The sequence below is a fragment of the Castor canadensis genome, chromosome 2 (genome assembly GCF_047511655.1).
Source record: "Castor canadensis chromosome 2, mCasCan1.hap1v2, whole genome shotgun sequence".
Taxonomy (NCBI): domain Eukaryota; kingdom Metazoa; phylum Chordata; class Mammalia; order Rodentia; family Castoridae; genus Castor; species Castor canadensis.
Window position 1 is genome coordinate 7,428,833 of NC_133387.1, and position 143,603 is coordinate 7,572,435.

Consider the following 143,603-nt stretch of genomic DNA (forward strand, 5'->3'; position numbering starts at 1 on the left):
TATGGAGAGAACATTTTCATTTTTTTTCCAACTGTGCAATTTCTGAGCTGTCTATATTGCCTCTTATTAGATCTCAAACATTTCTTGTGCAGAAAATTGGGAAGGGCTAGCCACAGGGAAGTTTCTGAGATCCACTCTGTGCATTATGCTAAGGAGATGAGGGATTTCAGGACAAGGTGGCCTGTGGACCCTTGTGTGTCTATAGTGGGATTAAGAAGGAGGTAAGTGGCACAAACAAACAGAACGTAAATGTGGCCTCATGACATGCAAAATTGAGCTGGAGGCTCTCCTGTGGAGACTTCCTAACTTCACTGAGGACCTGCTTAAATGAATGTGAGCTTCTTAGCTACCAAAATTTCATGTACAGTAGGGGACCAACTGGATTTTAACCAGGCACCTCGAATCTTCAGTCAAATGCTGAGCCCCTGAGCTATGTGCCCTATGGTACCAGATGGACCTAGTTAATCCCTTTCATCTGTGTGGTAACACTCATATCTGCAAAGTTAAATAACAGCTCAAGAACAATATCTGGAATTTACTGCCAGCCAGACAAGCAAAACACACTTTCCCACATCTCTAAGTGTTTTCAGTCCTCTCCTGAGTGAGAGAAGCTGACTGCAGATCCCCCAGCCCATTTCCAATTGCTGTTCTGGTTTAGTGCACAATGGTCTCCCCTCTAGACACTCAAGAGTATACACCTCCTTCTTCAGGGAACGCAGATGGCTGTCATTCAGAGGCTGTATGAGCTCCCATAGTTGGCATTTACAGTAACAACACTGGAGAAACCCTCTTCCCTTGGTAAAGCCTCAGAGCCAGGCTTTACAAGGTTCAAGCCATGTGCAGTGGACTCTGTCGCAGGAGAGACAGAGGAAAGGTCCAGCCTACACAAACAACCCAGGTACTAAGATTGGAATCTTATGTCTGACCACCACTCCAGTGCCCCAAACTGCACAGAGTGCTGGGAAGAAGGGGGAGGGAGGTAACTTAGTGTTACCTGTTATGTCTGCTCCAGGGAAGTTAGTTGTTCTATAGTTGTTTTGTCTATCCTGGAAAAGCCCAGAAGAACTCTGAAACACAGCCTCTGCCATCTCTTGGAGAATCCAATAGAATTGGGGGACTTAGATACATGCAGGAAGAGGGGAGTGAGATACCAAGAAAACAAAATACAACTGGAGTGTAGGGAAGAGAGGGGAGGTATTTATTCATGCATGTGGCAGGTGTTCAAGGCTGACCTGTAGCTCTAGGGATCATACTTTGAATGAATGAAAGAAAAGTAGACTCTAATATGAGCACTAGTTCCTGTGAATAGGGGAAACACAAGAGAGGGCACACCCTGGACTTGAACCCAGATCCTCTTGACTTACACTTAAGCATTTTACTCCTAAGCTATACCCTACTCCCTGAATGATTGTGAAATTAGCACTTTTCACCTTCATATGCGTACCCTGGATGCCCACCACATACTGGTAGTTTCTGCTTATCTTTAGAGAGTAGTGAGACCTGTTCAATCATAGCCACTCCAGAAAGACCTTTTCTTAGCCCCTAGGTTCTCCAACTTCTCTCTGCTTGCATGTGTGCATTCCCCTTCCTTTCCTCAGACTGTGGGAGCAGCATATTGGAAGACTGTTAGCATGTACTACTGGATGGGCTTTTAGCATTTGCGTGTATGATTTCCTCAGGTTACTCACAACAAAACCTCAACTTGAAGAGATCCAGAGTAGCTTCTTTTGAGACACATGAAGTACCTGCCTCTGAAGACATCTCTCCAGGCTATGGATCTGGGCATTCGACCCTAAACATGGTGGCTTGGGAAGGTGGTAAGTTTCCTAGGCCCTGACTCACTCATGGAGAAGTTCTGAAAAGAGTTATTCATAAGTCAACAAGGAACGAGGACCACACAGGGAATCTGGTTTTGAGCCAGGGAAGAACACTACAGGTACACTAGAAAGCACTACCTTGACCCTCTCTTCTATCCTTTATTAACTTTTTTTCTATAATTATTTTAAGTGCTAATTATTACTTTTAAAGCTTGGAATTGAAGTAAAAGAATTCTTTGCATATCCCATCTGTCAGCCAGAGGAAGACACCCTCCACAGTTTTGCCTATTTCTTCCAGTTTGTTAGCCTCTATACGTTTAAATAAAATTAACATAATAGTCAATATCTCTTTTAATCATATTGATAAATTTTTGACTTACTTTCATAGATGAGAATTTTTGTTCATGTGCCTGCTTCCATTCTTAATTTTCCAATATATTTATATCTCAACCATACATATATGTATATATCTTTTATGTTTTTGTCACTAGGATTTGCTATTAGGATATGGCTGATCTACACAGTGCTAAGTAAAACTAAGAATTCTGGTAGAACTTTTGTTTTTCCTGAAGTTAGTGATAGCTTCATGTTTTCAATGCCTCATTTGCTTTAAATATCTAAGATTTCCCACCATATTTAATTTCTATTTAAATATCTTCCATTACAATTTTTCACACTGTGAAAGCATCAGATAACTAGCATTTGCACTTCTTGTTTTCCACTAGCCATCCACGTTTCTTATCCTTTTCTTCTGTTTGTCTTGGAAAGCCTGTTACACTCCCAATGCACCAGGACATCCTTCACCCTCATCAGGACTTTCTTTCCACTTTTCTTTTTTTTCTTCTGTGTTTGATGTCCTGTTTCCTGTATTCCAAGGCTTGAATGTCTTTTAATGTATTTCCTCCTTTTGGCAAATGACCTCCTCCAACTGCTTTCTGTGAATGGTGAGTGGAGGTAAAATTTTTAAGACTTCTTATGCCTGATAATGTCTTTAATTCTACCAACACCTTTGATTGGTAGTTAGGAAGAGCACAGATACAAACCGTATCTGTCCTTCATTTAATGAAAGATGTTTCCTATCGCCTTCTAATGTCTCGTATTGCTGTTGAAAACTGAAATGCTACTGTGATGCCCTATCCTCTGTGCATCACCTTTTTCTTTCACTCTTTAAGTTTTTAAGATCTTCCTTTGGTCCTGGCACTCTTTATTATTATTGTGCAGTGAGGATCACTTTTCACTCATTGTGCTGAATACTTACAGGGTCTTTTCTACTGGAAATCTAAAGTCTTTCATTATACAATTTTCTTGCATAATATCCCTTCATCATTTTCTCTTTCTTGATTTTTATCAGTAATTTTTTACACTGCCTGATTCCATAATTTTATTTTTAACTTTTCTCTGGTCTTTTGGTTTCATTTGCTTTCAAAAAAGATGCCTTGGCTTTCTTTGAAATTATGTTTTAGGTTTTTATTTCTTCTACTTTTCTTTATATCTAAGAGTTCATTCTTGTTCAGTCTTTTCTTCTTCTTTTTTTTTCCCAGTACTGAGGTTTGAACTCAGGGCCTTCACCTTGAGCAACTCCACCAGCCCTGTTCTTGTGATGGATTTTTTCAAGATAGGGTCTCACAAACTATTTGCCTGGGCTGGCTTTGAACTGCAGTTCTCCTGATCTCTGCCCCCTGAGTAGCTAGGATTACAGGCATGAGCCACTGGTGCTTGGCCAGTCCTTTCTGATAGCATCATCTTCCTGTTTTGCATTTGGAATGTTTTCCCATCTCTCAGGATATTAGTTAGCTTCCTTTACTTCTGGCTAAAGGGCCTCTTTGCACCTGTCTCCTTGTCATTTACAAGGGGTTTTGTATTTGAACCAGTGACTTCTTTTTTTTTTTTATTCATATGTGCATACAATGCTTGGGTCATTTCTCCCCCCTGCCCCCACCCCCTCCCTTACCACCCACTTTGCCCCCTCCCTCTCCCCCCCACCCCCTTGATACCAGGCAGAAACTATTTTGCCCTTATCTCTAATTTTGTTGAAGAGGGAGTATAAGCAATAATAGGAAGGAACAAGGGTTTTTGCTGGTTGAGATAAGGATAGCTATACAGGGAGTTGACTCACATTGATTTCCTGTGCATGTGTGTTACCTTCTAGGTTAATTCTTTTTGATCTCACCTTTTCTCTAGTTCCTGGTCCCCTTCTCCTATTGGCCTCAGTTGCTTTTAAGGTATCTGCTTTAGTTTCTCTGCGTTGAGGGCAACAAATGCTAGCTAATTTTTTAGGTGTCTTACCTATCCTCATATCTCCCTTGTGTGCACTCGCTTTTATCTTGTGATCAAAGTCCAATCCTCTTGTTGTGTTTGCCCTTGATCTAATGTCCACATATGAGGGAGAACATATGATTTTTGGTCTTTTGGGCCAGGCTAACCTCACTCAGAATGATGTTCTCCAATTCCATCCATTTACCAGCGAATGATAACATTTTGTTCTGCTTCATGGCTGCATAAAATTCCATTGTGTATAGATACCACATTTTCTTGATCCATTCGTCAGTAGTGGGGCATCTTGGCTGTTTCCATAACTTGGCTATTGTGAATAGTGCTGCAATAAACATGGGTGTGCAGGTGCCTCTGGGGTAACCTGTGTCACAGTCTTTTGGGTATATCCCCAAGAGTGGTATTGCTGGATCAAATGGTAGATCAATGTTTAGCTTTTTAAGTAGCCTTCAAATTTTTTCCCAGAGTGGTTGTACTAGTTTACATTCCCACCAGCAGTGTAAAAGGGTTCCTTTTCCCCCGCATCCTCGCCAACACCTGTTGTTGGTGGTGTTGCTAATGATGGCTATTCTAACAGGGGTGAGGTGGAATCTTAGCATGGTTTTAATTTGCATTTCCTTTATTGCTAGAGATGGTGAGCATTTTTTCATGTGTTTTCTGGCCATTTGAATTTCTTCTTTTGAGAAAGTTCTGTTTAGTTCACTTGCCCATTTCTTTATTGGTTCATTAGTTTTGGGAGAATTTAGTTTTTTAAATTCCCTATATATTCTGGTTATCAGACCTTTGTCTGATGTGTAGCTGGCAAATATTTTCTCCCACTCTGTGGGTGTTCTCTTCAGTTTAGAGGCCATTTCTTTTGATGAACAGAAGCTTTTTAGTTTTATGAGGTCCCATTTATCTCTGCTATCTCTTAGTTGCTGTGCTGCTGGGGTTTCGTTGAGAAAGTTCTTACCTATACCTACTAACTCCAGAGTATTTCCTACTCTTTCCTGTATCAACTTTAGAGTTTGGGGTCTGATATTAAGATCCTTGATCCATTTTGAGTTAATATTGGCATAGGTTGCTATACATGGATCTAGTTTCAGTTTTTTGCAGACTGCTAACCAGTTTTCCCAGCAGTTTTTGTTAAGAGGCTGCTATTTCTCCATCTTATATTTTTAGCTCCTTTGTCAAAGACAAGTTGGTTATAGTTGTGTGGCTTCATATCTGGGTCCTCTATTCTGTTCCACGAACCAGTGACTTCTTGATTGACTTCTGTCAATTGTTCTACCTCTGAGCTATGCCCCCACCTGCTTATGCCTGTCTGATAAGCACTCTAAACCTACATGGCCAAAGGCTTCCTAGTGCTCTGCCAGCATATGCTTCCTCCCAGTAGGTCCAGCCCTGAACCACTCTGCACACCTGTCACCTCCACTGGGACCAGCACCTTTCTTCTTGGTTTCTGATGAGGCAGGGCATTCAGTCATGGAGCTCTGCAGCTAAACATCCTTCAGACTCATCAAGTAGGGTAGGAGTCAAAGAGTTGGCTGCTCAACAGAGACTTTGAAGGTGAAGGTGGAGGCAGGGCCAGGCAAAAGCAGAGGTTGTTTGTTCTTGGATGAGAACCCCCTAAACCTGTGTCTCTGGGGAGGGAACCTTGAGATTACATGTGTCTCTTATAAGGTCTGTGGATAATTCTGACTCATAAACATTTTGAAGCTATTGATTTACTATGTTCCTTTCACATACAAATGTGAAAAAGAAAAAGAATGGCTAAATTATGCCCCAAATACATGCATTTAATGACCAAATCAAACCTTCTGTTCACATTTGTGATAAAGGATCTTATCACACAAAACTCTCTGGGTCAGGGGGACGACCATCCTCCTTCATCTCCTCTTCTTCCTCTCTTATTCCCCATTTGCACAATGACTCTTCTTGTTTCACACATGGAATACTTTCCCATCTCTCTCTCAGGATATTAGTTTCCTTTACTTCTGACTAAAAGGCCTCTTTGTTGCAGACACTCTGGGTCAGGGGATGACCTGTCTCCTTGGTGTCCTCTCATGCTCTCTCTATATTCTTCAAATTCAGATTCTCTCAATAGAAATAACCTAAAGAATGGATTTAATCCATATTGGCGTGAAGTGGGACTCAGATAAATCTGTGGTCCCTGGGGCATGATGGGATAGCAAGTGCTAACATGAGGTCAGTATGGATGCATTGGGCAGCAGGTGACAGAGACTTGACCCATGGACTACTTGATATGCAGACAATTGATTCTGCCTGTGAATTATACCTTTATACCCGATTAATACTCTAACCTGCGTTGCTTTACTCAAGGAGGTAGTAGGAGTCTTATTTCTCTCCATTTCTATTGTTCTGGTGGGAACTGAATGACCTCCTTCACGTAGACCTTGATTTGCCTTTATACTTACCTTATCGTTCCTCATAGGTCACTGTCCTCCCACAATGGAGACAGGATTTTATGAGCTTCTCCAGGATATTGGTCCTGGCGTCATGTGTCTGCTGGAAACAATAACTCAACATCCAACAAAACAAAACCAAAGGGTCAGGCATTGTGGTATGAACCTGTAATCCCAGCTATTTGAAAGATAAAAGTAAGAGGGTCAAGATCCAAGGCCAGTCTGGACAAGGTCATGAGACCCTACCTGGAAAAAAAAAAACAACCTAAAATCAAAACGTCATGGCTCAAGTTGTAGAAGGTTGCATGTGAGTCCCTCTGTTCACACTCCAGTCCTGGGGATGGGGAGGGACCAAAAGCTTTAGTTTTAATAGAGCTCTCCAAAATAAATACTTCAATGGTAAGATCCACAACATGCTGACTTACCTGAGAGTAGACTTTTGCAGCTGACAGTAACAACAGACATTGAAGACTCAGCATTCCTCTAAGTTGTTTAAAATCACACCAGGAAACCTACAAGATGGTGGTATTGTTGTCTCCTACTTTACAGCTGCAGATACTGACACACAACACAAGGTGACAACTTATCAAAGGAGACGCTCAAGTCATGAGTCCACCATGCATCCAGGAGGTTCTACACTTGAATCAAAATCACACACCCCATGGGAACTGTCCAGGTCTTCCTGTTGCTGCCGGATGTACGCAAGGAGCAAGTCTTCTTCCTAACTCAGAGCAGGGCATGCTGCTGGCACAAACTCCAAGGATGGCATTTAGTGATTTGTTGACTGTAGCTCAAAACTGCACCTCCCCTCACATCCCCAGCCTCCCTCACATCTTCTTCACCAAGTTGTGCTCATTCTTACTAGCACAGTCTCAACCTCCCTCCCCAAAACATAGCCTCCCACTTGGGACCTGGTTTCAGATCATCAGTCAGTAGCCAGCTACACACCACACCAAGAACCATTTCTCCTTAACTGGCAACATCAGATGATGATGGAGTGTGCAGGGGTGAAAGCAAGAAGGGGTACAAGGAGGTGGGAAGGACTCACCACAGGACAGCTTCTGAGGCCTACTGTGTACACTGTACTAATGAGTCTTGGGATTTCAGGTCAAGGTGGTCTTTGGGCCCTTGGGTGATTATAATGGGGTGGAGGAAATAAGATCTACAAATAAAAGGGACATCAATGTGTATCCATCTTAAACAGCCCTGAGTGAGAAATTCTAGGGTTGTTTCAAGAAAACCCAACTAATGGAGATGTCCAAATCTCACTGAGGTAAGATATATGTGGTTAAGTTAGTTACCAAAACCTCAGGCCAGTTATGGGGCATCTGGATTTGAACCAGGGGCCTCTTGATCTACACTCAAATGCTCTACCCCTGAGCTATACCCCCTTGCCTTGTTAGAGTTCCTTCTTAGCTTATTTCACTTGGTACCACATTCAGTAACTAGTTACTGAATCAATCCTAGAAATTTAGGAAGAGTCTGGGAACTCTTATTGTTGGAGTATATGATATCCTGCAAAAGTCCAACAATTGTAAACAACATTCTAGTGGTAAACACACTGTAAATTTTATTCATTCTTAGCCTAGGAAAATGGACAGAACCACCACCAACTGACTAGAGATATCTATTCTGGCACGGGTTTCCTGTGCCATCCTCCAGAGGCACTTTTTGATAGACTTTTCTAAGTTGCAGCCACACTCTGAACTCCAATACACCAAATTCTCTTCTCCCTCATTCAATATCTTATGGGTGTTGGACTAACTTAGTCAGCCACTTCCACGATCACGCTTCCCAACTAATCGTCAGTTGCATCAACAACACTCATTTATTCTCATGCTCATAGCTCTGCAGCGTGGGTGCCAACCAGCTGATCTAGGCTGGGCTTAGGTGGCTCTGCTTCAAGCTGTGGGTCCATCTGTGCTTGGTTTGTCTCTGTGAGGTGGGCTCTGGGATGCTCCAGGTATGTTGATTCTGGGGTCCCCGCTGGCTGAGTAAGGTGGCACAGGGACACTTCTGCAATGGCAGAAATGCAAAAAAGAGCAAATGCACCCAGGCAAGCAGGATTCAAGCCTCTGCTGTGTCACATGCTACCATCAAATTGTGTAGAGCAAGTCACAGAACCGAGCCCTGATCAAGAGAATGGAAGTGTGTTCCACCTCTAATGGGCAGATGTGAAAAGGAATAGGCAAAGGACTGGGCCAGTGGTTTCGTCTCCTGCGGTCTGTCCTCTTGGTCACAGCCACATGCAAAATATATTCACCTCTTTCCTAAGGCCCTCAAATCTCATCCAGAGTCCAGGATCTTGCGATTTATATTAAATTCTGGAAAGGTTTCTTTCAATCCAGAGATCTATGAACTGACAAGACAAGGTTTCTGTCCCTCTCATTCCCCAAATACGGAGAAAGTTGAGAAACAAACTTACCGCAATAAACACTTACCTCCAAAGACTGGGCAAAATGGCAAGTGCTCGTGGTCATAGAAACTCAAATGCTGGTGGAAAAGTGGTCATGACCCTCTGTTACCTTTCGTTACAACTGAGTCCCCTTCAGATACCAGTACCAGTGGCCCCCATTCTTTTCACAATCATGACAAAGTAACCCACTCCCAAAAGTCAGCCCCACAGTACAAAAGCTTTCCAGGGTTATGGAATGTTCCTGATGAAACCCTGTCTCTGCTCCCTGGGAGCAGCTCCCAGGCCATTGTTCTGTGTAAGTCTGGCCTCCACGTCTGAGAACCTTCCTTTTCCATCTCTTCCTTTGTAATTTCTGAAGAGGTCTTTGGAAAATGTGTGTTTTTTAGTCACCAAGCAGTCTCTGTGGCTTGCTTCCCACCGGTTATCAGTCCCTTTAGGTCCAGGTTGTTAATGCTTTTGTCCATACAGTTCTCGCAAGAAACTTGTAGGTTTCCTGTGTATTGAAGTCCACTTTCCAAACACCAATATCACAATACTTTTTTGACTTTGCTTTCCACCTATCTCAATTATAAATCAGGTACTATGGGGCTACACCCTTCATCTTCCTAGGAACAGTTTTTCCATCTGACATGAATACTTGTCGCCACTTTGATTATTTTAATAAAGAGCATTCAAGCCACACATTTGACTTAGTCTGTTGCCTGAGGCCATATCTTACTGAAAAGCTCTAGGTTTTCTCTTTCTGAAAGTGATGTAGTAATGGCCTCTCCTTTGTTGTGGATTTCATTTTTCCAACTGTGCAATATCTGGGCTATCTAGATCACCTCTGAATTCTGTTCACAAACTAGTCCATTATTATTGGAATTCAAAGCATTGTGCTGTTACCTTGTCAAAGGCAAATTGTTACAACTCATGCATTCAACATTTCGACCTCAAATATCCTCCCCTGATTTTGCAAGTTCAAGTATATGTTCTGCCTTCTGAGTAATCAGAAGCAGCACTTTTCTTGCTCTCAACTGCAGTTTCCTCACCATTTTTCCAGCAGCAAGCATCCTAGAGGTTCTCTCACTTGGAATAAAAACTCAGACACCCAGCAGGAAGTATCCAGGCCTTCCTATAGCTTCCAGATATTGCAAAGAAACTGGTCATCTTCCTAACTAGAGTAGGGTGCTCTGCTGGCACCTTCTCCAAAGATGACATTAGGTGAGTCAATGACTGTAACTCGACTGTACCTCTCTTGATAGCGTCAGCCTCTTCACACCTTCACCTCCAGGTTGTCCCCATCTTTAGCACAGCCTCAGCCCCTGTCCCCCAAACATAGCCTCCCCCTTGAGAACCTAGATTCAGAAATGCAGCTCATCAGTCAATGGCCAGCTTTGCACCACACCAAGTGCCATTTTTCCTTGACTGGGATCATGGCATGAAGATGAAGTCTACAGGGACAAAAGCAAAAGGAGTGCGGGAGGTGGCAAGGGCTCGCCACCGGGGAGCTTCTAAGACCTACTGTATGCACTGTCCTAATGAGGTAGAGGATTCTAGGACAAGCAGGCCTGTGGGCCTATCTGTGATTGTAGTGGATATACAAATAAAAGGGACATCACTGTGACTCCCACATCATGCAGTCCTGGGAGAGAAGCTCTAGGGTTCTTTGAAGAAACCACACCCTAAGTTTACCCACTAAACCTAACTTTACCCAGGGCCTGCCTAACATGAATGTAGTTAAGTTAGCTACTAAAATTTCACATAATTAAGGGGGCACCTGGATTTGAACCAGGGACCTCTTGATCTGCAGTCAAATGCTCTACCCCTGAGCTATACCCCCTGTGGTACTAAGGTTACCTAGTTAATCCCTTTCATCTGTGTGGTTCTAAAGTTAAATTACAACTTAGAAACAGTTTTATAGATGCTGCCAGACCTGACTAGCAAGATGTCTTTCCTCAGCTCTACATCATTTCAGGCTTCTCAGTGAGTTGAATCATTGCTCAAAGAAAACGAGAGACGCTGACTGCAGATCCACAGTGAACTCCCATTGCTTTCTGGTTTAGCCCACAAATTTGCCAACTGCCTCCTCCCTGGGCTCCCAGCCTGCACCTCTCATTTAATGAACACAAAATGGGTGTCATTCAAAAGCTGTCACAGAGCTCCCATAGTTGACGCTCACTGCAACAACTCTGTAGAATCCTTCTTTCCATTGGTAGAGCATCTGAGCTAGGCTATGGCCTTGAAGGTTGAAACCAGTGAGCTGAGGAGAAAGTTTTTCACAGAGGGAACCATCCACCCTCCGCAGTCAGCGGAGGTTTGCAAGAGGAATTTGGAAACATTTGGAGATGCAGGCTAAAGGTATCCAAGAATGCTATAGTCTGAGCTTAATAAGGGATCCCGATGGGATCTAGAAGACCAGAATGCCAACAGGAATGTGGACAGTAAAAGTCCTTCATGAGGTTTCAGAGGGGAATAAGGACTCTGTCAGGAATTAGACTAGAGGCCATGCACATTATATTCCGGCAAAGAAATTGTCTACATTTCGTTCATGTCCTAGGGAAATTTTAAGGCAGTTCAGCACTCAAGTTATGGCAGGAGCATTGTTGGCTTCCTTTTTTTTTTTTTTTGGCAGTAGTGGGGTTTGAACTCAGGGCTTTGCAGTTGCTAGGCAGGCACTCTACCACTTGAGCCACGCCCCCACCAACCATGGACTGAACCTTCTGAAATCAAGAGCCAAAATAAACTCTTCCTCTCCTTAAGTCATGTCAGATATTTTGTCACAGTGATAAGAAAAATAACTAATACAATGTACAATTAATATGCAGTAATAATTATCATTGTTAAATGAAAGAAACAAGAAAGCTTCTGGCAGAGCCCTAAACTATCTATCCTCTACTCTCTTTTTGCAGAAGACCCCACTATCATGGAATCCAGAGGTGAAAAGGCACTTGTTCAAGAAGGGAGTAGGAAGCACATAGATTTGAATCACAGACCACCGACCTTCAGGGAAATGCTGTCCCATCAGTTACTACTCTTCACAAGTTATTACTGTTTATAATAAGCACAGCATAGGTTCATCAACACCTCTGTTCTTTTTGGTCAGTCCATGGGAACACCTCTGCTGCAAACTGAACCCATGCCCAATCCTTCTCCTTCCCCCAAGCCCCAACCTTCTGCCACACAGAAGCCCAAAGCACTGCAGCTCTCATCTACTCAACAGCAAAGACATTGATTTGGAAAACCACTGTTATCCCAGAATGGCTTTTAGAATGATCCAGCACAGTGGTGCAGACAAGTCCCCAGCTGACCCAGTTCTTGCCCTCTTTCTTGCTTGTAGTTCTCAGAATAACTGTAGAATGTGCTGGGGATACACCACTCTGAGATAACAAAGAACTATCTAGAACAAACCAGGCTGCTTCCATCCACCCTAGAATAGGTCATCCCACAGTGCTTCAGCTCAGAGATTCCAGTACCTGAAGGGAGAAAACCTGAAATGGGAGACTCTTGGGCCACTTCCACTGTGGGGAGAAGTGAGATCTTAACTGTACCTCAAACTCCTGTGTGGAAGCCTGGGGCTCCAAGGCAGCAACGTTCACAGGTGGGAGTTGGTTAGTTAGGTCATGAGGTCTGTGACCTCAACTCATCAGTTCATAACTTATTGGGTATTAGGAAGTAGTAGAAGTCATTGGAGTGCACCCTTGAATTATATATTTTGTCCTTGGCCATTCCCTCTACTTCTTTTGACTTCCCAGCCATCCTGAGATGAGCAACTTAGCTCCTCCACAAGTTCCCCATCGTGATTTTCTGCCTCACCCCAGGTCCAGAGACAAATGACCATGGAATGAAACCTCTGAAACTGTGAGCCAAGATAAATCTTTCCTCATTTAGTTGTTTATCTCAGGTATCTGGTTATAGTGATGGAAATCTGACTAACACACAGGACATGGACAGATGAGAACCCATCTGCTCGGGAAGATTTCCTGAGTGTTGGGGGACCTGCTGCTCCAGTGAGTCCTAGGCTTCTGTTGTGCCTTGCTGCCTAGCTGTGAGGAATAAAATTGCTTTGCTTAATTTTCTTTGTAACTGTTCTGTCTCACCAAACTCATGTAAATGACAGAAATTGCAGACTGATAATGACTCCATGGTAGACTTGCCTCATAGGTGCTTGCCAAATTATCAGCCTGGGTGATCATCTGGTGTCTCAGTGATGTGGGAGAATGAGAAGAACGAAGGGCACTATTAAAAAATAAAATTTCTCAGGCCCCAACTCATACCTAACAATCAGAATCTCTGAAGATGGGATCAAGGAATCTGCACATTTAATCTCATTCTTGAGTCATTCTGCTGTCAGACACAATTGACAACTTCTGATTTTGGTCAGCACTAGCATTTTATATGGCTGAAAGAAGAGAAAAAGATGACTACACTAAAAAGCCCACCTGAGTCTACACAATACTTAGTAACACAGTCATGTCTAGAACCCCATATCTGGTTCTGGACACTGCCTCAGCCCAGAAGAAATTTGATCAAACTCCTTTCCACCCACTCTGCCTCTGCTTCCTTCCACCATGTTTTATCACAACCCCTAAACCTGGCAGGTGACATGAGGCAACCTGAAGGTGCCACCAGATGTAGGTAAGATATAAAAGCAAAGTCCATCAGGGGGCACCTGGATTTGAACCAGGGACCTCTTGATCTGCAGTCAAATGCTCTACCCCTGAGCTATACCCCCACCTGCTTATATCTGTTTAATAAGCACCCTAAGCCTGCGTGGCCACGCCCTGGCTGTCACCATCCTGAGTTGCGTGTTTGTCATCATATGTTTCCTCTTACTAATCCCAGCCCTGAACCACTCTGTACACCTGACTGCCACCTCCTCTGTGACCAGCGTCTTGCTCCCCAGTTCCTGGTGAGACAGGGCAGTCATGCAGCTCTGCAGCCAGAAATCCTTAAGTCTCATCTAGAAGAGTAGGAATCAAGGAGTTGGCTTCTTAACAACTATTTGGAGGTGAGGGTGGGGACAGGTCTTGGCATAAGCAGAGGTTGTTTGTTCTGGATGAGAACTCCTAAACCCGTGTCTCTGGGAAGGGTGCCTTGGGATGATGTGTGCCTCTAACAAGCTCTGCGGACAATTCTGACTCATAAACATTTTGGAGCTGTTGATTTACATGTCTTTCCATCATGTGGATATGAAAACAAAAAGACTGGTTAAAGCATACCCAAACAAAACACATGCATTTAATGACAAAATCAAATCTGCTGTTCACATTTGTGATAAAGGATCTTATCACACCAAATGTCTGGGAGGACCCGCCTCTTTGGTCTCCTCTTCCTCCTTTCTTAGTCTCCATTTTCATGATGGCTCAATGTGTCAGACATACCAGATGTCTGAAGAAGTATCAAATCTATAGAAGTGTTGAAGTGAGAGCCAGAGATTTCCAAAGTCCCTGGAAAATGACACCGAATGTGGTCAGTATGGAAAGAAAAACCAGCCAGTGACAGTCTTGAACCAGGGGTTGTTTGATATGTAGGCAATTCAGGCCCCTAATTCATCATAACTGATTATCACTGTATCACCTCTTTGCTGCACCCAAGGACAAAGTATGCACTGTGCTTTTTCCTCCCTTCTAGTGCCCTAGTAGGAACTGACTGACCTCCTTTACCCATACCCATATGGCTTTGAATCAGACAAACAGGCAGCCTTGAATCCAGGTGATCAATGGCTTAGTTACTTTATCCCCTGCAGCCTGTGCTCCTAGATACTCAGCCCTGAAGGATTGGTTTGGAAATCAATCCTACATTCACCCCATTTTCTTTCAGGACTTTGCCTGCAGTTCACCCCAACCTCCAGCACTGCTTTGGGAGCACCTACTGATCCTTTCTACTGTCAAGGTTTCAGGGAGCTCTGAGCACTTAAAAAAATATGGACGGTGGCATAGTACACACATGTAATTCTAGCACCTGAGTGACGAGGTAGGAGATTCAAGAATTTGAGGCCAGCCTGAGCTATGTAGGCAGACCCTGTCTCTAAAACCAGTTGGACACTTGGACTTCTGAAGCATTTGGCGTCCAAGGAGCCCACAGAGCCATGCTCTCCGGCTGGTCACAGCAGTGAGGGTGCTGCTGCACAATGGCCAAGCTCTGCCAGCCCTGGAATGCATTCCGAACTGCCTCTACATCTTTTCTCACTCAGACTGCTGTGTAATGTGAGCCAGGGGCACCTTACTGGCCTATGGTCCAGACAAAGGGAGAAAGCTGCATTTTATGTTGGTCTCTGAGGCTATAAGCAGAGCCATTTTTTCACAGGGTCACACCACTGGCCATCCTCAAAACATGGACACATGGTTCACTGGCTGGAGAACAAAGTTAGGGGAAAAGGTAAGAAAAGAAAACAAGAGAATTTTCCATCCAAAAGTGAGACTGGAGGAGCAGGACTAGTGTCTAGTATTGCTTTTGAAAAGTCAAATACCACTTTGATTCCCTACCCAGTGTACATCACCTGTTTCCTTCGTTGTTTAAGTTTTAGGGTCACCCTTTTGTCCTTGTACTCCATAATTACTCTATGGTGAGACTCACTCTTCACTTATTGTGCTGAGTACTTGAAGGAACTTTTCTAGTGGAAATCTATGTCTTTCATTCTGGATAATTCTCTTACATAATATTCCTCCATCATTTTCTCTTTCTTGAACTTTCATCAGTTAGTGTTTGGACATCCTAGTTTCAACCTCCTACTTCATTATTTTTACCTCATTTATTACCTTTTCTTTTACCTTTTGGTTTCATTTTACCTTCTAGAAACTGCGCCAACTTTATGTTTATAATTTTAAGTATATTTTTTATTTATTGTCCTTTCTTATTTTTAAGAGTTCTTCCTTATCTATAGTGAGGGTTTTTTTATATAGCGTTTTCTTATTTCACATATGGAATACTATCCAATCTCACTCTCTCAGGATATTAGTTTCTCTGATGTTTCCTTGACTTTGTTAATAAACAGGTAGACCAGTGAGCTGCAGTTTCACTCACGTGGGTATAATAACCAATCTCATTCTCCGTTTTCAAATGCTTAAATTATCATTGATTGTTATTATACCGTTGTTTAGGGTGTTAAGGGAATCTGCCAGAGATATGCAGATTGGGTTCATATTTTGACTTTTAGCCGTAGTTGTCTTTAAGTCCATGGAGAGTTTGTGTGACTGAGCCAAGTGGGGCATTATGGGTAAGAGGGGTCTCCTGCATACCAAATAACAATTTTAAATGTCATAAAATAGGGCAGTAAAATCAGATGTTGAAGTCTGACACAGCATGCAGATGCGAACTGACCAGAAGCTCTCCTCCATGGTACCAATGTGGTTTTATTACATGAAATAAAAGTGGCTCTCCACGAGGGACAACTGATCTACCAATTGGATGCTGCTACAAGGAATAACTAATTAAGACAAAAGCAAAACCACCACCTGTGCCTGTTTCTTCCCAAGTGTCATTGAAAGCAGTTCACTTCATTCATCTTCCTGAGAAAACATGCCACAGCCTCACTTACCCCAGTGGGCACTGGGGGTCCCAGTTGCTCAGATGCATACCTGGTGTTTCCACACAAAGCAAATGATGGAGTCCATGCATGAACACAAATAGGTCAAGAAAGTAGCCTAGAGCATAGGGTCTGGCCTCCTGACTGAAAGTGGCTCATGGGCCCTCAAATTCCCAGAAGTTGTAGTGCCAATTTAGAGCCCCCTCACTGTCTACCTATGGTCCCTTCACTCTGCCACACCTTGCTAGCACAGCTCAGTGCTAGGTCCACGTTGGGGGTGGAGAACCAAGAGAAACCAAAGTCTGCCCCTCTTCCCAAGGAGGTGGCCATGTGTGATGATATGAGACTGCCCACAGAGAAGGCAAAGCCACAAGGCAGTAAGGACAAGTACTAATGAGAGGATACAGTCAGCCTGAGGGAAGTTCACCTGCAGCCACAAGATATTAGGAAGCTTTCTCGCAAAGCTCTAAAATGTCTATCCTCTTCTCTCTCCGTTCAGGAAGTCTGAAAGGAGATGGACCCCAGGTGTGCAAAGGCGTGTGTCCAATAAGTAAACAACCGAAGGAAGTAGAAGGCACACATCTGAATCCCTGATCACTTGACCTGCAGGCAAATACTCCACTTCAGTTGCACACTTCACCTCATAACTGTTTCCAATAAGCACCTGCATAGCTTCCTTAATATCGCTGTTTCTTTGGGTCAGTCTGTAGAAACAGTTCCACAGCAAAATGAACTTTATATCTTTCCATTTTCTATCTCCTCCCCCGCCAATTCCAGCTGGTAGTCCACAGAGATGCCTGCAGCCTCTCCTCTCCTCCACAGTGAAGACATCAACTTGGAAAGCCATTAATGTTATCCCAGAAGTGTTTTTAGCATGATCCATCTCAGTAGTTCAGGACAAGTCCCTAGATGGCTTTGAGTGTCCTGTCTCTTCCCTCTTTTTGCTTGTAGTTCTCAAGTAACTGTAGAAAGTGCTGGGTGTGCATCACCCTGAGATGTAGAGGAGTTATCCAGAAGCCCTGGGTGCTGTTTCTACCCCTCCTGGAACAGGATGATCTGTAATGCTGTAGCCCTGCAATGCCAGTTCCCCGAGGGATAAAACCTGGAATAGAGGGCTCTCCAGCAGTATATAAAGTGGGGCATACACAAACAAGACTTCGTCTGGGAAGCTCTCCTGAGTCTATGGGACCATGAATCCTAGGCCTCTGTTGTCCCTTGCTGTTTGTTTGTGAGGAATGACATAGTTTTGCTTAACTCATGTGTGCTCTATGTCACTAAACTGCAAGAGGCAGAAATTGCAGATGGAAAACTGTTGCATGGTGGATCTACTGAACAAGAAGTTGCTAAGTTTGGCATCTCGGCAGATCATCTGGTGTTTCTGAAATGTGGGAGAATGAGAAGAAAGAAGGGTGCTATTGAAAATAAAACTTCTTAGGCCCCAACTTGAACCTAACAAATCAGGAAATCTGCATACGCAATCACACTCCCAGGTTGTTCTAGTGCTCAGACACATTTAGCCACTTTTGATTTTAGTCTGAACTTGATTTTATATGCCTTAAAGAAAAGAAAAAGAAGACAGTTATTCTGAAAAGCCTGCCTGAGTCCACACAACATTTTATAACATAATCATGTCTAGAATCACATTTTTGGTCCTGGAACTTTCCACTGCCCAAACTCAGAAGATGATTACATCAGACATGATTGCCACCTCTGCTTGCCTCCCACCACCTTCTATCAGCACTCTCAACCTAGCAGGTGACAATAAACAACCCGAAGGTAACATTGAGTGTGTGTAAGGTACTAGAAGTACAGCCCCAAGGGGTGGTATACCTGGATTTGAACCAGGGATCTCTTGATCTGGGGACAAATGCTCTACCTCTAAACCAGACCTTTTCTGCTGGGAGTGTCTTATAAGTGCTTTCACCTGCATTACAACCACCACATCGCCTGTGAACTGAAATGTCTATTAATCTCTGGAAAGTTCTAATGGTGTGGAAAATTTGCCTCTCAGCAAATTAGTATCTTTTGGTCTCTTCTTCCATGTGGACCCCTCACCACTTTAGCCTCCTTCACTGCACAATCTTTTATCTCATCTTATTAGTACCACTTTGAAGGCCTCTACTTGAGAAGTCTTGACGAAGGTCTAAGTCATTCCTTCCTTCCTTCCTTATTTGCCCTCCCTTTTTCCCTCCCAGTGGTCCTCAGTAAGCTCTACCCCCTTTAACCTTGCCCAGTACTCTCTCTCCCCCAGTCCTCATCCCTGACACACTGCATGGTTTGGGGCTGTGCTGCCCATCTCCTCCTCTCCGCTCTTCCTTGTTCTCCCCTCAGCTGTTTCTTGGGTTTTGGCAGGACCCTAACTGAACTCAGGGAAGCCCAAATAAATGTATTTATTTGCTCCTAGAGGTATGACACCCATCCTATAGCCCAGAAAGTCACCTCAGTTGTCCCAAAGGGATTCAGACCAGAGGGTCAGCTCAGCTGGAGCAGCAAGGACCAAAGGTGCCTCTTATGCTGACCGGTTCCTGCCTGAGCCACAGCGGCAGGCCCTAGGCCATGAACTTGCCACTGGCCACAGCCTACATCATAGTCTTAAACTGTGCATATACTTTAAATTTAGAATTTTTTTTTCCCTAAGAACACAGCCAGATGAGTGTTCAGTGATACATGTATGGAGGCTCACTGCAGAATCATTGAGAAATCAGAAGCTGTGTCACAGCCAACAGCACATACACAGACATATGACACAGCAGGTGTCTCATGGCAGATGCAATCCCAGCCTCCTTCCCGGCCCTCCCCCCATCCCGGACACTCATAGAAGATACTGATGTACGAACCTAAGTAGCGTACATTGCCCAAGTTGAGATATTTAGTGTCTTATATCTTACTGATGTAAGATACTAAGCAGTGATATTGCCCATGGTGCCTGAGGCAAGTAGAAGAGGGCATTAGAGGTTCAGTGACCAGCCAGAAGGCACAAGGTACCCAAACCCCCAAATGGCCACCCAAGCTCCAAGAAACCAAGATATCATCACACCCACAAGCTCATCATGGATTTGATTAAGCCATTATCGTTCCATCACCTCGTCACTGTCCCTCTCCACTCACATTTCCCACTTCCTCTTTCTCCAGCCTGGCTGCTGTTGTCCGCCATCACACCCACTTACTCACGTGGCCTCTCAGTGTCCTTGTCCTCATCCTTCTTTATTGTGTGTGCCTGCCAATAAGTTGATTTGGTTAGTCAGTCTCTCTACCTGCTCTGCACCTACACCTGTCAGCTGAATATGGCTGGAGCAAAACCCAGTCTTATCCACTCTTCTCATTTGAGACTCTCGGCCAGCAGGCTCCAGGGGGCTCTTAGTGCTCCCTGCGGATCAGTCTCTAGCTCAATGGCATCCATACTCCCAGATGAATGTTTCATGCTTTCTCCTCTCTCCCCAAACCTCCAACAGCTTCTCCCCCAGCTTCAACTCACTTCTGACTTCACTGAGAAAACAAGCAACACAGAAAATGTCCCCCAACTCCACCAGGACATCTACCCACTTCCCAGTGTCTGAGCCCATAAACTCTGCCTTCTGTCCAGCACCAGGGATTACTGTGTTCACAGCCAAGACTGAGCCCTGCACATGAGAGCGGTCTCCCAACTTTTCCCACATGGTCGAAATCATCTCTTCAGTAGCCCTCCGTCTGTTTTGGTTTGGTTTGGGGGTTTTGTTTTGTTTTCTGACAGGGTGTCACTTTGTTACTCAGGCTGGCCTACAACTCATGATCTTCCTGCCTCAGCCTCCCGAGTGCTGGGATTACAGGCATGTGTCACTATATCCAGCTGTTTTTGAACTGAGGTGAAATTCACATAACATACAGTTAGCCATGTCAAAGTGTTCGATTCAGGGGCATTTAGTATTGCCACAATATCACCTCCTGTCTCTACTTTCAATACTGTCATCATCCCAGAAGAGCACCTGTGCCGTTAGGTGATCATCTCTCCTTCTCCTTTCCCCCAGAGCCCTGGAAACCACTAATCTGGTTTTCATCTTCACGGATTTACCTATTCCAGGTTTTTCATATAAAAGGAACCACACAGCATGTGATCTTTTGTGTGTAGTTTCTTTTCCTTAGTGTGCCATTTTCAAGTTTCACCCACTTTATAGTATGTAGGCATATTTCAGATCTTATGGCTAAGTTATTTTCCATTGTGCACTCACAGCACAGTTTGTTTATTCATTCATCATTGATGGGCATTCCAGTTGTTTCTACCTTCTGGCTACTGTAAGCAGTGCTGCTTGACCATTCCTGAACACGTTTGAGTGGCCGCCTTCAACTCTCAAACATGTACTTAGGTGTAGAGGTGCTGGTTACCTGCTAATTCTAATTCCTTCGGAGGAAGCTTCGGTCTTCCACAGTGACTGAACCATTTTCCACTCACACCAGCAATGCACAGGGCTCCTTATTTGTTCTCATTCCCCCCACCCTGCTTGTTACTTTCCACTTTTTAAATTTATACCCATCTAGTGGGCATGAGGTTCTGTCTCACTGTGGCTTTAGCTTACATTTCCCTAATCACTCACAACATGGAACATTTTTTCATGTGCTATGACCATGTGGATAGATAGATACCTTGGAGAAATGTCTGTTCAAGGCCTTCACCATTTTTACATCTCTTTGTCTTTTTGCTGTTAACCCTCTTCCTCTTGCATTATTAATTTTCTCCTCCCCATGTCATATCAGCATCTTCTGCTTATTTCTTCCAGCAGTGAACCTCTCCATCCCCCCAACGACACCCCGGATTGGTGCCCCATTTCTCTGCAAAACCTCCCTGAGAGAATCGCCTCCCCTCCTACCTGTCTGTCTTAATCCCTCTCCCATGGGGTATTGCACTCACTGCTCCACTGTGGAGGTGCTTGTCCAACTCACCAGCAGCTCCGTGGTGCTACAGGGGTGGGAGGGAGGTCTAGTGAGAGAGGAAGAGACCATGGGGACGGAGTGGATGAATTAATGCCAGTAGAGCCCAAGGTCATTTTCATCCCACTTGGCCTTTGAGCAGCATTTGACAAGCACTGTCTTCTTGGAACACCATCAGAACTCTTTCTTCACATGAAGGACACCCCTCTAGATTTCCTCCTCAGCACTGGCCATTCCTGCTCAGTCTCCTTGGCTGGATCCTTGTCATCTCCCTTGTGTGTTGACCTTGGGTGGCCCTTTCTCTGACTACTTTCATTCCTCCTGTGAGTCCATCAGTCTTGGGACTTTACACACCATGCTGTGCTGACAACTGCCACGTGTGTATTCCCAGCTGGTAGTGTTTGAATGTGTCCCTCTGAAAGTTTGTGTTGGAAATTTCATCCCCGGTGCCACAGTGTTGGGAGCTGGGGTCTAAGGAGAGAGGATTAGGCCACGAGGGCAGAGGGAAGGAATTAACGCCATTGTCATGGGAGTGGGTCATCATAAAGGGTGAGTTTGGCTCCCCTTTTTCTCTTTAGCTCTGTGCTCTTCCTCCATGTGATGCCTTTTACACTGTTGCCATGCAGCAAGAGGACGTCACCTGAGAAAGGCCCTAACTTTAGGCTTCCTGGCCTGCAGAACAGCAAGAAATAAATTTGTGTTCATTATAAATTACCCAGTCTGTAGTATTCTATTAACGAGCACAAGACACACTAAGACGCCAGCCCCAACCTCATTCCTGAGTTCGAGTGTCAAGAATTTCACAATTTGGTCAATATTTCTTCTTGAATGTTGAGCAGGCATCTCAAATTCAACGAATCCCAAACCAAAGTGATCTTCTCTTCTTCAAGTCTGTCTCTTCTCATTTAATGGTAACCGTGGCCTTCTGGATATTCAGACTAAAGCTTAGAATTATCACATCTCATATATTCTTCCTATATCTCACACCCAAACCATTTCAAATGCTACACACACACACACATGACAGTGGAAGAAACTGGCAACTTGCCCCACACACTTCCAAAGGGGGATTGGATTAAAGGTTCCTTTGTATCTGACACAAGTGGTGTACAACAGAGGGTACAGCTCTCCCCTCCCGCCTTCTGGGGAGGCTCAACATCAAGTAGCACAAGTGCTGGGGTAAGAGGATGCCCCCTTAGAGTCAGACCAAGGGCCTCTTGATCTGTAATCAAATGCTCTTCCCCTCAGCTATATCCCCATACCTCCTAGGTTTTTTAATAAACACCTTTTATCTTTGTAGCCATCCACATACAAGCCCTCCCTCCAATAAATCCATCTTATTCCTGTCACTGAGAGCTGACTGTAGTGACAGTGCAAGCTTGAGCTTGTCTGGCCATCCCTTTCTTCTCCTGTGAATTCTTTTGCTATTCCCAGCCACACATCTAGAGGCAGAAAGGAAGGTATGGACCTCAGTTGAAAAAGGCCAGACTCCCTCCACAACGAACAATGTTGCTATAAGTTTTCTTTCATCCTTAAAAGGCTGGCACAAGCAGCCTTTTACTGATGGCTACAAGAACTACAAGAGGGTAGTTCAGTCCAAGAGTCTTTTAGAAAGGAAAGAGCCTGACTGTCATCAGGGCACATGGATTGGAAGCAGAGCCAGTCCTGTTGGACAGGTGCTGTGAGAGTATAGGCCAGTGAATCAGGGGTGTGGACCTCAGTCAGCTGCTTGGAGAATGGAGGCAGGAAGATCAGCTGTCAAATAAGATTCCTCTCACTGCAAAGTTTCTCACCTCTCCAAATGCCAGAGCAAAAAAGGACTCAAGCTAGAAAGTTTGACAGACAGTTGAATTTAGGGAACATGGCCTAAGCTCTAGCAGCAATGGTGTGGAGGGGAGCCTGTCACCATTCCAGGGTCTGTGACTCAGGTGACCAAGATTAACAGTCAAGTAGTCCATGACACAAGCAGCCTGGCTTTTGTCTGGGATCCTGGTCTGTGAAATCCTGTTTGCTCTCTGCTCTTCGTACATTACTAGTATACATCTGTCTTCCTCCAGCCACCTGTGCAAAAGGAGACTCCATATGCAGAATTCTGGGCTGGTGGAGTGTGGCTCAAGTGATAGAGTGCCTGCCTAGCAAGTATGAGGCCTTGAGTTCAAACCCCAGTACCGCCAAAAAAGAAAAAAAGTCAACATGTGCAGAATTCTATGGGGTCATTGAGGACACGCCCCCCACCCCCCAGCTCATTCCAGCTCATTCCTGCGTCCTGCAGATTCACTGCTTGGCTCTAGGCCCCAGCATGTCCACTCTTACTCTATGCCCCACGCATTGTGCTGCTGATGGGAGGATGTCAGTTTCTCCCTCAAGTCCTGTGGTCCTCTGGTATGGACAGGCGCTGCATTCCTCAGGTCCCCACCAACTCAGCACTAACTGGTCATTTCTTACTTACAAAGCAGTTTCGCATTTTCTTATTTATCCCCGCAACCTATAATAGAAACCCTGTTCCAATTCCCATTTCTTATATAAAGATACTGAGGGTAAAGGTTAAATATGTCACCCAGAGTAAGAGCCAGGATTCACCCAACTGCACTGCACGCTTCTGACCACCAGTCTTCTGCTGTCTATGGTCTTGTGCCCTCTGGAAGAAGACAGAGCTGCCTGTGGTTTAGATGTGGATTGTCCCCACCCAAAACCCATAATGAAACTTGGTCTCCAGTGTCACAGTAGTGAAAGGTGGTGGCACCACCTAAGGCCTCAGCCCCCATACCACTGTCTGAGTAAATACGACTCTGGAATTCCTATCCAAAGGCCCCCCAGGGCCTATGCAGACATCTGTGCTGGAACCACACACTCAAAGTCCCTGGTGAACTCGCTTCTAGGACTTGGTTTGGCCATGGACCTTGGGCTTCTCATTGGAGTGAACCCATATGTGTTCATGGAAGATTCCTCTAAGTCCAAGATGGAGCCAGCGAGTAGAGAGAAGAGGAAGAAGCCAAGACTCAGGGCTGTCTCCTTCTATTCAGAACTCAAGATTCCTATTTGTAACTGTCATTATAAAGGTATGACTGTCATGATAGAATGGTGAAAAATACTTACATTAATTTTTGTTAAAATATAATTTAGAGAAATCACAGCCTCTTGTATGTACTTTGACAAGTTATGAAAAATGTGTTCCCTTGTGTAATCTGCAGCCCTACAAAGACAGAGAACTTTCTCAGTCCCCAGGAAACTCCCTAGCACCTTCCGAATCAGTATGTGACTCGCAGCATCCCTAGGAAGCAAACATTGTTCCGATTTCAAACATGGACTAGACTTGCCTGGTCTGCAGTCACACAGTCTGCACCCTTTCACTTAGCTGATGTTTGCAGGATTTAGCTCGACAGTTTTATGTTTACAGGTCATTACTCCATTTCTTTTGCTGAGTAGTATTTCACTTAGTATTCTTGTACAAGACTTTTTGTGGACTCATGCTTTGTTTCTCTGGATAGACACCTAGGAGTGAAATTGCTGGGTCCTAGGAAGTTTAACTCTGTAGCAAACAGTCCTTCAAAATGCTAGTACCAACTCACATGTGAGCTGGCGGTGTGTGCGCTGCAGCTCGTCACATCCTCACCTCACCACAGCCTCACCTCACTCGCAGCTGCTGGTCCTTAGCCACTCCGGTGGGTGTGGAAAGCTGTTCCATCGTGTGTTCGCATTTCCCTCATAAATGATAATGGTGAGCACTTTTACATGTGCTTTTTAGCCAGTCACCTATCTTTCTTTGTGAAGGGTCTTCTCAAAATGTTGCCTAACTTTAAATTGTGCCAGTCATATACAGTTGTATCTTATGTGTCACTTTTAGATTTGTGAATTAAGACATTTTTCTCCCAATCTATGGTTCACGTTTTCATTTTTAACTGTTTTCTCTTGGAGAGCAAAAGCATTTAATCCCAGTGAAGTGCCATTTGTCATCAACCTTAACTATCTAGTCATCCTATGTGTGGTCTCTAAAACTATCTGCCCATGATTCAGAAGGTATTAGTCTATGTTTTCCTCTAGAAACTTCACTTTGCCTCCACCGTTGAGTTTCTCCGGTGCTTATCGAAAACCTGGACCCTCTTCTCTTCCACTGGTCTATGTGAGTTCCTAACACACATTCCGCTGGCTACTGTCACTCTACAGTCTTGAAATCAGGTAGTAAGAGTCCACGACTTTATTGTTCTTTTCAAAACTCTCGATTGTTGTAAGATCTTTACATTTCCCTCTACATTTTTAGAATTTAAAATTCTAGGGCTGGCAAGTGGCTCAAGCAGGAAGAGGGGCTGCCTAGCAGGCGTGGGGACCTGAGTTCAATCCCCAGTGACCCCCAAAAAAAAGAGAAAAAAGGGGACTGAATATTACACTCTAGAATTTAAAATTCTGCCTAAAAATTATTGATACTGTTTTGAATGTGTATACATTTTGGATAGATCAGCTGACATCGTAACAAAGTTGTATTGTTCAATAAAACATAGTATATATCTCCATGTATTTTTTTCTCAGCAATGTTTGGCATCTTTAATTGCGTCTTGAGGCTTCATGCTATTGTAAATGACATTTTCAAATTTTGTATTTCCTTTTTCTTTTTGGTGGTGGTATTTGGACTTGAACTCAGGGCCTGTGCTTGCTAGAAGAGTGTGCTACCACTTGAGCCACACCTCCAGCCCTTTTGGGGTATTTTTGAGGTAGGATCTGGAGAACAATTTGCCTGGGCTGCCTTTAAACCATGATCTTCCTGATCTCTGCCTCCCAATTAACTAGGATTACAGGTGTGTGAGCCACCAGCCAGGCTTAAATTTTTCTTCTTTTCTGTCATAAGCATTTAAGGCAATAAAATTTCCTCTCAGTACTACTTTAACTTTATCACAAATTTTGAATCTGTGAGTTTTTGTCTTTTTGAGGTACTGGGGTTTGAACTCAGGGCCTCATGCTTGCTAGGCAGGAGCTCGAATCACTCCACCAGCCCCGAACCTGTATTTTCATTATCATTCAATTCAAAATTTCCTTTATAATTTCTTATTTTGACTCCTGAATAAATTGCAAGTATTCTGAATATATACAAATGTAAAGATCTCTACATACCATATTATTATTGATATATAATTTATTTATGTCAGTAACATATCTGTATGATTTAAATCCTTTTAAATATACTCAGAGTTGTTTTATGGTCCACAATATGGTCTGTGTTGGTGAACATTCCATATACACTCGACAAAATGTGTACTGTGCAGTGGTTGGGTGCTGTGTTTTAGATATGTATTAGTCATGCTGTTCAAATCTTCTATATTCTTCCTGATTTTTGTGTGTATTTGTGTCATTAATGACTGAGAAGAGAGTACTAAAACTTCTAAATATAATTGTGAATTTGTCAATTTTTCCTATGGTTCCCTTAGTTTTTGCTTCATATGTTTTGAAATTGTAACAAGGTACATTCACATTTAAGATGCTTAGGACATCTTAATGAACTAACCCCTTTATAATTATAAAATACCTCTTTTATCACCAAAAATATTTATTATAAAGTCTATTTTGCATGATAACATAGTCTAACTTTCATATAACATAGTCTTTATTTTCCATCATTTCACTTTTGACTTTTCTGTATTTTTATACTTAAAATGCATCTCTTAAGAATAGTCTATGGCTTAAATTTGCTTTTAAAAACCTATTCTAAGGGTCCGTGGGACAAATGACCCAAACAATGTATGCACATGTGAATAAATTAGTAAAAAAATAAAATAATAAAAATCTATTCTGGAATGATGGAAGGGGTGAATTCAACTATGACACACTGTAAGAACTGTGTAAATGTCACAATGTGCCCCCAGTACAATAATAAAATTTTAAAAAATCTGTTCTTATAGTGTCCATTTTTAATTGGACAGTTTATTCCATTTATATTTATTGTAATTATTAATTTGTCTTGATTGCATCTCCCATCTTGGTATATATGTTTGATTAATCCCATTTTGTTGATGCTGTTTTCTTTTTTCTCTTTTCTTTTAGATAAAACAAGAATTTTCAAAATTCCATTTTATCTTCTCTGTTGAATTTTTAGCTATACATCTTTGTTTCATTCTGCTGTGGTTGATTTGGAGATTGTAATTGGCATTCTTGCCTATAACCATTTGACCTTAAATTACCTTTGTATCACATGTAGAATGGAAGGATCTTTTAACTGTATGCTTTTGTTTACTCCCCTGTCCTTTATGCTATTGCAATCATTCATCTTATTTCTAATGTATTATAAACTTTTCTATTTTTTTTTTTACTTCTCTTTTGGCAATCATGTTAATTAACCCTTCTCATTTGCTCTTTCTCAAAGCTGGGTTATTCTAGGTCCTTGACTTACGCATAATTTTTAGAGGGTATTTTTTTAATGTCAAAAAAGAAAATACTGCTTAGAGTTGGGTTGGATTGGCGCTGAACCTGAAGAGAACCAACATCTTAACAGTCTTGAGAGCTCGCAGCAGGGTGGTGACGGAAGGATGTCACCCAGCCTTCTTCCAGGCGACACATCATAATTAAACACCTTTATTACATCTGACTCCCTGCGGAATTGCTGAGAAGGTTGGTGCTGGGGGCAAAATAGCTTGGAAACCATCCACATCCTATGAACACGGATAAATGGCAATAACAAGAATCCGTGTTGCCTGGGCAGAGGCCTGAGCAGGGTGCAGCCCAGGGAAAGAAGCCACAGCGGGCAGTGGACCCTTCTGGGTATAAACTTCCACCAACAAGGACAGACAGAGCCCTTAAGACCACCTGGACCCTGCTGCCAGCCACCACCCATCTTTGCAGGGAGCTGCCTCTGTGCTTCCACCCCGCGCGGACATCCCTCCAAGGCCGCAAACTCCAGAAGCCTTTATCAGAGGAGGGACGCAGATCTCCAAAGTCCCCGTCCCGCGCTGGAAAAGGAGCGCAAGGCTGTGGGCCGCTCTAGACCGCCATCTAGTGGACAGAGAGACTCGGACACCGAGAGGGGGAAATACCTGCTCAGGAGATTAGAAAGTCCTGAGTTTTTTAAGGTGTTTTTTTTTTCATTATTAAGTTTTAGATGTTTCGATTTTTTAAAATTCGTTTGTTTGCTTGTTTGCTGTACTGGTGTTTGAACTCCGGGCCTCACATTTGCTAGGCAGGTGCTCTAACACTTTTGAGTCACACTACCAACTCTCTTTTGTGTTGAGTTTTTTTGAGATGGGGGTCTCATGGACTACTTGGCTGGGCTGGCCTCAAACCAGGCTGCCTCCTAAGTAGCTAGGATTACAGCGGTGAGTCAAAGCACCCGGCTATTCTTTGTTTTGTTTTGTTTTTTCTGTACATCTGAGTTGGGTAATTTTATACACTCTCTTATTTTCTCTTTAGTTCTGCTTTCTATGCAGTCATCATGTGGGAGCCACAAAACCTGCCTTCAGTATTCAATCTTAAACATATCTTCTCCTTCCCTTTCTTGTGACCCTTCCCTATTTATACCTCTTCCAGCTACATTGGACCTGCCCTCCAGCTCATATTTTCTTCTCTCTGTTTACCCATCCATAATTCTCCTTTGTCACCTATACTTTTAGCTGGTAAATAGATTGCTAGATCCTATTTTTTTCTTTTTTCTTTTTGGTTTTGTCTATGCAATTTTCTCCATTTCTCCTCCTCCTCTCTCCCTCAACACAATCTTAACTAGCTCTCTTCTACCTACCTCACTGCACTTTCTCATTAACCCCTTCTATTAAGCTTAGCTGCCTCCCCTTTCTGCCTTATAAAGTCATATGCCTTGTTTACCCTCCTAACTCCTCCCCATTACCACCCTTATTACCTTGGGTCTTTCTAGATCACGAAGATTCACCTTTGCTTCAATATCTCTAAAGATACTGGAGCAGCAGATGAGATTGATTTTCTTTAGGAATTGCTGCAATCTCAAGGCTGTCCTTATAGATTGTGATAGCTTGAGCAGCTAAGCTTCCTCTCGCTGTGTGCAGTAGAGGGCATCACCAGCATCATGAGAACTAGAGCTGAACGTATGACCACTGAGCCACACACGCCCAGTCTAGTGACAAGAAAACACATCACGATCCAGCCATTACCCAGTACTAAATTATCTTGAGAAATCCCCAACTAAAGGGACACAGGAGATGGGAGCCTCCAATCAAAAACAACCCTAGATATGTAAACCCCAATGTAGAAAATGAAGCAACAAGGCAAAAGCTCCCCCTCAAAAACCAACAACTCCAAAATAAAAGACTTACATAATAGTGAAGAGGGGCCAGTTACCCGTGGCTCACGTCTGCAATCTTAGCTACTCAGGAGGCACAGATCATGAGGCTCACAGTTAGAAACCAGCCCCAGGCAAATAGTTTACAAACAAGAGGTAGAGCCTAGCAAAAGTGTAGCTCTGAGTTCAAATCCCAGTACCATCAAAAATTAATAATAATAATGAAGAGGAAGAAATATCAATCAATGAATTTGACAAAACAATAAGAATTATCAATGAATCCAAAAAGGAGCAGTTTAAGCAGCTGAATGAGTTCAAAGAGGGTACAAATAAACAAGTAACTGAACTCAAAGAGAATTCAAAATAAAGAAAACAATACAGGATATGAAATATGAATTCTATAAGGATATAGAAATCCTGAAAAAAATCAAACTGAAATCTTGGAAATGAAAAAACTCAATATCCCAAATGAAAATCTCAACCAAAAGTCTGGCTAACAGAATGGAGCATGTTAAAAACAGAGTGTCAAGGATTGAAGATAAAGTAGAGGAATTAGATCAGTCAGTCAAAAAAAATGAAAAAATATCAAGAAAACATGAATAAACATACAAGACCTCTGGAACACCATCAAAAGACCCAACCTATGAATCATGAGTATAAAAGAAGAGATACAAACCAAGGACACAGATAACTCATTCAATAACATAGCAGCAGAAAACTTCACCAATCTCGATAAAGGAAAGGACAGAACACCAAACAGAACCTTTAGAACACAGCAACGTTTAAAATACAGAAAAGTTTATAGATTTGAGTGCCTATATTCTTTGAATAGATACGATTGGTAAATCCTGGAATCTTTGCTCCCATTTCCTGTGTGGGGAACAGGAAATGTTTCTGTCTTTCTCTCTCTCTCCGCCCCCCCATCTATATTTTATCCTGTTATACTAAACTAAATCCTTGAAAAAAAATTGGTAAATCCTTAGCCAATCTAACTAAAAGGAGAAGGGAAAAGACCCAAATTAATAAAATTAGAGATGAAAAAGGGAATATCACAAGTACCAATGAAATCAGAGGAGAATGACGGAATACTTTGAAAACATATAATCAAATAAACTGAAAATTTTTAGAAGAAATGGATAAATTTCTACTTGCACTTGGCATACCAAAATTGTACCACAAGGATATAAACCACCCAAACAGATCTATACCAAGCAATGGGACTGATGCAGTAATAGTCTCCCAATAAAGAAAAATCCAGAACCCAATAGATTCACTGATTAATTCTACCATATTTTTAAAGAACTAAATACTAACTAATTCTCCTCAAACTTTACCATGAAATAGAAAGAGAAGGAACACTACCAAATTCATTGTATGAAGCCCGTATTATACTCAGTCCAAAACCAGATAAGGAGACACAGACACACACATAAAAAGGAAAAAAAAGAATTATAGGCCAGACTCTTTAATGAACATAGATGCAAAAATTCCCAATAAAATACTTGCAAACTACATTCAACAGCATGTCAAAAAGATCACACACCATGACCAAATTGGTTTTATCCCAGGGATGCAAGGATGGTTCAACAAACCCAAGTCAATAAATGAAATACAGCATATAAACAGAAGCAAGGACAAAATTCATCTAGTAGATGCAAAAAAAAAAAAATAGATGCAGAAAAAGCCTTTGACAAAACTCAACATCTTTTTATGATAAAAGCTGTGAAGAAACAATGACTAGAAGGACTATACCTCAACATAATAAAGACAATCTATGGCAAACGTATAGCCAAATCATACTAAATGGGGAAAAACTGAAACCATTTCCTCTAAAGTTAGAACAAGACAATATGTCCTTTTACCCGCTTTCATTCAATATAGTGCTGGAATTCCTAGCCAGAGCAATAAGACAGGAGAAAGAAATAAAAGGGATTTGAATAGGGAGGAAGGAAGTCAAATATCCCTATTTTCATACAATATGATCTTCTTCCTAAAAGACCCTAAAGAGTCCACCAAAAAGCTTTAAGATCTCATCAACACTGTCACCAGAGTAGCAGGATACAAAATTGGTACACAAAAATCAGTAGCTTTTACCAACAATGAAAAAGAAATCAAGAAAACAATCCCATTCATAATAGCCAGGCTATTATGAATACACGGGCCAGGCTGAGATCAGGAGGATCAGGGTTCAAGGCCAGCCCAAACAAATACTTCATGAGATCTCATCTCCAAAATAACCAGAGCAAAATGAACTGGAGATGGGGTTCAAGAGGTAGAGCATCTCCTTTGCAAGCACTGAGTTCAAACCCCAATCCCACCACATTATCTAGGAATAAATTTAATGAAATACCTCCACAAAGAAAACTATAAATCACTGGAGGGAAAAATCAAAGAAGACATCAGAAGATGGAAAGACCACCTGTGCTCATGGATCAACAGAATCAATTCTGTGAAAATGGCTATACTCTGAAATCTATATGTTCAATGCAATCTCCATCAAAATTCCAATGACATTCTTCACAGAGATAGAAAATCAATCTTAAAGTTCATATGGAAGCACAAAATACCTTGAGGAGCCAAAGCAATCCGGAGCAAAAAGAAAAATGCTGGACATACCACAATACCTGCCTTCCAACTATACTACAGAGCCACAGAAATAAAAACCAGCATGGTACTGGCACAAAAGCAGAGACAAAGACTAACAGAACAGAATAGAGGACCCAGAAATCCACACAGCTGCAGCCATTTGATTTCTGACAAAGGCACCCAAAACATAAGTTAAAAACAAGCCCTTTTACAAAAGTGCTGGGAAAACTGTAAATCTGCATATGGAAGACTGAAACTAGATTCCTGTCTTTCACTCTGAATTAATATCAATTCAAGGTGAATCAAAGACCTTAATGTAAGACCTGAAACTTTGAAACTACTGCAGGAAAGAGTAGGGAACACACTGGAACATACAGGTACAGGCAATAACTTCCTGAATAGAACTCCAGTAGCTCAGCAATTAAGAGAAAGGGTTGACAAATGGGACTACATGAAACTAACCAGCTTCTGCACAGCAAAGGAGACAGTCACCAGACTGAAGAGACAGCTTGCAGAATGGGAGAAAATCAGCTTTGCAAGGGCAAAGCCCTAAGTTCAAACCCCCCAATCCCACCAAAAAAACGAAAACAAAATGGAGAAAAATCTTTGCCAGCCATACATGTGACAAGAAATTAATAACCAGAATGTACAGGGAGTTCAAAAACTAAACTCCAAAGAACCAACAACCCAATTAATAAATGAGCAAAGCAGCTGAATAGACAGCTCTCAAAAGAAATTCAAATAGCCAATCAACACATGAAGAAATGCTCACCACCCCTGGCCATAAAGGATGCCGAGAATCCACCTCACTCCAGTCAGAACGGCCGTCATCAAGAACACAAACAACAAATGCTGGCGAGGATGCAGGAGAAAAAGAACCCTCATACACTGCTGGTAGGGATGCAAACTAGTGCAACCACTGTGGAAAGCAATATGGTGGTTTCTCAAAAAACTAAAAACAGAACTGCCACTGCTATGGGTATATCTGTGCACAGAGACATGTGCACACCCAACCCAGATGCCCTATGACTGATAAATGGATTAAGAAAAGGAGGTGTATATACACAATGGAATATTATTCAGCCATAAAGAAGAAATGAAATAATGTTGTTTGCAGGTAAATGGATGGAACTGGAGATCAAGTTCTCACCATGCTGGAGATACCATCATGTTAGGTGAAGTAAGCCAAGTTCAGAAAGACAAAGCCTGCATACTTTCTCTATATATTTTCTATGTAGAAGCTAGGTTGAAAAGATAAACATATACATAAATATATACATGATTATATACACATATACAGAGAACATGTCTGTAGCAGTGGGACTGAGAGGACTAGGGGGATGTTGAAGAGGAAAAGAAAATGATAGAGTGAATAATATCAAAACACATTGCTTCTGTGTCTGAGGATGGTGTAATGAAATGCACTAAAAACCATTGATAAAGGGGATAGGAAAGAGAGCAATAGCAGGGGCTAATCTGACTAAAATGAAATATATTCATGTGTGAAACGCCACAGCAAAGCCCCTTTGAACAATGTATGTACACTAAAAATAATGAAGAGAACCCCTGTTTGGGGGTGATGGGTGAATGAAGAGGGTAAAGAGGGCAGATATGATCGATGTGCCTCATGTACTTACATGAAAACAGAACGGTGAAGCCTGCTGAACTTGTTTTAAGAAGAGGGAAGGGAACAAGGATGAATGATGGAGGGGGTGGGTCTAACTAAGGTACAGTGTAAGGAAACATCACAGTAAAACCCCCTGTACATTAACATATGCTATTAAAATGTTTTCTAAAAAAAGAAAATGAAAAAATAGTGTAAAAGAAAAATAAATAAATAAATAAAAGCCTCACTGTAAAAAAAAAAGTGAGAGAGAGAATATTGAGTCTTCCAATAAATGTAGTATATCTCTTTTTTGGCATTCTTTCATTTTTCTAGGACAAGTTTTATAGTTTTCAGTGTGCACATCTTTTAAATATTTTGTCCAATGTTTTCCTAAATATTTCATATTTTTCATGCTGATAACTGGCATTTTAAAAGTTTCAGTTCTTTCATCTACTGATTTTTTTGAGATATGGCCTGTGTATCCCTGACTGGCTTTGAACACTCAATCCTCCTGTCTCAGCCTCCCAATGCTGAGATTACAGGCATGCACCACCACACACAGCTCAATTTTTAATTATTTGTGGCTAATACATATATAAACATAACTGGGTTTTGTATACTTATTTTGCATTCTGTCAGTTTGCCAATTCATCACTTCTTGTAGCTTTTGAGATTCCACTGGATTTTCTGTATAGGTGTTCATGTTGCTGTGGATGGAGACAATTTTTATTTTTTCCTTTGTATTCTAGATGATTTTTTATTTCTTTTAATTGCTTAATTGCATTGACTAGAACCATTGTTCTACAATGTGGAATAGAATTGGGAAGAGCAAACATCCTTGTCAAGTTACTTCTCTTAGGTATTCTGTCCTTATTAACTATGAAGCAAACTGCAGGTTTTTAACACACGACTTATCAGGCTGACAGTTTCTTTCTTTTCCTCATTTGCTGACTATTTTCTCAGGAATGGATGCTGACTTTGTCAAATGATTGTTCTTCGTAATTGTTTTTGGTTTGTTGACGTGGTGAATTACTCTGCTTGATTTTTCTAATGCTAAACTAACCTCACCATCCCTGGTATAAACCCCAGTGGGTTACAAAACGTTATCCTTTTTATAGATTGTTGACTTTGGTTTGTTAAAATGTTTAGAACTTTGCCTCTATGTTCATGATACTAGTTTATCATTTTCTCGTGAAGTCTTTGTGTAGTTTTGTTATCACAGTGATGATCACTGCTCTTCCTCATCTTCTACTTACCTTGCTCTTCTTTTTCCAGATTCTTGAAGTGGAAATGGAGATGTTTGATTACAGATCTGTCTCCTATTCTAACATAAGCACTTAATGCTATAAATATCCCCCCAAGTGCTACTTTAGTAGAATTCCACAAATTCTTTTTGGTCATGGAAACCCATCTTTTTGTTGTAACCTCACATTGCAGAAGGAACAAGACACCTCTCTTCTCAAGCCTCTTTTGAATAGGCCCTATCACCTCCAAAGGTCTCATCTCCTAATACCATCACCTTGGGAGTTAGGACTTCAACATATGAGTTTTGGGTGTGTACAAAATAAGTCTTTAGCATTAATTAACTTTTTGAGCATAAAGAATGTAGTTACAATGTCTGTTTCAATGTCCTCTGCTAATCTTCTGGGGTCACTTTCTATCGATTGATTTTTCTCTTTATTGAAGATGGTATTTTTCCTGCTTTTTTTTTTTTTTTAACTCAGGGCCTCACATTTGCTAGGCAAGTACCCTACTACTTGAGGAATGCCCCCTGCCCTTTTTGCTTTTTTAAGTTGGAGCTTTTTTCTCTTCCTCCTCCTCCTCCTCCTCTTCTTTCTTCCTCCTCCTCCTCCTCCTCCTCCTCCTCCTCCTCCTCCTCCTCCTCTTCTTATTCTTCTTCCTTCCTCCTCCTCCTTCTTTCTCTTTTTTTGTTTTTGTTTTGTTTGGGGGGGCAGTACTGGGGTTTGAACTCAGCTTCATGCTTCCAGGCAGGCACTCTACCAGCTGAGCCACTCCCCCAGCTTATTTGCTTTGGTTATTTTTGAGGCAGTGTTTACCATTTTTGTCCAGGTTGGTCTGGACTGCCATCCTCTTACTTAGACTTCCCACATAGCTGGGGCAAGTACCACTATGCATGGCTTTTTCTGTTGATGGAAGTCTCACTAACTTATTGCCTGGCCTGACCTAGAACTGTGATTCTCCTATCTCTGCCTTGCAGATAGCTGTAATTGCAAATGCGTGTGACATTAGGACCAGCCCTATTACTCTTTTTTTCTTAATGGCAGTATTGGAGTTTGAACTCAGGGCCTCATACTTGCCTAGCAAGTCACTTGAACCATGTCTCCAAATATTTATTTGATACCTAATTTAAGCCTGTCAGCATTATCAGTTTTACCTTGTTGGGTGATGGATATTTTGTACTCCTATAAATATTCTTGAAGTTTGTTCTAGAATACAGTTAAGTTACTTGGAAACAGGGCAAGAATGCTTTGATAAACCCTACCTAGTGTCCCGTGAATCATGAGGTTTTCCAGTCTGGCTGCTGGGAACAGGTGTGAGCACCAGGCATTGTTATTGCAGGTCCTTGCTGATGATTCCCTGGCCTTGGAGAGTTTCTCATGTGCACATGCTGATCAATGCCCATCGAGAATTTGACTGTGATCCTATGCTGAACCCCATCTCTGGGCAGCTCTTTCCTCTGCAGTATTCTCTCCTGCACACTCTGCCTGACTTCATTTCCCATGACTCACAGCTCCATTCCAATTCCTGCAGTCCAGAGGGTTCTGAATGGATTCCTCCTTCCTGTACAGCTCAACTTGTTTATTTTCCATTGCTCAGACATGGCTGTCCTTCACCATCTCAAGTCTACTGTCTTGAAAACCATGGTCTCATATACTTTTCCCTTTTGTTTTTTTGTTTTGTTTTGGTTTGGTTTTGGTTATTTTTTTTTATTTAATTTTTATTGTTTTATTATTCATATGTGCATACATTGCTTGGGTCATTTCTCCCCCCTGCCCCCACCCCCTTCCTTACCATCCACTCTGCTCCCTCCTTCTCCCCCCAAACCCCTCAATACCCAGCAGAAACTATTTTGCCCTTATTTCTAATTTTGTTGTAGAGAGAGTATAAGCAATAATAGGAAGGAACAAGGGTTTTTGCTAGCTGAGATAAGGATAGCTATACAGGGAGTTGACTTGCATTGATTTCCTGTGCATGTGTGTTACCTTCTAGGTTAATCCTTTTTGACCTAATCTTTTCTGTAGTTCCTGGTCCCCTTCTCCTATTGGCCTCAGTTGCTGGATCTTCCTTTTTAATCCATTTCGTCAAGCGGTGCCTTTTGATGGGTGAGTTAAGTCCGTTAACATTAAGCATTAGCACTGATAGGTATGTGGTGATTCCTGTCATTTAGTTGTCTTAGTTGTTTGAAGGTTTGGTTGTGTGTACCTAAGTTGAGGTTACTCTCTACTGTCTTGCTTTTTCTTTTCCTGTAGTTTGGTGCTGCCTGTCCTTTCATGGTTAAGTTGGGTTTCACTTTCTGTGTGCAGAATCCCTTGAAGAATCTTTTGTACTGGTGGCTTTGTGGTCACATATTGTTTTAGTTTCTGCTTATCATGGAAGACTTTTATTGCTCCATCTATTTTGAATGATAGTTTTGGTGGGTAGAGTATCCTGGGGTTGAAGTTATTTTCATTCAGTGCCCGGAAGATCTCACCCCATGCTCTTCTTGCTTTTAATGTTTCTGTTGAGAAGTCTGCTGTGATTTTGATGGGTTTATCTTTGTATGTTATTTGTTTTTTCTCTCTGACAGCCTTCAATATTCTTTCCCTAGTTTCTGAACTTGTTGTTTTAATGATGATATGTCATGGGGTAGTTCTATTTTGATCTGGTCTGTTTGGTGTCCTGGAGGCCTCTTGCATCTGTATGGGAATATCTTTCTCTAGATTTGGGAAATTTTCCGTTATTATTTTGTTGAATATATTACGCATTCCCTTCGCTTGCACCTCTTCTCCTTCTTCGATGCCCATGATTCTCAAGTTTGGTCTTTTGATGGAGTCGGTGAGTTCTTGCATTTTCTTTTCACAGGTCTTGAGTTGTTTAATTAATAGTTCTTCAGTTTTTCCTTTAATTACCATTTCATCTTCAAGTTCTGAGATTCTGTCTTCTGTTTGTTCTATTCTGCTGGATTGGCCTTCCGTTTTGTTTTGCAGTTCTGTTTCGTTCTTTTTTCTGAGGTTTTCCATATCCTGGGTCATTTCCTCTGTAATGTTGTCTATTTTTGTCCCACGTTCATTTATCTCTTTATTAATCATGTTCTCTGTTTCACTTTGGTGTTTATACAGTGCTTCTATGGTTTCCTTTATTTCTTCTTTTGCTTTTTCAAATTCTCTATTTTTGTTGTCTTGGAATTTCTTGAGTGTCTCCTGTACATTTTGGTTGACCCTATCCAGTATCATCTCTATAAAATTCTCATTGAGTACCTGTAGTATTTCTTCTTTTAAATTATTCTTGTGGGCTTCATTGGATTCTTTGGCATAGTTTATCTTCATTTTGTTGGAGTCTGGATCTGAGTATCTGTTTTCTTCATTTCCCTCTGGTTCCTGTACTAATTTTTTGCTCTGGTGAAACTGGTTTCTCTGTTTTTTCTGTCTTCCCATCATTGCCCTTAGTGTTGTTATTGTCCCTGTACTGTGTGCAATTAAGTATTTTCTGGCTTATAATAATAGCACTAGTGATATTTAGAATGGAAGGGTGAGAGGGGACGGAAAGCAAAGAAGTTAAAGGAAAAGGGAAAAACAAATAAGTAGAAAAAACAAAACAAAACAAAGAAACAAACAAAAAAAGTTTCAAAGTTATAAACAGGGAGAGACAATGGACTAATCACCATAAGCTGAAAAGGCATTAGAGAGACAGAGAGAGGATTGAAAATAAAAAATAAAAAGAATAAAGATAAGAATAAAAATAAAAAGTAAATGAAAGAAAAAATATATATAAAATAAAATAAAACAAAATAAAAAAATAGAAAAAAAAAACACTCCAAGTTCAAATGCAATGAAGTTTCGGTCTTAATAATTTTGGTGTTTATCCCTCAGCCTCCAATCCTGGAGACGGTGCCTCAGATGTTGTTCTGTAGTTGTCTCATCAAAGGGGAAACATAAAGTAGAACAAAACCACACAAAACAAAAACAAACAAACAAACAAACCCACAAAGTGTCCCAAGTTCAAATGCAATACAGTTTCAGTAAGTTTTTCAGCTTGCAGGTGTAGTTTGGTTGTTTTCTCATCAAAGGTAGAGAGAGAGAAAAAAAGAGTCTGGAGACAGGTCTGTGAATGGTATCTGTGGCTGTGGCTTGCCTGCCCGCTGCTGTCAGCCTGCTGTTGCTGGCGGCGTTATTTATGCAGATCTCAGGGGTGAGCTTAGCACTCACCTGGCCCTGCAGGCTTTGTTTACTCAGAGTCCTGTAAGCGAGCTGCTGCTACAAGCTTTCCCCTTTCCAAGCACACTAGGGAAGGTGACACTGCACCTGCTTTCTCAGGCCTGCGTGTTTATTTACAGCTCACGTGGGAAGTGGGTCTTCCCCCCTCACCTGTGGGGTTTTCCTCCCTCCGCCACTCTCACAAGCTTTCCCACTCCTGGTTGCTGGGCACGCGCCCCCGCTCCCGCCCTCTCCGGCCAGGCCCAGCTTGGTTATTTACATTTCCAGGAGGGATTCCCCTCCCCCCTTTAGGCGCTCAGGTCGCCCTACCCTCTTTGCTACGTGTCTTTATTGTTGTTATTGCTTATTACTCAGTTTCTCTTTTTTCCTCAGGTGGAGGTCGGTCTGTCCAGGGGGCTATGCTGTTCTGGCCCAGGGTTGTCTGTGGAAGTACCGCGTACCGCTTAGCTCACCTTGTCTGCGTCTTCCCAAGCTGTCTGGGCACGGGTGACTGGCGGCCCGGGGGCTCCCCTGGTTTCTGGTTTCTCCATTTAACGTGAGGTGGAGATTCTCTGCACAGGCTGGAGGTTGGAGGAGTCAAAGTTTTGCCTCTTCTCAGTGGTCTTGCCTACAAGGTGTGTCTCCAGTGTCTCTCCAAGATTTCACTTTAGGAGGCACACTTTCTGCTTACTTCCTCTAGCTGCCATCTTGGAATTCCCCGTTTTTGGTTATTTTAGATGGAAGGATAAATTCAGTCATGATGAGAATAAACCTTGGTCATAAACAGAAATCCACTTGGAAGTCCTCCTGGCTGTCAAGCTCAGCATGGACACACTAAATGTGCTGTCCCTTGTCCTCATCATCAGCTCCTTCTATAACCTTTGCCCCAGTAGATGGAACAACAATCACCTTGTCCAAGTCAGTGTCTGAACATCATCTCAGATCTCCCTTTCCCTTGTTCCTCATGGCTAATTAACTAATTCCTCACTTTTAATTACGTAATTAATCTGACCTTTCTAATCCAGATATGTCTCCCTGATCTTTCCCCTTTTCTCCATGTTAAGATACTCACTCTCTCTCATACACAGACTGAACACTGAGCCAACTGGGTATGGGTGGAACTACTTACCCAGACTCATGTCTTAGCATATATTCAAGTTAGAATTGGGCCAAAGACAAATTTGAATGATATCTAAAAGTGAATGATAAGTGGAAGTGAAACAGCAGCCATTATTCTCTGAAGGTTTTTATCATTGGGTATTGTAACATTCAGAACAGATGCGAACGGATTCCAGCTCATGCTGAGTTCCTTGCTCTGTGTCCACTTTTTCTTCCTCACTTCAGCCCTGTCCATCAGCAGTAGCCCCAGTGTTATCACCAGGGCTACAGGACCAGTGAGGACCTACAGAGTAGTAGATAAGCAAAAGTGGTACCTTTCTACAGTTTTTCACCCCTGCATGTAGGAGTAGCTAAATGTATGTGGCTTCCTGGATCCTCACACAATCTCACCCAGTCCATCTTGCAGTGCTTTAGAAAGCCTGGTTAGTGACTGTTTATGGTCCTCCAACTCCCCCTTCTGGACTATTAGTTCTCCTAGCTCATCCCATAACAGTACAAGGTCTTATTTCTATAATAATTTCCTTATTCAATAGTACTTAGGGTGATCCTACTTCTCTGATTAAACACTGACTGTCACATTTCATGGGGTAGATTATTTTTTAACTATTTCATTCAAGTAGGAAACGTACAAAGTACACAAAATCATAAAAATTCAGCTTTATAAATAATTTTTAAAATCACCTGTGTAACCTCATAATCCATATCAAGAAATAGAACATTACTTCAGGATAGATGGAAATGAGATGGAAGAGGCAGAGTGGGGAATGATTCTTCTCTGCATATATATTCTTATACAACTTTGACTTTTGAATTATTTAATGTTTTACATTTCCAAAAATAAAGTAACAAATATGAGATTAACCTAAAAGAAATAAACAAAAACAAAAGCCCAATAGTATGTCACATTCATAACACTACCACAAAAAGCCACTCTGACTGGTAACCTTGTCTAATGAAAAAGGAGATACTGAGCTACAAGGAGATATTTAACTTTATGCAGTTAGTTTCAAAACCAATATATTGTTATTTTGTAGAACTCTGGTTCTTTTTGAGAGAAACAGGAAATATAAATATGGAATACAGGGAGGCAAGAAAGAACAGTGGTGTTGGACTGGAATTGTAAGTAGTGGTGTGAATGCACACACATGCACACACACATGCACACACGCATGCACGCACACACATGGATTTTCTTCTGTCTTCTGAAAGGGTCTACAAACAACTCAGTTGCAATGAGCCCTCCTAGGGCTCCCATCTTGGCTATTAAAGGCTACTGAAAGGACCCAGGAACCCCTGGTAAAATGGCTGATTCCAGGGATGGGCAGGAAAACTACAAGGTGAACAATGGAGTATTTTGCACCAGAAAGTAAGAATGTACTCAAAAGCTGTGGGAAAACATGCCAACAGAACACAGGAGCTGGCTTGAGAAAATTCACCACTAGCTGAATTGGAGGCAACTTGTGCAACAAAACAAGTAAAGACAAAAATGTGTAACAGCTCGTTAATGAATCTCTGAATCCAGATTAAGAAATTCCTTTCTTATTCAAAGTATAAAGTGAAAGAAGAGCTCTTTTTTATGGAAAAAAGTTAATAAATGCAGATGAAATAGTGCAAACATAAAATCACTTTTATAACCATCATTGTAATAATTGATTTTGGTTAGAATCATTAATGGATGCTAAGTTTGCTGGCCAAAAATTGTTGGGGAATAGGATATAGATATGTTCTTTAATTGAACAATCAAACTCAACTTCACCAACAGTAGGACAAAATGACATCTTTGCCTGCTGGTGTGATATACTGAAAAGGACACATATCACCTCTGTAGTAATTTTGCCAAAATACAGAATTTCAAATAATGAGGAAACAATCAGGCAAATCCCTCTCCCCAAAAATAATGGCTTTTCTAACTTTTGACACATTTTGGACCTTTTTTTAAATTTTGCACACACTGTCTCCCAATGTTACGTTTGTGAGATCCAGCTATGTACGTCTGCTGAATGCATTGAGGTTCTGCAAAACTAGCTTCAACTTCAAAATGTCAACTACATGAAAGAAAATAGAAGGCTAGAGAACTAGTCTGGATTAAATGGATCTAAAAACACCTAACAACCATGTAAAACACCTGAGACTTGACTGGATCCTGCACTCAGAATAAAAGATAACTGTCAGTAACATTACTGGGATGATTAAGAAATAAAGGCTGTGTAATGGAAGAGTATATCATTTATCAACTTCCTGTATACATTGTGGGAGAAAACCTTTGTTCTTAGCAAATACATGTTGAAATATTTAGTGGTACCAGGATGTCTTCAACTAACTTTCTAGTGATTCAGAAAGTACATGCACACACGTGTATATATATATATATGTATATGTATGTGTGTATATATATATAGTGTGTATGTGTGTATATATACATACATATATACATATATATGCGAGGAGGAAGAAGGAGAAGGAGGGGAGGAAGGGAGGAACTGATTTTGGTATGCAAGGTGAGAGTGTAAATTTTTTTCCATACAATTATTCAACTAACCCAGTATCGTTGACTGGAAAGGCCCTTCTTCTGTAGCCCCGTGTTTGTTGTAAACCAAGTGCTCATATAGACATCTGATCCTGGACATCTGATTCTGCTCCATTGACCTACATACTTACCAATCCTCCAATACCACACCAATTATTATAGTCTTAGCTACTACATAAGTGTATCTTATGAATTCCTCCAACTTTGTTCTCCTTCATGAGTGTGTTTATGGTGTTAAAATGACCATAAAAATTTTAGAATTGGTATGTCAATATCCACAAAAACATTATGCAATTTTGGTTGAGATCACTCAGCATCCATAGGTGAAGATGAAGGAAAGACTGATAGTATCACTACATTTAGTTCTTCATCCATTAACTTAGTATATTGCACCTTTTTAGCCTTCTATTTTTCTCAATGATGTTTTAATTTTCTGTATAGAAATCTTGCACAATTTTATTTTTACCCCTCAATGATCAATTTTTGTGTTATAAATAATAGAAGTATAGAAACTGTTTGAATGTCTAACTTCCATAATATAGACATGTAATTGATTTTTATGGTTTCATCTTGTGCTCAACGACCTGCCAAATTCACTGATCAGTCCTAATAGTTGATCTGTATATTCTTTGAGGTTTTATGGGCACACAATAATCTGTGAATAATAACAGTATTATTTCTTCTATTCTGATCATTCATGTTTTCCATTCTCATTTCCTTTCTTGCTGCGTGGCCAAGACTTTGAAAACACAGTTGAATAGAAGTGTTAACTCCAACATCATTTCCTATTTCCTGATCACAAAAGAAAATCTCCCAGCATTTTCTCATTAAGTGGATGCTTATTATGGAAGCTTTCTAATATGCTTTCTCAGATTAATAATGGTACATTCTAGTAGGCTGAATAATGGCCTCCAAAGATATCCAAGGCCTAATGCCTACAGCCTACAACTGCTGACCTATGTGGAAAAGGGATCTTTGCTAAGTGAAAGTTCTTGAAATGAAATTATTCTCAATTTCTAAGATAGGCCCTAAATGTTGCTGTCCTTTTACAAGACAAGCAAGAAGAGCTTTGACACAGAGGAGGCAAATACTATCACAGAGGCTAATATGTGAGTGATGTAGCTGCAAGGCAAGAAATGCTGGCAGACACAGGAAGCTGGAAGGGGCAGGAATGGTTTCACCTTGGGCCTCTGGAGGGAGTGCAGCCCTATCCACACCTAGATTGAGGCTCAGTGAACTGATTTTGGACTTCCACCCTGCAGAACTGAGAACTAATGTTTGTTTTAAACCACTAAGTCTGTGGTTATATGTTATAGATTCCCTAGGAAACTACACCTTTTGTCCAAATTATGCTGAGTTTCATTGTGAATACATGTGGAATTTTTCAAATGCTGTTTCTGTGTCTTTTAAGATGATTATATGATTCATCTCCTTTATTCTATTAATGTGACAAAACACATTGATTTCAAATGTTAAACTAACCTTGAATTCTTGGACTAAATATAACTGGCAATTGTATTAGTCAATTTTTCAACAATCTGTGACAAAATACCTGAGAAGAACAACTTAAAGAAAGAAAATTCTTTGGTGGTACTGGGGTTTATACTCGGGGCCGCACACTTGCAAGTGAGGCACTCTACCACTTGAGCCACTCCATCAGTCATTTTTTGTGTTGGGTACTTTTGAGATAGGGTCTCAAGAACTATTTGTCTCCTGCTGTAATCCTAATTTCTGCCTCCTGAGTAGCTATGATGACAGGCATGAGCCACCAGTGCCAGGAAAAATGTTTATTTGAGCTCATAGTTTCAGAGGTTTCAGTCAATGGTCATTTGTCCCCATTGCTGTGGGCTTGTATTAAGACAAAACATCATGACAAGAAGCAGGTGGTACAGCAAAGCTACTTACCTCATGACACCCAGTGAAGAGGGAGAGCAGGAGAGGGAGAGGGAGCATGCCTGAGTAACCTACTTCTTCCAACTAGGTCCCACATCCTAACAATTCATTCAGTTGTGATTCATCAATGCATTAATCCATTCTAGCTTCAGTCAGAGCCCTCATGATCCAATCACCTGTCAATAGCACCAACAGCTGGGGACAAGCCTTCAACGTGTGAGCCTTTGGGGACATTTTATATCCAAACCACAACAGTTACCATGCTTTATCCTTTTAGATATTATTGATTCATTTGTTTATGTTTTATTTAGGATATTTTCATCTCGCTCACAAGTGAGATTGGCCTATACTTCTCTCCTCTAGATTTTAATACCAATATTATATAAAATAAATGTTCATAAAATGTACTGGAAAATATCTCCAGTCATTTTCTAATTCTCTGGAAGATGTGTATATGATTTAGAGCAGTTTTTCCTTATGTATTTGGAAGAATTTACCAGCGAAGCCACCTGAGATTCAAATTCTCTTCCTGGGAAAACTTCCATCATTGCATCTATTAGCAGACATACAAGTATTCTATTTCCTAGGTCAGTCTTAGTAAGTTATCTGTTCTCGGAATTTGAAATTTTCTGTGACAACGATATCTCATTTTTCTGGTGTATTGACATCACTTCGTTCATAATATCCCTCTATCTTCTCTCAAGGTCCCAGGCTGTGAAGCGCCCTCTGGTTTAATTGTGCCTGGTACTTGGTCAATCTTGAGGACAACTTAATAATTTTGTTAGTTTTTCCATTGGTCAACTTTGACTTTGTGGACCCTATCTATGAACATTTGACTTCTGTTCTTATCTCTTTTATCTCATTTCTTTTCTTTTGATTTAACTTAATTCTTTTTCTAATTTCTTCAAGTGGCTACTTATATTACTGATATTTAAACCTTTCTTCTTGTATATGAAATTAATGGCTTTAACTTCCATCTAAGCTTTTTTCTGCAAACTTTGTATATATTCTATTCTCATTATCATTCATTTCAAAGTATTTTCTAATCTCAATGAGTGCATTCAGAAGTGCATTGGTTAACTTCTAAACCTTTAGGGATTTTCTCACTTTATTTTTGTTACCAATGTCTAGCTTGTCCTGCTGAGGCCTCTGAATGTGGTTGCGCTTGCTTGGTGGATCTTTTGTTCACCGTTCTTTAGTCTGCATTTCCATCTGGGTCATTTTCCTTCTGCTTTGCCTTTTTATTTCCTTTAGTAAGAGTGTGCAAATTGGTTTTGTCTGTCTGGAAGTGTCTATTTCACTTTGATATTTGAGGCATACTTTTATTGAGTATTGAGTTCTTCTAGGTTGCCACTTACTGTCTCTCAGGACTTTTAAAGAATCATCATGCTGTCTTTTGGCTCCCAAATTTTTGGTTAAGACGTTAACACAGGTCTTATTTTGAAATGAATATTTTTTATTTGGCTATTTATAATGTTTTCTTTTTCCCTTTGGTTTTCAAATATTTCTCTGATGAATTTAGGCAGTTTCCTTTTGTGCATTTTTAAAATATAAACTATTTCTGTTTTTCTTTTCTTTTTTATTTTTAATAATATAGACTATTTCTAAGAGCAGTGTTAGGTTCACAGCAAAGCTGAGCAGAAGGGACAGTTTCCATTCCTGCCTGCTCCATGTGTGCGCCCTCCCTGACTACTAACCTCCCCATCAGAGTGGCGCAATTGTTACACCTGAGCCTGCACTGACATCACCATCCCCCACAGTCCATAGTTCACATGAAGGCTCACTCTTGCTCTTGTATATTCTGCAGGCTTGGACAAAGGCATAATGGCAAGTGTCCATCATGGTTGTGTCATTCAGAGTAGTTTTGCTGTCCTAAAAATACTCCGTGCTTCACCTATTCATGGCCCCTCCCCATACCCTAATCTTTTTACTATTTCTTTAGGTTTGTCTTTTCTAGAACATAAGTTACCAAAATCACACCGTGTGTAGCCTTTTCAGATTGGCTTCCTTCACTTAGTAATATGCATTTCAGTTTTCTCCGGGTCTCTTCATGGCCTGGTACCTCATTTCTTTTTAGTGCTGAGTAATATTCCAGTGTTTGGATAGGCCACAACTTATCCATTCACAGTTTTCTTTTTATTTATTCTCACTGACATCGTTAATTCTTCTTGCAGTTATAGTTTGTCTCATTTCATTAGTCTTGAGAATCTATCAGTCATCATTCCTTTTTTTTTTCCCCCTTGGTGGGACTGGAGTTCAAACGCAGATATTCATGCATGCAGAGCAGGTTCTCTATCACCTGAGCCACGCCTCCAGTCCACTTTGCTCTGGTTATTTTGGAGATGGGGTCTTGTGAACTATTTGCCAAGGCTGGCCTCAAACCACAATCTTCCCAAATAGCTAGCTAGGATTACAGACAGGAGCCACTGGTGCTTGGCTGGTCTTCATTCTTTAAGTATTGCTCCTGAGTCTTTCTCTTTCTCCTCTCTTTTTGAGATTACACATATGTTGGGCTATTTCATCATATTCCATATTCTCTTTATCTACATTTCCCATTTTTTGACTCTGTGCATCAATCTGGATATTTTCTTCTGACTTTTCTTCCAGTTTACTACTTCTAGCTTCAGCTCTGCCCACTCTGCTGCTAAATTCATTTGGAGAGTTGTTTATATTACAGAATTACTCTTTGATTTTTTTTTTCTCATATTCAATTCTCCATTGAAATTATCCATCTTGTCATTTATAAGTCACATTTAAACTTATAAATCACAGTTAGTTTGAAATCCAGGTCTGATAGCTTCACTGTTTGGCTCTTAGTTAATTTGCACTTATTATCTGTGTTTCATCCAAATTTATCTTTTTGCATGTGTGACTGAGTGACAGTCACTATATATGAAAACTTGTAGACATACTTTGAGGTTCTGCAAGATATTATCTCTTCCAGAGATAATTTATTTTTCCCTCTGGTAGGCAGTTAGGAATAGGAAGAGATTATCAGAGATCGGTCTGGAAAGACATGATTCCAAAGTCAATGTCACTTTCATGACACTGTCCAGCCTCCTGGCAGCATGATTATGAGGCCTCTCTTCCTGGCAGATGTGGATTTGAATTTGTCCTCTCACTGTGCCTCACCTGGACTTTTATGCTTACATCTTGTCTGCTACCCTCTTCTTGAAGCAACTATTCATACAAGCTCAAGGTTATTTTCCAAATGCCTATTTCATTTTGTATTCCCTTCTTAGGATCCATCCCAATTCTTAAACAATGGTTTTAAAAGTGTGTTCTGTGGAAATTCATCTAAGACTTCCAGTGGAGATGTGGAAGAGGTCAAGCCATGGAGGGCCTTGTGAACACCACTGCCCCCGCCCTCATAGAACAGTTTCTTGCTAATCTGATAGCATTTCTCAAGTTTTCATTTGAAGAAAGCAGTTTGCAGCTAAAATGATCTGACAGCCCTTGGCTTAGAAAATAGCACCTAAATTCTGAACCTGGCCTGCAAGACTTCTTACAATCTAACCTCAATCTTACCTTACCACTCACTCCATCCCACAGTCATCCACCACTCTAACCATACTAAATCTTCTTATCATTCTCTGTGCACAGCCCCATCTCCCATGCTTCAAACATCGTTTCCTGTCTGGAATACTCCTTGACCAACTAATTGACCTTGACCACCCAACTAATTCCACTAGTCCATCTCTGTTCAGCTTAAGTCACCTGCTTTGAAAAGCCTTCCCCAACTCCCCAGTAAAACTTGGCTCTCCTTCTTCACTCTACAGAACTTTGTTTTCACTTCCATTCTCTTATTGATGTTGGTTTGCACACTCAGCTCCCACTAGAGAGTGACCTTCCTGAGGCAAGGACTGTGGCTTCCATCATGGCGATGGACCACACAACCCTGAGCACTTTGTGTTGAACAAATGCCATGCACACCTGTTTTCTAGGTCATCTATAATTTCAGATATTCTATTTTGTCTAGATGAATATAAAAATTATCTCAACTTTTTCTTTATTCGAAGACTATGTTACATCTCCCAGGCTCTTAGCACTAATAGTAGCATAAAAATCTTTTGTTATACCAAAAACCCTGGGTCTTTGTTAAGAATTCTATACCTTTCATGCCCGACAATGGGCTGAGGACTCAGTAAGCACTCACCATAGACTTAACCAATTCCTACTGAGTAGTTTTGTCCTTAGCCAAGCTAGAGAGGATGCAGTCTTCCTATAAAATATTCCCAATTTCATCTGATTACCCTTTGAGGTAACAGCTTTCTTCTACTGGGAAAACTATAAAGCAGATCGTATTATGATGTCATCAAAAATTGATGACTCAAAGGGTCAGCCTTATAAAACTTCAAAATATCTTATAAATATGAGTCAGAATCTGAGTAATAAGCTTGTTTCTACTATAAATTACTAATGTCACTGCTGGGGTGGACTATGGTCTCACAGTAAGTATTCCTGAGTTACATGGTACAAAATCTAATTTTTGGAAGCAGAACACCATTTTCCTAACTAAGCTCTCCAAAAGCTGTGGAGAGCTTAGTTATGGAAACTTAAATAACTTTATTAAATTTTTTAAATAAATCTAAGCATAGCCCTGACACTTGTTTAATGTGTCTGTTTTCCATATAGGGAGTTTGCTTAAAGTAAGACCCAGCTCTATATTCTTTCACACTACTCCTCATCTCTGCTGTTGCAAAGTGTGCTCCCTCCTGCCCTGGAGAGGTCAGGCCCATACCCTTTTGCCCTGCTGAAGGAGTGTGGACTGTCCTAGCATTCAGTCCTTCATTCCTGCAGCTCTGGCCCCAGGGAAGACAGAGGCCCCAGGATGAGCCACTCTTCAAGCTGTTGTCAGTCAGTAACACCCTTGAGGTAGGCAGGTTTCAACATAAGCATACCAGAATAACTGAGGCTACAGAGGGATCTAGAAATCACAAAAGGCAGTATAAGGGCTGTCAGGGCACTGAAACTTCCTCCACATACATGCCACATGACTGCCTCATCCCTGGCTCAATGCCACACCAGAATCTTACCTCCGACTTGGCTGAAGATTATGCCATCACTTGGCACGTCCCCAGAGCAGTGTTTCTCAGACAGAGAGCTGGACTTTCCCAAAGGGATTCAGGAGTAAGAGGGGTCTTGAAGCAGCAACTCATCAACTTTTTTTAGTGATCAACAAATCAAAACAATCTTTTAAAATTCAAGTATGGAAGTTGTATAAAGGAGACTACAATGTTTACGTGGATTATTAAAGTGTGAGAATTCAGTACCACTCCTGACTGGCTGAGGGCCACTGCAGAAAGTACACTCACTTTCCTCTCTTTGAGGGCACGGGCATAGTGTTCTGGAAGTACTGGTCCACAAGCCAACCCATCCTAGAGGCATGCCAGTCTCTTAGCTCCCAGCAGAAGACCCGGAGGTGAGGTAGCTCCTCAGAGAGAAGCAACTTTCCCTGAGGGATTCCTGGCAGGCACTTGCACTTGCTCTGTGAGAGAGACTCTCAAGCCAGCAGCAGGTCTCCCACACTTCGCCTCTCCGACAGCTACAGGAGGACATTCTCTGTGGAAGCTCTACAATGCCTTCTTCTCCCTGAGGGTGAGAAACATTTGTAAGTGAAGTCAAGCTTGAACAGAAACCACCTGGAGCCAAAGAACACCTGTCCCAGTGCCTCGCCAACTTTGAGTAAGGCTTTTTATCAGTCAGGATAGGCTAGGTCAAACTGAATTACAAGCAACCCAAGAATCAAAGGACTTGTAATGTGAAGGTTTGCTTCATGGTGATACTATACACTCATCATGGGCTGACTGGGGGCCAAAAAAAGCAGCAGCCACCTTCTCAAACATTGTAGTTCATCCCAGTAGCGGGAAATTATGTGGACAGCCCAACCAAAAGGGGCCAGGAAGTACAGCCCAGCCAGGTTCCTCAAGAGAAGCCAAATGGAAATATTTGGAGAGCCACAATGACTACCACAATCTTCTTAAAAAACCTTAAGCCTGAACCTTTAAACTGTATGCCTAATCACAAAGGAAAAGTTCAGGCACAAGGAAGCAACTGCACCTGCCCAAGAAGAGGAAGTACCCACGGGGGCTCATGGGGCAGTAGCCATCTGAATCACATACTTCCTATCTCTCCAGGCCCCTGAGTTGACATGCAGTCTCAAGTTCACCAGTCTTCCCAGGGTAACTCCTGGGTAAGCTGCAAATCCTTGGTGACCTCACCCTTAAGATTTTTCCAGGAATGCTAAGCAGGAGGGTGGAGGGCTAGGGATAGAAGTAATGCTAGACCAAAGAAAAGTGATGAGATCTTGGGACCACAGTTTATTACACCACATAGAGCAATCTGTTAAGACTCATACTAGGTCATTTATTTGTGTTCTCTAACCTTACCCTGTTATAGGTACTGTAAGAGAGACAGGAGAAGTAAAATAGAGTCCCCACTATAAGGCTACTTGTAATTGATGAGGTGGGTTAGGACACTGTCTCTTTTCTCATGTACCAAATGAGTGGTACCGATATTAAAAGTTATCAGAGTTTTGGATAAGGCAGTTTGCTGCAGGTTTGATTGGAATGGAAGGACTTCGTTGAAGAATCACAGCCTGGGAAAGATGGGAAAACTTTAGATGTGCAAGTGGGGAAAGAAGAGGTATGAAGACAGGCTCAGGAGTAGAAATTCTCATGCCTGCTTGTGACACATGGGGACAGACTTAGCCATTGTTACAAATGGAGGGAAGACCTCACACTCCATCCAGCAGGGGTTGTCATTATTCTTTCTGCAAACAGGCAGGAAGGCTAGCCACCAAAACACTCTGCAGTAGATCCCTGTCTTAGATGGAAGCCAGGTGCATCATGGTTTTCTATATTCAGCATAAACTTCCTTTTATTTAAAAAAAATGTTTCTCCTTTGAACTGGGGCATGGTTTAAGTGGTATAGCACTTGCCTAGCAAGTGTGAGGCACTGAGTTCTATCCTCAGTCAAAAAAAAAAGGTTCCCACCACACTCAGGACTCATTCCTAGAGATTTTGATTCAGTAGAACTGGGGTGGGAACCAGAAATCCACATACTTCAGAAACATTGATGTAGTTGGTCTGAGATCCAGGCTAGGTAATTACTACCTGGAAATGGCCCTGGCCATGCCAACAGGTGCTCTTGTTTCTGATCACGTTGTTTCTGCTGCACATGGTCTCTCCCTCCATTCAGTCCCTGTGCTATTGTAGAATTCTTCTGTGCATGAACAGCACATCCAGTTACCTTACCACCTCTTATGGCATAATCTTACCACTCTCTCAATTCTGTTCCTTCCTCTCCTTTCTCACTGCTACTAGTAGTCAGATCTTCTTTCATCTTGTTTTGAGTCTTGCGGTAGCCTCTGGACTAACCTCTTACCCCTCTCTACTCTTCCTGCATTTTGTCTACTGCCCTCAGATAAATCTCCCTATCCACATCATGACTGGGTTATTTCCTGCTCAACCACAGTTACATCTCCAGAAACTTTAGCCTGAATAAATTGTAAGTGCCTTAGCATTTGAGATTATAATATGGTTCAGCCTGTGCTACAGGTTGGATGTTGAGCGACCCCAGGAGCCCTGTGTTAAAGGCTTGGTCCCCACAGTGGTGCTACTGGGAGGTGGTAGAACCTTTAAGAGGTGGGAACCAGTGGGAGGTTTCAAGGTCATTGGAGGTATGTCCTCAAAGGGAATCGTAGGACCCTACCCCCTGTCTCCATTCTTTTCTTCCTGGCCATGACATGAATAGTTTTGCTCCTCCATGCATTCCCTGCCATTGCCATCTGGCACCCCCACGAGAGGCCTAGAAGCATTGGGTCCACCCAATCATGGACAGGAACATCTAAAATCATAAGCCAAAATACACCTTTTCTCTTTATAAATTACCTCAGAAATTTTGTCATAGTGACACAATGCTAACTAACACAGCCTATGTTCCTTTGTTATTCCAAGTCCTAGCAAAACACCAGACTACTCTACTCCTCAAATTCTCTGTACCTTCCCGCTGCAATGTTTTTCTGGGCTCTCACCCAGCTCACATCTCTACCACTGTTCTCTGTTCTGAAATGCTCTTCACCTATTAAAATTCTACCCACACTGTAAGACATAGTTCAAGTTATGTGTACTTTATAAAGTCTTCTCCATTTGAAAAGAAAAAAAAATATATATATATATACATATGTTTAAATACATTGTATATTTTCTTATCAGTTATGTGCTACACAGTTGGCTAGCCTTGGGGAATAAAAAGATGAGCAAGTTATGGTCCTTGCCCAAGTGGAATATCCATCCCAAAAAGATCAGAGTAAGTGGTGGGAACACGTGCAGAAGAGGCCCAGTGAAATTTAAGTGTTTCTCATGCTCACAGCTCCCTTCGAAAGAAAGTAATCAAAAGCAATTCTCTCCACTTAAAGTTGCTGATAGTTTTCACCAAGAACACAGCTAACCTCACACTGCTATTCTGGCCTCTGATCCCCTGTGGTTTTCGACTGCTTAAAAGGGGTATCCCCCATGAGATGGCAAGAACAGACCCAACCAGACCCCCTCCCTAAGGAAGAATTCTTTGGGGGACTCACAGATTGTCTCATAAGTCCAGACAGCACCCTCTTCCCACTGCTCCTGCCCTCCAAGAGGCAGGGACACAACCATCATGGAACCACTAAGACAAAACAGTTTGTATCACCATGAGTTAACATCACTGTCTTCTTAAACAGGAATTAAGCCTCCTTCTCCAAGGTAATCTTAGAGCAGCTGTGCCAGGCAGCACAGAAGGGACTGGCCAAAACATGGTATCGTGAGAATATGAGCAAATAATACGCAGAGTGACCAGCATCTAGGCAACAGTAAGATGGAGGCAATTGGCCCCAATATCAAAGCAAGTCAGTAGTGAAAGGAGGCCAGACTCAGGGAGGCTTCTAGAATGATCTACTCCAATCTCACCTTACACATGAGACAAGGAGACCCCTGGGAGACCGGCTGACTTGATCAAGAACCACCAGTGGCTGGGGTGTTCCAGATGTTCCTCAGTTCTTGGGGACAACACCTAAGATTAGGACTCTGCCCCAGATGAAACAAAAGAACCATAAAGAATAGGAAGACAGGTAAGAGTGATTTATTAGGAAAGTGAGATTATACCTCAAGGAGTGAGGTGAGTAGTTTGAGTAAGATCCCTGATAGCCCTCCCTCATGGTCCTCCCCAGATAGTTACATTGTAGGCTCATGTAGTCTCTGATCAGATGATTCCCGAATTCTGTGTGTCCAGCATGGAGGCATGGATGTAGTAAGGGAGGTAACAGAGCTTATTAAAGCTAAGGAAAAGGCATTACAAAAAGCAATGGGCCCCATGTGGCTAGATGGGAGGTGGAAGGGAGGGAGAGAGAGAGGAAAGAAGGGAAGGAGATCTGTTTCAAGGTCCTTAAGACAGCAGATAACCTGCAGGTAGGGAAAGATTTGGGCAGTCCCAGAGCACCAATAATCCACTAGTGGGGAGGGGTTTGGTCTCTGGGCTTGGGTGTGGCCAATACTCGTTTTTTATCTGAGGATGATGGGAAGATATACTGCCTGCAATTTGATACTCTTGGCCCTTCCCTGGACAAGGGAGTGGGCTCCATAAGGACAGAGGGTCATTACCTTAATCCTTGGCCCAGGACAGGGCCTTGTGGGGTCTCCTCACACTTGCTAGACAAGTGTTCTACCACTTGAGCCACCAGGCACCTGGGGTTTTAGAATGAAGTCTGGTAGCCTAGGGCATTTCCTGGGTCCTGTGAATGTCTACCTAGCTGTCTAGACTAACAGAACCTCAACCAGTTTTGACAGAACCTGTAGATCCCCTGACTCCAGGATTCCCCATACACCTCCCAGTGCTCATGTCCCAGGTTAGATAAGGTTTAAGTACATCCTAAAGTCTCTGCTTGCTTTTTTTTTCACTCCAGGAGTTTTCCATAAAAATAACAAAGCATAAGCTTCAGAACACCTCCCTTGCACCGGCTTTTACATTTGTAATGTCAGATATTTTCCTTAATAATTTTCCCCAAAATGATACAAACCTTCAGGCACATGGTCCACCCATTGCAGAGGTGATGCATTAATTGAGCAGGAAAAGTATGATGTGAAAGAACTAAAAGGAAATAATATGAAAAGGACTTGGGGCAGAGTCAGAAGCGGTCTCCTGTAGTCCATAGATGAGCAGGTGGAATTTACCCTTTCAAGGATTTACTCAAAGAGGCAAATGACGCCAGGGTGTTGTTCAATCAGGTAGTGTCCACGCTTGAATGCACTCACAACAGGGAACGAAATCCGTGGAAAGCCACAGATTTGAAACGCTCAGCCCAAAGATGACGACCTAGGAGGCCTCAGAACCCCCCTGATGACAAAAGCTGAGGTCAGGTACAGGGATTCCGTCTCCGCAAAGAGTACGAATAAGGGCTTTCCTCAGGACAGCGCCCAGAGCAATTCTAGTCTGTTCACAAAAAAGGATGCGTCCAGCCCGAAGGCAGAGTGAGGACTGTGACGCGATCGCAGCCGCCAGGCCACGCCATGCGCAGGTTCAGCGTGCCGCCGGCCGCCGGCACAGGCGACTCTGCGGGGCAGTGCATCTTCGTCACCGCAAGAGGGCTCCACACCAGGCTTGCCGCCCCAGGAGGTTTAAAATGTTAATTTTTTCCTCTCCCGAAATAAAAATACTATTTTTGCTATTACAAAAAAAGATGTATCAAAAAAGTTAGAAAATGCAAAAAAAAAAAAATTACTTGTGGTCTCATTTTATTACAGAAAACTACTTGGACTATGTCGATGTATATGTTTCCAAGCCTGTCTAAAACAGTTACATAGAAAATGCTTACATAAACTGCATTATATAAACAGTGTCACACGTACGATACCATTTTTGTTCATGTACATAGACATTCTTTATAAACACACGTTTTTAGACAAAAACGGGATGGCTCGCTCTGGAGAGACTTACTAGATCATGGTCACTCCATACCAAGTTCTCCACCAAAATAATTCTAAGTGGTGCCATTGTGTCCCATCATTCACTCCACTGAAACGACTGCGTAAGTAACAGTCACATTGTAGAAAATTCTACGTGGCTCCCTACCACGATGTGCTTCGTTTTCTATTGTTGGGAGTGTTTTACTCCATGTCAGAGACAGACGTGCTGCAGCTGTCCAGGCCACAAAGCCCAATCTCTTGGCCCAGGACCTGAGCCACACGAGTGACGGCGCCCAGCGCGCCGGGGCCTCGTGGGTCGCGCGGGCCATCATCGCCGCGGCCATTCGGGCGGCGCGCTGCCCGGGGAGGCCCTGCGCCCAAGTTTGGGCGGCCGAGCTCACCCGGCCGGACCACGCTGACCCTCGAGCGGGGACAGGACTCTGGGTAACCGAGGCCCCGGGGCCGCGGGTGGGTGAGTCCGTCCGGGGAGGGTGGGCTGGGGGGTCGGGGCTCGCGGGCGGGCGGGCGGGCGGGGCCGGGCGGCGCGCGGCGGGCGGGACGGGGCGGGGCGGGGCGGAGCGGGGCGGGGCCGCGGGCGGCGCCGCGCTGCCGTTCGCCCGTCGGGCTGCAGGTGGGGCTGTGCGGCCGCGCTGCCTCCAGGAAGCCTCACGGGCCTTCGTCGGCCGGGCCGCAGCGCCGGCTCCCAGGATGCAGTGTGGACCGGCCGAGCGCTGACGGGGGCAGCGGCGCGTCTGCGAGCGGAACGGCGGCAGGCCGGCCACCGAGGAACGCGGCGAGGGACGCAGGGCCAGGCCGAGGCGCCTGCGGAGAGACCCGGCGGCCGGGCCTGCGTGGGGCTGCGCGCGGCGGCCAGCGACTTCCTCCGCGCCGGGCCGGACAGCGCAGGGCCATGGCCGAGGCGGCCGCGGCTCCGGTAAGGGCGGCCCGCGCGCTCGGACGCGCGGCCTCGGGCCCCGGGGACGGCCTGGGCCCAGCACACGGCGCCGCAGGCCCTGGGGAGGGGTTCCGGTGGCCAGGCCGGGCCGCCAGGCCTGGGGCTCCGGCGAGCGGGACGCCGGGTCCGCTGGGGCCTACGACGCCCGCCACCCGGGCCCCCCACTCCCGACCGGGCGGAACCGAGCAGGGGAGAACGGCCGTCCCGGCGCCGGAGGCCGCCCCGCGCCAAGTTCCCGCAGCCCTCCGGGGCTTCCCGCCCCCGCCCCGGCTGCTGTCTCCTCGTCCCCGCGCCCCCCGCCCGGGCTCTTTTCTCTGCCGAGCGCTCGGCCCGTGCTTCCCTCCCCCAGCTCCCCCCAGCGGCCTGGTGGCACCTGGGAGGTGTCCGGCGAGGATTCCGCAGGCACTGAGCACCCACTACGTGCCCAGCTCGCCTCGGGCGGCGCGGGAGGGCTGCATGCGTTTGTCGAGCTAGGCACTGCACTCAGCCCTGTTCGGGCATTATTTTGTCCTCCCTGCAAACCTACGGGATGGGTGCTGTTGTTATCTGTGCGGTACAAAAGGAAACCCGCAGGCCCAGAGAAGTTAACTTATCCAGGATCACACAGCTAGAAAGTGCGGGAAGACACCGTCTCCCGATTCGAGGAGCCGCTGTGTGATGGGGAGCAGACAGGTACACAGCTAACAGAACAGGAAGGGAAAGGGGATCGCGGCCATCCAGGTGGAAGCATTAAGGTGGGAATGCAGGGGGAGGAACGAGGAGCCACGCAGACCCCGTTCACCCGGCCTGACTCAGTATTCTGTGCTTCTGTGATTTGAGCTGGACTTTTGCGTAAGGCTAGGGTTTCACCAGGCCAAGCTAGACTCAGACTCGTGGATCTTTCCAGGAAGGGAGGAGGGCTCGGGCAGAGGAACAGAGACAGGACAGTGCCGGAACGGAAAAGAGTCAGTGAGCCTGGAAGAGATGGCTTTGGTATGAGGCTGCAGTTGGAAGGGGCTGGAAGGCCTGGACTTCGTCATGTGGGTGGGGAACAGTTGAGGGATTTGGCGTCCTCTTAGATCAGCAAAGCTCGAGTTTTGGCTTCTCTGCCCCAGCGTAAGGCAGCTGGTTATAAGGCGCTATCCCCACCTCCCACTAGACTTTGAAGGCCTCAGGTAGGGTTCGCAGGCCCCATAGAAATGGTAAGAAAACTGTGCCCCATTGTTCAAAAAAAAAAAAAAAATTTTTTTTTTTTTGGCAGTACTGGGGTTTGAACTCAGGGCCTCACATTTGCTAGATATGCACTGTACCACTTGGGCCACTCCATCAACCTTTTTTGTGTTGCGTATTTTCGAGATAAGGTCTTGTGAACTATTTGCCCAGCCTGGCTTCGAATCATGATCCTCCTGACCTTTGCTTCTTGAGTAGCTAGGATTACAGGCGTGAGCCACTTGCACCCTGCTAAACAGGAATATCTTTAAAAAGTAGAAGTTTGCAGAGACTTCCTTTTCAGAGTGCAGCACAAACATTGCAACAGTGCATTTGGAGCATGACTAGGATTTCAGGGCATAGGGAGCAGGTGATGAAGTTCAAAGGCACTTCAGAAATAGACTCTTGGATTCCAGATAGAATTGGTCCCAAACAGGAGAGAAGGTGGAGGGAAGACAATCAAGCCCAGAGACCAGTCTACCTCCTGAGGAGCTAGACTACCTTGCCTCCATAGCAAGGCTTCCTCCCACATTGATCTTTCCCTTCCAACAGCTCTCTGCCCATTAAAACCCCATCCTCCAGCTGGTGATGTGGCTCAAATGGTAGGTAAGCAAACCTGCCTAGCAAGTGTGAGGCCCTGAATTCAAACCCAGTACCAAAAAAAAAATCCTCTGAGACCCAGCCAAAGTCCTACGTTGGTCAGGCCCAGCATCCAAACAGTCCAACAATCTCTTGAGTACCATCAGGGCATGTTTTTCTACCTCTGGTTGAGCTCTTTTGTTCCTGTTTTCCGAGATCTGATTCTCAGTAACTCTAAATGAATCCACACTGGTTCCTCAAAATCACTATTTTGCAAGTAGTTGTCAATCTTCTGTTCAGGAATGCTTTTCCAGAATGTTATAAGAACTATCCATCTTCAGGCATATCCCAGGAAAGACACCCAAAGTTCCTAGGATCTCCTTTCTGCCCTGTGAGACCCATCCTCAGGTGTGGGTGGAGCAGGTAGTCCAGCTCCTCACTCAGAATGTGCCCTGTCTTCATCATCCCCAGCGGGTGGTCACACAAGCCTCTGGTTGTTTCTAACAATAGCGAAGCTTCGCCTGTTGATTGTTGCCACATGTACAGAAGTGTGACCTTGCGCACATGTCTGTCTGCCTTCCTTGCCAGGCTGTAGGTTGTATCACTGATCTCTGTGCAGCTGATGTGTGAGGCCATTGTTACCTTGGGAGGGGTGGGAACCAGAAGAGAAAAAGTCAGAATCTCAGGGGGTTCAAGTAGTGTCAAATCTAACTTGATTGGCAAAGGTTTGTGGCAATGGTAATTTCACCTTGTGGGGGAGGAGCAGTTAAGGAAGGACAAAATCAGTTGTGGTGGAGGAAGGGGATTTGGCCATTAGGTTCTTCTGTTTGTTAAAAGGGGACATGAGATGCTTTTTGAAAAAGCCATTGAGCAACACTTGTTTGTGCCTCTCAGTGAAGCAGCTGGGGTTTTTGCTGGGTCATCATCAGTAGACTGTTCCTGTGTGATCGTGACAAGCGTGCATGCAGGCCAGGCACTAGTAAATCTGCAGTTTACCATTTCTCCACTGAAACGCCCCGGCAATGCTGAGTCTGTTTCAAAATTGCACTGAGTGCCTGCCATGTGTCAAGCACTGTGCCGTGAAAAGACGCAGTACTGCTGGGGCACTAGTGGTGTAAGGGCATACAGGAAATGACCGTATAGGGTAGCGAGCTCCAAGGTTTGAGTCTGCATAACGTGCTGTGGGGACCTGGAGACAAGGCATCTGCCAGACACAGGCTTGATCTGAGATACCCAAAGGAAGTGATCACCAAGTTGTAATCTGGCACATGACCCTGGATAGCCCCACTTCCCACAGATAAGGGCTCCCTGCTCTCAGCCTTGTGGTCCTGTGCCTAGGGGAGATGGGCTTACAGAGCCCAACAGATGCAATGAGTGATGCTGGTTTCTCTTATTTCTGAAAGATTTCTCCTTGGACAATGGCAGCTACAATTCAGGCCATGGAAAGGAAGATTGAATCACAGGCTGCTCGATTGCTTTCGCTAGAAGGTCGAACTGGGATGGCAGAGAAGAAGCTGGCTGACTGTGAGAAGACGGCCGTAGAGTTCGGCAATCAGCTGGAGGGCAAGTGGGCTGTGCTGGGGACTCTGCTGCAGGAGTATGGGTTGCTGCAGCGGCGGCTGGAGAATGTGGAGAACCTGCTGCGCAACAGAAACTTCTGGATTCTGCGGCTGCCTCCGGGCAGCAAGGGGGAGGTCCCCAAGGTAGACTTTGGGTGCCCTGGGGTGGGGAGCCCATGGACTTGTAAGTGTGTGGGTGAGCGAGTGTGACACTTGTGGTTCCAGGTGCCCGTGACCTTTGATGATGTGGCCGTGTATTTTTCTGAGCAGGAGTGGGGCAAGCTGGAGGACTGGCAGAAGGAGCTGTACAAGCACGTGATGAGGGGCAACTATGAGACGCTGGTCTCCCTGGGTAAGGCCTGACATGCACTCCTCTGTGAAGTGGGATTTTGCAAGTCCCCAGACCTCTCTTTTCTTGATAGTTGTTTTCATCTCAGTGGTAGGTAAATCCTTATAGATACTTTAAGCAAGGAGATTCGTTTTCCTGAAGATGATCCAGGATGACAGAGTCAGACACTCCTTGCTGCCTGGTGGAGTAGCAGACTGAGGAAGGTGGCAGTGCCTCTCCTAACCAGACCCAGAGTATGGACATCTCTGTTGTTGCTGAGACTTGGAGGGCAAGAATTCCTCTCCTCTCAGATCCATGGAAAAGAACTTCTTTTACTTTGTATTATATAGCCTTTACATAATATACTACAGGGTTTGTGGAGAAGAGTGGACCTTTCCTTTTTTTTTTGTCAGTACTGGGGTTTAACTTCAGGGCCTTGTGCTTGCTACCACTTGAGCCATGCCCCCCAGCCCTTTTTGCTTTAGTTAGTTCTTGGATAGGGTATCCTGTTTATGTTTCCCTTGTAACTGGAATGACAGGTGCTCTCCACCACACCCAGGTTTTGTTGGTTGAGATGTGGTCTCATGAACTTTTTGCTGGGGTGGCACTGCATATCCCAGTTTCTTAAGTATAGGCAAGAGCCACCACACCTGGCAGACTTTGCCTCTTACAGCAGGCATTCTCTCTTTGTCCTGAAACCTTCTTCTTGGCTTTATTTCCTCTCTTGATGGCCTCTGTGTGACCCCAGAGCAATGGGCAATCAGGCATGTTTGGTAAGGGTGGGAATGGGTACAGACATGATATGTTTTGGCTTGTAGAAATGTGCTACTGCTTAACATGGAGGCTCTGTATCCTGGCACCACTGACACTTTGGAGAGATAACTCTTTGTTGGGGTGGGTGTTGTCTTGTTTGTGGTTGGATGTTCAGTAGCAGCCCTGGTCTCTGCCACCAAATGCCAGCAGTGCCTCCCCTGTCCCCTAGACTTTACACAAGATTGTCTCCAGACTGTACAGCAAAAATGCCTACCATTGAGAACCACTGCTCTGTACCAAGGAAGACATTTAGTTTCTAGATAATTCTTGGTTTTCCAGCACCTATCCCCAGCTCTGACAAGAGCATGGGCAAGCTAACCTTCTATTTTTCCTCAGATTATGCCATCTCCAAGCCTGAGGTCCTCTCCCAGATTGAACAAGGCAAGGAGCCATGCACCTGGCGTCGTGCTGGCCCCAAGGTTCCAGAGGTTCCTGTGGACCCAAGTCCAGGTAAAGGGTTGGGAGATGCACAGGGAAACACCAAGTGATCAAAAGAAAACAGAAAAGTAAAGGGCCAGGGATGATGCTTCTCTTCTTTCCAGAGAGACACAGAGAAACATCAGTGTTTTAAATTATGTTTAACATTGAATGTCTTAAATCAAACTCTTTCATATTCGAGTTACAATTTCTAACCTACTCAGTTTACACTGTATAAACCAGTACTTTCCATCCTGGAAACAGGCAGCAACACTAGAGTCAGAGCCAGGGGCACAGAATTAGTACAGGATGAGAGAGGAGGACACTGGCATAGAAAATAGGAGTATGTTGGAGACAAACTCATTCAGAGCTTTGCAAAGAGTTACCCGAATTGCCCTTAAACTATTCATAGTTGCCAAACATGAACCCACTGTCAAGCTGGTCAGATGTGATTAGAACCATGCATTTATTTAAGGTGATTATGGATGCTAGAAATCAGTGTCTCAGATTTCCCTAGAGCCAGGCAGCACCTTTGCAAGTTAAAGAAAGGGCAGGGGGACACATGAGAAAAAACAGATTCCTGAAGGAAAGACCTTGGTGGGTAATTTGGCCAGAGCATGGGGATAGGTGCTGTTTCTGCTTGACCTCTGCTTCCTTCCTTGACTGTCCTTTGCCTGTCCCACCTGCTTTGGATTCTCTTCCTCTGAAACTGTTACTCAGAAGCCTTCCTGTGGTTAACTCATGTGTGGTTAAATGTATTTTCATGTTAACTGCTTCATGTCAATTTGATTTTCAGTTTTTCAATGGCAGAGCATGTATAGGACTGACCATGTTGCCAGTTTTCACTAATGCACTTAACCAATGTAGCTCAGCAACTGTATTTTGAGAGTCTTCTAGGTGCCAAGGACAATGTGACAACTGGAAAGTGGAAAGGTGGCTCAGGTGGTAGAGCACCTGCCTAGCAGGCATGAGGCCCTGAGTTCAAACCCCAGTACCACCAAGAAAAAAAAAAATTTTTTTTGTTTTAATTAAAAGAAAGGTGACTATGGACGGAGTGCTGTTTGCCTGGACACAGAGAGGACACAGGTGGCCTTACCTTCTGAACCTGGATAGGAGGTCATGGTGATTGGTTAAATTGTGCTTTTAGCATGTGTAGAACTTTACCTGGCTCTTACACTATCATTAATGAGAGTAAACAGGGGCCCAGAGATACACTGGTTGCCAGCAAGACCCCTTCCAGCACTCAGACTCCACTGTCCACTTGAACTCATTGGCAAGAATCCCACATGATCTTTCTTTCTGGCCTCAATCCAGGCAGCCAGGATCCCAGCTTGCCCTTTGCCCCCATTTGGCTTAGTCCCCAACCTTATAAGACTTCACCACCCCTTTTTCCACCTCCTGTAAACTCTTCCACAGAACTTTGTGAGGCCCACAGTGCCAGCAGGTCCTGCTAGGTCCTAGTGTCCCTGCTCATTCTTGCTCAGACTGATCCCTGGTTCTCCCCAAGGGCACTGCTTCCCTGAAGCTCTCCCTTCTTCCTCAGGTCTCTTGATCACCGGGCTTGCAGGGGGCAGACTGACCCTCTGCCAGCCTCCCTCCCTCCTCTCTGGAAACCCTGCCTTGGGGACTCAGGCCTCCACAGACCTTTCCTCCCTCTGTCACTCCTTCTGCCCTCGTTCTTAGAGATAGCAGCATCCAGACAAGTGGTTCTTGGTCCCTCTCCAGCCCTATGGCCATCCTGTGACTTTGGATGAAGTCACCACACCCCTTCCTCCATCTGCGTTCCCAACGTACCACTTTATAACCACCTCCTGACACCCATCCTTCCAGTTCTCTTTTTAAAGCCCTGAGTCTACCATGTCCTCAGCCTCCAGGACCTCCAAGATCTTCCTCCCTTCTCGTCCCAGCACACCCTCATTTCTCTCTGGCCGTCATTAGCTGCCCTCTTCATACAACCTCAGTCCCACACCCCTCCTTTGTTCACTGTGCCCACCTGGCAGAACCATAATCCTGGACCAACCATCTGCCTGTTGGTACCTGTACCCAGGCCATTGCCTGTAGCTGGAGCAAACCCCACAAGCCCACTGCTGGTCTTGCCTGATATTTCTGACAAATATTCCCAACCAGTGACAACAAGTGGGCACTCTGCAACACCCAGCAGTTACTGGCATCACCTCAGCTGCCTCACTAGCCCAGAAGTTGGCAAAAATCTAGCCCTGCTATTTCTCTTTGGACTGCAAGCTGAGAACAGTTTTTCAGTTTAAGAGATCTGTTTTTCATTTTTTGAAACAGGGTTTTGCTATATAACTCAAAAGATCATTTGTTAATTTTCTAAAACCTCTCTCATGGCTCTTTCACCCTGTCTAGCCATCTGCCTACATCTATGCTTGCCTTTCTGTGTTTGCACATATGTCTCTGCTCACCTGTCTACTCTGCAGTTCATGGTCTGGCCCTATGTCCAGCCCTGTACCACCTTAAGGGCAGAAAACAATCACATCCTTACCCTATGAGACTGGGGGTCTCCCAGATTCTACCCTGTTTCTCTGCCCTCTTTTATGGCTGACCTCAGGAGGGAGCATGGTGCGCTTATCATTTCCCACCTTTCCCTTCCTGCTTTCTTTGGACTCCTTCCATCAAAACCCATTCTGACTTGTTCATCAGGGTACAGAAAGGTCTTTGTATCTTAGCATGTTTGGAAAATTGACCACCCATGGCTCACTGTCTTAGTCCATTTTCTGTTGTTAGAACAGAATGCTGTAGACAGGGTAATTTATAAAGAAACTTCTTACAGTCCTGGAGACTGGGAAGTCATGATCAAGAGGCTACATCTGGTGAAAGCCATTTTGCTGGCTTTTTTTAGGGACTCTGCAGAGTCCTGAGGCGGCACAGGGCATCCCTTGGTGAGAAAGAGCAAGTATCCTCATTCAGGTATCTGTTCCTCTTCTTACAAAGCCACTCATACCATCACGAGGGCTCCACCCTCATGATCTCATCTAATCCTTGATTACCTCCTGAAAACCCCACCTCCAATGCAAGAGATTAAGGGATTAAGTTTCTGGCACAGTAATGCCAAGGACACACCTCACCACAGGAATACCAGGGACATATCCAAGTCACAGCTGCCTCCTGAATCCCTCTCCTGGGGCTCCTTCCCTTCCTTCCTCTTCCCTTCCTTGCTCTTCCCTCCTCTGCTGCTTTCTATGTCTCTTTGGAACTTTTCCACAATAGTGTGCCTTCTGTCCTCATGCCCTTTTTCTCCCTGATGCCTATGTTTTCTCCAGCCCACCAGGTCACAGGGTTGTACCTATGTCTAGGTGTGTGTGCCCCCAGCCTGGACCTCTACCCAAATTCTGTATGCCCCATTGCCTGAGCTGCATTTCTACTTGGATATCCCATTAGACAATCATACCAAACATATCCAAAGCTGACCTGTCATTTCCCTTCCACACCCACTCCCACATTGCCCTTGATCTCTCCATCCTTCCACTGCAGGCCAAAAACCCAGGAGACCTCAGAACCTCCTTCACACCCACATCTACCCATCTCTGTCATTTTGGCCCTCCCACCCAATTTCTCCAGACTCCAGGCCTGTCTCTTGATTGGATTGGATTATCGCCATCTCTGCTCTTGCTCCCATCCCCCAACACCTGCTCTAGACAAAGCAAAGGAATCCCTTAAAACATACCCTGACTTTCCATCCAATCCACACTGCCCAGCTCTCCTCCTGTTTTCCTTCTGTCTGTTCCAGCACCCTTGCTGTTCCCTCAGCACTGTAGGCCTGCCTATCCTCGAGCCTCTGCTGAGCACTCCTGTCCCTGGGCCTCTCGAGCCTTTGCTGGAATAGGACTTTCCTTGGCCACCCTGCTTAATATTGCAGCCCTCCCACCAGGATTCCAGTCTCTGTCTTGCTTTGTTTTGTTCCACATCAGATAACATCATCTGTTATAGATGTTCCATATTTATAGGCTCATTGTCCACCTAGTCCCTATCCCATAAGAATATAAATTTCAAAAGGATAAAAACTGTTTAATTCATGTAGTCAATCCAAGCTGCTAGAATATTGCCTAACAGTAGGAATTCAATAAGTATTTTTGAAAATGTGCTGAATTTAAGCATTTAAAATGTGTATGATGTTGTTTAAAATATACTTCAGATACCATTTAGACCACTTTGTAGGTCTTCCAGTTCTGTTCCTCCCTAGGGTAACCACTTGTCCTAAGTTTGACACATCTATCCTTTCTATCCACATTTAAAAACATCTGCTATGTATGTACATACACACATACATACATACATACATTTGTACCCAGAAAGAATATGTCATTTTTGTGTGTTTTGAGAAGTTAACATAAATGTTACATATTTTTTCACTGAATAGTCTGTATTTTAAATTTACCCATGTTAATACATCTAGATCAGGATTCAATTTAAAAGATGCTTTAATATTGAAAAAGCAGCTTTTATTTATTTGTTTGTTTGTTTATTTATATTTGTTTATACTGGGGTTTGAGCTCAGGGCCTTACACTTGCTAGGCAGGTGCTCTACCACTTGAATCACTCCACTAGCCCTTTTCTGTATTGGATGTTTTCAAGATAGGGTCTTGAAAACTATTTGCCTGGGGCTAGCTTTGAACTGCTGTCCTCCTGATCTCTGCCTCCAGAGTAGCTAGGATTACAGGTGTGAGCCACCAACACCTGGCAAAAAAGCAACTTTTTACATTATGGTTTTTCCATCAATTTGCGCTTAAGTAACTTCTAATTTTTTGTTATCACAAGCAACATGTCATAGACATTTTTGAGTATGTCTGTGGGTGCACGTGCTGATGTTTCCCTGGGGAATAGATGTGGAGGTACCTTCCTACATCTTAGGCATTCCTGGTCCTCACCTCTGCCATTGCCATCCTGCTCTTGCAGTGGTCACAGTAGCTTCTCCTGTTAGCAGTTATAAGGTACCTGTTTTCATTGCTTTTTTTTTTTTTTTTTTTTTTTTTTTTTTACAATAGTGGGTGAGGTGAGAAGTTTGAGTAAAGACCAACTGCCTAGAAGCTGGAACTTGGGGTTTTTTCCAATAAGATGGGGTTACCCGGTGGTACAGGGCCCTCCACCTGTACCCCAAGTGGTTTGGCCACTGCACATTGGCCCAAGATGGGCCTTGTGGGGTTTTAGAATGGTATCTGGTAGCCTGGGCATTTTCTTGGTCCTACTTAGGACTACTTGTCCATGGTCTGTTACTTGAATTGCAAACATCTCTTAATCTGGCAGTTCTTTTAACTTTGTAGCTCTTTTATATTGATTTTTATTGTTGGTAAAGTCAAATTAATCAGTCTTTTTCTTTATGATCTGTGCTTTTTTTCTCTCATAGATATTCGATATTCTCACGATCAGAAAGATACTCTATTTTTCTTTTTTTTTCTTTTTTGGTGGAAATGGGGTTTGAACTCAGGGATTTTTATGCTTGCAAAGCAGATGCTCTACCACTTGCTATGCCTCCACTCTGGTCCATTTTTGTTTTTTTGGTTTTTGAGGAGTTTTGCTGTAGTTATTTTGGAGATGGGAATGTTACAAACTTTTTCTCTGGACTGGCTTTAAACTATAATCCTCCCGATCTCAGCCTCCCAAGTAGCTAGGATTATAGGCGTGAGCCACGGGCCAGCTCAGAACAAAATTTATTATTTATTATGATTTATTATGTAGCATCTAGCATGAGAGTCAATGTCTGTATTCCCAACCAACACTCAGCATAAGAAATGGGTCACAGCCAGAGCCTTCCAGAGTACGTGGCCACAGCCTTTCCCTCCTCTCACAGAATATTCAGAAACCGATCAAATCAGTTCTTTGCCTTTTTAAAATTTTTTTATTCTCTCTATACAGGTTTCTAAGTAATATTGTTTAGTTTTGCCTGTTTAACTTTTTTTTTTAAAACTCCCCCCTCATTCAATGCAGTCTCCATTTGTTAATTCTTTTTATTTTTATATTTTTATTCTTGTTTTATTAGTTACACTACTTTTCTTGTGGTACTGGGGTTTGAACTCAGGTCCTTCTGCTTGCTAGGCAGGTGCTCTACCAATTGAGCCACTCAGTCCCCTGCCTGTTTAACTTCTTATGAATGGTGTCATGCCACTAATATTTTTGAGCTTGCTTTTCTCATTTGACATCAGGTGCTGGAGCTCATCTGTGTTGATATAGTGTATGCAGTTCATTTATTTTCATGATTTTCACCACTTAATGGTTTTCTAGGGCTGGCGGAGTGGCACAAGTGGTAGAGCACCTGCCTAGTAAGCGTGAGGCCCTGAGTTCAAGCCCTAGTGCTGCCAAAAAAAAAAAAAAATTCTGTTTTATGACTATAATACTGTGTATTTATTCGTTTGACCATAGTAGGTGTTCGTGTACTGGGTTATTTTGGTTTGTTTTGCTTTAAGGACAATGCTCTTAGGTGTATATGAAAGTGAGCCCAGGTCTGTGGGCCATGGCAAAGATGCATGTTCAGGTGTTTCCAGAGCAGAGCTGCCAATGGGCGTCCTCCTCAGCAAAGCCTGGGGCTCCTGCTGAACCTCACTCTTTCCAGCCTTGGAAGTGCTGTTTTCGTTTCTGCATAGCTGATGGAAGAAAAATGGTATAAATTTGTGGTTGAAAACACATCTTCCTATCTAGTGATATATTGAACATTATATCCTCTATTCATAGGCCATTTGTCTTTTTTCTTCTGTAAAATGCCCTCTTTCTTTTTTTTTTTTTTTTTTTTGTGGTACTGGGGTTTGAACTCAGGGCCTACACCTTGAGCCACTCCACCAGACCTTTTTTGTGATTTTTTTTTTTTGAGATAGGGTTTCATGAACTATCTGCCCGGGCTGACTTTGAACCACAATCTTCCTGATCCCTGCCTCCTGAGTAGCTAGGATTACAGGCATGAGCCACTGGTGCCCGGCTCTTTTGTCCATTTTTGATGTTAAAGTTGTTTTTCTTATTGATTTGTCAGAGTTCTTTACACACTCAGAATATGAGTCTTTGTGTCAGCCCACAAGATAGCTTACCAGTATCATCTCCGTTTGAGGTTTTTTGTTAGTTTTTTGGGTATTTTGTTTGTTTGTTTTGTTTTGTTTTGTGGTGCTGGGGATTGAACCCAGGGCCATCTGGATGCTGGGCACTCTACCACTGAGGTGCACTCTAGCCTATGCTATATTTTAAAGCACAGATGCTTTTCATTTCAGTGTACTGAGATTTGCTAGTCTTCCAGTTATGGTTTGTCTTTTGTGTGTGTGTTTTTCAACTTCACAGTTATAATACACCATCTCCTATTTCCTACTCAACATTTTTAAGTTTAGCCTTTCATGTTCAAGTCCTTAATCCATCAGGAATGGATCTTGTGGTGAACTGAGGGAGAGACCCTCGTTCTTTTTCATGAGCTTTGTACTTTTTTCTTTGCTATTTCAGCAACTTTGAAATTGCCTTGTCAAGTGCCATGAAAAATCCAGTTGGTGTTTTGGCTGGAAATGCATTCAGTCTACAAAGTATTTCAGAGAGAATTGACACTTTCACTGCATTGAGTCGCATTATCCATGGCTATCCTTAGTCTCTCCATTTAGCCTGTCTATAATGTCTCAGTGAAGCTTTATAATTTTCTCCCAAAAAGTTCTTACTTTTTTTTTTTTTTAATATCACTGTGCATGGTGTGTTGTTTTAACTTGTTGTTGATTTATGTTGGGGCTGAAGGATAGGGAACACTTCTCCCCTGCAGCAGGAGCTCAGTTGTATAATTTCAATACCTCTGCAGTCCGCTTCTGGTGGCATGAAAGCACATACCCTGCTAGAGAGTGGGAAGCAAAAGTGGGACGAGTGCAGTGCCTGGGCAGCTGGCTACCTCCAGGATAGGTGCCCTCTGCTGCTCTGTTAGGGCTCCACCCTATCCAGTTAAGTTCTGATTTTCAGGTCCGTATAATTACAGAATTGTTCTTGCCCACAGATAAAAGCTATATCCAGACTTACTAGTAATAAAAATAGCTTAGCCTCATTGGCCTTCCTCATTTGTTTTCTCAGATTAAGATCCATGACAAGGAAGGAAAATGGTAGTTGATTGGCTCCATCAAAACCATAATAGTAGCCAGGTGCCAGTGACTCATACCTGTAATCCTACCTACTTGGGAGGCTAAGATTAGGAGGATCAAGGCCAGCCCAGGCAAATAGTTTGAGAGGCCCCTTCTCCAATAACCAGAGCAAAATGGGACCTGAAATGGTAGCTCATGCATTTGAGTACCTGCTTTGCAACACGAAGCCCTGAGTTCAAACTCCAGTCCCACCAAAAAATAAAACCTAATAGTATATAAAAAGACAGTTGCCTATCATTTATTTCTAAAAACTTTGCTAAAATTCTCGTTAACACTAATAATTTTTCTAACAGTTGTCTAATTCTCAGATTTCTTGAAAAGTCAATCATATCTACAAGCAAAAAATATTTTTTCTTTTCAAATCTTTATGGCTTATTTTTCCCTTATTTTGTGCTGAGAAATCCCTGACAATCCTTGAATAGGAGTGGTAACAGGTATCCTATTGGCTCATGATTTTAAAAAGGCACTTTTTAACCTTTCACATCAAGAATGATATTTGCTAACAGTTTATTTACAAATCAAGGTTTTGATAACAGACCCCTTTATCAGGTTCAAGAAGTTCCCCATATTTCTGGCTGGCTAGGTGTTACAAACAGGAGTGACTACAAATTTTATAGGACACTTTTTGGCTTTATTTTGTTGGTATCTGTTGAGATGATACGGTTTTTCTCCCTTTAAATTGCTAACTTGGTAATTTATGTTATTCTTTAAAGTTGAGCCAAGTTTGCAATCCTGGAATAAACCTAATTTATTCATGGTCATTTATGTGTATTACCAGATTATGCTGGTTATTTTGTTCATGACTTTTGAATCTTTGTTCATTGGTGGGATGGGCCTTATGGTTTTCCTTTCTCAGACTGTCTTCTGATTTTAGTGTTAAGGACATAGCTGTGATCTACTCTCTGTTTTTATTTGCTCAGTGAGTTTGAGTAAGGTTAGAATTATCTGTTCTTTGAATGCTTGTTTGAAAACACCAGTGAGGCCACCTGGGGTCTCAGGTTTTCTTAGTTGGGACGTTTTAACTACTGATTTAATTTATTTTAGTTTTAAGACTGATTGGGCTGTCTATTCCTTTTTTGGTCCATTTTGGGAAGTTGTAATTTTTCTAGGAATTTGTCCATTTCCCCAGAATTTTCAAATTATTTAGAATAACAGTCATAGTATCCTCTTCGTCTTTTTAATCTCTGGTGCATCTGTATGACTCCTCTTTTTCATTCCTCAGACTGGTTATTGGAGCTCTCCCCTTTTCTTGATACTCTTGCTAGAGATGAATTGGTTTAACATTCTCTTCAATGAACCAACCTATGTTGTAGGTATATCTTTGTTGTACCTTTTATTAATTTCCATTCTTATGTTTACTCCTACTTTTTTAAAGGTTTTTTGTTTTTGTGGGGGGGGATTTCTAGTACTGGGGTTTGAGCTCAGGGCCTTATACTTGCTAGGCAAGTGCTCTACCACTTGAGCCATATACCCAGTTTTTTTAAGTGTTTTGTTGTTGATGTAATTTCTTTTCTTACACCTTGTATTGACTGCTTAGCCCATTTTATTTATTTATTTATTTATTTAATTTATTTAATGGCACTGGGGTTTGAACTCAGGCTTGTGCTTGCTAGGCTGGCACTCTTCAGGCACTCCACTAGCCCCGCCCATTAACCTTCAACCTGTCTTTTTCATTATAAAGAATCAAGGCTTTTACATTTCCTCTATGTACCACTGTAGTTGCAGCCCACACATTTTGATAGATAACACTTTCATCAACACCGGGGTCCAGGTAGCTTCTGATTCTCATTCTGATTTTCCTTACACCCTTGGATTATTTAGAAAGTAAAGTATGCCCTGCCTCCTGTAAGCTATTTGGCTCCTCTTCTGGTTTGTAAGTTGCAGCTTTCCTCTGGTTCTAGTTTAGTTTTGGCTTGTAAGGCTGTGACCTGCTTTGTGGGGATAGCCCTGTGAGCAGTCTAGTGCTTACCTGTGCTGAGGTCTCCTGAGTTGCTGTGGCTCTCAGCCAGTTTTTCAGTGAATTTCTCATTGGGTGTCTGTACTGTGTGGGTAGTACGAATTCCATGTGGACAGGGGTTCCTGTTTCCTTTTCTTTTTTTTTTTTTTTGGCCATATTATGATTTGAATTCAGGGCCTTTCACTTGTTAGGTAGGTGCTCTGCCACTAGAGCCACACCCCCGGCCTTTTCTCTTTTTAGTTATTTTTCAAATAGAGTCTCACATTAATGCCTGGGCAGCTCTGGACCATGGTTATCCTATTTTACACTTCCCTGAGAGTTGGGACGAGAGGCCCACACTGCCATGCCCAGCTTTTTGTTGGTTGAGATGGAGGTCTCGGGAACTTTTTGCCCAGGTTGGTCTCAAACTGCGACCCTCCTTATTTCTTCCTCCTGAGTAGGTAGAATTACAGGTGTGAGCCACCTTGCTGATGATTTGCTTTCCCTTGCACAGACCTGAACAAGTGGGTAGCTTGCTGGTAGCTCCCTCAGCTACATGGAGTTTTCCTAGTCCCATCTCACAGTCAGTACAAAACCTCAGGGTAACTGCTTTACACAAGCAGGTCAGCCCTACACGGGCATGAAAGCCCAGCCCCTAAGGCCTGCATCCTTTGCCAACAACTCTCTGGGACATTTGCCTTCTACCCTCCCTCTTGATTAAATTGTGTGTTTTCTCTGACTCTTACATATAAAATCTTTCTTTTGAGCTCACATAACTAGGTGTGTTTGGGGGGTAATTTGAGGGGGAGAGAGGGTTCAATTTTATTTGGCATTCCTGTGTTAAAAGTGAAAACAGCACTCCCCAGGGCAGTTCAGACTTCCCCATGGACCAGGCCTCGTCCTAAGAACATGTTCATATGCTCTCCCTCTCCCTACCTCACCCGCCCCCCACCCTACCCTGGTACTCAGTGACTGCATACTCTGCCAAGTGGCCCTGTTTTTGTTTCATTCCCTTCCCACCAGGCTCTTTTGCTGCTGGACCCTTGTAAGGCCAGTGTGTCCATTTCCTTGGCTGAGAGGCTCACATGCTTTCCCCTTCCTAGGCTCAGGGCCCCCAGTTCCTGCCCCTGACCTCCTGATGCAGATCAAGCAGGAAGGAGAGCTCCAGTTGCAGGAACAGCAGGCACTGGGTGTAGAGGCCTGGGCAGCTGGACAGCCAGATATCGGGGAGGAACCCTGGGGCCTCAGCCAGCTGGACTCTGGGGCAGGAGACATCTCCACGGATGCTACCTCTGGTGAGTGGCTGAGATGGGGGAGCAGACACTAGAATGAGTTGTAGGAACTAAAGACAGGGACCAGGAAAGGCTCCCAGGAGCATGTAGGGAGCTATGGGTTCTCAGAACATTGGCCTGACCAGCTTAGAAGTTTTCCCACCTTAAGGTAGGGGCTCATTAAAGGACACCACCTAGCCCTCTGAGGTCAGTGATCTTGGCTATTACTTTTCTCAGCAGATCAGTAGCCCCTTCATCAACCATACACCTTTTCTTACTGCCCTCAGCTTCAGGCTAGGATATAACCAGCTGCCTTTTGTTGGTAAAGGACTGTGTGAGTCATTTAGATATCTGAGCTTCCCAGTGCTTCAAAGAGGCCAAGAGATGCTAGATTCAGTCATCATGATCATTCGGAACACACTTAGGGTTTAGTTGCCCTGTCCTGCAGTTTTCTTTTGCTGCCCCAACCTTCCCTTAACCCATGGCTCCGATCTCTCTTCCTTGCAGGCGTCCATTCCAACTTTTCAACCACTATCCCGCCTACTTCCTGGCAGGCAGAGCTCCCTCCCCACCACCCATCTTCAGCGTGCTCTGATGGGACACTGAAGCTCAGCACAGCAGCCTCCACAGAAGGTACCCAGGTGGCAAGATGGGGGGTGGGGGCGGTGGATGCTTGGCCTGGGAGCAAGTTCACCTGCTTATTGGTGAACTGCCCTGACCTTTCAGTCAGCAGGTATTTGGGTATCTGTGATCATAACTCTTTGTACCTTCCGTTCTCTCCTTCCAAATTATTAGACTTGAGCAGCCTTTCTTATGTCCATGTTTGTTTAAGACTGCTCCTTTGCACATGGGATTAGCCACTCTATTCTGATGAGCTGATTCCTTGAAGGATAGGTAGGCCTCCTCCCCAACTCTGGTAACCTATGGCTCCTCTGGCATGGATGCAAACAAAATTAAGCCAAAACCACTTCTTAGATACTGACTTTACCAAAGACAGGTGTCTGAAGGCCAGAGATGGGAGGAACAACTACCAAATTTATGTATTTGTTTTTTATTTTGAAGATCAGTTATCTGTTACCTTAAGTAATTATTTCTGTCATATTTTAGAACCCCCACCAAAAAAGTGTGTTAAAAGTCACGATCCCTGATACAAAACCTTGGGATAAGAAATTAAAGTACATTTATATAAAATCAAACATACTTACTCATTCACTAATATTTTCATCATTAGGTAGGTGGCTACATTTATTGAATGCTTGCTACATGCCACATGATATGCTGAAGTGTGGTTAGATATGTTATCTGGATAATCCCCATGCAGTCCTGTGAAGGAGGACATTCAATAGAACCTGTTGGTTAAGAGGGGCCTCTGGGCTGCGGCCAGTTATTCACCCATGTAATCCTCCTGCTACTCAGGAGGCAGAGAGCAGAAACACTGTAGTTAGAAGCCAGCCCAGGCAAATAGTTCCTGAGACGCTATCTGGTAAAACCCTTCACAAAAATAGGGCTGGTGGAGTGGCTCAAGGTGAAGGCCCAGTACCACAAAAAAAAAAAAAAAAAAAAAGGTGGGCCTCCCATCCACAGCTAGTAAATACTGTGACTTACTCCCAGATTTGTCTGAACCCAGGCCTGTGTTTTTGCTGTGGGTTACATGGCCCCACAGTCAGAATTTGCTTTCTTTGGATAAATTCAGGATTAGTCTTAACAGCCAAAGTGAAAACAGAACCTGGGGGCAGATCTGAGGGTGGCTCTTCTGGTGTGAAGGCACCAGGATGCTATGCCTTCTGGGTTTGAGGCAGCCTTACAGCCATGTGGTTCTGAAGCTTAGTGGCAGGGGCCATGGTGATGTCCCTGCTGCTCATCCAGAGATGAGGGCCAGAATGATACCTGCCTTTGTATTTCTCAGCAGATGTAAAAATTGTGATCAAAACAGAAGTCCAAGAAGAGGAGGTGGTGGCCACACCCGTGCACCCTACAGACCTGGAAGCTCATGGGACTCTGTTTGCACCGGGCCAGGCTGCAAGGTTTTTCCCTAGTCCTGTACAGGAGGGAGCCTGGGAAAGCCAGGGGAGTTCCTTCCCCAGCCAGGACGCTGTCCTGGGACTGCGAGAGCCTGCCCGGCCAGAGAGGGACATGGGCGAGCTCAGCCCTGCCGTGGCCCAGGAGGACACCCCTGCCGGAGACTGGCTCTTCGGTGGGGTCCGGTGGGGCTGGAATTTCCGGTGCAAACCTCCAGTGGGCCTGAACCCAAGGAGCGGGCCTGAGGGGTTACCTTTCTCCTCCCCGGACAATGGAGAGGCTGTGTTGGATCCCAGCCAGGCCCCAAGACCCTTCAACGAACCCTGTAAATATCCTGGCCGGACAAAAGGCTTTGGTCACAAGCCAGGGCTGAAGAAGCACCCGGCAGCGCCCCCCGGAGGCCGGCCCTTCACCTGTGCCACCTGCGGGAAGAGCTTCCAGCTGCAGGTGAGCCTCAGCGCGCACCAGCGAAGCTGCGGACTGCCAGATGGGGCGGGCGCGGGGGCGGCCACCGCGACCACCGCGAGCGGCGGCGGGCGGGACAGCAACGCCCTGCGCTGCGGGGAGTGTGGCCGCTGCTTCACGCGCCCCGCGCATCTCATCCGCCACCGCATGCTGCACACTGGCGAGCGGCCCTTCCCCTGCACTGAGTGTGAAAAGCGCTTCACCGAGCGCTCCAAGCTCATCGACCACTACCGAACGCACACGGGCGTGCGGCCCTTCACCTGCACCGTGTGCGGCAAGAGCTTCATCCGCAAGGACCACCTCCGCAAGCACCAGCGCAACCATCCCGCCGTCGCCAAGGCCCCGGCCCACGCGCAGCCGCTTCCGCCGCTGCCCACAGCGCCGCCCGACCCCTTCAAGAGCCCCGCTGCCAAAGGACCCTTGGCCTCCACAGACCTGGTGACCGACTGGACTTGTGGCCTAAGTGTCCTGGGACCCACTGATGGTGGGGATCTGTGAGGCCCCCACCGCCCGCGCATGGCCCCTGCAGGCCACAAATGTACAAAGCCCCGTGTGCAGACCGCAGGATGGTATCAAAAGCTTAGAGGCAAAAAGGGAAACTCGGCAGAGAACCAAATTTCCACGATGCTGAACTGATCACTGGAAAAAGAGAAACCCAAACAATGTAGCTTCCACCTCTAAACAAAGTCAGATTCTCTGATTGTGAAACTGAACACCATAGTAGAATTTTAAGTAATTTAATTGAAAATCTGTTTTTTTGTTTTTTCTTTTTAATTGAGGAGAAAGCTGGAAAACTGTAGTAGCACCGTTGAAGTTTTACAGTGTACTTTTGGTTTTCAGGGGTATGTCCACGTACTCTAGGAGCGTTGGAAGGCTGGCCGTGGAGGACGGGGTGAGGAGGGCCCTGGGCACCTCTGGCCTACTGATTCCTAAGCATGGATCCCCGAACCACATAATCCAGTGCCAGTTCAGTCCTGTTTTGCTCAGGCCACTGGTCTAGGCCTAGGGCCCTGAGCAGTGAGGGGCTAAGGCCTGGAACCCCTTGCTCCACTCAGCAGGAAGGACCCCACTAGGAGCAGCCACTGTTTTTGCCAGCTTGCCTCTCCTGAAAAGACCCGCAGAGCTCTGGCCTAACTTTTCCCTGTTCCAGGCCATTTGTGTCATCTGTCCAGGGGAAGGTGGCCACACCCCGTTGTCATGTGGAGCTGTAGTGTTAGGTCTGGAGGGTAAAAAAAGTCAAGGCTGGGCATTGAACCCTTGCACATCTGGTCACAGAAAGCCAGGAAGGAAGCCAGCCAGCCAACCCCTGAGGCTGCTTTGTGCCGTGTTTTCATTTTCAGAGTGCTTCCACATCACATCTCATTTGACAGCTGCCATGGCTTTGGGAAGCAACAGGACAGGCATTTGTTTTTTAGAGATGAGGAAATAAAGGGCTCGGAAGGGCACATCTCAACTTCTCACTGTGAGTACGCTGCATGTGCCAGGAGCTGGGAAGAGCCATAGCTCTTTTGGGGGGCTTTGGCCTATTAAAGATTTGTCCCACACCCATGAGTCAGATCCTCAGACCTCAGGGGGACTGCCTCAGCAGCTCCCCAAGTCCCAGCCTCCCTGAGGTATGTGCTTGCTACCTACTTAGGGGCACTTAGTTTGGGGGGCTGGGTAAGGGCCCACCTCCAATATCTTCAACGTGGAATTAGAAATAGGCCCAGATCTCTTGTCCACCACAGTGCTGTCCCCACCACACACACATCCATTCCCATTTTGTTGAAGTGGCCATTGGTCCTCTTGCCCAAATGGGTAACTTGTCTCCCTGCAGAGGAGAAGACCATGGTGTCCATCCATTCAGCTCCCTCCTGTCTACATTTATTAGGAATAGACTAGTTAACAAAATTGTTTCTATGTACTGTATATTTTGTACCTGTTTACACTTCTAATATTGATATAACTGATATTTTGAAAAAACAAATGAACAGAAAACATCCTGTTAAAATAAAACCTAACCAGCACCAAGGCAGTTGGGTGGATTCCATTCTTACACCTGTGTCATTGCTGCCAGGGGGCTGAGCAGGGGAGAGGTGTAAGTCCTCAACCGTCTCCTGCCCTTAGTCATCTTGAACCCAGAGAGATGACTGTCCTTGAGAACTAGATATAAAAGATCCTGTAGAAGTGTGATTCAGAGGAGATAAACTAACATTTGGAGGGAGGCTCAAAACATCAAATCACATTGCATCAGAATATAAACATAGTTTATGTAATTTAGTTTAATTTGAGATATGCATGAAGATGGAAGGTCTGGGAAAGAAACTACAGAATATCAAAGAAAAATAGATGTTAGCTGTTTTATCCTCACATCTTTTCTTAGCTTGGCAGGTGATTCCTGAAATAATCCTCGTTTTATAACAAAGCCCTACCCATGATGTTTAAGCCAGGGTAGCACCCATATTCCCATCCAACAGAGTTCATCATTGTTAACAGTTTATCTCATTTTCTCATATTTTTGCTTTTTGATTTTTTTTTTTTTTTTGGTGATATTGGGGTTTGAACTCAGGGCCTTGCATTTGCTAGGCAGGCATTCTACCACTTGAGCCATAGTCTTTTTGATTTTGATCATAGATTTCTTTTTAAGAAAACGAAAATGCAAAATCCATCTTAAATTTTTTCTATAGAGGGCATGAGAGTGAGATGCAGAGAAGGGACAATGGGGGTGGTCCTGGCCCATGGTGGAGTATGTACAGTTCCTGTTGTGAACTTGACCCCTTGTCTGCACTTCTGGCCCATCTTCCCCATTGGATGTTTCCCATAATTGGAAGGCAGAAGGTACCCCTTATCCATCCCACTGACTCCCTCCTCCTTGCATCCTCATTACCCTCATTCTGCTTGCAGAAATCTGAATGCCAATCCAGAACCTCTGCCCATGGTTGCCTAATGGAGGACTCCTCTGTCTTGGGCTTGGGAGCAGGTGCCACTCACCACACAGAATATGGGAGGAGTAGGTTGGGGCTTGGGGGCTGAGGTCAGCTCCAGACCAGAAGGAGGTGGGAGACCAAACCCAGCCACCACCACATAAACTTCTAGGAGCCCTTACTCTACTACTCAGGCCAACACATGGATGTCGCTTCCTGGGACTGTCCCTTGATGCTACCATTAACAAATTACCACACTTGGTGGCTTAAATGGATACAAATTTCTCTTACAGTTCTGGAGCTAAAATCAAAGTGTCAAAAGGCTGCATTCTGCTGGAGGCTCCAGGGGAGACACAATCTCCAACAAGGAAGCCACATGTACTCTTGGCTGTGACCCCTTCTTCCTAAGGGAATAACTGTAAACTACACTTCTGTTGTCATACCTGATTTTTCTGACTTCGCTTTTTTTCCTCTCATAAAGAACCTTTGATTACACTGATCCCACTAGGATGGTCTCCCTCTTAGAATCCTAATTTTCCTAGTGTTTTGTTTTGTGGTACTGGCAATCAAACCAAGGCAAATGCTGCACTACTGAGCTACATCCCCAGCCCTTTAAAACCCTAATTTAACCAAATCTGTAAAGTCCCCTTTGCTAGCTGTGTAAGGTAAGATATTCACAGGTTCTGGGGATTTGATGTGAACACCTAGGAGGTGAGGGGAGGGAGCTGCTGTTCAGCTTATTACACTTCCCAATCTCAGGGCAGCTCTTGTCTCTTCTCTAAGGCCAAACACTTCCTGGGACTCTCATGAATGCTGTAGCACTGAAATGACTTGCTCGAAAATGAGGGTATTTTAGTCATCACTCCCAGCCATTCCTGTGTCACTGGCACCCTCTATTGCCTATCAGAAGGTACTTGTCTGCCTGCCTGCCTCCTCCTGATGGCCCCTGTCCCTTCTTACTCTTCCCATCGTTATGTGGCAGCATTCCATCACTGTCACATTCCCAGGTTGAAAACGAGGGGTCGGACTGCATCAACAACTTGGACTTTAAATACTGTCCTGGCCACTCGTAACTATGACTCTTTTCCTCTGTCCATCAGTCACTCTTCCACATCACTGAAGTTTTGCCAGAAGTCTTCTGGGCTTTAGGTCTGCGGCTCCCACCACTACACTGCCCCAGGGTGCTTTCTAACTGAGAAATCTGGTCACTATTGCTCCCTGTTTAAAGGCCTCCTAGGACTGCCCCCATCTCTTGGTTAAAATCCAATTCTCACAGGCGGGTTTCTTGTTCTCCTTTCTCCACTCTATTTGCATCTCATCCTCTAGACAAACTGTACCCCTGGCCCTTCCCTGTGGATCATGCTGTTCCATGTCTTTGAACATGCTATTCCATTGCAGACAATGTCCATCCTCCCCTTGCCTATGACAGCTGGCACACACCTACTTCCCCCTCAGGTCTTGGCTCAGAGCACCATCCAGCCTCCCTGATCTCTGCAGGTGGAACTGACGCCTCCCTTGCTTCTCCTGCAGACTCCATCTGTCATCTCATCCGACCCTTCCTTACTTTGTACATGTCTATAAAAGTTATTTTAAAAATGAGGCTTACAAATCATAAGGAAGCCTTTATTCCTTGACAGCTAGCTATAAAATGGAGTTCTTGGTTTTGGTGTAATTTTTTTTTTTAAATCCTGGAATGTTATACAATTTATACATGTCTATTTAAAAACATTGAAAGTACCATTTAGACATTAAATTAAAGACACACAAATAATTTGTCTTATAAAAAATTTTGATGAAAAAATATTAACTGCATATATTGCAAATTGTATGACCCAAACACATTGCTGACATAAACATCTGGAAATTTTGAATAGGATTTAATAAGTGTAAGGCTAAGATAGAAATAAAGGGGAAACATAAATGCCCAAAATTAAGACAAAATTACACCCAAGCTGTAAGCACAGGAGTCATTGCTGCGCCTACTTGGAATGGGGGAGGGGGAGGGCCTGACTGTGAGCCCCAAAAGGTAACAACAGGCACTCTACAGGAAGCCTTTGAAGGCGTCATCTTCGGTTCAGAAACGCATCCCAGCACCAAAACATGATGTAAAGTTGGATGCTCTGGGAAGCAAATACTGAAACCACAAAATAAAAGTGCAATTAAGTGTAAGAAGTTGGTTGGGGAATAATGCCTGTGGAAGACCAAAGAAGGAGGAAGCAGGATTTTGGAGGCTGTGTTAGGCCATAGACAGATTCAAAACTTGTGAAGGAAAATAGGATTGGATGGAGGACCACAGCAGGATATACACCTACAAAGCTTCAGCCAGCCTGGCAAGGTGCTCCGGAGAAAATACTGCCAAATGAAGGAGTCCTGTGTTGGGTAGAAATGACCAGGCCCTGAACCCACTACTACTCAGTCCTTAGCTGTCAGTGCCCAAGAAGAAGATGAAAGGCAAGGCATCTCCCAAAGGTGTTCACAGCCAAAGCTGTGGTCACCTGCACTCCTGCAGCAGAATGGCAAGTTCCTGACTTGAAATCCAAGTGGTACAACCCCACAGCTGCTGTACAGGACAAGCACTTAGGCTAGGCACTGAGTGATAGCCATGGCAAGGGTGGTATCTTCTTGAGAATTCAAAACTGCAGCTAGTTCCTCATGCATGTTTGGAATTCAAATTTATATCATCCAAGGGTCTGATAAATTGACAGAAAAATCAGATGAAGGCTAATGATAGCATTTGAGGTTTCTGGCTCAAGCAAACTCAAAAGTAAAGGAACCATTCCACAATCCAGGCCACAAACCCTGTTCAATATAAACTCATAATCACACATCAAAAACCACAAGGAAAGAATCCACCATTAATGAGAGCACAAAACGAGTAAGAGTCCAAGGACTGAAATTCATGTAAGGATATTCCCAAAGAGAATGGAGTGTAAGTTTACAGTGCGAAAACTAACACAGGAGAGAAAGTGGAAGAATCAGCATCGAAAAGGTATAGTCATCAGAAATCACCAAACCTTAACCCTAGCTACTCAGGAAGGCAGAGATCAGGAAGATCACGGTTCAAAGCCCACCCAGGGAAACTTTTCAAGACCCTATGTCAAACATACTCAATACAGAAAAGGGCTGGCAGAATAGAGCAAGTGGTAAAGCACCTGCCTAAAAGTGTAAGGCCCTGAGTTCCAAGTCCCAGTACCACAAAAAAGGAAAAAAAAAAAAATCACCAACTTTAAGAAAATTCAAGATAGTATGAAAAATAAATCAACAGAATTTTTAGAAATAAAAGTACAGTCATTGAATTAAAAAAAAAAAACTTACACAGGCTCAGTGTGTGCTTGGCGTATTTTAAGGGAGGGAGAGGAAGGCCCTCCTAATGCACAGCAGACCTGCCCTAAAGTGGCCTCTCTGTTCCTAGGAGTACAACAGCTTCTGGCCTGGGGGTGGGTACCTTATCTTAAGTCTGACCACCATCCCTTCCAATTATTCTTTAGCTAAGGCCACCTTTGATGCCATCTCCAGGACCTACAGCTACTTGACCCCCGACCTCTGGAAAGAGACCATGTTCACCAAGTCTCCCTATCAGGAATTCACTGACCATCTTGTGAAAACCCACACCAGAATCTCTGTGCAGAGGACCCAGGCTCTAGCTGTGGCTACAACATAGGATTTTTTTAATATAAAAATAAAGTAAATTAACCCCGTTTTAAAAAAAACTTAATGACTAGACACCAGTGGCTCACACCTATAATCCTGGCAACTTGGAAGACTAAGAGCAAGAAGTTCTGGGTTCGAGGCTAGCCCAGGATACCCATCTCCAAAATAACAAGAACAAAATGGACTGGAGGTGTGTGTCAAATGGTAGAGCACCTGCTTTGCAAATGCAAAGCCCTGAGTTCAGACCCCAGTACCACCAAAAAAAAAAAAAACTTAATGGACTGGTTAAAAACCAGAACCAGACACCCTGAAAAACAAAGGATTCTTTCAAGAGCCCAATCCCCCCCAGCAGATACCTCAGATGCTGAGGATGACACAGTATTTGCATAAAACATATGTACATTTCCTATATAGTTTAAATCATCTCTCTAGATAACTTGTGATATCTAATACAATACAATGCCATTCAAATAGTTGTTATATTGTATTAGGGAATAATGACAAGAAAAAAGTCTATACATGTTCAGTAAAACTGCAATTTTATAGAATATTTTATATCCAAACCCGCAAATATGGAGGGCTGACTGTCCTTAAATCAAAGATAGCTGAGGAAAGCATTCAGAATAAAGGATACAGAAAGAAAATCATGAAGGATATAAAAAGAAAATCATGAATGGAAGCAGTGCATGTTAAAAGCATGCACTAGGAAAACTTACCATATCTAATCAGATGTTCTCATCTAGGAAGTTCTTAGGAATTAGGAAAAAAAATTTTTTTGACTAAACAACTTTCAATTGGTGAATTTATATTTAAGAGGCACAGTCCTGAGTAAGGTAAAGGTAAATCCACCTGTAAAAATACATGGCAAAATTACAGAAAACCAAAAACAAAGAAAAAATCCTAAAAGTGGCCAGAGGAAAAGGCAAATTGACATCAAAGGAGAAACTACTGGATTGAAAATAGATTGCTATGATTAAAACAGGTCAGTTGACAATGGACTAGCATCTACAAAGTGGTAAGAGACAGTAACTGTCAACCTAGATTTTATACCCTGATCAACTCTCATGCAACAGCAAAACCAAATAAAGAAATTTTCAGAAAATGAAAACTAAGAACATACCATTCATAGGTCTTCGCTGGGAAACTTGAACTGAGTAAAAAGGAGTAGGATGTAAGACACAAAAGTAAGAAAAGTGAGTAAAGCTTACCATGCACTGGCTTTATAAAACAATGACAAACACAAATTTGTAGGATATGAAACAAATCAAACCAAAAGACTAGACAACAATAACATGTAAAAACAATGGAGTATGGTTTAAATGAAAGTATTGCATGATTCTTGAAGCTTCAAAGAAAGGACCGATTATCAACTTCATTTAGACTTTTAAAGTCAACCATACATGTTTAAAATGTTGATTCATGTCATTAAAAAAATAGAATGACTCCTGGTGGAGGGAGAAAATGTGCTTAATTTAATAGAAAGGAAACAGGAGAAAAGGCAAAGAAACCACAAAATAAAATTATAGAAAAAAATACATATCTATATTCACTATACATACAAAGCAAATAAGCTCTCTGGTGGAAGAACAAATTGTCAGATTATAAAACAAAACAAAAATCCATGTCTGTGCTTCTAAGTTTTAGGAGGAGAATTAATTCACAGGGGCATAAACACGAAATCATTTTCTTTTTTCCAGGGACTGCCCTGATACTGTGCTGTGTCAACCCTTCCTTTTCAGCAGACTATTCTGCACCATAATGACATCGTGCTGAAATTCCAATATATTTTGTCACTTTCTATTATCAGAAAAGTCTCATTCCACTCTTAGTCCAAACTATATTTGAACTTCACTGTGAAACAACTATGTGCTCCCCCTCCCAACTGCAATTCAGGCTGAATCTGTCTGAGCATGAAGAACCCACGGAGCTAAGCAGGGGTCTCTTCCAGCCCTCCTCCTGTCCCTCTTCCCTGGCCTTCTTTGCCCTGACTCTGGCCAGGGCCTTTGCAAGCCTCCATTCTGACTTTGAGAGTTTACAAAGGAAGGAGAGTCTGAAGCCATAGGACCTTCTTTCAACTTAGCTCTACCTGTGCCCACCGGCTTGCATGGCAGTATTCAGGGGTCTTCCTGACTCCTTATGACCTGAGAATCACTCGCAGAGAAGTGTCTGCACCTCTTTCTGGGGTAGGCATCCCATCCTGTGGCAAGTCGCCATGTGAGCAGCCTCAGAAACCCATCCCTCCCTCCATGCTGCTTTGTAGGAAGGTAAGAAGGTGCTGGGTCTCTACTGCAGCCCAGGCTGGAGAGGAGCTGTAGGGTGTGGAGTAACCCACCTCTTCCCTATATTAGGGCCCTCCTTCAGAAATCTCACCCCGAAACCCTCTGTGTCTCATTGGGCCCATGTCCTTCAGGAGACACACACCAAGGACCCTTTGTTTCTCCCCTTAATGGAAGAGGGAGACTGAAAAGGGCCCTGTGTGGATTCCTGGGCTCCAGAAAAGGAGACCAAGTCTGCTCTGTACGTGTTCAGAGTTAATCACTGGAGAAAAAAGACATACCACAAACACTAACCAAAAAAAAAGCTGGGACACCAATACTATCCAATACAATAGGCTTTAATGAAAGAGGCGTTACTAGGATAAAAACTGTCAAAATATTAGAGAAAAAAATAAAGTTCAATGTACCTAACGACGTGCCCTCAAAAATACATAAAGCTGCTGGGTGCTGGTGGCTCCAGCCTATAATCCTAGCTACTCAGGAGGCAGAGATCATGAGGATTGCAGTTCCAAGCCAGCTTCAGCAAATAGTTCACAGGACCCTATCTCAAAAAAACCCTTTACAAAAAAGGGCTGGTGGAGTGGCTCAAGGTGTAGACCCTGAGTTCAAGCCCCAGTACTGAGAAAAAAAAAAAAAAAAACCCTAAAGCAGCACATACAGAATTATCACAATGAGCTGGGAGCCAATGGCCCATGCCTGTAATCCTAGCTAATCAGGGGGATCATGGTTCAAAGCCAACCCAGGCAAATAGTTCTCAACACCCTATCTTGAAAAAACCCATCACAAAAAAAAACCAAAAAGTCTGGCAGAGTGGCTCAAGTGGTGAGAGCACCTGCCTACCAAGCATGAGGCCCTGAGTTCAAACTCCAGTGTCAAAAAAAAAAACCACACACACGTCACAGTGAAATTCCCCCAACCTTTTTTTTTTTGGTGACACTGGGCTTGAACTCAGGTCCTCATACTTGCTAGGCAGGCACTCTACAACCTGAGCCACTCCACCAACCCTGGTTTATTTTGTGCACGTTGGGTATTTTTGAGATAGGGTCTCATGAACTATTTGCCCAGGCTGACTTTGAAATATGATTCTACTGATCTCTCCCTCCCAAGTAACAAGGATTATAGCTATGAGCCACCAGCACCTCCCATTATGGGGAAATGGGATATTTCCATATACCTCTTTCAGTAATTAATAAATAAAAATTAGTAAAGATATAGGAAAATCTGAAAAGCATTTTAACTAGCTTTATCTAAACAATTAGAGACTTTATGCTCTTTTCAAGAATTTACAAAAACTGGCTGCAAAGCAAATCACAACAAATTCCAAATAACTTATTTCATTTAGACTGCCTTTTTTTCCCCAGTGCTGGGGACTTATACATGCTAGGCAAGTGCTCTTCTACATCCCTGGTCCTTCAGACTGCTCTTTAAAACACAATGTGATAAAGTTAGAAATAAATAAAATGGTAAATAGAATGTTTTTTAAAGAGAATAAAAATTTATTGAAGAAAATACAAAACAATGTTGTTTTTTAGAACAACACTTACTAAAATAAGGTCATAACAAAATTTCAGCTGATTACAGAATATTTAATATTGACATTTAAATATATGCTTGGTAATACTGAGGGAGAAAATATATCAAGAGTATACAAAATTATAGAAGTAACTTCATATTAAACATGTCACCGTATGAAACAAAATACTGAGAAACAGAGAAGAAGGAACTGCTGCAAGATGCAACAGGGGAGATGCAAAGGCCCCCCATGGATGCCTAAAACCTCAGATAGTACAGGTCCTCCCTGCCAAAATTCCAGAATGCTCAAGTCCCTTATACAAAATGGTAAAATATTTATGTAATCCTCCCACATACTTTAGATCATTTTTAGATTACATATAGTACCTAATATATATAATCTATTGCTATGTACATACTTGTTACACAGTATTGTTTAAAGAATATTGACAAGGAAAAAATTTTGTACATGTTCAGTACAGATGCGATTTTAAAAATATTCTGGATCCAAGATTGGTTGAATTTGGGGATCCAGAATCCATGGGGCCAACCGTATATGCTATGTTTTTTCCTACCCATGCATACCTATGATGAAGTTTAATTTATAAATTAGGCTGATGATAAAGAGGGCTACTGAGTGCCTAAAGGTAGCATAGACAGTGTGGATACACTGGAACACGGGATGATTCATGTCCAGACTGAAACAGATTTCATCACACTCAGAATGGTGTGCAATTCAACTTACAAATTTTTTGTTTATTTATTTATTTATTTATTTTGGGCAGTAGTAGTGTTTAAACTCAGGACCTTGCACTTGCTAGGCAAGTGCTCTACCACTTGAGCCACACCACCAGCCCCCAAATTGTTTATTTCTGAAATTTTCCATTTAATATTTTCAGGCTACAGTTAACCATGGATAACTAAAGCCATGGATAAATGGGGAGACTGCAGTTCTGCTCTGCAGATTCAACAAACCTCAGATCAAATATATTTGGGGAAAAAATTATGCTGCACTGAACGTGTATAGAATTTTTTATTCTTGATATTATTCCCTAAACCACACCATATAATAACAATTTACTTAGTGTTCACATTGTTTTAAGGATTATAAGTAATCTAGTTGTGCTTTAAAGTATATGGGACATTTGTGTAGGTTATATTCAAATACTATGCTATTTCCAGGATCCTGGAACCAATCCCCCGTGGATACCAAGTATCATAAATGTATGCAAACAATAACAATAACAAAAAGATGGTAACCTTAATAGGTTACTGCAACAGATGGGAAGTGGTACTGTTGATGTGAAGTAGGCTGTTAAAAGATTAAAGATAGGAGCCCTGGCTCACGCCTGTAATCCTAGCTACACAGGAGGCAGAGATCAGGAGGATCCCTGTTTGAAGCCAGCTCAGGCAAATAGTTCATGAGACCCTATCTCAAAAAAAAAAAAAAAATCCATCTCCCAAAAAAGGGCTGGCTAAGTGGCTCAAGTTGTAAGAGTGCCTGCCTAGCAAGTGTGAGGCCCTGAGTTCAAATCCTAGTGCTACCCAAAAAAAATTTAAAGGTAGGAGATGAACCAATTTGGGATATAAAATGACCACCTGTATAGCTATCTTAAACAAACAAAAAATGTCATTTTTTCAAAATGACCAGAAGGCAAAACAGGTCTTGTCTGGGGGTTGGTACCAGTGGGGGGCAGATAAAAGGATAGGAAAAGACAAACGAGGGTGAATATGTATGAATATGCAAAAATGAGAACTGTTGAAACTGTTCTAAGAGGAGAATGATGAGGGAGTGAATTTAACAAGGTATATTATAAGCACTTTTGTAAATGTCACAATGTACCCTCAGTACAACAATAATATGATAAAAATAAAATTAAAAAAGATTAAAGATATATCCAGGTGTGATGGTAAATGCCTGTAATCCCAGCACTTGGGAAGTAGAGGCAGGAGGATCAGAAGTTCTTTAAAAGTTTTGTGGCACTGGGATTTGAACTCGGAGAGGCAGGCACTCTACCTTTGGGTCAGGGCTCCACCCCGATCAGTTCAAGGCTAGTGAACTTTTTTTCCTAGTGGAAAAAAAAAATTGAAGATATATAGATAGATAGATAGATATAGATATAGATATAGATATAAATATATCATTAAACTTGGGGAAACCTTATAAAATAAGATTTAACTACTATGTGAATGGTGAAAAACAAAAAGTACTTTAGAAAGTAGACTATTAATATAAAAGCAGAATTTCTTAAAAATACTCAGTCCATAAACTGGCAAAGAGGGGGTAGAGGGATTTCACCTTAAATCACACAGAAAAGAACCATAAGATGGTAGATTTAAGTGCAATCATATCATAGGAGGAATAACTTCTAATGTTCTATAGCACAGTAGGATAACTAAGGTTGACAACAGTTAATCGAATATCTCAAAATAGCTAGCAGAGGGCTGGGAGTGTAGCTCAGTGGTAGAGCACTTGCCTCCCGCGGGTGAGGCCCTGAGTTGAATCATAAGCCTCAAAAAAAAAAAAAGAAGAAGAAGAAGAAGCTAAAAATAACAACAACAACAAAAAGAAGCTAGTAAACTAGTAGAAGGATTTTGAATATTCCCAACACAAAGAAATGATAAAAGTCAGAGGTAACTAGTATGCCAGTTGCCCGTGTATGCTTGTATGGAATGTTGAGATGTCACACTGTACCCCATAAATACATACAATTACTATGTGTCAATTAAAAATAAAGATATCATAGCAGTAATTACAGTAAATGTTTGGTAACAGGGCTAATATCCAGTATATATATATATATATATATATATATATATATATATATATATATATATAGCTTTGTGTGGGTACTGGAGTTTGAACTCAAAGCTTTAGGCAGGCACTTTACTACTTGAGCCATGCCCCCAGCCCTTTTTTGGCTTTACTTATTTTTCAGGTAGGGTCTCAGGTTTTTGCAGGGGTAGCCTCAGTCTGTGATCCTCCTACCTATCCAGCTACCTCCACATAGCTGGGATCAGAGGCATGCACCACCAAGCATGGCCCCCAGAATATATTTTTTCCAAAACGCCTGTAAACCGATAAGAAAAAGACCTTACAACAAAAACACTGATGAAGAATACGAAGAGGAAGTTCGTAGGGGAAGAAACCTGGTGTCAGTACTGTAAATGTGAAAAGACACTCAACTTCCTTAAGGAGGAAAACACAAACACAAATGTAAATGAAGTAACTACCACTTCCCAGTCGTTCTTGGCAAATGCTGGAAGTCCCATATCACTAAATGATGGCGAAGACTTGAAAACACCGAGTCATGCGTTGTTGGGGAAGAGTAGGCACCACACCTCGCCATCGCTCCTGTGAAAAGCCTAGGAAAGCTGAGGTGCTCCTGTCACCCAGTTCTGTCCGGTGTCTCTCCTGGAGACCTTGTCCAACAGTGCACCATGAGAGGTGTAGGCAGACTGTTGCTGGCAGCAAGTTTGTTTTCATTCCCCTCAGGGGATGGAAAGTAAATCCGAGTTTAAGTATTGAGTGAAATACTATATAGTGGTTAAAATGAATACACCAGATAGGCTTGTTTACACATGCTTACATCTCAAAAGCACAACGATCCATGAAAAAAAAGCATCAGGATAGGAGTTGAATAATGTCATTTGCAAAAAAATTTAAAATACCAAGCCAGTAGTTTGTATTTTGTGCATGTAGTTTGCATTGTTTGTGGGTGGTAGGAAATGCATAAAGACATTTAATGACACAGGATGCAGTGACCTTGGCCTTCTCTTCATCCATAACTTTCCATTTTTAAAGACAGATCTGAATGTATGGCTCTTTCTCCTGTTGCCTTCCAAGGCCAACGGCACTCCTGACCTCCCTGGAGTTCCAAGAGGTGAACAAATACATCCTGCTTTTTCCTCCCTTACTTCCAGTAGAGTTTCATCACCCGTAACCAGGACGCCTGCTTATACTCTCGCCCCTCCCCCCGCCCCCCCCCGTTTTATTTTTTTTCATCTCACTCCCAGATCTTGCCACCTCCTTGGCAGCCAGTAAACATGTGCTTAAGTGAACCTGTCCAGGAAAAGGGGGTCGCCAGTTGGAAGCTCCACCATTCCTTTTGGGACACCTCTCACGGTTAGAAAGAGCTCAGACAAGGGGCAGGAACTGCAACTTGGGGTAAACAAGTCACTCCCCAGTCGGCCTCAGTTTCCTCCTAAACGACCCGTCCGGCCTGTCCAGCCCTAGCGCTCAAGGATTCTAGGAATTCTGTCCCTTCTTGTCGAAAACAACATTCAGGCTTTTCACAAAAGCACCCACCCCCTGTGCTACCCTTGCAACGACAGCCCGCTTCCCTGGAACCCGGGCTGCACCGCGCCGGTCACATGAACTCCGGGCTCTCTCTGGTGTGACGGCTTTCTCAGATCCCTTTGTGCGCGCAGGTTTTGAAAGGGAACGACCCCGGGTCCTGGGTTTGAGAGGCGCAGGGCGCCGCGGGAGGCAGGCTGTCGGAGCCAATCGACCCGCCTCCAGACCCCAGCACGTCGCCGGGGCTGCGCGCTCCCAATTCCGCGCTGCCGCCCGCCTCCGGTGTCGCCCGAGGGTGCCGGGCCGGCGAGGAGCCCAGGTGAGCGGCCCGAGGGTCCCGGGGTGGTGGGGGGAGGCCCAGCGGCTCGGCCCGGGCTCCACGACGGGCTGCCCGGGCTCAGGGCGTGTCCGTCCCGGCTGCTCGCTCGACACTGTTCGCTCCTACCGGCTGTAGATGGAGCTGTCTGGGTTCCGGCAGCCTCCGACGAGCCTCGGAGTGTTTCTCTTTAAACGGCCTGAGAGGGACATGCCTCCCAGGATGCAGTTTGTATCAACATGGCAGCTGCTGTGCAGCTCCCCTGCTGAAGAGGCGCCGGGACGGCAGCGCAGCTCGCAGCCGGGGCCGGGGCCGGAGCCGGGGGTCGCAGCGGCCGCCGCAGAGGGGCGGCGCGCGGGCCGGGGGCCGCTGCTGAGCGCCGGGTCCCAGCTCGCGGCCGGGGCGCAGCCCGCTGGGTCGCCCGCACAGCCGCGCGCCCCGCTCCGACGCCGCCGCCGCCGCCGCCGCCCGGGCCCCGCGCCCGCCCGCCCGCCCGCCCCGCGCGCTCCGAGCAGGCCGGGGCCCGACGGCCGCGCAGCCCCGGCGGGGAAGGCAGGGCCGGGCCGCGCCGCCTGCCAAGAGGACCCGGCGGCGGGGCCTGCGTGGAGCCGCGCGCGGCGGCGAAGGCAGCGGCGGCGAAGGCGGCGGCGGCGGCGGCGGCGACTCGCGGGGCGCGGGCCGGACAGCGCAGGGCCATGGCCGAGGCGGCCCCGGCTCCGGTGAGGGCGGCCCGAGCGCGCACGGACGCGCGGCCTCGGGGCCCCGGGGACGGCCTGCGTGTCCCGGGCTCGGCGGCCCGGCCTGGGGTCTCGGTAAGGGACACAGCGCTGCGACGTTGGCGGGGGAGGGGGCGCCCTGGAGGGTTCGCGCGCGCCTGGTGGGGGCGGGGGTCTGCGACTGCGGCCGGGCGGAGGGGGGCGGGGGGATCGGCGGCCGTCCGTGCGAGGCTGCGCGGCTGCCGGGCCCGGGACACACGCGGCCCGAGGTGGGGCGCCGGCGGCGCGCTCGCTCCCTGCGGAGCCGGCTCTGCGTCCGTCGGGGTGGCCGCCGGCACGTTTTCCGCAGAGCTCAGCCCTGCGGAGCCTCTCCCGGCCTGGGCGCGGCGCTGACGCGGCTCTCCCATTTCGCAGAGCGGAGACACTGAGGCACAGACACCTGGCGGCGACCTGCCCTGCTTGCCCCAAGGTCACGTAGCGAGTCATCCGTGGCACGGAGCCCGCAGCCCCGGAAAGGCCTGCCCGGCGGGCTGCGAATCTGGACGGGGATGGGGCGGCTCTGGCGGCGGTCCCCTACACACACCCCCACCTGGAGGGTGTCCGGGGCTGGCCGGGCGGAGGCGGTGGCCCGTCGAGGGAGGAGGGGGAGGCCGGGCAGCGCCTAGCCCAGCGTCTCCGTGGTGGAGAGCAGGGACTCTATGGTCTCGTCCGCCTGGAGGGCCCTGAGCCAAACTTGGGGTGCCTTGATGCTTGGAGTCTGGGGAGCGAGCTCCTGAGGGACCTAGGGGCTGAGGTTCCTATTCAGTGGGTCATTGTTAAAAAGCTATGGTTAAGCGCCCTCACTCCCCCTAGTCTCCCACCCCCCTGCTCTTTGAGGTACCCACCCTGGCAGTACTAGTTAGGTTTACTGCACGGCAGTCCGTGCCTTGAGTCTCAGTTTCCTACTGTGTACAGGAAGGGAGTGGGATGTATGACTTCCTAAAAGCCTCCCAGTTTTTAAAATAATTACAATAATAAAAGCCCTGGGAGATAAGATGAAATAAAGGTTTTTTACATGCATACCTCTGGGCTTAGGTCTCCAAGGCCCTTTAAATATGGTATGTTATTCTGGGTGAACCATCCTGGGTCTTGGAAGAAAACGATGCAGCTTTGTAGTAAGTCAGATATGTGTGGTTATGCATGTTTCTACTAATATGGCATGAATCCTGAAGAGACTCTATCCACTTATGACACGGGGAAGGAAGGGACATTAAATCCTAAGAAAATTTCATCCTAAGAAATGGTTCAGAAGAATTTGAATCCTCCCCCCGCCAAGCAGTTTGAGAATCTGAGCTTATTCATTTTAAATCTATTTGCTTAGGTAAGATCAAGCCACAGGTTTACTGGGACTGATGACATTATAAACAGGGGTTAGGGAGGAAACCCCTCCTGTGCCTCCTCATCCCTTACCAGTCCTCCAAATCCCTAAATGAAGAGGGACAGTCTCATAGTAGAGACCAATGAAATAGTATTTTTACTTGAGCTCTGATTAGACGGTGTAGCAAAGATGCTTTGCTTACTGTTGTACTTACTGCACTGGAGCTGTTTTTCTTTTTTCATTGTTTCAGGTAAATCCCTGTATTACTCCTGAGGCTAACCTGGCCTTCAGGGATTTTTCCTCTCTTCCTACTAGTTGTTGGAAAATACCCTAATCCCCCTGAAGACAGCCATAATATGCCTATTGTGTTGTCCTGCATAATCCCTTTACCTCTGTGTGAGGCTCCTACCTGAGGAGCCATCCAGTCCTACCTTCATCTGTAACACTGAAGGGCTGAGAGGTAGCTAAATTGATCAACCTTCAAGTTTAGGGAGTCTTTGAACTCCTTCAGTGTTTGCAGAATTTTGCATGTGTATCCTTATTTATTTTTTCAGGAGGAGAACCCAGAACTTTCATTAAGTTTTCATTAGGGGGCCCCTGACCCCACTTTAAATGGTGATGTCTTTAGGGACATCCTACCTTGACCACACAGTAGTAAAAACTCCCTCAGGTCTGTGTGAACCTCCAAGCCTCTGATTCAGAGCACAGACCTACCAGCTGCCTCCCTTGACAGTTGAAGCCCAGAGTCAACCTATGGGCTCTGGAGCTAGGCAGCTGTGTGATCTGGGGCAAGTGACTTAGCCCCTCCAGTCCTCAGTCCCCAGTGTCCTCATGTGCTAAGTGTAGATAGTAATTCTAGTAGTGCCTATTTCGTAGGTTTTGTCAAGCTTAAGTGAGATCATTTAAAATGCTCATCACAGTTCACGGCAGATCGCTATTCCTGACTAAGTATCTATTGGATTATCATTTCTCAAAGATCTTCTGCTGAACAGGGTCTTGAATCTTCAGTCCTTCACTTAGAAGTATGGTGCTGTTTCAGTTAAGCCACCTTATATGAATAAACAAACAAGTTTAAAAAAAGGAAGTTTAGAAGCTATGAAGTAGGTTTATACAAGTCTTTGGTAGGTAACTGAAGAAACTTCATTAGTTATCCCAATAATTTTATTTGTAACTCATCAGTTTACTATGTAGTCATTTATCAGTATATATACTATATGTCAGGCTGGATATCAGGATATGCTAATTTTCAAATAAAGAAAATGGAAGTTTTAATTACTTTAGAGATCAGTTTGTATAGAGCATAGTGAGAGAGCAGATTCATTGAAGAAAGACTATGAGATGGACAAATATTGTCCAGTAAGTAAAGAATGATTATCTGTATGGGTAAATACAGAGTTAATCACTCAGAAGAGCATGGTTTCACCTTCTTGATGGTTCAAGAATTCTTTCAACATGGATGTGGCACGGTGGGAAATGGAGAGTGAGGCTCATTGAAGTCCCAAAGGAAACTGATCTTTATTCTGGCTCTAGTCCCCACCACTCTTGACACAAGTCTCAAAATTGGTTGGCTTATGCACTGCTTCCCACTCTTCCAGGCCTTCTTTCTTCCTCATTCCCCATCTCAGGAACCACAGAGAGGAAAACCGGGCAGAGTACACCTATCACAGTGAACCATCTGCTCAGGAGACCTAGGCTCCTGTAGAAGACTGAAATTATCTACTTCAGCTGTCTCCAGGTCTCTCTCTGCTTACAGCAGAAGCCATTCCCACATGTCCAGAAGCCTATCCAACCTCTGCAGACTTTTATGGATTAGGACACTAAGAACAGAGAGGTCAAATAACCAGGCCAGCATGACACAGGCAGCCATAGGTTTTGATAGAGCCAAGTGTTTTAATCCTCATCCAATACCCTCACCTCACCACCACTCATAAGATGATAGCTGTGAAATGTGTGTTGTGAACAACAAGATGGCTGTATAGAAAATAGAAGGTGGCATAGCTGTCTTTTATTTGTTGTTCATAATAGCTTTATTACTGATGTCTAAATCAGTGCTGCAGTCTTAAGAGATTTGCATTCATGTAGCATATCTTATTGCTACAAAAACTAAAGAATTTTTAATGTGAGAGCTTATCTTTGGGATTTATTTTGCCAGCTGAAGATGGTGACCTTCAATCCTGTCTTGTCCTATCTTTCTTTGAACACAGGTCCAGCAGCTGGATATGGAAAACCAACGCTCATCACCTCTCCCATTCTCCACCGTTCTGCCGGAAGAAACCCTGCATCGGGCTCCTGCTGGACTTCCGCGAGAAACTCTGTTCCCTTCCCGAATTCTTCCCCCAAAAGAAGTTCCTTCTTTGTCTCCCACCACTCCCCAGCAAGGCTCCCAGCCCCAGACTTCCAGTGCTCCCAAGCAAGAGACTTCAGGCCAGATGCCACATGCCCTCCAGAAGGGACCTTCACTCCTATATCCTGCAGCTTCTGAGCAAGACACGCATCATCAGGGCCCTCTGGCTTCCCAGGAAGAGACCCAGTACCCCCTCTCAACTGCTGCTGAACAGGAACTACCCCTTCTGACCCACTCCACCCACCATCAGGAAGCCTCACTCCACTCCCCTGAAGTTCCTGAGAAAGACCCACTGACCCTTTCCCCTACAGTTCCTGAGACTGACATGGACCCCCTGCTTCAGAGCCCCATTTCCCAAAAGGACATCCCCTTCCAGTCCTCTCCTGCAGCTCAGAAGGAACAGCCACTGCCCACAGCGGAGATCACCCGCTTGGCCATGTGGGCTGCCGTCCAAGCGGTGGAAAGGAAACTAGAGGCCCAAGCCATGAGGCTACTGACCCTGGAGGGCAGGACCGGGACAAATGAAAAAAAGATAGCTGACTGTGAGAAGACAGCTGTGGAGTTTGCAAACCATCTGGAGAGCAAGTGGGTTGTGCTGGGAACGCTGCTGCAGGAGTATGGACTACTGCAGAGGCGGCTGGAGAACATGGAGAACCTGCTGAAAAACAGAAATTTCTGGATCCTGAGGCTGCCCCCAGGCAGCAATGGAGAAGTTCCCAAGGTACACCTATCCCACCTGGGGATTCCCAAGTAAATGATCTGAATCAGAACTCATTTTAGGAATTTAGTTTAACTGAAAGAAAGGGAAAATGATGGTTGAGAAAGAAAATGTCATGATCACTAGTTGCCAGTGTTTCTTCACCAAGAACAGGATGCACCAAAAGCAAATTAGTTCTTCTGTTGATAAAAGCACAGGATGGTACAGAAATAGCCCAGGGATGGTGATGGTCCTCTTAGAAAGGCAAGGGGGCAGTCAATAGACTGGTTCATGATACCTGAGGATAGAGGCAGAGCCTTTACAGTCAGCCCTCCATACCCTCGGGTTCTGCATCCCTGGTTCTCCTAGCCATGGATAGAGCATATGTGAGAAAAGAACATTGCATCTGCACTGAATGCATAGAAATGTTTTTCTTGTCATTATTCCCTAAACAATATAGTTTGACAACTATTTACCTAGCACCTACGTTGAGTTAGGTATTATAGATCATCTAGAGGTGATTTAAAATGTACGGGAGGGTGTGCATAGGCTCTTTGCTAATACTATACCATCATATATAAGGGACTTCAGCATCCTTAGGTTTCATATCCTGGAGGTTCTGGATCTAATACCTTCCATTAATTAATTGTTCATCCTTGGAGTGGATAGAGGGAGAATACAGGTTAAATGTTACAAGCTCTGTGCTTCTCAACATTTTTGTCAGTTCACTTATAATTCATGTTAATACCAGTAAATCTGATTTTAAGAGGTACCCTTAAAAGCTAGAGAACAGGTCTTAATCTTATTTTCCAAAAGGTTCTGAAGGAGCTCGAGTATGGGCTGGTTTTCTGTTCCTCTGTGCTGCTGCCCCATTTCACAGCCTAACCTTAGGTGGGGAGTGGACTGTGTCTCCAGGCCAGCACTTGAGCTTTTTGTACACATGAACCCCTGGAGATCTCATTAACAATAAGCTGAGTTAGGTCCAGGGTGGGGCCCAAGCTCTGCATTTCCAGCAAGTTCCCTGGTGCTGCTATTGTTGGTTCACAAACCATGCTTTAAAGCAGTAGGGGTTGTCCTGAGAAGTGGAAGGAACCAGGCAAGACTGGTCCCATTCTCTAGCCAGGACAGTGGCCTGACTTCCAGAGGGATCCTGATGAAGACTCAGGGTGTAAGTTTGAGCTTTCCTAGTCCTGAGGGAGGGGAGGGGGTTGAAATCCAGTGTCTTGGGACTTGACAGCCTGTGGCTGCCATCCTGTTGGTCCAGGCTGACCTCATTATATGGTTTCAGGTCCCTGTCACTTTTGATGATGTCGCCGTCCATTTCTCTGAGCAGGAGTGGGGAAACCTATCTGAATGGCAGAAGGAGCTCTACAAGAATGTGATGAGAGGCAACTACGAGTCTCTGGTTTCCATGGGTAAGGACAAGGGGCTACCTTGACACTGGTGTAAGATCCTTTCAGAAACTTAGGGGGTCTGAACCCCCAGTAGCACCAACAGAGGAAAGCAAGGCAAATAAAATTTTAGAGAGCACAACAAATTAAAACAAATGCCCTGTATACCTGCTTCAGTCAGTGCAGCACGGGTCAGAACAGCGTGTACACAGAGACCCCACTGTATAGATTAGCTCTTGGTGATGCTGGAAGAAGCAGACCTAGACATTGGGGGTCTCTCACCATCAGAGTATTTTTCCCACGGACTCTTTTTTAAAAATTCATTTGTCCAGCAAATTCTTACAAGAAAAAAACGGGAGAAAACAGACGTACCAAGAACCTGCTTCATACCAGCAGAATGCCAAGTGCTTTCCAAGAAAGCCCAGCTCTGCCACGAGGGACATAAGACAAGGGATAGCATTCCGTGTTTTCTTATCCAAATGACTGAACACTGACATCCCACAGGTCCTCATCCCCATTGTACAGAAGAGGCTGTGAGTAGGGAAATTAAAGGCTCACCCTAGGTCCTAATCAGTCACACAGGTCTGTCTTAACCCAAAGTCTGTAGATTCTTGTTTTTATTAATGTTTAGGGAAGGCCAAATGCCAACGGCTCACCCTCATAATCCTTGCTACTTGGTAGGCAGAGATTGGGGGGGATCATCTCCAAAATAAGCAGATCAAAATGTACTGGAGGCTTGGCTCAAGCAATAGAGTGCCTGCTTTACAAGTGCAGAGTCCTGACTTCAAATCCCAATCCCGCCCCAAAAAGATAATATTTAGGGACAAAAACTTGGAAAATGTACTTTATATGTATCCTTTGCTCTGCTATGAAGAACTCTTTGGCATATACCAAAAAAAATTTTAACATTAAGTAGTACACTGTTGGATAGAAACTTTGATTCATGCTAGAAATTGCTAATTTTATATATAATTTTCATTCGATAACCTTATTCCTTTTTTTTTTCTTTTTGGTGACACTGGGGTTTGAACTCAGAGTCTGACCACTCATACTGCTTGAGCCACCTTGCCAGCCCTTTATTGGGGATGAGTTTTTTGAGATAGGATTTCTCAACCTATTTGCCTGGGGCTGGCTTGGAACCATGATCCTCCTGATCCAGATCTGCCTCCTGAGTAGCTAGGATTACAAGTGTGAGCCACCAACACCTGACATTTATCCCATTTTTTAAATTATTTTTTTAATACATACATAATTGTGAAAATTCAACAATTAGACTGATACAATCGAGCAACCTCCACCCACTCACCAGTACCACCCCCAGAGAGAACTACCACTGATTCTGCTTTTTTTCATCTTTTTCTGTGCATGTGTGAACTGCACACAAATGCATGTTTGCTGAACACACGGTGGGGTTTGTACAGATACTGTACTGATTGGTATGCCATGGACAGCTTGCCACGGCAGCACATGTGGACTTCCTTAGAGAGACAGTGCAGTACCCAAACACTGGCTGTTGACCTTGCTGTTGTTGGTGAACAGTAGTTGCTTCTGTCTTTCTCATGGTTACAAAGTGCTGTGATCAACAGCTCTGTGTGTGCACTTGCCTGAGAGTTTCGAGAGTATGGAGTAAAGAGTTTACATTGCAGTTTTATGGCTATTGTCATGGAGCCCATGAACCAGTTTACGGGTTTCTGCAACAATGCATGAAACACCATTTCTCCATACCCTGGCCTGATCCAAGCTCTTCTATTTTAAATATTTGTCTTTTTGATAGGTGAAAAATGATACATCATTATTTTAATATGTATTTATTTGATGATTAGTGAACTTGTGCATCTTTTTATATATTTACTGGCCATTTGTATTTCTTCTATAAATTACCCGATTATATCTTTCTTTTTTTTTTTTTACTAATTATAGAGGTTCTTTATATGTAATTATGAATGTTAACAATTTGCCATATACGATAAATATGTGTATAATATTTTGCAGTTTCTTCATCTTTAAATTTCAAAAGAAATTTAAACTTCTGGTTGGGGACTGAGCCCAGAGCCTCACGCATGCTAAGCACAGGCTTTACCACAGAGCTGCACTGCCCTACCCGTAAACCATTTCAATGTAAAGAAATCAGTCATCGTTTTGTTTTATGCCTTTTGAATTTTACCAGGATTTGTTTTTTACTTTATAAAATTTCAAATACTGTTTTTTGTCATAAAAACCTGGACACACACACACACACACCCTCCCCCCCCCCCCCCCAGGAAAGAGGGTAAACACTTGACTGTTTCTTTTCCAACATTGCCAGACCTCAGCAGAGGGGCTGTTCCTATGTCACCAACATGCAGTGCCACCTCTTTTCATAGTGTATTTTCCTTCCTTCTGCCCAGACTATGCAATTTCCAAACCAGACCTCATGTCACAGATGGAGCGTGGGGAAAGACCAGCCATGCAGGAGCACGAAGACTCTGAGGAGGGTGAGACGCCTACAGACCCCAGTGCTGGTGAGTAGTGAGTGCGTAGCCCAGGGCCCTGCATCCTGGGTCTTTTCAGTACTCAGGAGACCCCAGCTTGGGGCAGGACCTGAAGGAGCCTGGTAGCAGGCTGTGCATAAAGGAGACCTGCGGGTGCAGGAATCTGCTTGGGTCCCCCATGATCACTAGTGGCCCAGGTTATTGATAAATAGGAATGCCACAGAGTTCATTGTCTCGGGTTTTTTGACATGACCCAGAGTCACTTCACTCTTTGTAGGAAATAAAGCAAGAAATACAAAGAAAGCATTCACGGGTTAGTGCTTAGGGCTGGGGAAGTGGCTCAAGTGGTAGACACTTGCCTAGCAAGGAACTAGTGCTTATTCCTTCTAGAGCTTCCCAGAGAAGGCCCATGTCCTGATTCCTGCAGCAGTGAGAGGAAGGATAAGGGGTAGGCCTGAACTTTATAGGAAACATTCTGAAGTGCAGTTAGATGGGATCAGCAGATAGGCCACATAGCCCAGGTGCACCTGGTATCAGGCTGCCTGTTTTAAATTCAGTTCTTCTGCTTACTAGCAGTGTTGATCTTTTTGGAGTCTCAGTTTCCTCATTCACAGCATAGGACTGGTCCTAAGATTAACACTGGGGCCTAGCATGAGGATTGGAATGTCACAGGCTCAGTAAACACAACCGTGGTCCTGGAGGGTTGTCCCCTTCACAGTGGCTGATCAGTAACCCACAGACACTCACTGCTGGTGCTTTCCTGGTGCATAGTTAGCTTTTGAAGGCTCTGCTTTGAAATTCCCTTTGGACTTGTAACCCTTGCTTTGAAGGTCTTCAGTAGAAATACATGCTTGCCTTGGTGGGCACATACGACCAGTGAGAATAGTCAAACATCATTGGATCATATCTATAAAAGGGGATGATCCAGCAAGAGAGCTCAGTTTGGGACCAACAGCCAGCCTTATTATGAATTAATGTCGTTGATTTGGGAACTTACAAACTGCCTATACGGTATTCCAAGAACACTGAGTAATGTCAGTCCCATGTACTAAGAGGGACAATAAATTATGGGAGAGGTGGGCTTTTGTGAAAATATAAGTACTGGTCTATCTCAGAGAAATCCAGTGTTGGTATTTTCTAGGGATGATGTGCCCAGAGATTCAAATGAAGGTTGAGGCTGACTCTGAGTTCATATGTTTGAAGACAAAAAAGATGAATTTAAAGTAGATGAGGACAAAGGGTTGGGACCAAAGGGTGGCATGTGGCAGGATAATCTTTTGATTGGAGGAAAATCAGTCTGTACCTGAAAGGTTTGAGTGGCCACATCTGAAAACAAGAGTGTAGTAGAAATGGAGAAATTCAAGGTGAAAGAAATAACAAAGACTGCTTGGGAAGGAGAAAAATTTGGGAAAGGTGATTTGTGATAAGAAGCCTGAAACACAGCTGACATCCCAAATGGTTTTGAGATTCAACTGCTGCTCTGATAGCATTTTCTTCGAAGGGCTTAGATGGGGAGATTGATCCCCCTTGTTTGTCTTCTTTTTGTATTTTTATCACAGATTTTGGCCCACAGAATAGGGCCAAAATTGAAAAGTAAATGACCCCAGCCCACTCTGCCCTGGGTTGGGTTTGTTCTGACACCCACATGTCCATGGTCTGAGCTTCTGCTAGGCGGTGGTGGCCTCACAGAGCATCCTTGCATGGCTGAACTGCATCATTTTTTCCACTAACCATTTCCATCCCTTTGGAGCCTACAGTAGGAGGGAGGACAAGGTCACTGCTCCACAGAGTAGGCCTTACATAATATCCTGTGTTTAACCAATGGCCATGGACCTGCAGTAGCTGACTAAGAAACTGCAGTTATCAGCCCTCTACCCATACAGGGTAGCCTGTCCTAGCCTGTCTCTTTGTTTCTTCTCCCTAGCAAGATGGCAGCAAAGCCAACCCTGGGCAAAACCCAAAGATGTGATACAAAGAGAGGAAAGTCCAGAAAAGTGAGAACTTTCAGAGTTCTACACATACCAAATGTGACAATTGTATGAATTGACTAAGTAAGTTAATTCAATAAACTATCATCAAATGGTTTTAGGTCCCCAATGGCAAAGAAACCCAAAGAAGATTCAGATATCATTTCTGCTCTCAAAATACTCAGAACAGGAATTCTCATTCATAGCCTTGCACCATAGTCAGGGAGGCCCAGAGAAGGCATACCATCTTCCCCAACAAATGAGCAGGAGCAAAACAAGCCAGAAGACATAGCTGTAATGTGTGTTCTCAAACATTACCACTGAATACATTTGTCTTTCTAGAAAATGACATGTTTTCTTGCCTTGTCTTAAATATTTTAAATACTCATACATTTGGCCTAATAATGTTCTTTAAGAGAGTCTGTAGCATAGAAAAGAATCCAAAATATGGCCTGAGGTACACTAACATATATCCCATTATGGTGGACTGTCTGTAGTTACCGATAATACATTGAGAAAGAGAGAGAGATTGAGAGAGAGGGAGAGAAAGTAGTGTGTGTGTGTGTGTGTGTGTGTGTGTGTGTGTGTGTGTGTGTGTGTGAATACTGGGGTTTGAAATCAAGGCCTCATGATTGCTAAGTAGGCACACTATCACTTGAGCTATTCCATCAGGCCATTTTTGAAGAATTTTGATGCCGTGTCTCACTCATATGTTTATTATTTAGTCCACCAGATGCTTCTTGTACCGGGTACTGTGTCCAGAACTGTGTACCCTAGAGGTCTTGGCCCTTACTCTAGTGGAGAGACCAGTGTTAACAACAAAACCCCACTGTGTAAGATACAGTCACACCCCTGCAACAGAGCTGTAAGGAGAAGCATCCAAGCTGTAAAACCTAGGAGACAGAGACTGCTGATCTTGGGAGGTCAGAAAGAGTCTCTTTGAGGGTGTGAGAGTTTTATGGAAACCTAAGGAACAAGTTAGCTCCCTTGCTCTAAGACCTAATCAGAGGGAGGAGAGACTGGAAGCTAGAAGATTGTTGATGGTGCTTATTATCTTCTAGGTAGGGGACCAAGGCACAGCCCAGTGTGACCAGTGGCTATTTGGAAGATATATTTTGGCAGTACACCAGGATAGACTCAGTGACTGGTGGATGAGAATAAAAGGGGAAGGAGGGTGCCAAGGAAGACTCCCAGGCCTCTGGCTTAAGTAACAGGAGATGGCAGACATGAGGCTCAAATTTGGAGAAACAATGGGAATTCAATTTTGAACACATGTGCTTTGAGATCTCTGAGAGATACCAAGGAGAAGTGTTGAGAAAGCAACTAAGTAGAGTCTGAAGTTCAGAAACAAAAGTCTGATCTAGACAAAAGTATGAGCTAGGGATACTTTGATTTGGATATTGGTTTAGTGGGGTTAGCTTGGTCTGTAGAGAAAGAAGAATAAGAACGCAGGTCCTTGCTGCAGAACTCTGAGTCTTGGGGCAGGTTTGAAGATTGGACTATATTAGTCGGGAGTGGAGCCCAGGTGTTAATTTTTTTAATTTAATTTTGTTTTTGAATTAACACACATTAACATAAGGGGATTTCATTGTGATAAATCCCATACATGTGTGTCTTGAACATGCTCACTCCTTCCATTATATATCCATTTCCTCCTTCCCCCTTTTCCAAGTGTTTGGTTGGTTTCATTATGCTGTGTTTATATATATATATATATACACATGCACACACACACACAGAAGTATAATGCTTAGTTTCAAAAAAGAAAAGAAAGAAATTCTTAGAGGTTAAAAATATATTAATACAGGGGCTGAGGATTTAGCTCAGTGGAATAGCGCTTGCCTGGCAAGTGCAAGGTCCTGAGTTCGGTCCCCAGCACCAAAAAAAAAAAAAAAAAAATATATATATATATATTAATACAAATTGAAACTCAGTAGCAGTGTTGGGAGATAAATTTATCCAGAAAATAAAGTTAAAAGACAGAAAATATGGAAAGAATAAGAAAACTGAAGGATGTTAAGTCCAACATCCAGATAATAGGAGTATCAGAAAAGAAGAATAAAACACCAAGAGTGGGGATTAGCAATTCAAGAAAAATTCCCAGCAATTAAGAACAGTTTTCCATATTGAAAGAACCCATCAGCTGCCTAGACCAGTGGATGAAAATTGACCTACACTTTAGACACTTCAGCAGGAAATTTCAGAGCACCTGAGGACAAAAGAGATCCTTCAAGTATCCAGACAGGAAAAACAGGTTCATACAAAGAATCAAGCTCTAGAGTGGCTCCAGACTTTCCAACAAAATCCAAAGCTAGAAGACAGTAGCCCAGCTCCTCTAAAATTCCGAGGGAAAATATTTTCCAACTTAGACTTTGATATCTAGCCAAACTGTTTAATTAAATACAGGGGTGAAAAAGACATTTTCAGATTGTTCAAAGTCTCCATGCACCCTTTCTCAGGCTGGGGAGGTGCTTTACCCAAATGAGGAAGTAAATGAAGAAAAAGATGAGAAAGAGAAATACTGAGGGCAGGGTGGAGGATATGACTGGGAATCCTGTGCACATTAGAAGGTTCCAGAAATTTTTCTTAAAGTAAATGAATTGATAAACCCAGTACTTGTGAATGCCTTGAGAGGAGAGTTACACAGCAGAGTGGGGACACAATTTGAATTGAGTTCATGAGAATTAACAGTAAACTAAGCAAAATTTAAATGATTAGCCCTAGGGAAAGCAAAAGGGTCTATAGGCACAGACAAGTACTTATAATATACTATATGCTTACATTATAAATAGCATTTATATAAACTATGGATGTGAGCACACATATCAATCCCACTAAAATTACAAGGAAACTAATGACAGATTAGGAATTTGGAGGAGATGGCCCTGACCTCCAAGTCACAAAGTCAATGGGTAATGCTTACTTAGCTTTGAAAACTCAAGAAGTGGCAATACATGTCAGAAAGGTACATGACAAAAAAACAGCTGAAAGAGTTGGAGCATAGCCTCTGAGGAGCCCAAAATGGAGAGCTGTGGGGTAGAAAGGAGCTTTTTAAAAACAGCTTGAAAAGCTACTCAGCCCTCTGGTCTATGCATGAGCAACTTAAAAAAAAAAATTGAAACAAATCACATACCAAGTTTTAAACCTCACAGAAAGTGTACCTATGAGGAAGTTGGAAAGCCTGTGCCAACCATTAATTCTTTTTTTTTTTTTTTTGAACTGGTAGAGATGGTTAGTGTGGCAACAGTGGTTTTTAATTTCAAAAAGAAAAAAAAAAATGCAGAAAGTCCCCCCCAGAGTTCAACAAGGCCCAGAGTTCAAACCACAGTACCACACACACAAAAGTCAACAGTTTGTTCCTTCCAATTTTATGTGCAGACATATACACATCCTCTTGTGTGTGCATACACTCTTAAGTATATAAGTAATGCATAAATAAATATTTACTTACTGTAAAACAAATAATATAGTACATTGCTTCTTTTTAATTGTTTTTTTATTTGACATCCTTATATGTCAGAATATATAAATATTTTCTTCATTTTTTTTTTTTTCGCAATACTGGGATTTGAACTCAGAACTTTGCACTTGCTAGGCAGCTAGTATACCACTTAAGCCAAACCGCCAGCCCTATTTTGTTCTTAATAGCAGATTATAGTATTCTGTGTATTATTTCACTTTTATTTAAATACTCTCCCATTGATGTACATTTAGGGTGCTCATAAGTTTCACTGCATCAGTAAAGATCCTTAAAATACATCTCTGTGCACGTGCCTGAAGTGTATTTTAGAAGCACATTTTTGAGTGAGAGGATATGCCCACTCACAGCATTTAGTAGATACTGGCAAATACCCTTCAAAACAGTGGTGCCTGTTTATACGCCTGCATCTAAGCGTGGGAATACATGCTTGTGCCAATGGTGGGTATTTTTAGATTTATATTACCTGACAAATGGATGGGTATAAACAACATTTGGTGCCTTTCAGCAGAAGGGGGATACTGAGCCAGTTGTTACACCTTTATTGTTGACTAGTGTGTCTGATTCTATGCATTCTTTTATTTCTTCTTTTGGATTTTTCATCTTTTTATTATTGATTTGTAAAACCTTTCTTAAATATCAAGGCTATTAGTTCATTTCTGTCATATGTAAGTATTTTTCCCAGCTTTTGGGTTATTTTTGTATATAATATTTATGTGTATATGGTATCACAGTTTTAACTTTTAATGTGTTCAAATTTATCAGTTTTAAGTGTCTGTATATTCAGATTTGTCAGTCCTTTTCTTTATGGTGCCTGGCTTTCATATCAAGTGCAAAAATATTTTTCAGGCCATTTTATTCAGTAGACACTATAATCACAGGGCTTGGGCCTCTGAGTTTCTTAAGAAACTATGAAAATATTTGAAACCTGGAAAAAAAATTTTTGCCCTGGAGAACAAAAAGAAAATTGGCAAATGTAAATAACTGTTTATTTTAACTAAGTGTCTCTAAATATAGCATTGTATATCTACATTAACTAAACATCTAATCTATTTGAAATCCATTTGCATGATAGGTTTTTCCCATTTCACAACAGTTCTTATGAACAAGCATGACTATAAAGAACAAAGACCACTCACATAGTGAGTGAATTTCTTATGCCAAATAATTGTCAAGCAAACTCAAAAATCCTTTCAAAATAAGTTACAGCCAAAAAGTATAGTGGTGGGCCTAAATGACCAGAATGCTACTTAAAGGAACATCCGAGACCTCAGAGGTCTAGGAATAGCTTGTTCCTCAGCTCAGCTCATGCCTGAGATTTTTCTAGCATGGTACTAATATGATTTCATTATTTGTGTTTGATGTGAGATGTATGAAATTAGCTTTTTCCTACTTAAAAGGAAGCCAGTTGTCTTCATTTATTTAAAACTTTTCTGCTGAGCCCAGTGGTACACATCTATAATCCCAGCATTTGGAAGGCTAAACCAGGAGGATTGCAAGTTCAAGGTCAGCCTGGGGTACCTAGCCAGACCCTGTCTCAAAAAAGCAAACTTTAAAAAAAAATCCTTTTTCACCACTGGTTTGAAATGCTATCCTTGTGCAGTTATATTCCCACAACTCATGTCCTTAATTTTTCAATTATAAATGCTTATAATTAGGTTGTCAGTACCTTTTCAAAAGTTGTTTGGGGGCTGGAGATGTGGCTCAAGCATTAGAGCACCTACCTTGCAAGCATGAAGCCCTGAGTTCAAGCCCCAGCACCACCAGAAAAACAAAACAAAAGATGTTTGGGGTCAGGAGACCTTTTTGGTGGGAAACTGGCTTCTCTGGCCTAACAAGTATGGGGCATGAGAAGGTGCTGCCTGTCTTGAGAGGAGCAAAGTACCCTAGAGAAGAGCAGAACAGTGCTTGGATTCAGAGAGGAGCCTGGTGAGGTACAGCTGAGAGCTTAGTAAGACATTGGTGGAGCAGAGAACAGGGAGTGGCCTTGAAGTGGGGACAGGTGGTAGAAGGCACTGTTCTTCAAGCTCAGGCACTAAAGTTCTGGAGGACACAGGAGACTCTGAGAGCATGACAGTGATGGCTTTGAGGCTTCTGCTCCCAGGTCCTTGGCCCATCTGTCCTCATCCATAAGCTGATCCGCCAAGAACACACAACACGTAGTCCCTGAAATACAGAGCTCATTTCCTACGTCTTCCACCATTTAAAAAAAGCACCTCCTGCCCATCCCAGTCTTTCTGCAGAGCATTTCTGAGGTAAAGCCCTCCTGGTGACCACACAGACGATCCAGAATGTTAGCAGCGAGCAGGCCATTAAGAACAATTTTCAGTGATACGTCAACCATGACTTTTGTGGCATATAATTCAGGATAAGTTCAAAGAATCAAGTAGTGGTTTTGTAACAGCTCCTTCCAGCCCATCTACACACTGATGTAAATGAGGCTTCTCAGTGTTTGCATTTATAAAAATGAAAAACATTGTACAATAAGAGTATGTGTTCATATGACCAAGGGCATGGCTGAAGTGGTAGAATGCTTGTCTAGCACATTTGAGGCCCTGAGTTCAAACCCTGGTACCCCCAAGAATATCCATTCTCAGATGAGTCTAATTGTGGAACAACTTACTATTCATCCTTCTGAAAGATACATTGCAAAAAAATTTTTTCATTTTCCATCTTGGATGATGGTTTATCATTTTATAGTAATAATCACTGAGGATAACTTCAGTCAGAAAAAAAAATGAACACAGAGAGCCTCGTGGTTATTAGAACTGAAAGCAAAATTGAACTTTCAATTTACATACACATTTTTGGGGCAGATGAGGTGACTAGTCAAAGGCTTCTAAGCATAAAAATATGTTCTGTTAGGATAAAATTCTGCGGGCAAAGTGGGAATGGCAATGGATGTTCAAGGTAAAGGGAAATGTTGTAAAAATTCCAACTATCAAAGAAGAACTTGTTCATGTGTTTTTTACTGTAATAGTGGTGGGTTTAAAATTGCTAGGGTTCTTAAGATTCCATTGGTGACATTAGGGATGAGGGAAGAGTTTATTTCAAAATATCAATATTTATAACACTCCAGAAATTACGTATTTTGCAGTTACTGATGCATTTTATATATTTATTCACAATGTCCAAAGAGGTACATAATTTTGAAAAATTATTTTAGGAAATAGGTCAGTGAAATGTTTTCAGGAGTTTGTGAAGTCAGGAAATACATGTTTGTGGAAGGGGCATCATGACTTAGTGCAAGGGCAAGGCTTGAAGACTGGAGAGAGGGAAAAAACCCATGGAGAATTTCAAGGAAGGCATGGGCAGGAGCAAGGGAACAAGCAGAGGACTTAGGTTAAATGAGAGAAGAGATTGGAGGGGAAGGGGTATCAGTTTGTTTTGTGTTACTATAGCAAAATTCCTGAAGCTTGGTACTTTATACAGAAAATAATTCTATTTAGCTCACAGTTTGGGAGGTTCAAAAGCATAGCACTGGCATCCATGTGGCTCTTGTGAGGGCCTCGTGGCTGCCTCACAACATAGCAGAGACCACATGGTGAGGCAGGAAGCAAGAGATTAAGGAGCAGCCAAGGTCACCACTTTGTAATAACCCGGTTTCTCTAATCCATTTTGAGGGATTAACATCACTGTCTTCAGGAGGGCAGTGCTCCCTGATTCAGTTGTCTCTCAAAGGCCCCACCACCTCAGTACTGTTACACTGGAAATGAAGCTTATAGCACAGGAGCTGTTAGGGACCACACTTAAAACATATCCAAAGCAAAGGTGTTAACTTTCAGCTCAAGCTGGAAGAAGTCAAAGATGTAAATATGTGACTTTTTCTTTCTTTTCTCTTCTTTTTTTTTTTAAACTAGAGACTAGAATACATCTCTGGAGGGTGAGTGGGAGACTCCCTCAGTTCTGAGGGAAGGCAGCACAGGTCTTCCCTGAAGGCTGTGGGTAGCACACATGAGAACATAAGTGCTTTCTTTATATTCCAGATGGAAATATAAACATATATATATATATATATATACTTCCAAGTGATTTGACATGGCTGGGCAGGGAAGAATTAAAGGATTGCCAGACATCAAAGAGAACCCATCTTCAGGTGGTAGAGCATCAGTTTCAGTCTAATGGTTGGTCTGACTTCTCAGTGATAGGACCCACATTAGATATGGGAGCGTGTAGATGGGGCAGAAGAACGGGTTGCTTCATAAGGGCAGGACTGTGTCTGCCACCTTCATTTGTTTCCCGGTTTCCTTTCTCCCTACCCCTGCCTCCACAGCACATATAACCTTCTAACTTACAAATTATTTATTGGGTTTATTGCCTTATAGGTATGTGTTTGTTCACTGACATTTTCTAAGCCATTAGAACACTGCATGGCACATAGTTGGTGCTCAGTAAATATCTGTTAATAAACATTCAATGAATGAATATGTTTATGAATTACCATTTATCATTTCCTCAACCAAAAAATGCTGTTTAACATACAGGACGGTTCGTGCTGACGCAGGTTTGTCCACGTGTAAAAAAATAAAGTTGAACCCCTACCTCACACCACATGCAAAATAAAAAAAAATTTGGGAATACTGAAGACCTAAATAATCATTAAAAACCTCAGGATAGAATCTAGGAGACTACATGAACCATCTAGGACCGGAGGAGACCTTAAGCTGAGACAAAAATTCAGGAACCATAAAAAGAAAGAGCTGTATTTTCAACAATATGAAAACCTTTTTAAAATTGCAGGGCAAAAGTTGCAAGAGATCAAGTTAGGGTTAGTCAGTGTAGATCTAAAATGGGAAAATGACTCCAGGAAAAAATAGGGAGAATACTGGACCACATCAGCACAGGCAATAACTTAATCAATGGAACTCTTACTGCTCAGCAGTTAAGAGAAAGGACTGACAAACGGACTGCATGAAGCTAGAGAGTTTCTGCACAGCAAAGGAAATGGTCACCAGATTGAAGAGAGCCTACAGAATGGAGAAAATCTTCGTCAGCAATACATCTGACAAGGGATTAATAACCACAATATACAGGGAGCTCAAAACTAGCCCCTCAAAGAATCAACAACCCATTGACTAAATGGGCAAATGACCTGAACAGTTCTCAGAAGAAGTACAAATGCCCAGAAAATGTATGAAGAAATGTTCAGTATCCTTGGCCATAAAGGAAATGCAAATCAGAAAGACATTAAGATCCCATATTAAGATTATTGGCTATCTATCATCAATAACACAACAACAAATGCTGGTGAAGATGTGGGGGTAAAACACATACACGGTTGGTGAGAAGGTTAGATTAGTGCAACCACTATGGAAAGCAGTATGTAGGTCCTTCAGAAAACTAAAAATAGAGCTACCATATGATCCAGCAATGCCACTCTTGGGCATCTACCTGAAGGAATGTGCTCCAAGATACGATGGAGTCACTTACACACCCATGCTTATCGCCGTACTGTTTATAATAGCCATGCTTTGGAAGCAGCCCAGATGTCCCACAACTGATGAATGGACTAAGAAAATGTTAGCTGGGCTCTGGTGCCTCACGCCTGTAGTCCTAGCTACTCAGGAGGCGGAGATCAGGATTGCGGTTTGAAGCCAACCCAGGCAAATAGTTCATGAGACCCTATCTTGAAAAAACCCGTCACCAAAAAGAGCTGGTGGAATGGCTCAAGGTGTAGTCCCTGAGTTCAAACCCCAGTACTGGAAAAAAGAAAAAGAAAAGAAAATGTGGCATACATATATATATATATATATATATATATATATATATATATATATATATATGTATATATACTCAACAGGGTTTTATTTAGCCATAAAGAAGAATGAAAATGTTTGCAGGCAAATGGATGGACTAGAGAACATCATGTTAAGCAAAGTAAGCCAATCTCAAGAAGTCAGAGGTCACATGTTTTCCCTACTATGTGGAAGCCAGACCTATAAGTTAAATGTATATATAAAAACATATCATGTATATATACATACACACACACACACATATATACACACATACATTTATATAGTGAGAGAAAACAAGATTATAATAGTGAGTCTATCTAAGGGGCTACTGGAGGCAGGGAGGGAAAGGAAAATGCTAGAGAATGGAAAACATTGAAAGAACCCATCTGTATATGAATATAAAAGAACATAATGTACCATAAGCTGCTGAATATTAGGGGAGCATAGTGATAGAGAAAGAGTAAGGGCTGGCAGAGTAGCTCAAGTGGTAGAGTGCCTGCTAGCAAGCCTTGCAAGTATGAGGCTCTGAGTTCAAACCCCAGTACTGCCAAAAAAAAAAGATTTATGAGAATGAAAAATTGCAAAAAGGGGGTGGGGGCAGGAGGGAGAAATGACCCAAGCCTGCACATATGAATAATAAAACAATTAAAAAAAAAGAGTAAGTAATAGGTGGGTTAATTTGATTGAAGTACAATATATACAGGTCTGAAGTGTCAATGTAAAGCCCCCTTGGACTATCAGTATACACTTTTATTTTTAAAAAAATGAAGAACAGGAGGGTAAACCGGGTCTTTTCCAGGAGTAGGTTCCAGTGGGAAGAGGGTAGGTATAAGGAAAGGGCAAAAGGAGGGTGAATATGGTGAATGTATTTTGTATTCATACATGAAAAAAATGAAACCTGTTGAAATTGTTCTATGAAGAGGAGGGGAGAGAACAATGAAGGGGTAAACATGGCTAAGATACATTGTAAGCACATCTGTCAATATCTTAATGTATCCCCCTGTACAACTCTTATATGCTAATAAAAATTAGAAAATAAAAATAGGCCGGGCTCCAATGGCTCACACTATAATCCTAGCAACTTGGGAGGCTGAGACAGGAGAATTGTAGTTTGAGGCCACTCCAGGCAAATAGATCTCAAGACCCCATCTCAAAAATAACCAGAACAAAATGTACTAGAACTGTGGCCCGAGTGGTAGAGTACCTGCTTTGCAAGAGTGAAACCTTGAGTTCAAACCCTAGTCCCACCAAAAAAATTATAATAATTTTTAAAAATTAAAAATCATTATAAAATAAAATTGCATGGTAAAATGTGCAAGAGATCAAGTCAACCAGCAAGTGACAGGACGGGAAAAAATTTGAAATGCAGATATTCTTGTATCTCTAATACAAGAATCAAAGAATTCTTACAAATTGATAAGACAACATAATTGGAATTGAGTCAAAAGATAGGCATACAGGTTCACACAAAATCAAATTTAAAGGACCAATAAGTAAAGGAAATCATACTCAAATTTACCCTGAGAAGTGGAATTAAAGTACCAGTAAGTTAGGGCTTGGCAGCATGGCTCAATTGACATAGTGCTTGCTTGGCATGCACAAGGCCCTGAGTTCAAACCCCAGAATCACCAAAAATAAAGCCATCAGACGTTACCAGTAAGTTACCACTTTACATTTGCCTGAGAAAAATGAAAACAACCAAAGTGTCTGTTGCTGGCAGGATGTGTGGAGAAGGGTATTCTTCTGCAGGCTGGTGGTAGCATAGCCTTTTTGGAAACCAGTCTGGTAATAACCACCAGAATTTTAAAATATTTAACTTTTTGATTCTGCAGTCCCCTACTGAGAATATCAGAGAAATTAAACCATTATTTTGTAGTTAGAGCTATAAACAAATGTTTATTGCAATATTATTTACCATAGCAAAAGACTGGGAACAGAAAGTGAATGTTCTTCCATTAGGGAATGATTGAATAAATTACAGCATCATTCTTACTGTGGAATATATGCAGCATTTAAAAGAATATTTTATCGCTGTGGAAGTTGGTTTGAAAGGCTTTCTATGGATATTTGGATGTAGAAAAGGAACATAAGGGCAATTTTATTTTAACACCACTAATGACCAAAAAATAAAAACATTAAATGTATATGTGTTGTTATGATGACTACATACATAATAAGCATGGAGAAAAACACTAGCTAATTATAGGAGTTACCTGAGTGGTCCTAATGGTAAAATGGGAAGTGTGGAAAAGAGAAAGCAAATCAAAAGGAAAAAAATTACCATGCTGAAAAAACAAAAATGTATGTTAAAATACTATTCATGTAAAATGATGCCTGTGTCTGTAAAAATCCATGTGAAGTTAACCTACAGATCTATGTATGAGCAAGTTAAAAATCACATAAATTTTAAGGCAGTGTATATAATAGGATTCTATTTAGCTAAAAACAAAACCCAGACACGCCTGTGGTACACATATGCATAACTGACAACATGGACTAGCAGGGCCCCAAGAGGTCTCCCTCTTGTCTGTCTCCTCCTGGGGAATGGGCCAACAGAAGCTCGATAGGTGAGGAAAGAGCCAGTCTTTACCTTCATCTTGATGGTGTATTAGCCAGCAAGAGGCCAGCTGTGTGGATTTGGGCTGCTTAACATGGGAAAGGGAATGAGAGTCTAAAAAACTGTGGGGCTTATGGAGAATAAACTTTGCAACTATTTTAACTTGACTCTAGTTTGTATTGGTGTTCAAGGCTATAAAGTGTCCAGAAAATTCTGTCTACTCACCATCAACTCTATTGCATTTTTTGTAGGGTCTCTATAAAAAAGAACTATTGGAATATAAATTCTAGTGTTGTGAGATCCTGGACAGGTAGCATGACTGTTCTGTATTCTCCCCTCCCCCTCAGCACATGACGGCATCGTGATTAAGATTGAGGTGCAGACCAACGACGAGGGCTCAGAAAGCTTGGAGACGCCAGAGCCCCTGATGGGACAAGTAGAGGAACATGGCTTTCAGGACTCAGAGTTGGGTGACCCCTGTGGAGAGCAGCCAGACTTGGACATGCAGGAACAGGAGAACACGCTGGAGGAGTCCACAGAAGGCTCCAGTGAGTTCAGTGAACTCAAGCAGATGCTGGTGCAGCAGAGAAACTGCACAGGTAAGTTCTGGGTTGGGTAGGGGAGCCCCATGGGCCCTGGCTTGTGGGAATGCTGAAGTCCTTCCTTCAGGAAGGTAGCTGGACAGTGGCATGCACGGTGGACAGGCATGAAAGAACCCCAGGCAAGGCCACCTGTAGGTTTCCTGCCTCAGCATTTATTATAATCCATCTCCCATGTAAGAAAGGTGCCATATCAAAGGCTGGTTCAGACAAGGATGTAAAGGGATCTGACAGATCATGTATTCACTGCCCCTCCCCCAGCCCCACCATCCTACAAGGAGACAAGGTCAATCAAACACATTTTTCAGGGTTACACAGATAATGGCAAAGGCAAAGCTATAACTGCCTTCTCCCAAAATGTCCTTGATTGTCTTATGACACACTAGAAGCCTCAACTAATTTGAAGATTTCAACCCTGGAGAGCATGTTTTTAAAATGACTATTGTACTGTCTTTCTCTGGTAGACTCTTGTTTTTCTTTTTGTTAATTACAAAAAAGAGTCATCATTTTGCTCCCTGACACTCTTTCTGAGTAGAAGAACAGCATGACAGAGGGCTCTAAGGACATCTTTCATGATGGCTTTTCTGGTCCTGGATGACAGATTTTTTAATGAACATTTTATTCCAGAGTTTTACAACTTGATTCACAAATGAAATTAACCTGAACTCTTATTTTCTTGAATCATCCTCATCTGGTTTTAGAAACAATATTCTAAGCTTACTAGGTAAACTGGGCAGCTTTTGCTGTCATTCTGTATTCTGAGAAAAATGTGTTAAGATAGGAATTATGTTCCTGGAAAATTTGGTAGAACTCAGGTTTTTATTTTTGCTTAAATGTTTAATTTATATCTGCTTCATTAACTATCAAGTATTTGTATGAAAAAAAAAAGTGTATGTTACTTTTAACATTTAGAAACATGTTAGTATCTAGTTATTTAGGTTTTTCATATTACTGTGTTGATTTAAGATTTTTTTTTTCATTTTATCTGTAGATAAGGCAAATTGCAGAGGCTTAGGCTGGCCTTGAACTCAAAACCCTCTGCCTTAGCCTCCTAAATGTTGGGATTACAGGTGTGCACTACCATGCCTGACTTAAAATTCGCCTTTTTGTACTTAATAAAATATCATGGGCATCCTTGGCCAAGTTATCTGACTCTTTATTTTGAAGTAATTGCATGGTATTTCAGGAGTCTTTTTATAAAAGAATAATGAGAAGACAAAAGGCAAATTCTGAGTACATGCTAAATTGGAAGCATCATAAATTCCAGATTACCATTTGAGCATTCCCCAGTTATTATAGTAGAACCTTAGAAAACTCCTAAACAGTAGTTTGTGGAATTTTGAGTCTTGAATTTTAGAGCCAAATGTTTCATTTTTATTTTCCATTAAGAAAAAGGCAACTTAAAAAAAAGAAAGAAAAAAGAAAAAGGCAACTTTAAGCTGGGTGCCAGTAGCTCACACCTGTAATCCTAGCTACTTAGGAGGCAGAGATCAGGAGGATCATGGTTCAAAGCCAGCCTGGGCAAATAATTCCACGAGACCCTATCTCAAAAAAAAAAAAAACCTTTCAAAAAAAAGGGCTAGTGGAGTGGCTCAAGGTGTAGGCGATACTGAGTTCAAGCCCCAGTATCACCAAAAAAAAAAAAAGAGAAGAAAAAGGCAGCTTTGATGCTGAAGGACAGTTGCTCCCCTCAAGCCCATCTTTTCCCCTTGGCTTTCATGCACAGCACTGTGTTTTCAGGGTAAACACCAGGCAACCAGTTCCCAGTCTCTGCAGCTGTCCCTCACCTGAACTTCTAGGCACCATGCTCCAAGGATGTTCTGGATCACTTCCTGCTGGGAATCGCAACACTGTAGAGCAGCCTTTACTCAGCACTCGTGTCCCATTTTTAACACTGCAGTTTACAGGTTCTAGAGGAGCAGTGGAGCATGCTGTGGCCGAGGAGCCACTAATGACTGCGCAGACCTTGGCCAGGTCACAGACACTGCTAGCCTCAGTTTTGCTGTCAGGGGGTAAATGAGATAGTTCAGGGACTAGCTCTGAAAAGGGTGTAACTTTTTACTTTACTTGTAAACATCACTTGGTATGTCTGGGCTGGGGTCCCTCCACCTGTAAAATGAGAATGCTGTTTGTATTCATCCTCTGCTAAGTTACTGTGCTCATGAAAAGAGGACAGGTGTGAAAGTGCTTCAAATAAGTTCTTGTTTGAGCCACGTGCTGGTGACTCACGCCTATAATCCTAGCTACTCAGGAGGCAGAGATCAGAAGGATCTCAGTTCAAGGCCAGCCTGAGCAAATCGAGAGACCATATCTTGAAAATACTTGACAAAAAAAATGCTGATAGAGTGGCTCAGGTAATGTGATTCTTGCATAGCAAGAATGAGACCCAAAGTTCAAACCCCTGTACCATCCAAAAAAAAAAAAAAAATTCTTGTTTATAAGAATTCTGCAAGTGCAGACTTTTAACCTTGCTTGTCTCTTAGACACATTCAGAGGAGTGACTTTTTCATGTTGCACAAAATCAGTAACTTAAAGCCCCCACTTAACAGTATTCAGTAAGTACAGGTCACTTTAAATAAATTCAGATAGGAGTCAGAGGCCACTTTTTCTCTTAAACTTACATTCTCAGGGGCCACTGTAGAACTTGGCATTGTTTAGGCCCTAAAGTGTGTGGGAGAGGGTTGGTACCTACAGTGGGGTGTGCAAGCACTGCACTCCAGAATTTGAAGGAAAGGCAGAGAGAACCCATCTGATCCTGGTTCAAGGCTGACCTTGAGGCTGGTGCCTGACTATGCAGTGGGGCTCGGCATCTCTGAGATGTGTGGGAAGGCTGAGTGCCTGAGTGCCTGAGCCCCTGAGGAGGAGCCCAGGAGGGCTTGAGTGCTGCACATTGGGATCTCCAAGGAAGACATGGAGATTTAGAGAGGAGTGGGAAGTTGCTGGGAGGAGGTGAGTGAGGGCATAGTGAAGAGAAATGCCCAGGTAGGTTCAGAAAGGAAGAACAGTCCAGCAGGGCAGTTCGGCTGGAGCAGTCTTTAGTAGAAGATGAAGAACTTTAAGCTCCTTAGACACAGCTGGCAGAAACTCAACCTTTAACATACCCAAAAGGAAAAAGGACTATGCATTGGTTCACATACTTGGTAAGTTCAGACACAACTGGATCTGGGTGCCCCTCCACATGGGAGTTCTCTAGGTTGGTTTCTTTCTTTCCTCCTGGGTACTGCTCCCCCACCAGATTCCCAAGGTGACCAAAGGAAGCTATCTCCCGTTTCCTCCGTACAAAATGCCGAGAGGAATCTAATTGGCCCAGTTGAGGTCTGGGCTTATTCCTGAACCAAACACCATGGTCAGCCTGGGTTACACGCCCAGGGAGGTGGGGAGCAGGGATGCAGAGTTGAGATTTAAAAGGGTTCGAGCAACAATATATTCATGCAGTGCCTGTTGGTGAGGACTGAGCAATGAGTACCTAGCCAGGTTGGGGCTCTAGCCATCAGGTAATATCTTTCTTTCTGTCCCTGGAGCAGAGGGGATCGTGATAAAGACAGAGGAGCAGGAAGAGGAGGATGAAGAGGACGAGGAGGACGAGCTGCCGCAGCACTTGCAGTCCCTAGGGCCACTGTCCGGGAGGTACGAAGCCAGTATGTATCAGACCCCACTGCCCGGGGAGATGTCCCCGGAGGGCGAGGAGAGCCCCCCGCCCCTGCAGCTGGGAAACCCCTCGGTGAAGCGGCTGGCGCCCTCCACGCACGCACACGCACACGGCGAGAGGCACCACCTAGGCGAGAACCGGGGTTCCTCCAGCCAGCAGCAGAGGAACCGGCGCGGCGAGCGGCCCTTCACCTGCATGGAGTGCGGCAAGAGCTTCCGGCTGAAGATCAACCTCATCATCCACCAGCGCAACCACATCAAGGAGGGGCCCTACGAGTGCGCAGAGTGCGAGATCAGCTTCCGGCACAAGCAGCAGCTCACGCTGCACCAGCGCATCCACCGCGTGCGGGGCGGCTACGCCTCGCCGGAGCGCGGGTCCGCCTTCAACCCCAAGCACTCTCTCAAGCCACGTCCCAAGTCGCCCAGCTCGGGCAGCGGTGGCGGACCCAAGCCCTACAAGTGCCCCGAGTGCGATAGCAGCTTCAGCCACAAGTCGAGCCTGACCAAGCACCAGATTACACACACGGGCGAGCGGCCCTACACGTGCCCTGAGTGCAAGAAGAGCTTCCGCCTGCACATCAGCCTGGTCATCCACCAGCGCGTGCACGCGGGCAAACACGAGGTCTCCTTCATCTGCAGCCTGTGCGGCAAGAGCTTCAGCCGCCCATCACACCTGCTGCGCCACCAACGGACTCACACGGGCGAGCGGCCTTTCAAGTGCCCCGAGTGCGAGAAGAGCTTCAGCGAGAAGTCCAAGCTCACCAACCACTGCCGCGTGCACTCGCGCGAGCGGCCGCACGCCTGCCCCGAGTGCGGCAAGAGCTTCATCCGCAAGCACCACCTGCTGGAGCACCGGCGCATCCACACGGGCGAGCGGCCCTACCACTGCGCCGAGTGCGGCAAGCGCTTCACGCAGAAGCACCACCTGCTGGAGCACCAGCGCGCGCACACGGGCGAGCGGCCCTACCCCTGCACGCACTGCGCCAAGTGCTTCCGCTACAAGCAGTCGCTCAAGTACCACCTGCGGACCCACACGGGCGAGTGAGCGCGCGCCCCGCCGCCGCCCGGCCCCTGGACAGCTGCCTCGGCCACCGCCAGGCCCGAGCCCAGCGGGCGGGGGCGGGGCGCCCTGAGCCCCTCTGCTGTGAGCCCTGAGCCCCCACTCCCCTTCCGTCCCTCCTCCCCAGGACGCGGGGTAGTGAGACCAGGTCGCTTGCTGCCTGTATCCCCGGCCTGGGGAACCCCCGCGGGCTGTTCATTTCCTTGACAATAAAATGGATGAAACCAATCAGCACGGGGGGAGTGATTTGGCTGCCGGCCACTCGAAGGGGCTGAACAGGGCCATCTAGTTGGGGATAGAACTTTTTAATTACCTTTTGGATACTGTGGTTCTATTTGATAATAATAGAGTAATTTTTAAAAGACGAGCGTTTCCTGTTTGCCATTTTTGTTTGGTTTTGAAGGGGAGGGGCAGATTAGGTGGCCCGAGGGACATGTGCTTAGTGTCAGCAGACTACTGAGTCCCTTTCAGCATTCTCCGTTTTGGGTGGAGGAGAAGCAGGTGCTTTTAAAGGAGGGACAGCGGTGACCAGCTTGAAGGAATAACAGTGTAGAGAAGGGTAGGAGCTCCTGCTGCCAACTTTCCCGTGCCCTGGTGTCCACTGGCACATGGGAACTCAGGACAGAATAGATCCCAGTTGACTAGAATGGGCAGGGAGAGTGATGGTGGGGTTTTGCATGATCTGGAAAGAGGGTCCTGCGGTAAAAGCTGGGCGCTTCCCGTCCAGCTTGCAATGTAGCTAGCAGAGGAGTGGGGTGATGGGAATGAGGAGGGGTAGGGAAGGGGTGCAGAAACCCCTGGCGCCCACCTTTGAGGTGGGCACAAATGGCACCAACACTACTCTATGTGTTGAATGCACCAAGGAGCCCTGGCATCTCTAGGTGTTTATTCATGCATTTCCGGTCACCCTTCAGCTTTTTCTCAGGAGGAGAAGCTGCGAGCATGTTACATTCCCTAGCAGTAGCCAGGGAGGATTCTGGCCGTTTGAAGAGATAGTTTGGTAGTGGCTGAGTCCCGGCTCTGCCACAACAACAGAGACTGCTGAAGCTACTGAAGCTATGACAAGCTACTTAAAGGGGCTTCAAAAGGGAATCTGGAGGAAGAAAGTGACACACTATTGACTTGGGGACCATAGAGATCACCAGCTCCCTCTCTATTAAGAAAGGGTTTAACGTCTCCATTTACACGTAGATTTCTAAAATGATGGTAAATTATCAGAAAACAGCCACAGCAAGTACGGAGGGTCAATCCCAAGAACCAACTGGAGAGCTGGGATGGAGACAGAGCTGGGAATTCCTTTTTGTGAAGCAAGCTAGATGGACTGCAGGCCACTGGAGGAGGGCCCTGCAGGAGTCTGGAAGGGAAAGCTTCTGCACTGGTGGAGTTGAGTTCAGTCAGTGGATGGGGAGGGTTTCTGTAGAAGAGAATAACGAGGAAGGCCTCACAGATGGAGCTATCCAACATAAACGCGTGGCACATAGGCTCCTGGGATGATGAAACACACCCAGCTGGAGAAAGGACTTGTGTGGGAAAAACAGGGTCCAGCTGCTGGCTTGAAGTAGACGGGTGTGGAGCAGGTGTTGGATCTAAGGCTTAAGGCTGTGGTGTTTGAATTGGATCTTGTCTGAGGAACTACTGCAGATTTTTGGGCCGGAGAGACGTGATGCCGATGAACGTCATGAAGCAGATTGGCTGGGGAAAGAAACAAGTGTCAGACAGATAGGAGAGTTCCAAGGACAGGCCACAGATGGTGGACATGGTGGTTAGGATTGAAGGAATGGCATTGGAAATGGTTCTTTTGAACACCAGGGTACTTGAAGCCCCAAAGAGATGTTAGCAGAGGTCTTTTGGAGGAACTTGGTGGAGGGCTACTGTTGTTCAAAGTCTTCACTTGTCTGGAATCAGAGGACCCAAGAGAGTGCAGAAAGTACTTAACTACAGTGGAGACCATGTGGTTGGGGTAGAGTCCAAGTTAAAGATCGAAGACAGTGACTTCATTTGTCATATAAAGTTACCAGAACTGTCGAGTGGGGAAAGTGCTTAAGAGCCTCCCCTTTCCTAGGGTCCGGATTTTAAATAATTAGCCAGTGACTGGCACCACTTATGCAGAGCTGGGTTGCCAGGGGTGTCCATACCCTTCATCCCTCATCTTCCTCTAAGCCTGCTCCCTATGCTACAAATTGTCCCTCCCCAGCTCTCCGCTGCCAACATGGTTCTCACTCTCCGCCTACTGTGATCTCTGCCTGTGATCAGAAGCCACCACCAAACAGAGGCTGGACTCCAGAGTCCAATAGATATGAATGTAATAGTTGTGCAGCTTTGGTTTTGGACAAGTTAATTAGCATCAATTTCCTCATCAAATAAGGATAATGAAGGTTCCATTGCTCTGAGGCTTAAATAACAAAAAGTAGATAGACATCAAAGACATTGGTGTGTACTAAGACCTCAAGTTTACTAATTCCATTATTAACATGGCCAATAACAGTTTAACTCAGTAAAAACGGAAGCTCAGTGGGCTAGTGTCACCTCTTAAAAGAATGAATCTCTAACGAAAGAGTTCTATCAAAAGCAGAAAATTACTGTAGTGTGAAGAAACTCAAACCAAGCAACTATATTGTGGTTCTGATGTCAGAGCGGGTGAGTTTAAAACCACCATTCAGCCCACACCAGAGTTTACACAGGTCGTAGCCCGCCTCTCTGGATTTTCTTTCGCAGTGATTTTCTTGGATGCCATTGATTTAATTAGAAAGTCAGACTTGCAAAGTCCTAAATTGTCAATTGCCATTGGCCCCTGAGGTGGTAGATCAGAAAGAATGCTGCCAATTACTGTTTACTAGGCAAGTGCTCTACCACTTGAGCCACTCCACCAGTCCGAGTGCTTCTTATTTTTGAAGACCTTACATACTGTGCTTTCATAACTCTGATGTATATAATGTGTCATTACGCCCTTTTTATAGATGAGGAGCGTTCCCAAATGGGAAAACCAGGATTTGAATGCAAGTCTTCAACTCCAAGGTTCTTTCCCTGGAACCTGGGCCATTTCACTCCAGATTTTTTTTTTTTTTTTTACTTAAAATTGGAAGAAAGGGAATATATGAAGCAGAGCATGCTCTGTTTGTCAAAATGGTGAATAATAAATGAAAAAGAACTTCAGAGGCAGAGAAGATTCTAGAGTTGAAGCCCTATTGTTTCACAGCTGGTGACATTAAGAGGGTAAGAGTTGGGTTGTCTGCATGGGTCATCTGCTCCAACTCACTTGTACAGACACAAAAGGTAGCAAATGGTGCAGGTCCGGCACCTTTGGGGATGCTCACTGTCATACAGCCCCCCAGTATTTATTATGCACCACTTGTGTGCAAAGCATTGTACTGAGCTCCATGGAGAAACACAAAAAGATTGGAAACCATTGCTGCCTTGACAGCACTTAGAAGCTAGTAGGGACTTTGGGTCTATTTTATAAACTGAGCCTTTGGGTACTATGGGAAGCTCAAGCCATCAGGGAGAACTTCAGACAGCCGTCGTTGACAGAGAGGGTTTGTGTCCCCATCTCTCCTACTGCCTCTTCAGTTGGAGCAGCTTTAAGCAACTAGGTGTCTGGGGGAGAACTTAACTGAGGCACTGTGTGGCAGCTCCTCAGATTAAGGGATCAGGGACTGAGGCCCTCCAGGCCCTCTGGTTGCCAGGGCAACGCTGAGTCAGGCCAGGGCCTCTGCAGCTTTCTGGGAAGCAATTCAGCTACAGAAGCTTCTTGTTGATTCCAGTCATAATGGGAACTTCTGGATTAAAATTTCCCAAAAAATCAATTTTTGCATTGATCACTTCTAATTGGGTTCCTTCAAATGAGTATTTTTGGGTAAGACACAGAATCTAACCCTTTTATTTATATTTCTACAAAGGATATCTCCAGGTTAAAAGAATTTTTTTAAAGAAAGGAAGGAAAGAGGAAGGAAGGGAGGAAGGGAGGAAAAGAAAGGGAAAGGGAAAAGGAAAAAGGAAAAATTGAACAAAGTACTTACAGTGACCTTACATGAAAATTTCTGGTCAGAAATTAGACCTCAATAATGAGCATTATGATTCATAGAGTTTTGCCATGTTACAGGCATCGTGGGAAGTAGATGTTTTCTTTTTATCTTGTGACAAAATTGGTACCGTTATCCCTGTTAACAGGAAGTTTTGACTTGGTCACCCATCAGCCCAAGGTCACATGGCTGGAATTTAAACTTAAGTGTATGAAACCAAAGTGTTTGCTAATACCCCATATTATATACTGCCTTACAATTTTGTCCTGGATTCTTAATTTTAAAAAGGCAAAATAGTACTCTTTTCCTCTGATATGCAGCCCTCACTGTCCCCCCGACACTGCCGGTAAGTCTGGACCAGGCTGCCCATCCCAGCGCAGCTTGCCTGCCCAGGATTGGCTGATGCTTTGGTGGCTGGAGCACCACACTAACCCCATTTTCAACTGAACCCCTCTATCCCTAGAGACTTGGAGAGGACAGCTGTCTGATAGCATTTTGTCAAAATGATAAGTGTAATGATGTGAGGAAATTCAGATCAAACCAGAGAGACAGCTTTGTTTACAGGATACACAAATACTAAATTTCAAAGAATTGAAATTGACTAGATTTAAGTTCATCTTAATTAAGAAAAGTAAGGTGGTTATGAAATTGTGACATTGCCATTTTTTCCATGGAAGGTGTGATCCAATAACTATTGAGTTCTATGATTTAATTTTCTGCAGGTAAATTATTTATACTAATCCTAAAATCTAAGATAACATTTTTTTTTCCAGGTGCTGGGGATCAAACCCAAGGCCTTAAGCATGCTAGACAAACACTTTATGACTGAGCTATATCCCCAGCCCTAAGATAAAAATTTTGTGTATGTATTTTCTGACTTGAGCTGGTAATCATCACTTAAAGTCACACTGATTTTGCTCAAAAGTAAAAATCTCTAAATTGGTCCCCACAGTTATCCCCTGGATAATTTTTTTATGCTGCTGGGGCTTGAACTCAGGGCCTTATACTTGCTAGGCAGGTGCTCTACCCCTTGAGCCATGCCCCAGCCCTTTCTGCTTTGGTTATTTTTTTAAGTAGAGCTTCACATTTACGATGGTGGGGAATTCTCCTATATATGTTTCCCAGATGGCTGGGAGGACAGGTGTGTACCACCATACCCATCTTTTTGTTGGTTGAGATGGGGTTTCACAAACTTTTTCCCTTTGCTGGCCTGGAAACTTGATCCTCCCTATCTCTGCCTCCCAAGTAGCTAGGATTACAGGCGTGAAGCCATATGCCTAGCTTCTGCCCTGAACTATTTAATAAAAATGAATGCCCAGCTAGGCGCTGGTGGCTCACACCTGTAATCCTAGCTACTTGGGAAGCAGAGATCAGGAGGATCGTGGTTCAAGGCCAGCCCTGGCAAATAATTTGCAAGACCCTATTTTGAAAATACTCAACTCTAAAAATGGCTGGTGGAGTGGCTCAAGTGGTAGAGTGCCTGCCTAGTTCAAACCTCTACTGCCAAGTATATATATAATAACATCAGTGAATGTCCAACTAAAATCATTATTCCTTTTCCACTTTAACCCAGTGGTTGCTTGGCTTACCTTGAATTAATCAGAGCCTGAAGTTTGTTACAGCCAAAAATTTGTGAAACATTTTGAAGAACTCATATTAGGGCCCAGTGCCAGTGGCTCACGCCTAGCTGATCCTAGCTGATCAGGAGGATTGCTGTTCGAAGACAGCTTGGGCAAATAGTTTTGAGAGACCCTATCTTGAAAACTCCCTTCACAGAAAAGGGCTGGTGGAGTGCCTCAAGTTGGCCCTGAGTTCAAGCCCCAGTACAGGGGGGGGGAAAATGTCCTGAAAAGCCCTGTCAGAAAGCTACAAGGACCCTGAGGTTATGCTTATAGTAAACCTCAAGCTGTCAAGACCAAGAAGATCCAAGTACAGTCCTGCAGGATCTGGCCACACAAGCCTCACCCGGGCATCCTAGGGGTCCCCACACCCAGGGTTTGGTGATGTTCTCTGGCGCACTCAGCCACCATCATGTGTTTGATTTTTTTTCTCCAGGGGTAGACATGGCTTTTGTTTGTTTTGTGCTTGCTGCAAATTGGACACCCGGTCTGACAGATAGAGGGTACCCAGTTAATGTCAAATGAGTGAATGAATAAGCCACTAGTGACAATGCAGGAAAAACACAGGTACACTCCCAAATCTCTGCCTAGCTGGGATGGAGATGATTTTCCTCATTAAAATTGATCCAAAAACCTTTAAAAGACATTACTTAAGATGCACTTTAGCATTTCCTCTGACATTTAGCCCACATATTATGTAGAATCCCCAAGTCGCTGCCAAAACCTCTTCCGGGATGCCTGGTCTATACGGGGAGAGAACTGTGCAGAGACGGGAGTGGCTGGCAGGCCCGGCATCCCGGGGACGTGAACTGTCGAATTGCGGGGAGCCGCGCCCCTGAACTGGCCCTGGTTTTAAATTGCCTGGCTCAGCCGTCCGCCCCTCTCTAGGCGTACAGAGGCTCCAGGACCCTGGAAAGGGGTCTTCTCCCAACCCCGAGCCTCCAGACCCTTCCAGTTCGACCCGAAGAGCCCAGGGGTGTCCTGGGTCCGCCCCCCCCCGACCACCACCACCACCACCACCACCACCGCTGGCCTCCCTGCCAGAGCGACTATTTATAGGAACCTCTCCAATCCTGAGCCCCTATGCAGCCGCTGCACAGGGGGGCGCAACCACATCTGTGTCCCAGGGTGCCATCAACGGGGCTGTGAGGTGATGGGGTGACGTGTTCTTAATAAATGCACGTGCATTCCGTACGAGAAGACTCATTTAACGACGAGAATTTTAAGGCTTCCTCTGCCCACGATGCGTCCTCTCCGCAGGCTGACGAGGCCCGCAGTGCGGGCGCGCTCGAGCCGCGCCACGTCCAGCCACGTGGCCGCGCGTGCTGCCCCCTGCCGGCCGCCGCCGGGGAGGCCCCGCAGGCCCGCGCTCGCACCTGGCCGCCGGCGGCCGCTCTAGGAAGGCGCGGGGGCTTCTCGGTGGTGGCGCAGGGCCGTTTCCGCGCGCTGGGTCCCCCGCGCCACGCCTGAAGGTGGCCCTCGCGAAACGCAAGCCCGGCCTCCCCTGCCCGCGATTGCCGGGCCGCGGGGCAGAGGCAGCGCCCGCGCCCTCGTCGTCGCGCGCCCTCCGCCCGTCCAGGCCACTTCCAGTCCAGTCCCCGTGCAGACACGGAGGGGATCGCCAAGGAATTCGCACAGCTCGACAAGAGACGGACCCACCCGACGCCCAGACCCACGGCAGGGAAGAGGACAAAAGAATCCCCGAGGGCCCTGGCGTCCAAGGCTGGAGGAATGACAGTGAAGGACGCGGAATTTCACGGGTTATAAAATGCTCTCCCATTGGGCACCGATGGCTCACGCCTGTAATCCTAGCTACCCAGGAGGCAGAGACCAGGAGGATCGCAGTTCGAAGCCAGCCCGGGCAAACAGTTCGCGAGGCCCTATCTGGGAAGGGGGTGGGGGGAAATGGGGGGTGAATGTCACAAAGTGGAGTGGCTCAAGGTTTGGGCCCTGAGTTCAAGCCCCAGTACTGCCAAAAAGAAGAAGAAGGAAAAATATGAAAGCCAGGAACCAGTGGCTCACACCTGTCATCCTAGCTACTCAGGAGGCAGAGATCAGGAGGACCACGGATCAAAGCCAGCCTGGGCAAATAGTTCTCGAGACCCTATCTCAAAAAATACGCACTACAAAGGACTGGCGAATGGCTTAAGTGATTGACCGCCTGCCTGGCAAGGGTGAGTTCAAACACTTGTACCTTCAAAAAATAAATAAGTAAATAAATGCTTTCCGGTACAGCACTTCATTCTACAGACAAGAAACAAAGGCCAAGGGAATTAAGCCAGTAGACAGATGTATTTATACCTGTGGAAGAGGTCCTTGACACCTGTGATGACGAGCAGGGCTGCCTTCTTGTTCTGTTGGTTTTATTGATAGACTTTCAAAAAATATTCATCTCGTTCTTTTCTAAAGATGGAAACAGAGCACAGGCCTTCCATCAGGCTTTTGCTGCACGCAGGTTGCGCACTTCTCCAGCTGTACGTGCACACTGCTCCCCCTGGCAGGCAGAGCTGTTTGGGGGCAGGAGTGAGGTTGGTGGAAAGCACCCGCAACAAGTGTTTCCCTGTAAGCCACAGTGGGCAGTGGCATTGGAATCCTGGGTGATGTCAACTGATGAATGGCTAAAGAACATGTGATGTACGGTATACACACTATGGGGTTATTCACACATAAAGAACAAAATCATGTCATTTGCAGGAAAATGGGTGGAACTGGAGACCATCACGTTACGCTTGTTTCTAAGCCAGACTGAGAAAGACAAATGTCACATTTTCTAGCATGTAGAATCTAGAAAGAAAGAAAAAAGATACGAAAAGGAGGAGGGGGTTTTAGGAAGAGGAAGGGGATGGGGAGGATCTGGCCAGGCACTGGTGGCTCACGCCTGTTATCCTAGCTACTTGGGAGGCTGAGATTGGGAGGATTGCTGTTCAAGGCTAGCCCAGGCAAATAGTTCTTGAGATCTTATCTCCAAAATAACCAGAGCAAAATGGACTGGAGGCGTGACTCAAGCAGTGAAGCACCTGTTTTTGCAAGTGCGAAGCCCTGAGTTCAAACCCCAGTCCCACCAAAAAAGAAGAGAGGGTTTGGAGGTAGGTATAATCAAAGGGCATTATATGCATGTGTGAAGAAAAGACAAAGAAGTGGTAGATGAGGTTCTTTCTATTGTGGGGCTTTTTGCTCTGGTTATTTTTGGAGATGAGGGGAGGGGTCTCTGGAACTATTTCCCGTGCTGGCCTTAAACTATGACCCTCCCAATCTCAGCCTCCCAAGTAAGCTAGGATTACAGATGTGAGCCTCAGGCACCCAGCTGGGCCCAATGTTTGATGGATTACAGTGGTTTGGGGACAATGGGCAGCCAAAGGGATCCTTTGAAACCTCAGATCTGACCGTGCTTCTGTCCTCCCCTGCTTAACACCCTTGGTGGTTCCTCTGGGCCCTTTGACCCTCCCGGACCCTGTCTTGGGCTACATATTAGTTCCTAGAGCTGTTGTAACAAAGCGCCACAAACCACAGGCAGGGCAGGAGGTGGGGGGCTTTAAACTGCAGGAATTGATTCACGGTTCTGGAAGCCAGAAGTCCAAGATAAATGTGGGAACATATGGGGTCTTCCCGGAGGCTCTGGAAGAATCTGTTCCCTGCTGTCATCCATTGCTCAGGGACCCTTGGCTTATAGATACATCCTGCCAATGTCTGCCTGTCTTCACTCAGCCATCTCCCGAGTCCCTTCTCTTCTTACAAGGATAACAGTCATATTGGATTAAAAGCCCACTCTAGTCCAGTATGACCTCATCTGAATTACTCATTACATCTCAATGACCTCATTTCCCAGTTAGGTCACATGCTGAGATTCTTGGCCAAGTCCCCACAGTTTTGCTTTCTCTCCTCTCTTCTGGCATACCCCACCACTTCAGATCTTCACTTTGCGCCCCGTCTTCCTGGCCACTTGCCTCCAAACCAACGTTCCTCCCTTCTGCAAAGTGTTGAAAATGTCACTGCCTCAGAGAAGTCCCAGAACCCAAATGAAGTCACTTCACCCCACCTTCCCTGATCTAGGCACTTACACAATTATAACTGAGGTGACACTGGGTGACTGTGTATGTTTATGAGTGCCTGCCCCCCCACCTCGAGAATCTGCAGGTTGACTAGATGAACCATATCAAATACTGCAGGGCCAAAGCGGCCTCCAGACCAACAAGGGAAGCCTGTCACAATAGGACAGGCCAGAGATGATGAGATGATGAAGACCTGTGTTGAATCCACTGCAGAGGCCATCAGGGAGATGTCAGAGGCAGTCCCTCTGTCCACAGAAAGGAGATTCAAATGCAGGCTCCACTCCCTGCCCCAGGGGGGTGCACACGAAATAAAACCCACCTAAGACCATGGCTTATAAGACCCCAAAAATTCCACCTGCCCTAACCTCCTTGACCTTTTCCCAGTCACTGTCCTGCTCTGTCCCTCTGCTGCAGCCACCCTGGCGTTATTCTTGCTCCTTGATCCTGCACAGCCACTTCCTGCCCTAGGGTCTCCGCAGTCACGGTACATACCCAGGCCTGCAACCCTCTGTGTCTGGAGTTCTACACACAGCTTGTTTCTGGTTTTTGTTGTTGTTGGATTGGTTTGGGGGTTTATTTGGTTTTTTATTTTTATTTTTTTTCTTTTTTGAGACAAGATCTTGCTATGTAGCCCAGGCTGGCTTTGAACTCAAGATTCCCTTGCTTCAACTTCCTATGTGCTGGGATTCCAAGCATTGCTTCTGCTGGCTTGTTATCATTCAGATTGCTGCATACTCACAAACCGGGTGTGGTGGTGCTTGCCTCTGGGAGGCACTCCAGAGGCTGGGGTAGGATGATTGTGAGTTTAAGGCCAGCTTGAGGTACATAGTGATACCTGGTCACAAGACAAAATCCAGCTGGTTCCCGCTCACCTTGCTGTTCCCTAATCATGCCATCACACCCAGGAATCATCTTCACATCACATGCTTTGCTTTCTTAGAGCATTTTCACATCTGTGATGATTTGTTCACTTATTAGCTTGCTTATTAGCTTGCTTGCCTGTCGCCTCTTGTAATATGAGTGCCACAAGAACAGGGGCCATGTGTGCTGAAACTCAGGGTCTAGACTAGAACCTACAGGATAGGGGGTGCTTACTATTTGTTGAATGGCTGACAGAGAGTCTCTTAATCCCTCTGTGTCTCTGTTTCTGCATGAATAAAATGGGGACAATCTTAGCTACTTCATAGGGGACAATAATTGTCAAAGAGTCATGAAGAGTAAGTGGTCAGCGAACACTCTGCACACAGGAGCCATTACTCACATCTCAGATGGACATATCCCAAGGTGGAGAGGTCAAGGCTGAGTATGTAAGGACAGAACCACGGGCTTCTGGACACAGCTGTGGTCTGGGTGCTCTGAGCTCCTTGGAAATTTCCAGATTGCATCCTCATAATTATTTCCACAAAACCACGCATGAGCCATGTGGAATTTTAACACACCTACTTCCCAAATTAGCAATTTATGAATTTTTATTTGTTTTAACTTTTTTTTTTTTTGGTGGGACTGGGGTTTGAACTCAGGGCTCCACTCTTGGAAAGCAAGTACTCTACCACTTGAACTACTCTGGTTATTTCAGAGCCCAGAACCTCGATACTCCCTATCTCAGTCTTCCAAATAGCTACTGGCAATCTGCACTCAGCTTAAATAAGCAATTATTTATTATGTCAATAGGAAAGGATATTGCTTGCAATTACTAGAAGACAATATGCTCAAATTTGTTATGTTTATTGGTTTCTCTAATTTTGAACTGAGATCCTGTTGATCTCAGCCTGCCCAGTAACATCAAGGTGTTTTTCCCAGGCCTGGAAAGCAGGAGGCTCTGAGTTCAAAGCCAATACTGCCAAAACAAAAGTTTTAAATGTCTTACCGGTTTACGGAAATAGCATAATTACTGAAAATACAGAAAAGTATGCCTTGTATTTGATTTGTGTGTGTGCTTTGCAGTATTCCCAAGTCTGGATTCCAGGATGATCTGTCATGGCACTTTTCATCCATGTTTTAGCAATTCCGCTGACACTTAGTAGGACAAAAGTGCTACTGCGTTAAAATTTTTTTAGCTCACAGCCTCATCCTTGCTGGGCATGTGTTCTACTACTTGAACCATGTCGCCTGCACTCTTTTTTAGGTGGAACTGGGGTTTGAGCTCAGGTTTTACCCACTTGCTTGCTTGCAAAGCAGGCTCTCTACCACTTGAACCACACTTCTAGTCTATTTTTCTCTGGTTTTTTTGGAAATAGTGTTTCGCAACTACTTGCCCCGGCTGCCCTCGAACCGCGATCCTCCAAATCTCAGCCTCCATTTTTATTTTTGAGAAAGACGCTCGCTGACTTTGCCAGGGCTGGCCTAGAACTCAGGACCCTCCTGCCTCCGCCTCCGCAGTGATGGGATTGCAGGCGTCGCCAGGCCCAGCTTCCTCTACCGCAGTTGTAATCTGGCCGTCTTGGCTCCGACCACTTACTCTGTTTAACGAAATGAATGGTCCAGCCTTGCCGTGCCCGGCGAGCCTCCGGTCTCCTCGCCTCCGTCGAGGCCAGGAGGCGGTTCACCTGCGTGGATTTTGAAGACTTGGGGAGGTTGGGGGAGGAGACGGGCGTGCGGGAGGCGGTGAGCGACCCTGAGGATAATGGGACAAGGAGGGACAGCGGGAGAATGAAGATGAAAGGGACAGCAAATAAAAAGGCAGAGGCGGGAGGATGGCGGGCCGAACACCGAGCCGGGAGGGCTCCGGGGCCACCGGAGGTGCCTGAGCCTCGGCCATTGCCGATCGAATGAAGCAACGCACCGAACTTCCGGGAGCGCCAGGCGGCGAGCCCGTGCGGCAGCAAGGCCCGCGCGGCAGCAAGGCCAGGGCGGAGGGACCGTGGGAAATGTCGCTGGTCCGGCGGGAGCAGCGGATCCGCGTGTTGCCTCAATATATAGGGACAAGAAAGATCGGTTGCTTGTGCTGGGGGTATAGCTCAGGGGTAGAGCATTTGACTGCAGATCAAGAGGTCCCCGGTTCAAATCCGGGTGCCCCCTCTTTTATTACTTTTCTTTTGGAATTTCCAGCCTCTTCTATTACTTTTCTTTTGGAATTTCCAGCTTTGAGCAAGTTGGACATGGATCCCTCAAGGAGGATCACGCTTTCAACCCCAGAAAACTCAAAATAATGTTTCTTTCATCTCCAGAGAGTGGAGGAGGAGAAGAGTCCATGAGTAGATTCAGTCACAAGGGGCTGCTGTGACCCCGCTGCCATCACCCTACCTTCTTCGGGGGCTTGGGAACTCCAAGGAAGGAGGGGAGGTTGATGTAGGCACGAATTCCAGCATCTTCAGGGAAAGAGACCCGTCGACTTTCTGATGCCATGAACAGGACGTTTTGGTAGTCCTGCCAGGCAAGTCCAAGCGTGCTGCTGGACGTGCCCCAGCTGGAGGCGCACTCCGTCTTCCTAGTCACCTAACCACTGGCTTAGAGTTGAAATAAGGATGCTTTGGGGAATAAAGTTTATACCGTATACTTTTTTGGAAATGTTTATTGACCAACTAATTTATTATAGTATATTTGTGGACCACAAATAAGTCTATTCAATAGCTATTTTCCCTTTCTCTCTTTTTTTTTTTTTTTTTGTGGTACTGGGGTTTGAACTCAGGGCCTACACCACGAGCCACTCGACCAGCCCTTTTTTATAGTGGGTGTTTTCGAGAGAGGGTCTCACAAACCATTTGGCCAAGCTGGCTTTGCACCTCAATCTTCTTGATGTCTGCCTCCTGAGCAGTTAGGATTACCTGGCGCCCAGCTTTGATGGCTATTTCCAAAGATATTTGCAGAGAGAAACATCACCGAGATGAAATATTTTCTTATATTAAATAAGCTGCCACTCAAAATAAGTTTTTACAAAAAAATTTTAACTTATTTGCTATTTCATCTTTATTTTCCCCTTACAAATTCAGTCTCTATATTAATTTGTGGACTATCACAGCTTGTCTGAATGCAGTGTGAGTGTCCTGCCACTATGACTGGTTTCAACCTTTCTGCTTAATCTTGTCAGGATTTACTGAAGACTTCCTGGCTAAGACCATTGCTTTAATCATAGTGCTGTGCTCCAAAATTTGCATTATTGCGTTATTACTTACTGCCAAAGCAGAGTCTGCATACAGCTTTGAACTTTAGTATTTACAGTAATGTCAGGTGCTACACCTTTGATAAAATAAACTTCCACAAGCTTCGCTTTGATTCCATGCATTGGATGCCAGGACAACAGGCCTGAAAGCAGGATTGTCCCCAGAAACAGACTTCTGTTCCCTCTGTGAGCAGGGACATTGTAGCTCCTCAACTTTCGTAGTCACCTACTCACACTAAGAATTCCTCTGAATGGTGTTGTTAGCCGAAAGGCCTCTCTCTAGGCTGGAGGGAAGGTGGAGCAGGAAGGAGAAAGGACACGGAGCAGCAGCTGGGGGGTCTGAGGTTTAGGTTCTGGAGCAGAAACCCGCCCTAAGGTCCCAGTCCTCTTTCAGGAGAGCTCAGAGGAGCCTGCCTGGTCCCTGTTCCAGGTCCCTGAGCTCTCCTGAGCGTTTTTCAACAACAGTCGTGGTGTTTTTAATGGAGGCATGCTATGGCTTGCTTGGCCGACCATTTACTGTGATCAGGAGCTGCTTCTAGCCACAGAGTTTGAGGGTCTGTGTGCCTGTGGTTGTCAGCACACAGCGCTTTGATGCAGAACAGACTCGATTTGAAGCCTTCGAGAGAAGCCCAGAGCCTCAGGCTGGAGGACAGGTGTGTTGTCAGAGAAGTGCTGGATCCATGGGCCCATCTCACACACATGGTGTGCGGAGCCTGTGAGAGCTAGCAAAAAGGTTTCATCCGGGGATCATTGATTTGAACATGACAAGATTTGTGATTTCCTTTGCACGGGTTTCTAACTTCATCGCCGCCATCATTTTTATTATTGTCAGGCAGCACCAAGGCCTCCCACACAAGCACTCTCCCACTTGAGCCACACCCCCAGCTTTCTAAAACCATTTTACCTTTCCAGTGTTTGCAGCGGGAAGCACAAGGCAGTTAACTCTCCGCTTGTGTGCGTATTTGCACACAGACACAAGCGCTATCATAAACTGAAGTTAGGGTTGGGTGCATGGCTCCAGTGGTAGTCTTTGCCTAGCAAGCCCAAGGCTCTGAGTTCAAACTTTTGTACCCGAAAAAGAACAATCCCAAATAAGCTAAAGTAAAATTAATGCTGGGGCCCTAAGAGAAATGCTTCTGTAAAAGGTTACATGGTGGCTGGGTGACAGCGATGGGATGGAGTCAGGATCAATACAAAACATTGATCATATGCGGCTAATTAATTCACACAGTTAAAAAAACCTCAGTTCAAACATTACAGATTCCAGAAGCTGTCACTGAGTTCTCTCAAGGCACAGAGTTAGGTGGCCTGCCTCCTTCCCTAGGCAACGCCACACATGGGGGTGGGGTGGCAACACAGCAAGGGGAAAAGTCTTGGCTGTGAGGCAGCAAAGCCCTGGAGCCTGTCCTGAAAAGAATAAGGAGGTGGCTGTTTAGCTCTTGATTCTATCACTTAGCTCCTTGTGATTTGGAGCGACCATTCCCCGTGTCGTGGTCATAGACAGTACTACCGCAAATAATTTTCACACACACACCCCCACCACTGGCACTGGGATTTAAACTCAGAGTCTACACATTGAGCCATTCCACCAGCCATTTTTTCTGATGGGTTTTTCTGAGATAGGGGCTCATGAACTATTTGCCTGGGCTGGCTTTGAACCATGATCCCCCTGATCTCTGCCTCCTGGGTAGCTAGGATTACAGGTATGAGCCACCAGTGTCTGGCTGCAAATAAGTTTTTAAATTATATATGTGAAGCTCTTAGTACAGCTTCTCTGGTACATTATGAGTGCTCAAAAAACATTAGGCATGGTGATTGCTGCAGGCATCTTGGGTGTGGCTACTGAAGTAAGAAGTGCTCAGGAGACCTACTTAAGTCAGCAGGGGGTGTAGCTCAGGGGTAGAGCCTTTGACTGCAGATCAAGAGGTTCCCCAGTTCAAATCCGGGTGCCCCCGGTAGTTATTCTCATTTGATCACTTATGGGGGGGTATTGTGTTGTCCACAATTGTGGGTTTATTATGCTACCTGTGAAAAAATATGGATTAATAATTCACACTTCACATGCATAGGTTAGTTGCCTAAAAGAAGTTGTTAGCATGGGGGTTTCATGTTTAAAATATACAATTTAAAGCTTAAAATTAAATACTGTTAGGTTTAGGTGAAGAATACCACCCTTTTGTGTATATGAAATTTTTCTATAATTAAGTTTCTTTTTTTTTTAATTTGGGCACAGGTGGCTCACACCTGTAATCCTAGCTTCCCAGGAGGCAGAGATCAGGAGGATGGCAGTTCAAATCAGAGGATCTGGTTTGAAGCCAGCCCTGGGCAAATAGTTTGCGAGACCCTACCTTGAAAAAAACCCAAGATAAAAGATAGCTGGTAGAGTGGGTCAGGTGGTAAGAGCACTTACCTTACAAGTTATGTAGACCCTGAGTTCAAACCCCATCATTGACAAAAAAAAAAAAAACAAAGAAAAAAGGTTTTCCTAGCTGGGCATCAGTGTCTCATGCCTATAATTTTACAGATAACAAAAGGAAAATATTCTCTTCAGTTTAAAATGCCATTTTATTTGTTATTATTTTTGGGGGGGAACTAGAGTTTGAACTCAGGGCTTTGCACTTCCAAATAAGGCACTTGAGCCTCACCTCCAGTTCATTTTGCTCAGGTTATTTTGGAGATGGGGAGTGTGACCTCAAAAACTATTTGCCTGGGCTGGCCTCGAACCACAATCCTCTGGATCTCCGCCTCCCAAGTAGCTAGGATTACAGGCATGAGCCACACACACCTGGCAAAATTGCTATTTTCATCTTGAGCTTCTGATATAATTTGGGATCATGCATGAATAAACTTTGCCTTGGTGTGTGGGGACATTTCTTTCCTTATTTCTCATAGCCACCATGGTTTCTGGCTCACTAGCTCTGTCACTAGCATCACTAGCAACACAGGACTTGGGGACAAGTGCACAGATGTCTGTGAGTACTAGCTAGTCTGCTGTTTCAACAGGTAGGCTGCTGTCCAGAGTGTGCATAAGAGACCATCTTGCCCAGAGATTAAGAAAGAAGACACCAAGCATTTGTAATCCCAGCACTCCAGAGGCTGAGGTGGGAGGATCATGAGTTGGAGGCTAACCTGGGCTACATAGTAAGAACCTGTTTGTAAAAACAAAGAAGGGAGAGGAGGGGAAGGAGGAGGGAAAAGGGGAAGCAGTGGGGATGGAGGAGGAGAGGAGAAGGAAGAAGAGGAGGAAAGTGGAGGAGGGGGAGGAGGGGAAGAAGAAGAAGAAACTTTCCAGCTTGTTTATATTTAGGATGGTGACACTCCTAGAATCTGAGGATTAAGTCACTTGAAGGTAATATCACCCAGTAAAAGTGAGACTAAAATCAGCACATTGGCACTGAAGAAGTGACCCAGAGAGACGTGTTTATGAGCAGAGCAGCCTAAGTGATGGCTTCAGACGGGAATGTCAGCCCATTAATTATGATCTAAACTTTCAGCCTAAAGTATTGAGTGGTGAGCTATCAGCACTAATGAGGGTCAGACAGGGCGTCAGACAGTAAGGAATTGGTAGTTTTCCTGGCACTGCCCTCTGCCAACTGTGTTTTAGACAGGTGATCACAAATTTGGGTTTGACATTAAACTGCGCTATTGAATTTCTGTCAGCTTTAGTTTCTTCATCTGCAAGTTGGGGACAAACAGAACTTATCTCCCGGGATGGGATGAAGACAAAAGGGATGATTCTTGACAGTGTGTGGAACCCAGTCCTTCAGTCCCCAAAGAAGATGTGCTGGGAAGGTTGGAGAAGCCAGGTAGGAAGCTGGGCCTTCCTGCTGGTCAAGCATTGTGGGGTTATGACCAAGGGTTTCTGCCCATGCTGGATGCTGTCCCCACCTTCAGGTCAGGTAGGTCTTCTGCCTAAACCTAGGAGAAGGGGTGACACCATAGAATGCAAATTGTCAGAATGCACGTGAACAGTCCGGGTGCCAGGGGATTCGAGGAATCAAGTTTGGCACAAAAACAGCCAGTGGTCCCAGCATGGCAGAGCCACCTGGGCATGGCTGGAAGTGCCTAAGAACCTGAGGAAGAGATGCCTGCGTGGGACCAGACTGGATCCGAGGCAGCAGGAAGCCGAGGGGCCCGTGCCTCTGTGTGGTCGTGATGATGCAGGGGACAAGAGACATGACCCAATCCCCACCCTACCAGTGATGTGCTAAAAGCCACTTCAGAATTTAGGAAAAATATGGGGATCCCAGAGTTGAGGCATTACATTTCTGCCATTCACCAGGATGGAACCCAAAATAGAGACCAAGTTTTTTTGTTTGTTTGTTTTGGTTTGGTTTGGTTTTGCGGTACTGGGGCTTTGAACTCAGGGTGTGTGTGTGTGTGTGTGTGTGTGTGTGTGTGTGTGTGTGTGTGTGATGGATTTTTTTTGAGATAGGGTCTCTCGAACTACTTGCCCAGGCTGGCTTCGAACCTCAATCCTTCTGATCTCTGCCTCCTGAGTAGCTAGAATGGCAGGCGTGGGCCACCGCTGCCTGGTGAGACCGAGTTTTTTCATAAAAAAAAATAAAGTTACAGTCCTCTACCCCTCAACTTGTGTCCGAAAACTTGGAAACACATAGCAGATCAGAGCCAAGACACTAATACTGATCCTCTGAGGAGCCATCGAAGTTTCTATTTTGTGGGCGTGAGTACGAATTCTGACCTCTAGAGAAAGGACAGTATTTTGGAACAAGAATAATTTGCAATAATTTTCCACAGCCTGAGAAAATAGTCTAAGAGCATTCGATTCCATTTGCTCCGATTGCGGCCTAAGCAACCTTGTGTTGGCTAATTTGGTTTCCCAGGTAACCTGAGGGACATTCTGGCTTATTGTCTATCAGTCTTTGAGAGTCTAATTAGGGAAGTCTTGAGAGTCAGGTCAAATCAGGTTGCGTGGACAAATTGAGGGGATCTGGTGCTGTGAATCCGAGGCCCGAGCTCTGTACCTTGATGACTACATGAAGGTCTGCCAGTTCAGGATTCTGGATGCCTTTCTGATGCTAATTATTAGCGCTCCGGGGAGGGTGAAAGGCGGAGGGAATGTCATAACCCAGCAAGTACCATGGCGAGGGGAGGCCAGGCAAGGGCCTAACCAGAAGTGTGCTGGGGATGGAGTCACTTTTGAGAACCGGTTGTCAGCCACGTTTCTGAGCAGTAGCCGTGGACCTTGGTATTTTCACTTTTAGGAATCAATCCTAGGTATGTAATCTGAGAAGGACGCAAAGATGTATGGATGTATGTTGTCTATAGTACTGACAGCACTCACCTCTTCATTTCCTTGTCTCTTCCTTTCTCCTTGTCCTTGATGGGCAAAACTCAACCCAGGATGAACCTAGAGAATACTTAAGCATGTGTATGTTGCTGGAGAAAAAGAAATTATAGCCAGGCACTGGTGGCTCATGCCTGTAATCCCAGTTACTTGGGAGGCTGAGATAGGGAGGATAGAGGTTCAAGGAGACCCCAGGCAAATGGTTCATGAGACCCCGTCTCCAAAATAACCAGAGAAAAATGGGATGAAGGTATGGCTCAAGAGGTTAGAATGCCTGCTTTGCAAGCATAAAGCCCTGAGTTCAAATCCCAGTCCCACCAAAAAAGAAAAAGAAATGATACAATGGGTTAGTTTGCCAGGACTACTGTAGCAATGAACCACAGAATGGATGGCTAGAACAACAGAAATGTCCCCTGTGTCTGCATGTGGTCATCCCTCTGTGTGTGTCTGTGTCCCAATCTCCTCTTCTTATAAGGACCTCAGTCCTATTGGATTAGTGTCCACTCTAATGACCTCATTTTAATTACCTGTTTAAAGCCCCTGTCTCCAAATACAGTCACATTCTGAGGTCTTGGGAGTTAAGACTTCTGTGTAAGAATTTCAGGGGACACAATTCAACCCCTAATACTTGCTGAGCTGTAGGCTTGTTTTAAATTCATGAGCTCAGCTCCTCCATCAGTCTTCCACATGGTCCAGCTGTCCTCCTTCTTTGCTCGAGCAAGTCTTTTCCATCCCCTAGAAAACGGTATTATAACTTCTCTCCCTACCAATTTCCAATACTGGCCCCTTCCTCACCCTCCGCAGAGTCCTCATGGCACACTTCACTAAGGAGATAAATGTAGCTAGAGAGGAGCCTATTCCCTGCCACTGTCCAATCCTCCAATCTGCTTCTGTGCAGGGTTCTCTTCCATGGCAATGTGTCTCTGCTCCCCTTCAGTTTTATCCGTGTCCCTACCCTTTTCACCTTCTAAAATAGTTTCCTCCTAGCTGGGCACTGGTGACTCATCTGTAATCCTGGCTGCTCTGGAGGCAGAAGTCAGAAGGATGGAGGTTTGAAGCCAACCCTATCCTGAAAATATTCCACCACTAGGCTGGTGGAGTGGCTCAAGTGGTAGAGTCCCTGCCCCCTACCCCCACCGCAAGCATTGGGCCTTGAGTTCAAGCCCCAGGACTACTCCTTTCCGCTTAACCTTTCTCTTCTCTTTCCTGCTGGCTTGTTCTCTGTAGAGTCATTCATCTGCAACAATCCAGTCCACCAGTGACTACCATAAACACCCTTCTTCTACCCTCCCCTCTCCATCCCTCATGCTGCTCGGCTGTTTCTTTGTGATTGAGGTGTCTGGACAGTACTGACTGCAATTCCTTCTCTTCCTCCTAGTCTCTCCCAAATTGACTCTGAGAGTGTGTCCTTAACACCCCATGGAGACTGGCTCTTGTCCAAGTCACCAATGACATACGTGCTGTCAAATCCTGTGGTCAAGTGGTCCCACCGCTTCCTCCATTCTTGGTAGTACCCACCCCACTGACGGCATTACTCCCATCGAACACGTTTTTCTTTCACCTCCCGTGACACCTGACTCCTATCTGTTTTCTATCTCTCTTCTATTCTATACCTAATGCTTATAACTTTTTAAAAATTTCACAATGCATGTGCATTGATTAGATTAGCCTCCTCTTTTGCTCTTTCTTTTCCCTCTCCTGCCTCCCTGTCTTTTGAACAGTTTTTGGTGGGTTTCCATGATACCATCTTCATACATAGACACAGCGTACTTCAGTATTTTCACCTCCCATCATTCTCTTTCTTTCTCGCTGTCCCACGCATCCGCCCCAAAGTTCCACAATTACATTCTGCATATGAGAGAAAATGTGATAGTTGTCTTTCTGAGCCTGGCTTATTTTACTTAACATGATAATCTCCAGTTCCATCCATTTCTCTACAGATGACATAATTTCGTTCTTCTTTATGGATGAATGATACCTCATTGTGTGTATATGCTACGTTTTCTTTATCCATTCATCTGTTGATGGGCACCTAGGCTGATTCCATAGCTGGCTATTGTGAATAGCGCTGCAATACACATGGGTGTGCAGGAGTCTATTGTGCGCTGACTTAGTTCCTTTGGATATACCCAAGAGGGGTATCCCTGGATCATATGGCAGTTCTATTTTTAGTTTTGTGAGGAGCCTCCAAACTGATTTCCAAAGTGACTGCACTAATTTACATTGCCACCAACAGTGTAAAAGGGTTCCCCCCACCCTTGCCATCATTTGTTGTTTTTGTTCTTTTTTAAAAAACTTTTTTTGTCTTATTTGTTTATTTATTTTGCAGTACTGGAGTTTGAACTCAGGACCTTACACTTGCTAGACAGGCACTCTACCACTTGAGCCCCAGCTCCAGTCCTGCTTTTGTTCTTGATGACAGCAGTTCTGACAGAAATCTCAATGTCACTTTGATTTACATTTCTTTATGGCCAGGAATGTTGAACATTTCTTCATGTATTTATTGGCCATTTGATTTGTCCTTTTGAAAACTGTTTCATTAGACTCGTTCTGCTGCCTTTTCTGGTCTATCCGACCTCTAAGTAAGAGGGGCTCACGAGTGTGTCCTCTGCTCACTTCCCCATCTACTATTTATCCCTAGTGATCACACACTCCAAAATTGGACCCTACACTCGGCCACATTGGCTTTCTTTGTGTTCTCCCAACATCACTTGCGCCAGCCTCGGGTCTTCACACGCGTGCTTGCCGCATTATGTCCTTGACTGACTCTTTTTTCTCGTGCAGGGGTCAGTCTTTTTCAAATGGGCCTTCCCTGGACATTGTGTACCATATTGGCACCCTCTGCCATCCACTTATTCTGTATGTCACCACCCTGCTCTGTCTTACCTTTTCTTTTCCTCTTTCTTCCTTCACTGGCTTTCCTCTGCAGTGTTTTGCTGATGCTGCTGTTGCTTTCCTGTGCTGGCTGCTTAACTCACTGACCCTCTGGCTTTCTTTTCTGATACAAGGGTTTGTAGTAGTAAGTTCCCTCTGAGAACCTCTTTAGCTTCCTTTTACAAGTTTTGTTAGGCAGTTTCATTATTGTTTGGTTACAAGCATTTTCATTTTTCATTGTTATTTTCTCTTTGACCATGAGGAATTTAGAAGTGGTTAATTATTTTTGCAAAGCATATTGGACGCTGGATTCTGGTGGCTTACGCCTGTAATCCTAGCTACTCAGGAGGCAAAGATCAGGAGGATCGAGGTTCAAAGCCAGCCCAGGCAAATAGTTCACAAAAAAGGGCCTGCCTAGCAAGTGTGAGGCCCTGAGTTCCAATCCTAGTGCCACCAACCCTAGTGCCGCCAAGTATAGATGACTACTTATAAGCTAATTATTTGTCACAAATTTCTTACTTTTCTAATTTCATTAGAGGATGAGGTTTGTATGCTGGTAATTCTTTGTAATTTGTTCCAATTAGATCTGTAACATCCATTTCTATAAATATTCCATTTGTGCTTTAAATGTGCATTCATTAGTTTGTTGGGTGTACCATTTTACATACGTATAGTATGTGTGTAACTTAAGTTGAATTTATATTATTCAAATCCTCATTTTTTTGTCTGTTTAAATGATCAGTTACAGAGACAGCTAAAATCTCTGAGTAAGCCAGCCATGGTGGTGCACATCTGTAATTCCAGCACTCGGGAGGAAAAGGCAGGAGGGTTGCAAGTTTGAGTCCAGCCTGGGCTACATAGCAAGTTCCAGGTCCATCTGAGTTACGAGATCCTGTCTCAAAAAACCAAATAAACAACAACAACAAACAACCATCTGCATATATGTTCTATTGTTAAAACAAGTGTTTGATTTTACCTTGTTTTGTTTAAGCTTTTTAAATCACTGGCATATTGATTCATAACTTAATAGTTATTTTATTTTAATAATATTTGGTTCAATTAATGTTTGTTTAGATTACCTAGCCACTCTTCCATTTCTTTGCTCACTTCTTACTGCCTTCATTCCTTTTGATTACATTTTTCTCCTTCCTGAAAACTAAAAAACATCTTTTCAATGTATCATAGTGAAGGGTTTACTGATGGCAAACTTCATTTTTTATCAGCACCGGTTCTCCTCTTCCTCTTCCTCCTCCTCCTTGTTTGTCTTCTCGGTTCTCTTTGTGGTGCTTGGGATCAAACCCAGGGCCTCATGTGTACTAGGCAAATTCTCTGCCCCTGAGCTACACCCCAGCCCCATCATTATCCCTGATCAATGATTTAACCAGTATAATAGTTAATGTTCTCCAGAGAAACAGACCATAAGGATGTGGACGGATGAATGGATAAATGAATGAATGAATGAATGGATAGCTATTTGTCTATCCATCTGTCCAACTACCTGTCTCTAATACCTATCTGCCTATGAAGATTTATTTGTGGAATTGGTTCATGGATTGTGGAACTGGAAAGTTCCATGATCTGTAAGGTGAGTAGGCAAGCTAATAGCCCAGGAAGACCAATAATTTAGTTTTAGTGCAGGTCCAAGGTCCAGGAGTATGAAATCCAGGAAAAGCCAATATTTTAATTTGAGTTCAAATACAGGAGAAAAGCCAATGTCCCACTCTGAAGGCAGTCAGGCAAGAGGAATTCTCTTACTTGGAGAAGAGACAGCATTTTTCATTGTATTTAGGCCTTCAACTGGTTGGATGATGGCCACCCACACTAAGAAGAGAGAAATCTACTTTACATAAACGTTAATCTCGTCCGAAGAACACACTCACAGATACAACCAGAATGATGTTTGGCCAAATATTTCAATGTTCTATAGCTCATTCAATATGACACATAAAAGTAACCACTGCAGCTGAGTGTGCTAGTCTGGGTTGAGAGTGGTGGTGTTGTATTTGAGCCGCACTTGAAAGGTAATACCCTACTGTCTTCTAGCTTCCAGTGTTGTGTTCAGAAGTCTGCTGTCAATCTAACACATCCCTCTGAGTAGTCTTTTGCTTCAGCTTGTTTTGTTGTTGTTTGTTTTTTGTTGTGGTGGTTGTTGTTTTTATTTGAGACAGGGTCTCGCTTACTCAGGCTGGTCTTAACTCATGAGCCCTCTTTCCTCTACCTCTACCTCCCAAGTACTGGGACTAAAGCATGTGCCACCATGCCCAGCTCAGCTTCTGGTTGGTTTTAAGGCTTTCTTTTTGTCTTTGATAGTCTACAGTTTCACTGGGATGTATGTGTAGAATTCTTTTGGTTTATTTTTCTAAAGCTAAATTGTGTTTCATGAATCTAAAGATTTGTGTTCTTTTTGAATTCTGAGAAAAGTCTCTACTATTATCATTTTAAATATTGCATCTCCTCTGTTTCTCTAGTCTCTTCTTCTGGAGCTCCTATTAGATATTTAAAACACAAGTGGTATTTTTTGTTTGTTTGTTTTCTTGTGGTGATGTCTATCACCATGTACACTAGGCATGCTCTCTACCACTGAGCTATATCCTCAGCCCAGACATATCTTGGGTAATCTTATTCTATCCCCTATGGCTCTCTCTCTTTCTCTCTCTCTCTCTCTCCCGGCCTCTCTCCCCTTTGGTGATACTAGAGTTTGAACTCAGGGACTCACACTTGCTAAGCTGGTGCTCTACCACTTGAGCTACACTCCCTGCCCTCTCAATTTTCTATTGATTTATTTCTCCATGCTTCATTTAGGGTAATTTCTTATCTTCTTAATGCTTCTTCAGCTATCTGTTCTGCTGTTTAACTCATCCACTGACTTTAAATTCCACTTAATATATACCTCTTTTTTAGAATTTCTACTTGTCTCTTTTTCAAATCTGACTTCTCTTTGTAAATTTTAAAATGCTTATTTTAATCTGCACTATTGACTTTAAAAAAAGACTTTAGATTTACATAACAATTGTGAAGTTAGCACAGGGAGTTCCTGTCCAGTTCTCCCACCCAGTTTACATTAAGACAACACATTTGTCACAGGTATGAACCAATATCAATGCATTAGTATTAGTTATAATCTATATTTTGTTCAGTTCGCATTCATTTTTGCATAATGTCCTTTTTCTTTTCCAGTATCCCACTGAGGATACTGCCTCAGGTGTCATATCTCCTAAGCTGTTGTTGGTTGGGAATGCATCTGTGTTTTTGATGTTCTTGATTTTTTTTCTGGCAGTACTGGAGTTTGAACTCAGTGCCTAATGCTTGCTAGGCAGGTGCTCTACCACCTGAGCCACTCCACTATCCCTTTCTTGTGATAGATTTTTTTCAACATAGGTTCTCAAGAACTATTTCCC

At 44.0% G+C, this 143,603-nt stretch overlaps 2 protein-coding genes and 5 non-coding genes across 14 annotated transcripts; 5 read left to right on the forward strand and 2 right to left on the reverse strand.

Moving 5' to 3' along the window:
* Positions 1-10,659: 10,659 nt before the first annotated feature.
* Positions 10,660-10,731, reverse strand: Trnac-gca (transfer RNA cysteine (anticodon GCA)). The gene has a single exon. It is a non-coding gene; the product is annotated as a tRNA-Cys (tRNA).
* A 2,820-nt stretch (positions 10,732-13,551) lies between these two features.
* On the reverse strand, positions 13,552-13,623 carry Trnac-gca (transfer RNA cysteine (anticodon GCA)). Its single transcript has one exon. It is a non-coding gene; the product is annotated as a tRNA-Cys (tRNA).
* Positions 13,624-56,261: 42,638 nt separating this feature from the next.
* Positions 56,262-80,259, forward strand: Znf746 (zinc finger protein 746). Of its 4 annotated transcripts, none has more exons than XM_020159292.2 (7): positions 56,262-56,561; positions 59,753-60,052; positions 60,134-60,260; positions 61,386-61,499; positions 72,608-72,799; positions 73,283-73,408; positions 74,682-80,257. In XM_020159292.2, the coding sequence occupies exons 1-7, from the start codon at positions 56,538-56,540 to the stop codon at positions 75,755-75,757; spliced, it is 1,959 nt and encodes a 652-aa protein (XP_020014881.1). In that variant the 5' UTR covers positions 56,262-56,537; the 3' UTR covers positions 75,758-80,257. The 4 variants fall into 4 exon arrangements, with proteins under 4 accessions (XP_020014881.1, XP_020014882.1, XP_020014885.1 ...); XM_020159293.2 differs by having other exon boundaries at positions 56,308-56,561; positions 74,685-80,259; XM_020159296.2 differs by having other exon boundaries at positions 56,309-56,561; positions 60,179-60,260; positions 74,685-80,258.
* A 1,189-nt stretch (positions 80,260-81,448) lies between these two features.
* LOC141421088 (small nucleolar RNA SNORA64/SNORA10 family) lies at positions 81,449-81,587 on the forward strand. The gene has a single exon (XR_012445773.1). It is a non-coding gene; the product is annotated as a small nucleolar RNA SNORA64/SNORA10 family (small nucleolar RNA).
* Positions 81,588-89,803: 8,216 nt separating this feature from the next.
* On the forward strand, positions 89,804-118,601 carry Znf777 (zinc finger protein 777). 5 transcript variants are annotated; one of them, XM_020159298.2, is made up of 6 exons: positions 89,804-90,217; positions 94,492-95,352; positions 96,617-96,743; positions 99,107-99,220; positions 113,278-113,529; positions 117,054-118,601. In XM_020159298.2, exons 2-6 carry the CDS (start codon positions 94,507-94,509, stop codon positions 118,220-118,222), a joined length of 2,508 nt encoding a protein of 835 aa, XP_020014887.1. In that variant the 5' UTR covers positions 89,804-90,217; positions 94,492-94,506; the 3' UTR covers positions 118,223-118,601. The 5 variants fall into 5 exon arrangements, with proteins under 5 accessions (XP_020014887.1, XP_020014886.1, XP_073917219.1 ...); XM_020159297.2 differs by lacking the exon at positions 89,804-90,217 and adding an exon at positions 90,881-91,026; XM_074061118.1 differs by lacking the exon at positions 89,804-90,217 and adding an exon at positions 90,881-91,026 and having other exon boundaries at positions 96,662-96,743.
* A 12,269-nt stretch (positions 118,602-130,870) lies between these two features.
* On the forward strand, positions 130,871-130,942 carry Trnac-gca (transfer RNA cysteine (anticodon GCA)). The gene has a single exon. It is a non-coding gene; the product is annotated as a tRNA-Cys (tRNA).
* Positions 130,943-133,905: 2,963 nt separating this feature from the next.
* Positions 133,906-133,978, forward strand: Trnac-gca (transfer RNA cysteine (anticodon GCA)). Its single transcript has one exon. It is a non-coding gene; the product is annotated as a tRNA-Cys (tRNA).
* The last annotated feature ends 9,625 nt before the right edge of the window (positions 133,979-143,603 follow it).

What these genes read in the sequence shown, in the direction of transcription:
- Znf777 (XM_020159297.2), top strand. Translation starts at nt 90,910, where the DNA reads ATGGCCGAGGCGGCCCCGGCTCCGGTGAGGGCGGCCCGAGCGCGCACG. An exon ending in CGAGTCTCTGGTTTCCATGG is followed by an intron (nt 96,744 to 99,106) that starts GTAAGGACAAGG and finishes CCTTCTGCCCAG; the next exon opens with ACTATGCAATTTCCAAACCA. An exon ending in GCAGCAGAGAAACTGCACAG is followed by an intron (nt 113,530 to 117,053) that starts GTAAGTTCTGGG and finishes TCCCTGGAGCAG; the next exon opens with AGGGGATCGTGATAAAGACA.
- Znf746 (XM_020159292.2), top strand. Translation starts at nt 56,538, where the DNA reads ATGGCCGAGGCGGCCGCGGCTCCG. An exon ending in GCAAGGGGGAGGTCCCCAAG is followed by an intron (nt 60,053 to 60,133) that starts GTAGACTTTGGG and finishes TTGTGGTTCCAG; the next exon opens with GTGCCCGTGACCTTTGATGA. An exon ending in CTCCACGGATGCTACCTCTG is followed by an intron (nt 72,800 to 73,282) that starts GTGAGTGGCTGA and finishes TCTTCCTTGCAG; the next exon opens with GCGTCCATTCCAACTTTTCA.